We start from the raw sequence: 144,179 nt of genomic DNA, 5'->3' as shown, positions 1-144,179 counted from the left end.
ACATTATATCCTTAGCAAAACCCATAGAACTGTAGACACAGAGTGAGCCTTAATATAAACTAGAGACTTTAGCTACTGATAATGTATTGAAAATATTGGCTTTTTGGTTGTAGCAATTGTACCACATTAATGCAAGATGTTAGTTACAGGAGAAACTGTGTGGGAGGTTGGTATTGTGGGAACTCCCTTTACTCTCTGCTCATTTTTCTATAAATCTAAAACTGTCCTAAAAGTGATCTGTTAATTTTTTTAAATATGAATATTTAATTGATGGATAGCATTGTGATATGTGTGATCAGTTGCTTCAGTCATGTCTGACTCTTTGTGACCCTATGGACTCTTGCCCACCAGGCTCCTCAGTCCCTGGGACTCTCCAGGCAAAAGTACTGGAGTGGGATGCCATGCACTTCTCCAGGGGATCTTCCCAATGCAGGGACTGAACTCATGTCTCCTGCATTATAGGCAGATTCTTTACCGCTGAGCTACCAGGTAGCCCCAGCATTGTGATAAAAGCAACCATAAATATTTTCCCCCGTGATTTCCTGATACTTGATGAACCTCTCTATCCAGCAGCTAAACCAAGAGTATTCCCCCTCCTTTGGTGAATGTCTGTACTGTGCTTAGTCAGTCAGTCATTTCTGATTCTTTGGGACCACATGTTCTGTAGCTCACCAGGCTCCACTGTTCATGGGGATTCTCCAAGCGAGAATGCTGGAGTGGGTTGCCATGCCCTCCTCCAGGGGATCTTCCCAACCCAGGGATCAAGCCCAGATCTCCCACTTTGCAGGCGGATTCCTCATCAACTGAATTACCAGGGAAGCCCAACATAAGGAGCGCCGAGGAAGCAGCAAGCCGATCAGAATGGGATTCGAACCCATGGGTGCAGAGCACAATGGATTAGCAGTCCATCTCCTTAACCACTCGGCCCTTTGGTTAATGGCAGAACAATTATAGAGAAATGAAGAAAAGAGACTGAGTTTTGGCTTTGGGGTTTCAAAAATCCTAAGATGACTTAGAAGACTATTCAGTCCATTTGGTAAGGTTTTTCCATGGAGGCATAAGCGGGAAAAAATTTCTTGGAGAGAGAAAAGCTGAAGGGGAAGCAGGAGAGTTAAAAAGACCTGAGAGTCTCGACATCTCAGTTCACCCAGGTGGCCTTAACAGAACACCACAGACTGGGTGGCTTAGATGACAAATATTGATTTCTCTCAGTTCTAGAAGCTGGAAAGTCCAGCCTCAAAGTGCAGGCAGAGCTTCCCTGGTGGCTCAGTGGTAAAGAATCCACCTGCCAGTGCAGGGGACATGGGTTTAACCCTTGATCTGGGAAGATTCTACATGTCGTGGGGCAACTACTGAAGCCTGTGTGCTGTAACTACTGAACTGTGCTCTAGAGCTCAGGAGCCACAACTACTGAAGCCCCTGCACCCTAAAGCCCATGCTCTGCAAAAAGTGAAGCCACCGCAATGAGAAGCCCAAGCACTGTGACTAGAGAAAAGCCCGCTCGGCAATGAAGACTCAGCACGGTCAAAAGTAAATAAATTAATCAAATTACTCTTTTTAAAAAAGGTGCTGATAGATTCTGTGTCTGGTGAGGGCCCTCCTTCTGGATTACAGATAGTAGGCTTCTCCTTACTTCCTCACATGGCCTTTTCTTGGTGTGTGCACAAGGAGAGGGAAAGATCTCATGTCTCTTTCTCCTTTTATAAGCACACTAATCTCTTCATGAAGGCCCTACCCTCATGACCTCATCCAACCATCAATCACCTCCCAAAGACCCACCTCCAAATACCATAGCATCAAGCATTTGGTCTTCAACATAGAAGTTCAGGAGGGACACAGCTTTCAGTCTGCAGCAGCCCCCAAGCTTCAAGAGAGGTCAAGGAAAGGGGGTGATGCAGAGAGGTGTGCAATGGTCCAAGGGCAAAGTGGCCTACCTTTCCCTTCTTAGGGAAGGAGGGCCTCTGCAGTTCCCCAGTGCCCAGCATGACAGGAACACGGAGCGAGAAGAGGCCCAAGAGGACCCTGACCTTCCAGGCTGGTGCTGAGGAAGCATGGCCAAATTTCTCCTCTGCAGGAGCTGTGATAGAACCAGACCTGTGGGGACCCCCAGTCAGCAGAAGCAACGACACAGCAGTGACCTTCATGGACCAGAGGACAATGTCCACCACAGTGGGCACCAGCCTGACAGACAACAGCAAGGATGGACTCCTTATCCAAATCCCCACCTGATGCCATGATCCCCTCCATGTTCTTCAAAGTGAAAGTGAAAGTGAAGTTGCTCAGTTGTGTCTGACTCTTTGCGACCCCTGGACTGCAGCCTACCAGGCTCCTCTGTCTATGGGATTTTCCAGGCAATAGTACTGGAGTGGATTGCCATTTCCTTCTCCATGTTCTTCAAAAATCAGACTAGCTCTAAAAATTAATCCCAGAAACCCTAACTGAAAAATAGAAGTTAAGTTGAATTCTCTAAGTACAGATAATTACATTTCAGGACTTCCTCAGCACTCCAGTGGTCCAGTGGTTAAGACTGCACTTCCCCCTGGAGAAGGAAATGGCAACCCACTCCAGTATTCTTGCCTGGAGAATCCTGTAGACAGAGGAGCCTGGCAGGCTACAGTCCACGGGGTCACAAGAGTTGGACATGACTTAGTGCACTGTCTTACCCCAGAGATCCTGCCACATATACCACAAAAACCAAACATCCCCCAATGACCTTGGCCCCACTGTTCCAATCACTCCCAGGTGGGAATTCAGGCACATGTCCACAGAGGTCACAGACAACATACATACGGTTCTGTTATGTCCCATATATTACCCTTTCATGTCCCAAGGAAGACATTTTCTCTTAGAGATTTTCATTTAGTGTATCTTTAAAAAATCTTGTATTAAACTTGCCTCCATCTTTTTCTTGGGTAAGGACAACCCAGAAATGGCCCTTTTGTGTCTGTGATGTTGCCATTCACAGCTTTGATAGGCCTAGTACAATCTTGAGAACAGGGTTGCTGTATGCTGAATGTCAGACGGTAGCTCTTAGCTTTGCCTATCTTAGGTAAGTTATGCTGTGCATTTTTTATTGGTGTACCATGTTTGATTTGTCCCTAATACCTTTGAAGTTTTTCTGAGAAATGAAATAATGCAACATGAACTTATTAAAATACATTTTAAGCCTTTAAAAAAAAAAAAAGACTGCACTTCCACTACTGGGAAATGGGTTCAGTCTCTGGTTGGGGAACTTGGATCCCCACATGCCACATGGCAAGAGATAAAAAGAAAATTACATTTTTGTGTGCCTGAGTTTGTGGGTTAGGATTCACTCACACAAAGACTAGATAAACCTTCTTTGTTTCAGTCTCCAGGTTAAGGATGGTCTCTCATTTCATTCTTTTCTCATCAAAAACATTCATTATAACTTTCATTAAATGCCTTAAAGAAAAAAAGTGTTTTTTCAAATATAGCATATTAATGGGTTCTCTTTTAAAACAGGATGTGTACACATCTATATACACTTCTTAGTGTGCTAGAGTATCATTTATCTCCTTTATACCACCATCTACAAAGACTATTTCCCCAAATCCTCAGTATAGTTATTTGATAATTGAGTAGTAAATATTTATTTTAAAACTCTTATTCAGTTCAGTTCGGTTGTTCAGTCATGTCCAACTCTTTGAGACCCCATGGACTGCAGCATGCCAGGCCTCCCTGTCCATCACCAACTCCCGGAGTTCATCCAAACTCATGTGCACCGAGTCAGTGATGCCATCCAGCCATCTTATCCTCTGTCATCCCCTTCTTCTCCTGCCCCCAATCCCTCCCAACATCAGGGTCTTTTCCAATGAGTCAACTCTTTCTATGAGGTGGCCGAAGTATTGGAGGTTCAGCTTCAGCATCAGTCCTTCCAATGAACACTCAGGACTGATTTCTTTTAGAATGGACTGGTTGGATCTCCTTGCAGTCCAAGAGACTCTCAAGAGTCTTCTCCAACACCACAGTTCAAAAGCATCAATTCTTCAGCACTCAGCTTTCTTCACAGTCCAACTCTCAACATCCATACATGACCACTGGAAAAACCATAGCCTTGACTAGACAGACCTTTGTTAGCAAAGTAATATCTCTGCTTTTGAACATGCTATCTAGGTTGGTCATAACTTTCCTTCCAAGGAGTAAGCGTCTTTTAATTTCATGGCTGCAGTCACCATCTGCAGTGATTTTGGAGCCCAAAATTAAAGTCTGACACTGTTTCTACTGTTTTCCCATCTATTTCCCAGGAAGTGATGGGACCAGATGCCATGATCTTCGTTTTCTTTCCTTTTTTTTTTTTTTTTGATCTTCATTTTCTGAATGTTGAGCTTTAAGCCAACTTTGTCACTCTCCTCTTTTACTTTCATCAAGAGGGTTTTTAGTTCCTCTTCACTTTCTACCATAACGGTGGTGTCATCTGCATATCTGAGGTTATCGATATTTCTCCCAGCAATCTTGATTTCAGCTTGTGCTTCTTCTAGACCCACGTTTCTCCTAATATACTCTGCATAGAAGTTAAATAAGCAGGGTGACAATATACAGCCTTGACGTACTCCTTTTCTTATTTGGAACCAGTCTGTTGTTCTAAGTCCAGTTCTAACTGTTGCTTCCTGACCTGCATATAGGTTTCTCAAGAGGCAGGTTAGGTGGTTTGGTATTCCCATCTCTTTCAGAATTTTCCACAGTTTTTGTGATCCACACAGTCAAAGGCTTTGGCATAATCAATAAAGCAGAAATAGATGTTGTTCTGGAACTCTCTTGCTTTTTCCATGATCCAGCAGATGTTGGCAATTTGATCTCTGGTTCCTCTGCCTTTTCTAAAACCAGCTTGAACATCTGGAATTTCACAGTTCACTTATTGCTGAAGCCTGGCTTGGAGAATTTTGAGCATTACTTTACTAGCGTGTGAGATGAGTGCAATTGTGCAGTAGTTTGAGCATTCTTTGGCATTGCCTTTCTTTGGGATTGGAATGAAAACGGACCTTTTCCAGTCCTGTGGCCACTGCTGAGGTTTCCAAACTTGCTGGCATATTGAGTGCAGCACTTTCACAGCATCATCTTTCAGGATTTGAAATAGCTCAACTGGAATTCCATCACCTCCACTAGCTTTGTTCGTAGTGATGTTTCCTAAGGCCCACTTGACTTCATATTCCAGGATGTCTGGCTCTAGGTGAGTGATCACACCATCGTGATTATTTGGGTTGTGAAGATCTTTTTTGTACAGTTCTGCTGTGTATTCTTGTCACCTTTTCTTAATATCTTCTGCTTCTGTCAGGCCCATAACATTTCTGTCCTTTATCGAGCCCATCTTTGCATGAAATATTCCCTTGGTGTCTCTAATTTTCTTGAAGAGATCTCTAATCTTTCCTATTCTGTTGTTTTCCTCTATTTCTTTGCACTGATCACTGATGAAGGCTTTCTTATCTCTCCTTGCTATTCTTTGGAACTCTGCATTCAGATGGGAATATCTTTCCTTTTCTCCTTTGCTTTTCAATTATTACTACATAAATATGATTCACAACAAAGCAGTATAGCATATATCAGAATTACATTTCCTTTCTTGATCAAATGTTTTTCCTGTAATTAGTCATTGCTTCATATTTTCCTTACTTAGTGTTCTATCAATTCATTCTGAAGCTTTCAAGCCTCTCAGTATGATCAAATTTATTATCATGTTTAATTATTTTCTGTTTTCATTTTTATTTTTTTACAACTTGTTGAGGTTTAAAGAAAATAAACTGTACAATTTAAAACATTTAATTTGAGAAATTGTGGCATATGTATATACACCTGTGAAATAATCACCACAGTCAAGGAAATGAACAACTTCATTCTGTTCTTTAGTAAACCCTCCTCCCCACTTTTGCTTAAATTTATGCTTCTTCCCCCAAACAAACAGTGATCATCTTTCTCTCACTATAGATTAGTCTGCCTTCAAAAACTTATATAAATGGAATCACATATTAAAAAAATAAAAAAAAAACACAGGGTGGGGGCTTCCCTGGTGGTCCAGTGGCTAGGAATCCTCCTTGCAATGCAGGCAGCATGGGTTGATCCCTGGTAGAGGAACTAGGATCCCACATGCCCTGGAGAAACTAAGCCTGAGAGCTGCAACAGAATATCCTGTGTGCTGCAACTAAGACCCGATACATCCAAATTAATTAATTAAAAAACAACAGGGTGTGTAGCAACACATTCAGAGATGCATGTTAAATTAGCATTTGAAACGTCTTCCTAGATAACACAGTCTACCCAGAATCAGTAGTTCTTCCAAATAACAGTTCTGATACACAAATAGAGTGGAGAAGAAAGCTCAGTTAAATCAATTTTTCTCTCTTTGGTAACGATAATGATCTGAACAGATTGCTACCATACACAGAAACTTCACAATGTGGACTGCTCTATCCACCCAAGAGTATTTTCTCTTGCATGCATGCGTATTAAGTCACTTCAGTCATCTCCTACTCTTTGTGACCCTATGTACTGTAGCCTTTCAGGTTCCCCTGATTCTTTAGGCAAGAATACTGGAGTGGGTTGCCATATCCTCCTCCAGAGGATCTTCCCAACCTAGGGATCGAACCTGCATCTCTTATGTTTCCTGCATTGGCAGGCTGGTTCTCTACCATTAGCACCACCGACCCTCCATCTCACCTCATCTCACACCCACTCCAAGTTTCCCCTGTGCACCTGGTGCTTGAAACTTCATTATTTTTCTTTACCCTATATACAGCCCTGACTGGGCGATTATATAATAACTGCATATACTCATATATATAACTAGATATGATTACATATTATCTATATATAATTATTATTTTATTTTCTTTTTAGAGGATAGAAAGAAATATGAGATACAGGGCTAACCACTTGAATGTAATGAAAAATAGTTAACTTTTATTGGGCGATTACTATGTGCTAGGTTTTCCATTTATTAACCCTTTTAATCCTCACAGTCCTATGAAAGAGGTGCCATTATGATTCCAATTTTTTAAAATAAGGACAATGAGGCACAGAGAAGTTAAGTAATTTGTGAAGCAAGGCCACACACACAGGAATCCAACTCCAGAGGCCATGCCAATAGTAAAGACTCTGGTTTACTGCCTCCCATCATGTGGGTCTCATTTACTGACATTTATATATGTTATTTACTCTTATTATAATACTACAAGTTAGACATCATCCTCATGAGAAATTTGTAGCCAACTATTAAATGGTAGCGGTGGAATTTTACTCTCAGAAAATTTTCCGTCACACTGCTAGAATGCAAGATCAATGAAAGCAGATTTTTTTTTTTTTTTAACTTTTGCTCATGGCTGTTTCCCCAGCACTGAGAACATTGACTGGCACTTAGCATGTACTGAATATACATGTGTTGAATAAATGAAGGCTTCCACTGTTATTAGTGCCAAGACAAGCAACAGCTGCTGTCAGGAGATTCGAATCCCTGACCCATGCAAACAGTTTTGGTTTCACTGTGCAAGATCCAGAGGTTTCTCACACCGTTTGTGGCTCAGGCACTTCAACTTACATATGAGGGAGAGTTACATTGCAAGGAGATCCAACCAGTCAATCCTAAGGGAAAGCAACCCTGAGCATTCATAGAAAGGACTGATGCTGAAGCTCCAATCCTTTGCCACCTGATGATGCGAAGAACTGACTCATTGGAAAAGACCCTGATGCTGGGAAAGATTGAAGGTAGAAGGAGAAGGGGATGAAAGAGGACGAGATGGTTGGATGGCATCATCAACTCGATGGACATGGATTTGAGCAAGCTCTGGGAGTTGGTGATGGACAGAGAGGCCTGGTGTGCTGCAGTCCATGGGGTCAAAAAGAGTCAGACACAACTGAGCGACTGAACTGAATTATATGATATACATCTACTCATCTAATTGCCATTTTCTTCCAGAAAGGGTTTGAGGCAGTTTTCAGTCTTATAACCAAAGAGAAATTTAAAACTGTGGCCAAAAAAAAAAGATAAAGATGAAGACAAAGTAGAGCCAAGAATGGGGCTCAATAATTCCGGGCCTAAGAAACTCAGTGCTTGCTTTGTTGTTCAGTCGCTAAGTTGTGGCCTAAGAAACTCAGCGCTTGCTTTGTTGTTCAGTCGCTAAGTCATGGCCTAAGAAACTCAGCGCTTGCTTTGTTGTTCAGTCGCTAAGTCGTGTCCGACTCTTTGCAACCCCAAGGATTGCAGCAGGCCGGTCTTCCCTGTTCTTCACTATCTTCCAAGGTTTGCTCAAATTCATGTCCTTGAGTCAGTGATGCTATCTAACCATCTCATCCTCTGCCACCCTCTTCTCCTTTTACCTTCAATATTCCCCAGCATCAGGGGCTTTTCCAGTGAATCAGCTCTTCACATCAGGTGGCCAAAGTACAGGAACTTCAGCTTCAGCATCAGTCCTTCCAATGAATATTCAGGGTTGATTTCCCTTAGGATTGACTGGTTTGATCTCCTTGCAGCTCGAAGGATTCTCAAGATTCTTCTCCAGCATCAAAATTAGAAAGCACCAATTCTTCAGCACTCAGCCTTCTTTATGGTCCAACTCTCACATCCGGAAATGACTACTGGGAAAACCATAGCTTTGACCATATGGACTTTTATCTGCAAAGTGATGTGTCTGCTTTTTAATATGCTGTCTAGGGTTGCCACAGCTTTTCTTCCAAGGAGCAAGTGTCTTTTAATTTCATGGCAGTCACTTGCTGCAGTGATTTTTGGAGCCCAAGAAAAGAAAATCTGTTATTGCTTTCACTTTTTCCCCTTCTATTTGCTATGAAGTGTTGAGATCAGATGCCATGATATTAGTTTTTTGAATGTTGACTTTTAAGCCAGCTTTTTCACTCCCCTTTTCACCCTCACCAAGAGGCTCTTTATTTCCTCCAAATTGAAAAAACAAAACAAGAGGCTTTTTAATTCCTCTTCACTTTGTGCTTTCAGAGTGGTATCATCTGCATATTTGAGGTTATTGATATTTCTCCTGGCAATCTTGATTCCAGCTTGGTATTCATCCAGCCCAGCATTTAGCATGATGTACTCTGCATAGAGGTTACATAAGCAGGGTGACAATATGCAGCCTTGATATACTCCTTTTCCAATTTTGAACCAATCAGTTGTTCCATGTAAGGTTCTAACTGTTGCTTCTTAACCCACATACAGGTTTCTCTGGAGACAGGTTAGGTGGTCTGGTATTCCTGTCTCTTAAAGAATTTTCCACAGTTTGCTGTGATCCACATAGTCAAAGGTTTTAGCATTATCAATGAAGCAGATGTAGATGTTTTTCTGGAATCCCCTTATTTTCTCTATGATCCAACAGATGTTGGCAATTTGATCTCTGGTTCCTCTGCCTTTTCTAAATCCAGCTTGTACATCTCAAAATTCTCAATTCATGTACTGTTGGCTTTGAAGACTTTGAGCATAACCTTACTAGCATGTGAAATGAGTGCAATTGTACAGAGTTTGAATATTCTTTGGCATTGCCTTTCTTTGAAATTGGAGTGAAAACTGACCTTTTACAGTCCTGTGGCCACTGCTGTTTTCCAAATATATCAGCAAATTTGGAAAACTCAGAAATCTCAATAAAAGCTTTAAATTGGGTGGTGGTTACAAGTTCAAGGTCTAGGGTCAGATAGACCTGCTAGTTACTAGGTCTGAGATCTGGGTCAACTTACTTGAAACTGCAGTTTGTACTCATTGCTATGGCTACTGAGAAAGTTTCTACTTGTCAGCCATCTTTGAGTCAGTCTTTTTAGATTTTTCTACCTGAGGGGAGCTCTGGAGTGGCTGAGCCTGTCACATGGCAGCAACCTGGCTGCCAGGGGCAAAGCATCTGGCCACCTTTCAGGTTCTACGTTGCTCCCTATTAAAGTACATGCATTGGGAGATGTTTGTACATACATTGGAATACAACTAAAATGACACTTAGTATATATTATATATGGTGGTGGTGGTGGTTTAGTCGCTAAGTTGTGTCTGACCCTTTGTGACTCCATGAACTGTAGCCCTCCATCCAAACTCCTGTCCAAGGAATTCTCCAGGCAAGAATACTGGAGAATACTGGAGTAGGTAGTCATTTCTTTCTCCAGGGGATCTTCCCAACCCAAGGATTGAACCTGGGACTCCTGCATTGTAGGTGGATTCTTCACCAACTGAGCCACCAGGAAGCCCTCCATATATTTTATATACACACACACACACACATACATACATACGAAGGAAAAAATTAAGATGAAAAAGCTAAAAGTGGATACCTCCGGTAGGATGGTAGGATTATGGGCACTTTTTTTCCTATTTGTGCCTTTCTATCTATCCCAAATGTTTACAGAAGTCAATAGAACAGCCACTGGGCTGACTACACTCAAGAAACAGATAATAACAAGTGTTGACAAGGATGTGAAGAAACTGGAACCCTTATACACCACTATAGAGAATGCAAAATGTGCAGTCACTTTAGAAAACAGTCTAGCAGTTCCTCAGATGATTATCGAATGACCACAATACCCAGCAATTCCACCCCCAGGTATATTCCCTATAGAAATAGAAATACGTGTCCACATACACACTTGCTCATGATGACTGGATAAGCAAAATGAGGCATATATCTACAGCGGACTATTATTCAGCCTTAAAAAAGAAAGAAATTTTGATACATGCTACATGAGTGAAATTTGATGACATGATAAATAAAACGTCAGCCATAAAAGGATAAGTATTGTATGATTCTGCTTAAATGAGGTGCCAAGAACAGGCAAAGTCACTGAGACAGAAAGTAGAATGGTGATCGTCAAGGGCTGGCAGGAGGGTAGAATGGGGCATTATTGTTTAACGGATACAGTTTCAACTGGGGAAGATAAAGAAAAGTCTGGACATAGGTAGTGGTGGTGGTTGTACAACAATGTGAAAGTACTTCAGATTTCATGCTTCTGAACTGTACACTTAGAAATGACTAAGGTGGCAAATTTTATGTTTATGTCTATTTTATCATAATTTAAAAAATAATTACCAGAAGCTTTCAAAAGAAGTGGATATAAAAGAAATACAGTTCTATAAATGTAAGCAAATTATTTTATACACTTAAAATTCTACAATAATTTAAAAATGGTAAAATGGTAAATATTCATTATGTATACTTTATCACAATGAAGAAAAAAACAGACACGAATGTTCACAGCAGCACTATTCACAACAGTCAAAAAGTAGGAACAATCCAAATGTCCATTGACTGATAAAGAGATAAACAAAACGTAGTCTATCCAGGGAGCTTCCATGGCCGCCCAGTGGTTAAGACTCCATGCTTCCAATGCAAGGGCATTGGTTCGATCCCTGGTCAAGGAACTAAGACTCCACACGCCACTGCTGCCGCTGCTAAGTCACTTCAGTCGTGTCCGACTCTGTGAGACCCCCATGGATGGCAGCCCACCAGGCTCCCCCGTCCCTGAGATTCTCCAGGCAAGAACACTGGAGTGGGTTGCCATTTCCTTCTCCAATGCATGAAAGTGAAAAGTGAAAGTGAAGTCGCTCAGTTGTGTCCGACTCTTGACTGCAGCCTACCAGGCTCCTCCAGCCATGGGATTTTCCAGGCAAGAGTACTGGAGTGGGGTGCCATTGCCTTCTCTGCCACATGCCACTAGGTGCAGCCAAAAATATATAGATAGTATGTCCATACAACAAACCGTTATTCAGCAATAAAAAGGAACAATGTACTGATGCATGTCACAACACTGATGAAGCTTGAAGACATTATGCTTAAGACAAAAGCCATGTATGGCACAATTCCATTTACATGAAACAACAGAATGCACAAATCTATCTATAGGAAATGAAAGCGGTGCCTGGGCCTGGGGAACCTTTCTCCTGGGGAGTAAACGTAAATGAGTACCCACCCCAGGATTCTCCAGTGGAGTTCTGCTGGCTATGTTTCTTTTGGAAATGATGAAAACTTTCTGATTATGGTGGTTGCCCAACTTTGTCAATCTATTAAAAGCCATGAGTTGTACAATCTAAACAGGAAAATTTGGAGGGTATGTGAATTTTGTCTCAATACAAGTGTTACTAAAAACAGTAAATGGAGTGGGGGCGGTAGAAGCAATCTTAAAAGGCATGAGCAATTTTAAATAATTTTGAAATGCTGAAAGGTAGAGACACAGATTAAATAATAAAATCAACCAAAACAAAAATTAAAACATTCAAATCTAGGGCTGATCTCTGTTTGAGATGCCATATTCATAAAATAGCTTTTGGTTTCATAGGGCACTGGGAATTTGCCCGGTGTGAGGTTTCTGTGGTCTGAATGTTTGTGTCCCTCCCAATTCATATGTTGACATCCGAAACCCCAAGGTGATGATATTAGCAGGTAGGGGCCTTTGGGAGGTGACTGGATCGTGAGGATGGAGCCCTCATGAATCAGATTTAGTGCCATATAAAAGACACCCCACAGAGCCCCCTAGCCATATAAGTACACAGCAAGAAGACAGGTATCTATGAACCAGGAAGCAAGCCCTCAATAAACCCTGAGTCTGCTGGCTCAATGAACTTGTACTTTCCAGCCTCCCAGAATGGTGAGACATAAATTTCCATTGTTGGGGCTTCCCTGGTGGTCCAATGGTTAAGAATCCATCTGCTAATGCAGGGGATATGGGTTCGATCCCTGGTCCGTGAGGATCCCACATGCTGCAAGGCAACTAAGCCCATGTGCCACAACTTCTGAAGCCTTAACTACCTGGGGCTCGTGCTGAACAACAAGAAAAGCCACCGCAATGAGAAGTCCCTGCTCTCAGAAACTAGAGAAAACCCACTGCAGCACCTAAGACCCAGCAAAGCCAAAAATAAATAAACATATAAATAAATACATTTTTAAAATTTCCATTGTTTATAAGCTACCCAGTTCAGTTCAGTTCAGTTGCTCAGTCGTGTCCGACTCTTTGCAACCCCATGAATCACAGCATGCCAGGCCTCCCTGTCCATCACCATCTCCCAGAATTCACTCAGACTCACGTCCATTGAGTCAGTGATGCCATCCAGCCATCTCATCCTCTGTCATCCCCTTCTCCTCCTGCCCCCAATCCCTCCCAGCATCAGAGTCTTTTTCAATGAGTCAATTCTTCACATGAGGTGGCCAAAGTACTGGAATTTCAGCTTTAGCATCATTCCTTCCAAAGAAATCCCAGGGCTGATCTCCTTCAGAATGGACTGGTTGGATCTCCTTGCAGTCCAAGGGACTCTCAAGAGTCTTCTCCAATACCACAGTTCAAAAGCATCAATTCTTTGGTGCTCAGCTTTCTTCACAGTTCAACTCTCACATCCGTACATGACCACTGGAAAAACCATAGCCTTGACTAGACGGACCTTTGTTGGCAAAGTAATGTCTCTGCTTTTGAATATGCTATCAATGTTGGTCATAACTTTCCTTCCAAGGAGTAAGCGTCTTTTAAATTCATGGCTGCAGTCACCATCTGCAGTGATTTTGGAGCCCCAAAAAATAAAGTCTGAAGCTACCCAGTCTATAGTATTTTGTTCTAGCAGCCTGTATGGACCAAGACAGAGGTCAAGTGTCATGCAACCATCCTAAGACTAGTCCCAGACTAAAGGCTTCCTGCTTAGGGACTTCCAAGAAAGCTGGCAGAAACAGCAGCTTTCCTAGGGAAGAGCATGCGCTCAGGAGGCCTACGCTGGATTGGGACACTCATAATGTTTTAAAGATGCATGAAGTTTCATATCAAAATCTCATGTGCCTCCACCTTTCAAAAAAAAAAATCCATATACCCAGATGGGATGGAACAGGGTAGCAACCGCCTCCTGTGTAAGACATGGCTCTCACATCTTCCAAAGTGTCCGACTGCCACTCTTACCTGACTCCTGGTGGCTACTTTCACTTGCTTTACCTGCCTGGCCCCAAGGTACATCCCAACCCCTCAGTTAAGGTTTCTAATGGCAATGAGGGAGTCAGCTCATCAACTCACCTCTTTGACTTGAGAGAGAAAAGAGAGAGGGGATAAATCTTCCTGCGGCTTCTTTCCTCCTTTAAAAACTGTTCAGCCAGAGCTCTAATACAGAATTGTTGCATTTGCATTCTAGTCATCTTTATGAGCCATCTTCTCATTTAGACCACAAAACCCTGAAATATCCTAAATATTCATATTTAAAACTCTGCATATTTTCTAGGCAAATACCTGCCACACAGTGTTAATCACTCAGTCATGTCTGACTCTTTGCGACCCCACAGATTATAGCCCACCAGGTTCCATGGGATTCCCCAGGCCAGAATACTGGACTGGGTTGCCATTCCCTTCTCTAGAGGATCTTCCTGATCCAGGGATCAAACCCAGGTCTCCTGCACTTCAAGCAGATTCTTTACTATCTGATATTTTTAAAGTCAAATTTTAAAAATGCTCTCCAATTCTTGGCTAAATTTGAAATGTGAATCAGTAAAGAAAAGGCTTAGTGGGGAGAGAGGCAAAGGACAAAATTCCTCCCTGGAGGGAAAACAAGTCTAGATTTCAAAACTACCGGGAACTGGGTTCCTTGAACCACCTTGGGCTTGAGTGTGCTACTGCAGCAGGACATCAGTGAGGTTTAGAGGGTACCAGGGCTTTCCTGGTGGTTCAGCTGGTAAAGAAACTTCCTGCAATGCAGGAGACCTGGGTTCAATCCCTGGGTTAGGAAGATCCCCTGGAAAAGGGAATGGCAACCCATTCAAGTATTCTTGCCTGGAGAATTCCATGGACAGAGGAGCCTGGTGGGCTATATAGTCTGTGGGATCGATCACAGTCAAGACACCACGAAGCGACTGACACACTGAGACCCGCCCTGGTGGTGACCTGTGGATGTTACACTTTGGTTTCAGTTTTAAGCGCGTGGCTTAAAAAGGGACTTTCCTCATCAGAGCAGGAAGGTTTGACAGCGGGAACAGCCCCACAGCAAGGACACAGGGAGCTGAGTTCAAACAGCTGGGGAGCAATAAGCCTAAGATGCTCGATTGTCCACACAGCTGCCAGCGGCTGGAACCAGCCAGGGGCCCCTGAGATCGGAGACTCGGGACGTGATGCAGACCAAACCCCGAGGCTTGTGAAAGCACGGAGCCTTTTATAGGGGGTGGAACAGGAAATGAAAGCTGACATTAGACTGAGCAGCTACGGGTAACACTGAAAGTTCAGGCCAAGTCCACGTGAAGAAAGATGCCCCAGGTGGCCTTTCTGCTGCAGGATAAAGGGATCATTGCATTAGACTCACCCAGAGCAATAGCTCACCCTCCCAGAGACACAAATTGCCACTCCCCTCCCCATCCTCACCTTAGGAAAAGAAGGAGAGGGATGTCTTTTAAAAAAAAAAATGAAAATAGACAATCTATTGAAATTTTAAGTGATAAAAGTACACACTGCGGGCTTCCTTCGTGGTCCAGTGGTTAAGAATCCGCCCTGTAATGCAAGGGACACTGGTTTGATTCCCCTTTCAGTCCCGGAAGATCCCACGTGCTCCGGAGCCACCAAGCCCATGAACCACGACTGCTAAGCCGGTGCTCTAGGGCCTGTGCCTTGCAACAAGAGAAGCACCTCAGTGAGAAGCCAGTGCACTGCCACAAAGCGTAGCCCCCACTTGCTGCAACTGTGGAAAGCCGACGAGCAGCAACGAAGACCCAGCACAGCCAAAAACTCACAAAGAAATCTTTTTTTAAAAAAAGTACACACTGAAACTTCCCTCTCGTTGTCCCAGTTCCTCTTCCCAAAAGAACTGTTTCTTGTTTCCTCCCAGAACTAGTTTACACATATACAAGACACATATATATATACGATTTATCTTAATATACTTAAACATATACTTTTTTTTCTTAAAGTGTAGCTTATTATAACACAGTTCAGACTTGCTTTTTCACATCTCAGTGTGTCACAAAGAAGGTTCTGATCAGTACAAATACAGCTCCTCTTCGATTTTATAGTTGCATAGGATTCCTTTGTGTCGTTGCACCATCTCTTTTATTCACGTTGAACATTAAGATAATTTTCAGTCTTTGTTATTCCTGACAGTGTTACAGTGAAAAAAACCTGTGCATAGGTAACTTCTTATGCATACAAAGAAAGATACATTCCCGGAAGGGAAAATTCTGGGAAAATTTTTGCTCCTTACTGTCAAATTTACCTACACAAAATCCATGCCAACTTTATCCCCCACTTGCAATTCAGAGCACATGTTCCAGGCAGGAATTGAGATGATTTCAATTGTGCTGAGAACCTGCCCAGGCAGCTCAGCCCCAGGGGAACAGGGGATTCCTTCCTTCCTAAACTCTTCCTTTATGACTGGAATATTCGCAGACATCCAAAGCCAGATTGGGTCAGTCTCCCCAGCTCTGGCCTGTGAACCCCACAAGAGCTAAAATTGGGTCTTATCCACCTTCGCGGCTCCAGGGTTTGGTCCTGAGCAGGTGATCAATAAATGTTTATTAGATGAGTGAAGAAATAAATAAATTGGGCTCCTAGCTTCCGTCTAGGAGGAAGAATTGGAAACTGCACAATAAGGACTAAAGCCGTATTAACCTTAAGAGATTTCTTGACTCTACAACCTCCCCATGTTTAAGGGTTTTGTCTTTGCATCTGTATTCCCCTAGAGAGATAAACATTTAAATATCAAAACCCCTCTATTTGGCTGTTGCTGAGTCACATCCTTTAAAATAAACTGGTGAAGACAAGTTAAGTGTTTCTCTGAGTTCTATGAGCCACTCTAACAAATTACTGAACCTGAAGTGAGGGGGTGGGTAAAAAAACCCCGATGTACAGCTGGTTGGTCAGGTGTACACTTGGGAACCTGGGCCTTGCTACTGGCATCTGAAGTAGAGGCATGCTTGCAGGACTGAACCCTTAACTTGTGGGATCTGACACTAACTCCAGGTAAGTACTATCAGAATTGAATTGAATTGTTGGACACCCAGCTGGTGTCTGGAGAGCTGGAGAATTAATTGGCTATTGTGAGGAAAACACCCACACACTGATGTCAGAGAATCCTAAGGAAAAACAGCTCAGACCTCCCCAACTCCCAAACCAGAAAACCTGGCATGATCTTAGATGCCACACCACAATGCCCACCCTTACCGCAAACCCTGCACAAGACCTTGCCAAGTTGTCCTGATTCAGCCTCCCAAATAGCTCTCATCCCCTGTCTCTACCTTTTATTCATAGATCTACTTATCCAGTTCAATATTTACCTTTTCTGTGCCAGGTTTTATGCCAGGGATTGAAAACCAAAGACTAATGAGACCTGACCCCTGCCTTAGGAAGATTTAAGAACAAAAATACAACCATAAAGCAATGAGTTTCATGCAGAAACAAAGAAATGCTTAAGGCCTCATGCAGCCCAGAGCAGGAGGCCAGCTGGGAGTGGTGGGAATGTCAGTGAACGTTTCTTTTCTTTTTAAATTATTTATTTATTTATTTATGGCTGTGCTGGGTCTTAGTTGTGGTATGCAGGATCTTTGTGGTTGCAGAATGAGGGATCTAGTTCCCTGACCAGGGATCAAACCCAGGCTCCCTCCATTGGGAGTGCAAAGTCTTAGCCACTAGACCACCAGGGAAGTCCCTCAGTAAACCTTTCTTAGTAAGATGATGCCTGCATTTTAAAGTTTAAAGGAGAACTGGCTATACCAAGAGAAGGGAAGGGGACATAGTGAGTAGAGTAGGCAGCTTTGAGAATGAACCAGAGGTAAAGGCAGCATGGACAAGAGATCATTAATGGATCTCTCCACCCACTCTCCTCCACCAGAAAATCTCTCTAAAGCTCAATTTGACTTCCTGTCTCCCCTTCCTGATCTGTGGCCTCCTCTCAGCCTCACCTCTGTTCATAAAGTTCTCAGGGTGCCCTTGACAGTATTTCCTGTCTCTGGACCTTCACCTCTGCTCTTCTGTCTGCCTGGAATTTCCTACCCTGCCTTGGTTGATGTGGTGAACCCCTAGCCACACTTCAGAGTGACTCAGCTGTGACTCAGATGTGACGTCTTACACACAGATCCCCTCCCACTCGAGCTCACCTCTGGGATGCACGTATTCCAGGACTGCGAACCTCATTCATTCACAAGTTCTCCTTCCTGCTCCAACTGCAGGGCTATTGGGCTCCAACCCAAAGTCAAGAGGGCCTTTCCTGGGCCTTCTGTACCCACTGGCTGGCCCACAGCAGTTCTTCAGCAAATGAGGAAACAAACAAGGGCTTCCGACCAGTGAATATGCAGCTGATGACCCAGAAAGTAGAAGCTGCTGGAACATCCCTGAGACCATTTAGACCTAGAAGAAGTTCGATGTCAGGGGGAGGCGAGGGGGGTGTTGTGCTGACTAAAGGAGGCCTGAGTTGAGGCTGATACCTCGGTCTTCAGCCCTGCCTCACCGCCTAGCTCCAGACACAGACTGGTGCCTTCCTACAAAGGTTCTGATCTGTCTTCTCAACCAGCCTGCCTTCTCTTTGTCCATGGATCCCTGTAGACTCTCATGTATAATCATGAGATGCCATGCCTTAGACACACTGTGTAATGGAGATTGTGTGGTTAATATAGTTATGAAACTTGTTCTGTTTTATGTAGCATACAAATGTATTTGCATTATGACTAAGACAAGTAAAATTATTTTGTTTAAAAAAAAACCCCAATGAATTTTACTTAATTTCAAAAGCAAAGCTCTCTCAGTCCACAACTTTCAACAAAGTCAAGAGGGCCTTTCCTGGAAGTCCAGGGGTTAAGACACTGAGCTTCCACTGCAGGGGGCATGGGTTTGACCCCTGGTCAGGGAACTAAGATCCTGCATGCCAGGAGGTGCAGTCAAAAATAAATAAATACATAAAGTCAGGAAAAGAGCTCATCTGTTTTAACCTCCCACTTCCCCAGTCCTAATCACCAGGTGTGACAACTTTTAACAGTTGGATGTGTGTCTTGGAGACTTTCTGACCCACACAAAGGTGTGTGCAATTTTACCCCTTCTCCCCACAAAAATATACACGTATATATTTAAATAACTTGATGGAAATCTTTGTCAAAACACCTAATTCTATTTGATTTTTTTTAACAGCACATAGCCACATATCATATCAGACTGTCAGCAAACCATGGACTCCAGGCAAAGACAGCCCAGCACCTAAATAAAGCTTTACTGGTATACAGGCAAGCCCATTCATTTACATATTATTTGTGGCGGGCTTTGCACTACAGTTGCTGAGATGAACAGTTGCATCAGAGACTATGGCCCACAAAGCCTAAAACATTGCTATCTGGTCCTTTGCAGAAAAAGTGTGCCAAGGAATTCCCTGGTGGTCCAGGGGTTAGGGCTCCATGCCACTGCAGAGAGCGCTGGTTCTATTTCTGGTCAGGGAACTAAGATCCTGAAGCCATGCAGCATGGCTAATAACAAGAATGATTAATAATAATAAAGGGTCTCTGAGTTGACAGACAGGAGTAAATGCCAAAGTCCTTGAGATCTTGTTTACATGAAAAAGAACCAGAACACTCACCAAAAAGCATCAAACCACCCTCCAGGGGCCAGGATTAGGTGAAAACTCAGGGATATAAAACAATGAAAAAGAGATACTAGCAACTCTTGGAGATGATGGAACTCTGGCCTACTCTTGGAGATGATGGAACATAACAGAGCCCAAAAATAGAAGGAAACAAAAAGAAAGTTAACAATTACCAACCTCACACTAGACATGCAAGCTGAAAACTCTATATACAGGCATGGTGTTCCAAATATTAAATAACCGTATGGCATGGACATCAACCAATCAGAACAGACACAGACCTTGGTGTTGTTAGCTGTCTAGTCACTAAGTTGTGTCCAACTCTTTGTGACCCCATGGACTGAAGCAGGCCAGGCTTCCTTGTACTTCACTATCTCAAGGAGTTTGCTGAAACTCATGTCCATTGAGTCAGTGATGCCATCCCACCATTTCATCCTCTGTCACCTCCTTCTCCTCCTGCCCTCAGTCTTTCCCAGCATCAGGGTCTTTTCCAGTCAGTTGGCTCTTCACATCAGGTGGCCAAAGTATTGGAGCTTCAGCTTCAGGAAAAGTCCTTCCAATGAATATTCGGGATTGATTTCCTTTAGAATTGTTGGTTTGATCTTGCAGTCCAAGAGACTCTTGAGAGTCTTCTCCAGCACCACAATTCAAAAGCATCAGTCCTTCAGCACTCAATCTTTTTTATGATCCAGCTCTCACATCTGCACATGACTACTGGAAAAATTATAGCTTTGACTATACAGAACTTTGTCAGGAAAGTGATGTCTCTGCTTTTTAATATGCTGTCTAGGTTTGTCATAGCTTTTCTTCCAAGGAGCAAGCATCTTTTAAGTTTGTGGCAGGCCTTATTCATCAATAACTGGTATCACTGACCAGTGTGAGCTGCGGAATATCACACTATCCATATTAACTCCAAATTTAATCCCCCCAGTAATATGCCACCTGACAGCCAAGAAAAGCAACCTTGAGGAAAAATATCAACCCACACAAAACTCCTCTTCCTTCCAAGAAGCCTCAGGGATAATCCCTTCCCCTTGGACTGCCAATGAAGCAATGATCAGAAGTTGTGCACAGTTTCAGACTGTACTGGGGAATATAAATATACGTGTGTTGAGTTAAAGTTATACATTGTTATAGGTATTTCCCCACAGATGATATACTAACAGCCAATAAATGTATGAAAAGATGCTCAAAATCACTGGCAACAAAGACACAGTAAGGTATAGCTTTACACTTACTAGAATAGCTCTAGTAAAAAGGTGCACAATGACAAGTGTTGGTAAGAATGCGTGGACACTGGAACCCTCATATACTGATGACAGGAACATTAAATTGTGCAGCCACTCTGTAAAACAATTTGGTAGTTCCCCAAAAAGATAAACCTAGAACTACCTACCATAAATGACCCAGAGAGCCTACTCCTGTGTATATACTCAAGACACATAAAAATGTGTCCACACGACAACTTGTACACAAAAGTTCAGAGTAGCATTATTCAAGTAGCCAAAAGGCGGAAGCAACACAGACATCTAACAACATGTGAATGGGTAAACAAAATGTGATATATCCACATAACAGAATATTATTCAGCCATAAAGAGAAACAAAATCCTGATAAATGCTACAACATGGATAAGACTTGAAAACACTGTGCTAAGTAAAAGAACAGACACAAAAGGCCCCACACATATTGTATGATTCAATTTCTATGAAATGTCCAGAATAGGCAAATCCAGGGACTGGAAGTAAATTACTGGTATCCAGGGGCTGAGGAGGAGAAGGCAGTGGCACCCCACTCCACTGCTCTTGCCTGGAAAATCCCATGGGCAGAGGAGTCTAGTAGGCTGCAGTCCATGGGATCACGAAGGGTCAGACACGACTGAGCGACTTGACTTTCACTTTTCACTTTTCACTTTCATGCATTGGAGAAGGAAATGGCAACCCACTCCAGTGTTCTTGCCTGGAGAATCCCAGGGACAGGGGAGCCTGGTGGGCTGCCGTCTGTGGGGTTGCACAGAGTCGGACACAACTGAAGCGACTTAGCAGCAGCAGCAGCACGGGCTGAGGAGAGGGGGAATTTAGAGTGACTGCTAATAGACTCAGGGTGATGAACTATTCTAGAATTAGATGAGATGGTTGCACAATTCTGTGAATAAGTAAAAACTAGTAGGTTCACCCTTTAAAATGGTAAACTTCTTGGTATGTGAAGGAAATATTTTAACAGCTACACATTGTTGTATCAATAGACTTCATTGTGGATTCGCCGTAACTGTTCGTGCCAAAGATTTCCCTGTGCAAGAGAGAATTTTGGTACATTCCACCTGAACCTTCAGTCCAGCTAATCCTGCTAGTTCCTTTATGAAACCAAGCTCTGTGCTCAGCCCTGCTACTAAAGGGGCCTGATTCAGCCTCTGGTTCTCCCTCCTGTGGGCCCCACGTCACACACATCAGACCCAGCCCTCTGGCTTTCTTCCTGTACACACTGCCCTACTCAGCCAGGCTGCCACTCTAGTGGGGAAAAAAGTTAGAGCCACTCCAGGATGGGAAATAACCTCATTAAAGAAAAAGACAGAGGGGCTTCCCTGGCAGCCCAGTGGATAAGACTGTGTGCTTCCAAACCAGGGTGCCTAGGTCTGTTCCCTGATCAAGGAACTAAGATCCCACACGCCACGTGGTATAGCCAAAACAAATTTTTAAAAAATAAATAAATAAACATGATTCTAACATATGAACAAGGTCAATTTTAAAAAAAGAAAGAGAGACTAAGAGAGAGATTGAGGGGGGAGAGGGAGATGGAGAGGAGGAGGGATGCAAGGAAGGAAGGTCCCAGGTTACTGGAAGCCAGATCTTGCTATGACTCATTTACTTATCTTATTTGCTGCATATTTCTTCTGTATTTTATCTTTCCTTCTCTCCCTTGAACCCATTCATCCATCCATTCTGCATCGCTCTTGTGGTCCAGGCACAGAACCAGGTCCTGAGGAAGCTGCGTGTGTTCTCTTTCAGGCTTGCTCTTCCCTTTGATGAAGCATCTCCTCCTTCTCTCTTTCTCTTTTTGAACCTGCACCCCTGCATTAGAAGCACTGAGTCTTAACCACTCCCAGCTCACAGCCAGTGGCCATGTGGCCTCCATAGTGGTCTTCCTCTGTTCCTGGAATCTGTCAGCAATGCCTCAGCAACTCCTGACAACCCGAAGCCCATTCCTCCTGTCTTCCTATTTCAAGGCCGGTGTTCACTGGAGTCCAGACTCCTGCCTAAGAGACACCTCTTGCCCACAATCTATTTATAGTGAAAGAAGCCAGGGGATGTTAGGCGCTCTCCAAGTCACCAACTCATCACCCTGTCCAAGGTCATTAGGGGAAGGACAATTAACCTTCAGTCTTCATCCAGACGGAGGATCGTCTGTAGTGAGGAAGAGGAGAGATGACTTCATAGGGGTACAGGATTGGATAAAAGGGTCATTCATTACAAGCTGAGAGCAAAGTGGAAGAAACAGACCAAGAGAGAGCACTTGGTTTGTGAAAGGTCAAGGTGAGTCCTACAATCCAAATGCATGGAACAGAGTTTGAGGCAACATGGAGGGGGTAACAGGATGTCCAACTACCTGGACAGTAGGCTTTTTTTGGCTGAGATGCAATGCTTGAAGATCTTATTTCCCTGACCAGGGACCGAACCTCGGGCCCCAACAATGAAAACTCTGAGTCCTAACCACTGGACTGCCAGGGAGCTCCCACAATAAGACTTTTTTTTTTTTTTTTGGCTGTGCTGAGTCATCACTGCTGCATCAGATTTTTCTCTAGTTTCTGTAAGCAGGGGCTACTCTCCAGCTGCAGTGCACAGGCATCTCATTGCAGTGGCTTCTCTCGTTGCAGAACATGGACTCCATGGCACATGGCCTTCAGGAGTTGCAGCCCCTGGGCTCTAGAGCACAGGTTCAATAGTTGTGGCGCACGAACTTAGTCACTCCAAGGCATGTTGGATCTTCCCAGATCAGAAATCAAACCCATGTCTCCTGCATTGGCAGGCAGATTCTCTACCATTGAGCCATCAGGGAAGCCCAGATTATTATTTTTTTAATTTATTTATTTATTTTGGGGAGCACGTGGGATCTTTGCTGCAGTGGGCAGGCTTCTCTCCAGTTATGGCATGTGGGATCTTAACTCCCTAACCAGAAATTGAACCCGTGTCCCCTGTATTGGAAGGTGGATTCTTAACCACTGGACTACCAAGGAAGTTCCAGGATTATTAACTGCCATGTAGGTCTTCCTCTTCTGGGGCCAAGCCATGCCTAGTTTAATTATATGATGATAATAACAACAACCTGGTTAGATGGTTAGGTAACATCACTGTTAATCATAATTAACAGGAGTCTGAGCAAACTCCAGGAAATAGCGAAGGACAGAGAAGCCTGGAGTGCTGCAGGCTGGCATTCATATTTAGGATTTGAAGTAGCTCAGCTGGAATTCCATCACCTCCACTAGCTTTGTTCATAGTGATGCTTGCTAAGGCCCACTTGACTTCACACTCCAAGATACCTGGCTCTAGGTGAGTGATCATACCATTGTGGTTTTCTGAGTCATTAAGATCCTTTTTGTGTAGTTCTGTGTATTCTTGCTACCTCTTCTTAATATCTTCTGCTTCTGTTAGGTCCATACCATTTCTGTCCTTTATTGTGCCCATCTTTGCATGAAATGTTCCCTTGGTAGCTCTAATTTTCTTGAAGAGAGCTCTAGTCCTGCCCATTCTATTGTTTTCTTCTACTTCTTTGCATTGTTCACTCAGGAAGGCTGTCTTATTTCTCCTTGCTACTCTTTGGAACTCTGCATTCAGATAGGCATATATTTCCTTTCCTCCTTCGCCTTTTGCGTCTCTTCTTTTCTCAGCTATTTGTAAGGCCTCCTCAGATAGCCATTTTGCCTTTTTGCATTTATTTATGTTTTAAAATAAATATTCATATTTATTTCTTTGACTATGCTGGATCTTGGGGCTTTCCAGGTGGTGCTAGTGGTAAAGAACAGGCCTGCAAATGCAGGAGACATAAGAGACGTGGGTTCAGTCTCTGAGTCAGGAAGATCCCCTGGAAGAGGGCATGGCAACCCGATTGAGTAGTCTTGCCTGGGAAATCCCATGGACATAGGACACTGCTGAGCTACAGTCCATAGGGTCTCAAAGAGTCTGACACAACTGAGGTAACTTACCACGCACAGGTATACTGGGCCTTAGTTGTGGCATGTGAGATCGAATTCCCTGAGCAGGAATTGAAGCTGGGCCCTCAGTATTGGGAGCACTGAGTCTTAGCTACTTGACTACCAGGCAAGTCCCCCGGCATGGTAAATTTAATCCAGTTCTACATCCAGAGTTCTTAGGGCTGCATACGGAGTAAGATTGGGGTCTAGGGGTATTGGGGGGAGGGGTGGGATGAGGCACAGATCTGGATGTAGATCAGAGATGAGGCCAGTATGGATTTCCAAGCCTGGCTTTCTCATGAGTTCTGACGTGGCACTGCCTGGAAGAACAAGGGCAGAAGCCAAAGGTGGTGTTCAGAGTCCAAAGGGAAAACACAGGAGAGAGCAAGATGGAACAGTAACACCTTAAAAAAGGCCAAGCCCAAGGATGTGGGATCGTGGAGAGTGCAAGAAGTGATTTCAGGAACACATAGGCACAGTGGGTGGCCCTGGACCAGAGATTCCTGGGGCCAGATTATTAAACAACGGCATGGCGAACAGCAACAAGAGAGCTCAGGGAACAACCCAGCTCCTAATGTGCTCCCCAGAATGAAGGTGTGTCCTGTGGGCTGCACAGCAGGAAGGGACGAGGCAGAAACCAAGTATCAGAGAGCAAGACAAGGACAAGGACATTCTGAACGGAGAGAGGAGAGAGTCTTGGAGAAATTCTCCTATGACCCTTGGAGCAGCTCAGATTTGGTTTTCTGCCCCCTGGGAAGAGGATCCTGATGACAGCACCCCACACGCTGGTTCAGACATAGACTGGGTCCTCCCTCCTTCCTCTTTCAACCCCATGACCTGGACTTGGGAAGGACTGGCTCAAGAGCTGGATGCGAGGAACTTTCCTGGCAGTCTGGTGGTTAAGACTCTGCGCTGCCAATGCAGGGGGGGAAGGTTCAATGCCTGGGTGGGGAACTATGATCCCACACGCTGTGCTTACTGAGCTATTACTGTAGCCCAAAGTGGTGCTAATCATGACTCTTTAGTTTGTTGTTGCTGTTTAATCACTAAGTCATATCTGACTCTTTGTGACCTGTGACCCCATAGATTGTAGCCCCTCAGGCTCCTCTGTGCATGGGATTTCTCAGGCAAGAATACTGGAGTGGATTGCCATTTTCTACTCCAGGAGATCTTCCCAAACCTGGAATCAAACCTTCAAATGTGTGTCTCCTGCATTGGCAGGTGGATTCTTACCACTGAGCTAGCGGGAAGGCCAACTCTTTAGTTACAGTTCATCTATCCAGACTTTCCATTCTTTCTCCCTTAAATGAAATTTCCCTTTTACAATTTTTATCAACTACAACCTCTACAAGAGCCTTTGTTTTAGGCAAAATGACAAGCATCTGTTAATAGGATCATTATACAGGGGAGAAAAAAAAGGTTAGGTTGTCTTTTTTTTCTATTCTTGGGAGGAAAAAAAAATCATAGATATTTGTCAAGCACTTCAGGAGTGGGACCTTTGTATACTTGTTATTCTTTGTTAAAATTTGGTTTTTGTAGGTTTCAGTCACTGAGATTTGGGGGTTTGTTACTGCAGTGTAACTGACCTTTTCCTGATTGATCTAAGAGTACAGAGAAAGAGCATCAGGACAGGTTTCACAGAGATGCTTGGTAAGATGAAGCCAAGGAGCAGCAGAAAACAGAGAAGGGGACATTTTGGAGGTGGGTGGGGTGTAGAATCACAGAGCTACACAAGCCACTGAGGTGTGATGTGGCTGTTGTATAGGACACAGAAAGGAAGTAGGGAGAGAAAGGCTTCAGAGAAACATAGCGGCCAGATGGCAACAAACTTTAAAAATACACTAAGAAGTTGCTGAAAATGAGGCTCCAACAGAGGTTTCACTGAGTTAAACCTTAGTAGGATATATATTGGAGAAGGCAATGGCACCCCACTCCAGTACTCTTGCCTGGAAAATCCCATGGATGGAGGAGCCTAGTAGGTTGCAGTCCATGGGGTTGCTAAGTCGGACACGACTGAGCAAGTTGACTTTCACTTTTCACTTTCATGTATTGGAGAAGGAAATGGCAACCCACTCCAGTGTTCTTGCCTGGAGAATCCCAGGGATGGGGGAGCCTGGTGGGCTGCCGTCTATGGGGTCACACAGAGTCGGACATGACTGTAGCAGCTTAGCAGCAGCAGCAGGATTATATATATTAGGAAAACAACCAGCTGCAGAATAGAAAGAGAAGAGTGGGAAGAAGAGCAAAGACCAGTTAGGAGGTAACTGCCAGTTGAAAGTAAAGAATCCACCTGCAGTGCAGGAGACATGGGTTTGATCTGTGGGTCTGGAAGATCCCCTGGAGCAGGAAATGGCTACCCACTCCAGTATTCTTGCCTGAGAAACTCCATGGACAGAAGAGACTGGAGGGCTGTACTCCAAAGGATCGCAGAGTCAGACACTACTGAAGTGATTTCAGTTCAGTTCAGTTCAGTCGCTCAGTCGTGTCCGACTCTTTGCGACCCCATGAATCACAGCACGCCAGGCCTCCATCCATCACCAACTCCCGGAGTTCACTCAGACTCACGTCCATCGAGTCTGTGATGCCATCCAGCCATCTCATCCTCTGTCATCCCCTTCTCCTCCTACCCCCAATCCCTCCCAGCATCAGGGTCTTTTTCAATGAGTCAACTCTTCACATGAGGTAGCCAAAGTATTGGAATTTCAGCTTTAGCATCATTCCTTCCAAAGAAATCCCAGGGCTGATCTCCTTCAGAATGGACTGTTTGGATCTCCTTGGAGTCCAAGGGACTCTCAAGAGTCTTCTCCATACCCCAGTTCAAAAGCATCAATTCTTCGGTGCTCAGCTTTCTTCACAGTCCAACTCTCACATCCATACATGACCACAGGAAAAACCATAGCCTTGACTAGATGGAACTTTGTTGGCAAAGTAATGTCTCTGCTTTTCAATATGCTACCTAGGCTGGTCATAACTTTCCTTCCAAGGAGTAAGCATCTTTTAATTTCATGGCTGTAGTCACCATCTGCAGTGATTTTGGAGCCCCCCCAAAGATAAAGTCTGACACTGTTTCTACTGTATCCCCATCTATTTCCCAGGAAGTGATGGGACCAGATGCCATGATCTTCTTTTTCTGAATGTTGAGCTTTAAGCCAACTTTGTCACTCTCCTCTTTCACTTTCATCAAGAGGCTTTTTAGCTCCTCTTCACTTTTTGCCATACGGGTGGTGTCATCTGCATATCTGAGGTTATTGATATTTCTCCCGGCAATCTTGATTCCAGCTTGTGCTTCTTCCAGCCCAGCATTTCTCATGATGTACTCTGCATAGAAGTTAAATAAGCAGGGTGACAATATACAGCCTTGACGTACTCCTTTTCCTATTTGGAACCAGTCTGTTGTTCCATGTCCAGTTCTAACTGTTGCTTCCTGACCTGCATATAGGTTTCCCAAGAGGCAGGTTAGGTAGTCTGGTATTCCCATCTCTTTCAGAATTTTCTACAGTTTACTGTGATCCACATAGTCACAGGCTTTGGCATAGTCAATAAAGCAGAAATAGATGTTTTTCTGGAACTCTCTTGTTTTTTCCATGATCCAACGGATGTTGGCAATTTGATCTCTGGTTCCTCTGCCTTTTCTAAAACCAGCTTGAACATCTGGAAGTTCACAGTTCACTTATTGCTGAAGCCTGGCTTGGAGAATTTTGAGCATTACTTTACTAGCCTGTGAGATGAGTGGAATTGTGCGGTAGTTTGAGCATTCTCTGGCTTTTCCTTTCTTGGGGATTAGAATGAAAATGGACCTTTTCTAGTCCTGTGGCCACTGCTGAGTTTTCCAAATTTGCTGGCATATTGAGTGCAGCACTTTCACAGCATCATCTTTCAGGATTTGAAATAGCTCCACTGGAATTCCATTACCTCCACTAGCTTTGTTCGTAGTGATGCTTTCTAAGGCCTGCTTGACTTCACATTCCAGGATGTCTGGCTCTAGATGAGTGATCACACCATCGTGATTACCTTGTTCATGAAGATCTTTTTTGTAAAGCACAAATTTAGAGTAAACTGATGAAGGCCTAGATTAGAGAGTGACAACATTTTAAGCTTTGTTTACCAGGCAGTCTCTGTCAACACTACTCAGCTCTTCCATGGTAGCACAAAACTCACCAGAGACAATATGTAACAAATACAGATGGCCATGAGTTTCCTAGGTGGCGCTAGTGGCAAAGGATCCAGCTGCCAGTGCTGGAAACAGAAGAGAGGGCTGGAAAGGTCCCCTGGAGGAGGAAATGGCAACCCACTCCTGTATTCTTGCCTGGAAAGTCCCATGGACAGAGGAGCTGGTGGGCTACAGTCCAGTGGGGCCTCAGAGCATTGGACACGACTAAGCGTGCATGCACACATACACACACAGACACACGGCCATGTTTCAATAAATCTTTATTTACAAAAAAGGAAGTGAAGTGAAAGTCACTGAGTCATGTCCGACTCTTTGTGACCCTGTGGACTACAGAGTCCATGGAATTCTCCAGGCCAGAATACTAGAGTGGGTAGCCTTTCCCTTCTCCAGGGGAGCCTCCTAACCCAGGGACTGAACCCAGATCTCCCACATTGCAGGTGAATTCTTAACCAGCTGAGCCACCATAGAAGCCAAGAAAAAGGAGTTGGGGACATATTTGGCCTGTGGGCCACCGTTTGCCTAGGCTTGACCTAAAGTAACAAGAGGACAGCTAGCACTGAGACCCACCATGTAGCAGGCAGTTTTCAAACATTATTGCTGATTCTCCCAAACTTGCAGAGAGGGATTATTGGCTCCATTATAAAATGTAGAAGGAAACTGAGGCTGAGAGATGCCCAAGGCTGGTATATGGCAAAATCAGGATTCAAAGTCAAGTTCAACTCTAGAGCCCAGGTTCTCATCCCATGCCACCTAGAGGCAGTCAAGAAAGAACGGGTAGGGGATAAACAGGACTTGTCATTTCTTTGTGCCTGAGAGACTTCATTCACTCAGTCATTCATTCATCCATTCGTCCCTTCAATAGGTATTTTGCTTTATGCTGTTTGTGAGAGTTCCCTGGGCTGCAAGGAGATCAAACCAGTCAATCCTAAAGGAAATCAGTCCTGAATATTCACTGGAAGGACTGACGCTGAAGCTGAAACTCCAATACTTTGGCCACCTGATGCCAAGAGCCAATGCACTGGGAAAGACACTGATGCTGGGAAAGATGGAGGGCAGGAGGAGAAGGGGACGACATAGGATGAGATGGTGGGATAGCATCACCAATTCAATGGACATGAATTTGAGCAAACTGTGGGAGATAGTGGAGGACAGAGAAGCCGGGTGGGCTGCAGTCCACGGGGTCGCAAAGAGTCGGACATGGCTTAGTGACTGAAAAACAACAAAAAATTTGTGAAGTACTAGGGATTCAATGATGAATGGAAGGTGATTTCTGTCCTTGAGTATCAAAGAGCCTAGCATTTGAATCTATAACTAGACATGAGTATGAAGAAAGGGAAGTGTGATTTATCAATAAGATCAAGGAGGTAAAATATTTAAGTCACTTTCATCCTGGGCTTCCACCAGGTTCTCCCGTCCCTGGAAATGGCAAACTGGAGTGGGTTGCCATTTCCTTCTCCAGTGCATGAAAGTGAAAAGAGAAAGTGAAGTCACTCAGTCATGTCTGACTCTTACCGACCCCATGGACTGCAGCCTACCAGGCTTCTCTGCCCATGGGATTTTCCAGGCAAAATTACTGGAGTGGGATGCCATTGCCTTCTCCGCTAAGCATCCCTAGAGTCCTCCAATTCTTTGGGATCAGAAACACCCAATATTTTTATATTCTAGCATGAGCATGTAGGTGGTTTACCATGAAACTATCCAACCTTATGCTTCAGGGTCCCTGGCTCCCTAAGACCTTGTGTCTAATTTTGTATTTCTTTCTTAAGAGTCATCCCTCAGAAACAGGCAGGCCTCAGGCTCCAAAATCTGGATCTGTCTTTGAGTGAACGTTTCTCAGAGCCAGGTCTATGAAACTGTTTTTACGAATTACCAGCAGCTAAAGATCCTGGTTTGGGCTCTCAGGGTTTCTCTCAAGGCAACTAAGAACCCGGGAGCTGCCCTCAATGTCACAGGTGTGGCCAGTTCAAAGTCATTCCTATTACATTCATTCTTCACTGAATATCAGCTGGTTCCAGGCTTCCCTAGTGACTCAGTGGTAAAGAATTTGCTGGCCAGTGCAGGAGAAACAGGTTCAGTCCCTGATCCACGAAGATCCCCCTGGAGGAGGAAATGGCAGCCCATTCCAGTATTCTTGCTTGGAGAATCCCATGGACAGAGGAGCCTGGCGGGGTACGGTCCATGTAGTCACAAAGAATCAGACATGACTTAGCAACTGAACAGCAACAACAACAAATAGTTGGTCCTTCTCCCTTTGCCTTTTAACTCAACCCGGGGCCACTGGGGGGTGGGGTGGGCAGCAAGCAGTGGTTTCTGCTGGCTCATCGTTTAGGAATTCAAGACACCCAGGAATTAAAAAATCCTCCCAACAACCTCTCAGTAGGCCACTGGGGCAGGAAAGTACACAGGCTGTCCAAGCGGTGCTGGGGGTGGGGCTGAGGCTGTGCGGGAACTGAGGGCTACTAAAGCCAGGCTGCTGGCCATCACAGGGCTTACCAGGCCAGGGATATTTGTCCAGCATATCCACAGGTCCAGAGGAAATCAAACTCTGAGGAACTGGCTATTTTACACTCATCTGAGTCATTGTTGTTGTTGTTGTTCAGTCGCCCAGTCATGTCCGACTCTCTGTGACCCCATGGACTTGAGCATGCCAGGCCTCCCTGTCCCTCATCTGAGTCACAAGTGGCTCAAAACTAGAATGTTATTAATGTGAGAACAGGAGGCCTAATTGCAAAATAATTGGCTCTGATCGTTTGCTCAGAGTCCTCTCCCCTTACCAGGCCAGTCCGCAAAGCGTTCCTAATTACAGGCTGGGAACTGAGTGAGTGAAAATGATGCTGAGACTCTTCAAGGGCAGGTACTATGCTTGTGTTGCCCACCTTTACCTCTCCAGCAGCGGGTATAGCCCCTGACCCATGGGAGGTGCTCCATAAAGACTTGTATAAAAGAAAGCGGATGAGCTGTTATCAGAATATACACCCATTTCTCCTAAGATGAATTGGCTGTCCTTTGAACAATTCTCTAAATGAACAGCTCTGACCAATCAGAGCATCTTTGTCCTTGGACAGTGTGAGAGACACACTATAATTTCTAACCTTGTGGTCACCCCTCTTCTGGATTCCTCACAAGCCTTTTGTTATGACTCATTGCCTGCTGAGCATTCACCTTATTAACTGTTACATTCCAGAGCTCTTCTCCAGAGCTTGTTTTAACTCCTTGATGGGTGTGGCGGGGGACAGGTGACACTCTTGAGAGGCCCGGCTGCCAGCGGCAGGGGCTGACTCATCCATTTGGTGTGGATTGCACTCACTTTGCTTTCAAAGGGTCACATTTTCTGACTTTCCTTACAGCTACTCATTCTCTTTAAGTCCCATTCTTCCCAAGATCTTCCTAGGTGAGTTCGTGAGGTTTTTAGTTAGCATATGATTTTTTGGCAAAGTTGAAGCAGAAAAGTTGTCATGAAGAATTCAGTGGTCTGTGGGGATAAACCATGATGTGAGAGGAGCAAGTGTGGACCTGGGGATCAGGATACATGGGCTTGTTTTGGACATATCAGTCATTTCACAAATTAGCACCCAAGTGGTGGCCAAGTACAGGGCTGTGCTCCCTCGCTCCCAAGGGTGCCAAGCTGGTGAAAGGGAATAGTTTCATTGTGATCATGGAGAATTGCAAAATGAATTGGGAGCACTTAGTGGGGCTAGTCTCCAACTGTGCATGATGGCCAGGATCCTCGTGGGTGTTCTTTCCAGTTCAGATCCTTGGTCCCCACCACTCAGAAATTCTGATCCAGTAGGTCTGAGCAAGTGTTCACCTGCCCCACCCCCCACCCCCCACCACCACCCCCCCCACACACAAACGAAAGTGATTTTACTGAAAGTGGCCCTAGCATGCCTGAAGGAAGGGGACAGGAAATGGTTCACAAGGGCAGGGGTCTACTGTTGTTTTTAGCAGCACAGCAGGGTGCAGCTTGTGAGATCTCGGTTCCTCCACCGGGAATTGAACCGGGGGCAGTGAAATTGCTGAATCCTAATCAGTAGGCCATCAGGGAACTTCCTCTTTGCCTGATTTTTAAAGGAGGAAGAAGTAGAAACTTACTTGGCACAGAGACACAAAATGGTGTGATGTTACCTTTACCTTTGATTTTGAGAAAATGAAGGCCAAGAGACACAGCTCTACCTAAACTGATTTTAGTTCTTCACCTGGGCTCCTCCTCTCTCCCACTTAGGCACAGACAGGAACACACACTCACACGCGTACATCCTATTCCCAAGCCTCTAAACACACTGGAGTCTCCCCCATTCCCCAAACCGTAAGAACTGCCCCTTTCACTCAGGACCCCTCCACTTATCACCTTCTAGTTCCCATTTCTTTCTTTTTAAAATATTTTATTTATTTGACTGTGCCAGGTCTTAGTTGCAGCATGTAAATTCTTAGTTGTGGCTTGTGGGATCTAGTTCCCTGACCAGGGATCAAACCAAGGCCTCCTGCATTGGGAGAAGAGTCTTAGCCACTGGACCATCAGGGAAGTCCCTCCCATTTATTTCAGTGAGAAGCTTCCTTAAACATAAAAGAAAAAAAAAAAAAAGAAACAAACAAACAAAAGGGCAGGAGGCAAAAGGGCCCTTCTGATTCCAAAACCAGTACATGTTCACTTTAGAAAATTTCAAAACTCAGTGGAAAAGGCCCTTCTTAACCATACCATAAACTCTCAAGACACTGAACACAGCACAATGGCAATTCAATTCTTTCACTAGAATGTAAAGGCCTTGAGAATAAGGACATGATTTTCTTTTTCATCCTTGTATCCTTAGTAGACACAGAAGAATCCCAATAAAGATGTATAAATTGAACAAATAACATAAATAATTTATATTATCCATCCAGTCTTTACGTATTTGCTTTACTAGAAAACAAAAATGACATTGCGCTATAAATACATCATTTAGAAGAGGATCAGTGTATATTTGAAGTCTGATTTTCTTATTGAAAACATACCACAAATATATTTCTAGCTGCTTCGAGTTTGGATAAACCATAATTTATTTAGGTTGTATTCAATCTTAAATATCCAAAAGAACATTGTGATAAATGTCCTTGTATCTAAAATCTTTGCATGTATCAATCATGATTTAAAGAGACCAAGTGGGTTCAAGTGGGATTGCTGTACCAAAGATTGGGCAAAACTCTACAGCTCTTTGAAATCCTGTTTTGGAATGGTAGTAATAATTTATGTGAATTTCTATTAATAAAATAAACAAGACTTAAAAAAAAAAACCTGTGGTGGGGGAGAACTTTATATCAGATAAAGTGGTCAGGAAAGGATTCCCTAAGGAGATGACTTTAGGTTAATGCTGTTCCGAGAAGAACAAGGTACAGACATTCCAGGGACAGGAAAGAAAGGAAACTCCTCTGCAGACAGATTGAGGACAACCTAAATAAATTATGGTTTATCCAAACTCAAAGCAGCTAGAAATATACTTGTGGTATGCTTTCAATCTGTCTAACATGAATTATATAGTGGAGGCAGACCCTGTCAGGACTTATACCTTGGTAGGAATTTGAGTGATTTTAAGAGATGAGGACATTGAAGGTAAACCATTTGAAGGGCTCTAAGCTGTGGAATGAAATTAAAAGACGCTTGCTCCTTGGAAGATAAGTTATGACCAACTTAGACAGCATATTAAAAAGCAGAGACATTACTTTGTAAACAAAGGTCTGTCTAGTCAAAGCTATGGTTTTTCCAATAGCCATGTATGGATGGGAGAGTTGGACTATAAAGAAAGCTGAGCACAGAATTGATGCTTTTGAACTGTGGTGTTGGAGAAGACTCTTGAGAGTGCCCTGGACTAGGAGACACAATCAGTCAATCCTAAAGGAAATCAGTCCTGAATATTCATTGGAAGGATTGATGCTGAAGCTGAAACTCCAATACTTTGGCCACCTGATGCGAAGAACTGACTCACTGGAAAAGACCCTGATACTGGGAAAGATTGAAGGCAGGAGGAAAAGAGCACGACAGAAGATGAGATGGCTGGATGGCATCACCGACGCAACGGACATGAGTTTGAGTAAACTCCACGAGTTGGCGATGAACACGGAAGTCTGGCGTGCCGCAGTCCATGGGGTCGGCTGAGCGTCTGAACTGAACTGAAGCTGTGGAATGGCTTCCCGAGCAGCCCAGGAGTAAAGAATCCGCCTGCCAATGCAGGAGACACGGGTTCAGTCCCTGGGTGAGAGGATTCCCTGGAGAAAACGGCAACCTACTCCAATATTCTTGCCTGGGAAATCCCAAGGACAGAGGGACCTGGTGAGCTACAGTCCATGGGAGTCTCAAAGAGTCAGACCAATGACTTAGCGACCACAGCAACAATAAGCAGTAATATATGATCCATCTGTGACTCTGAACTATAGCTCTAGTAAGAAAATATATCATAATATAACAAAATTGGGACTTCCCTTGTGGTCCAAGGTTAAGAATCCACGTTTCCAATGCAGGGAGTGTGGACTCTATCCCTGGTCGGAGAACTAAGATTCTCACGTGACATGTGGCCAAGAATATATATATGTATATAACAATGTTTAGGCTTCCCTAGTGACTCAGAGTTTGGAGAAGGCAATGGCACCCCACTCCAGTACTCTTGCCTGGAAAATCTCATGGAGGGAGGAGCCTGGTAGGCTGCAGTCTGTGGAGTCACTAAAAGTGGACATGACTGAGCAACTTCACTTTCACTTTTCCCTCTCATGCATCGGAGAAGGAAATAACAACCCACTCCAGTGTTCTTGCCTAGAGAATCCCAGGGATGGGGGAGCCTGGTGGGCTGCCGTCTCTGGGGTCGCACAGAGTCGGACACGACTGAGCAACTTCACTTTCACTTTCGTGACTCAGTGTTAAAGAATCTGCCTGCCAATGCAGACCAGGGTTCTATCCCTGGGTGGGAAAGTGCCCCTGGAGGAAGAAATGGCAACACACTCCATTATTCTTGCCTGGGAAATACCATGTACAAGGAAGCCCAGTCCTTGAGGTTGCAAGTCAGACATGACTTAGCATCTAAACAACAAGATAACAGTGTTTACCTCTGGCTGGTAAATTTCTAAGTGATCTTTAGTTTTTTCTCTTTACACTTTTCTGTATTGGCCAGAATTTCTCCAATGTGTATGTATTACTTTTATAGTTTCAGAAATTTGGTCAAAAAAGGAAAAATACAAACTAGAAGTGCAGGTGGTAAAGAATCTGCTTACAGTCTAGGATACCCAGGTTCGATCCCTGGGTTGGAAAGATCCTCTTGGAGAAGGAAATGGCAACCCACTCCACCATTCTTGCCAGAAGAATTCCATGGACAGAGGAGCCCCTGGGCCACAGTCCATGGGGTTGCAAAGAGTTAGATTGAGCGACTAACACACACACAAAGTGGCACAAAAGAGAGAAAGGGGTATGAATTTGTGATCAAGAGACAAGTTTCACTCTGAGCCTCAAGGGAGGGTAGCAGCCTGGAATGGTTTGGTTGCCATGGGAATGAAAAGGGATGAATATGACCAATGTTTAATGGGTAGAATCCACTGGTGACTGACTGGCCATGGGAGACAATGGGAAGTCTAGATGATGGCTGGATTTCATCTTGGGTGACTGACTAGGTTGATGGTGACTCTGCTTAATCCAACAAGGAATCCAGGAAGAGCGGAGACATGGGAGGGAAGATGAGAATAGTGTCACAGGCAATGAGACTGGCCTGCAGCATCAAAAGCCAAGCAATCAGATGAATCAGGTTATAACGCTGAGGAAAAGGAGCTACAATTATTTTAAGCTTAACTGCAAAGTGAAAGAAACAATTGGGTGGTAATAAGAGGGAGTGTTGAGTTGGGGTGTTTCTCAGAAAGGGGAAGCAGACTAACCAAGGCTGACTACTTCAAAGTATACATGTCAAGGAAGTGGCTGAAGGAGCCTGATCTGAGATGGGGTGAAGTGGGATCCTAAGCAGAGGCGGGATTGAACAGGAAAAAGGACCTCTCAGTTCTTCCGGGATGGGAGTGAGAGCATGAGGCAATAGGATAGATACGTACAGATTCCTTTGGGGGTTCACAGTGGGAACCGGAAAGAGTTCTTCCTTTGTGAACTGCACTCCCCCTGTGAATTGGGTGAGGTTATCTACTGGGGTTATGGATAGGTAAGTAGTTGACACCAGCTGGTGAAGGTCTAAAGAAATCTGAGAATAACAGAGGGTGCTGATCAGATAAGAAGTGCTCAATGATACAGAGGTCAAACTGTAGCTGAATCCACTAGATTTTTCTAACAGATCCCCCCTCCATTGCACAACCCCCGGCTCCAACTCCGTATCTTTCCAGCATATTTTACATTGTGCTCTGCATGCCAATCCAACATAGGTGGTGATGGTGTGCGGAATCGTGCAACTGATTCAGGATTGGGAGTTTACCATCTAAAGAGTTGAAGGTCATGAATGAGAAGAGTTTTAGCTGACAACAGGGAATGCACTGGTCAAGCAGAGAATGGGGAGTTTCCCTGGTGTTCCAGTGGTTAAGAATCTGCCTTGCAATGCAAGGGACGGGTTTGATCCCTGGTCTAGGAAAATTCCACATGCCGTGGCTCCACTAAGCCTGTGCAACACAACTATTGAGCCAGCACTTCTAGTGCCTGTGCTCCTCAACAAGAGAAGCCACCACAATAAACCCAGGGACCACAACTAGAGTAGCCCCGCTCACCTCAACTAGAGAAAGCATATGCACAGCAACCAAGACTTGCCACAGCCAAAAAATAAACAAATCTTTTGAAAAAAAAGAAAAGAGAATGGGGTTAAAGGGGAAAAAAAAAAGTTAAGTGGAAATATCAGAAGATTGAGGGCCTGAAGCAGTAAAAGAATAGCTTTAATTCCAGGGTAAGAAAACCAGGTGAGAAGGAAATGGCAACCCACTCCAGTACACTTGGCTGGAAAATTCCATGGATGGAGGAGCCTGGTGGGCTATAGTCCATGGGGTCGCAAAGAGTCAGACACGACCGAGTGACTTCACTTTCACACTTAAGAAAACCAGAAAAGTAGGCTGTCACAATAAAACAGGAAGTTGTATACTAGAGTCTGGGTGTGGTTCAGAGAGAGGAATGGGTGGCTGAAGCACAGGTGCACGTGGTTAGATTGTTAGAAACCAAGGCATTGCAAGGCTGTGCTTGAAAATACTAGGGTAGCAGGGTCTTAAATGAAAACTGAAAAGTTGGAGGCCTCTACGATTCTTGCCTAGTGACTGTGAGGTCAGTGGAGAGCACAAAGCAGGGATGCACCAGATAGCACCAGCCTTCCACTCCTTTCCAGGCCTCTGGGAAGGCGGTGGAAAACTATTGGCAGCAGGACCTCTGAAACACATGAGGGTTCAAATCCTGACTAGGTATGTGGCCAAGTCAATTCACTTTGTGCCTCACTGGTCTTAGGAGTAAAATGGAGACACAATAGCACTGACAAGTAAAGTGCTTATCACAAGGCCTGCCACGTGCACCAGAGCACTACTTGAATGTCAACATCATTGTCATTTCCTACTTGAACGAAGGGGTTGTAACAGTCTCTAAGGCACAGACTCTCAAACTGTTTGGTCTCAGAACCCCTTTTTGCTCTTAAAAATTATTGAAGACTCCAAATAACTGAAAAAAACCCCAAACATGTATCTACTGCCTATCTACTGCATTTTAATGAAAACTAAAACTAAGTAAAAACTTGATCATAACCCATTTCCTAGTATTTTTAATAAAAAATAATTTTTCAAAGTAAAAAGTATTTTACATCTTTGCAAGCAATATCTTAATGGCTGACTTAACTGAAGACAGCTGGATTCTCTTAGCTGCTTCTGCCTTCTATTGAGCTGTGCTGTTTCAAGTATTAATATATAAGAAAACCCAAGCAACTCACGGACCCTTTGAAAGGGTCTTAAAGACCCCGGACCACACTTTGAGAATGGTTACTTTAAGCTTTTATCCAACTTTATTTTTTAAATTTTGGCTGGGCTGGGTCTTTGCTGCAGCTAGTGGGCTTAGCTGCCTCGGGGCTCGTGTGATCTTTGGGATTCTTAACCACTGGACCACCAGGTAAGTTCCTTTCTTCCTGCTTTAAACTATTCATTCATTCACCTATTCAACATTACTGGATCCCAGCAACAGAAAAAAATCATGTGACTGCCTGTCTTGGAGGAGATTAGCTAAGAAACAGATGAAAACTAAAAATTAGGCATAGCATAAGTGAGCATAGAGGAAGAACTTGCTGGAGTGGTGGGTCTGAGAGGCAAGAGAAGGCTTAAGAGAGTACAAGCAATTTGAATTTAGGCTTGAATTTTCTTGCGCTCATTTAAGCAGAGGGAACAGCACATGCCCACGACCAGAGGCAGGAATCAAAACAGTACAACAAAGCACAGGTTTAGTTAGCTACAATTTACACAGAAGTCGAATGTAATAATCGTTTACGTCTATAGACCTGTAAGTTGTGACAAAGGTATACAGAAAACACTAATAAAACCAAGACAATACGCCCATCACCCCAGTAAATTCTATGTAGCCAACCCTCAACCCTCACTTTCTCAGCTGCAGGTAACTATTAATCTGATTTCTGTTTTTAGTTTGTTTTTATTTGATTTTTGGCCATGTCACACAGCTGGTAGGATCCCTCCAGGGACTGGACCTGGGCCATGGCAGTGAAAACCTGGAATCCTAACCACTAGGCCACCAGGATATCCCCTAAGGTTTTACTTTATAAAATTAATTATACACTCACAAGAAGTTACACAGAGAGCCCATATACCCTTACCCCAGCTCCATCCAATGGTAACATCTTACAAAACTACAGAATATATCAAACCAGGGAACTATTCTGGTTTCACCAAAGTTTACATGCATTAGCTTGCTTTAAGGAACATAATTGGGCTTCCCTGGTGGCTCAGACGGTTAAGAATCTACCTGCAATGCAGAAGACCTAGGTTCAATCCCTGGGTCAGGAAGATCCCCCGGAGAAGGGAATGGCTACTCACTCCAGTATTCTTCCCTGGGAAATCCCATGGAGAAAGGAACCTGGAGGGCTTCGGCCCACAGGGTCGCAGAGTCAGACAAGACTGAGTGACTAAACACCAGGAGGTGATACAGGTGTGCTTATCTGGCACAGTGCCTGTAACTTAAATTTCAAGAAATAATTTCACCATTTTTCTTATTATAAAGGGAAATTTGTCTGACCACCCTGACTTGTAAGGTTACTATAATTTTTGAACATGCCTATCATGAATGTTTTGATGTATGTACATTGCTTCCCTGGTGGCTCAGATGGTAAAGAATCTACCTGCAATGCAAGAGACCCACGTTTGATTGCTGGATCAGGAAGATCCCCTTGAGAAGTGAATGGTTACTCACGCCAGTATTTTTGTCTGGAGAATTCTATGGACAGAGGAGCCTGGTGGGCTAGTCCATGGGGTCACAAAGAGTCAGACACAACTGAGTGAGTAACGCTTTCACTTTCAAGGAACATGTGAGGATGTGCTGACTTCAGTCTTGTCTGACTCTCTGCGAGAGGTGAGAGGTGGGTTCTTTACCACTAGTGCCTCCTGCAAAGCCCCTAATATGGATTTGGAGATGGAAGGAGAACTCAAGGAAGTGCAGGAAAAGGACTGGAGAAGACATTTCTGAACAAACATCATTTGATGAACAACTTGGTATGAACGTTTACATTAATCCTTTGGCAAATGGAGTCTCCTATATGGCAGGAGAGCAAGCGGTTGTTTTAACTGAAGGGCTGACTCTAGTTGAACTGAGGAAATGTTTCGTCCAGTCATGAAAACCCTGAATAATCATAATATTCCTGCTTACTCTTAACAAAGAGAAAAAAAATATTTTAATCAGATTCTTCATTTTCTTACTCTTGCCTGATTGAAAACAATAACTGTCAAACATCTGATATCCCTTTCAGGTTTAGACAGTCATCTGTATGCACTCCTTAATAGATTAGCTAACAATTTCCCAAACCGAAACAAACTCTTACTCCTTCCTGGAGTTTAGTTGTATTTCTGTCAGCTCTCCTACCTGCTCCAGCATTTTGTCTGACTATATTATTGATAGTGCCTTAATCTCTATCACATTATATTTACAGACATCGTTTACTTATCACAGGACTATGGGATGTTGCTGTCTTTTCTTTTATAGCCCAAGGGTATTAATAGTTTGGTATACCTAAGATCACACACACAATACTCTAAAATGCGTAGAAAGTCACTGGCAGGAGACAATCATCAGATGGCTGGATGGCATCACTGACTCGATGGATGCGAGTCTGAGTGAACTCCCGGAGTTGGTGATGGACAGGGAGGCCTGGCATGCTGCGATTCATGGGGTCGCAAAGAGTCGGACACAACTGAGTGACTTAACTGAACTGAACTGATCCTTGATGGAAGCCCTTTTTTTTTTTTTTCCATGCCACAAGGGCATGTGGGAAATTAGTTCCCCAACCAGGGATCGAACTATAGTCCCCAGGCTTGGAAGCATGGAGTCTTAACCACTGGACCACCGGGGAAGTCCCTGGAAGCCCTATTCTTTCTATCCCACCAAACCCCATTATGGCCTTGATGAACCTTTTCAAGCTGTGCGGGACTGGACTCAGGCAAAAGCTCCATACATGCGTTGGAAATATTTCTGGTGACAAAGTCCTCATTTAAGGCAGTGTTTGTTTAAACCTTAGTTTGGCTGATCATTAATTACCACCAAACACACACAAGCCCTTGGGTAGAGCTGAGTGACGGAATATTTCCTTGCCTTTAAGACGAGCTTTTTATATCTTTGAAATCAAGATACCTCTTAAATCAGATTTAAGAAATACTGTAACAAACTGCTTTTATTGTGTCCCCTGCTAGTTTATATATACTTTAGCTCTTAATTCACCAAATACTTGCTGTTATTATTATCTGTAATCACGCCCATTTTTTTTAACGCCCATTTTAAAGATGGGAAAGGCACAAGAAGGCTCTCATCTCCAGGTAACACAGCTAGTAATGGTGGAAAGGAATAAGAATAATCCCAAAGCAAGAAGTACTTTAGAATCCAATTTAGGTAGACTTAGCTAAAGGACACAGTTCTGGTTTTTGCATACACACAGACACACACACAAAGGAATTTCAAATATAAAAGGGTAAATTAAAATAACAGTAAAAAACCAAACAAAAGACAAGGAAACGGGACTCAGCAAGGTCAGTGAGCTTGTCCAAGGTTATACAGAGGATATCAGATCCAGAATCCATGGCAGATCTGTCTTGATTCCAAAGTGCGGCTTCTTTCCACCAAACCACGCTGCCAACAGACACGTGGTTAAGGGGATGCATAAATATTTGATGAATAATGCCTGAAAACAAAGTTGACAAGGATGATGATAAAAATATAAAAGACAGATTAAAAACGGAAAAGTAGTTCAGGATCTGGAAAAAAAAAAAAAAGAATTACACACACAGACACACACACACCAATAGTTTTCAAAGCGGAGCACTCAGGCTGAGCCAAGATGCTGGAACAAACTGCGCGAGGGCCGCCGGGACACCGGGGCAGGCGGGAGCGGAGTCTTCCACCGGGATGGTTCCCAAGGAGCCAGACGGCCGTGGGGCACAGCAGCCAAGCCCAGCCGCCTCCCGCGCCCGTGTCCTCCCGATCGCGCGTCACCGGGCCGGGCAACGTGGGACAACACCCGGAGGTTAGCCGCCTTTCCTGCCGGGGCTCTGGCTTAAAAAGAAATACAAACACGTGTCCCCGGCCGGTGCGCAGCCTCCCGTCGGGGTTGAGAGCAGCAGGGCGCTTCCCGCGGTCGGCCCGACGACCAAGCTCCCGAAGGCGGGAGCCTCCCGCGGTCCCAGCTCGCTGCCGGGAAGCACCTGCCGTCGCGGTCGGCCCGGCCCAACGGCGAAGCGCCTAGGGCTCGGTTCCGCGTAGGCCCCAGGCGGGGCTCGGGGCCGCGCGGGCCGGCCGTACCGGCGAGCGCCGGCGCCCGGGCATTTCCTCTTCCTCCCTACGCGAGGCGCGGCGGCGCGGCGGTGGCCAGGCCGAGGCCGGGCTCGGGCGCCCGACCGCGGCCTGCCGGCGAGAGCGGCCAAACGCCGCGGCCCGAGTCGCCGCCGCCGCCGCCGCCTCCGCGGCGCCCCCGCCGCGCCCTCCGGCCGCGGGGCTCCGGGCAGCTGGGCCCGGCGCGGGCAGCGAGAGGCGGGGCCGGCGTGCGGGCGGCGGAAGGAGGCGGAGGAGGAGGAAGAGGAGGAGGAGGCGGCGGCCGGGAGCCGGGGAAGAGGGGCGGGGGGTGGGCCGGGGGAGGGGAGGAGCGGGGTTTGCGGAGCGCGGCGCCGCAGCCGGGAGCCGGCGGGCCCGAGAGTGACCGAGTCACGGCGGGCGCCGGCGGAGCCGCGGCGTCGGACCCGCCTCCTGGAGGAGCTCAGCCCCGGCCAGGCCCGGCCCCATTCCCGCCCCGCGCCGCCTCCCCGCCGCCGCCGCCGCCGCCGCGGGAGCGCTCCCCTGCCCACCCCGCCCCCGCGGCCGAGCCCGGGAGTCGAGTGGGAGTCGGCCGGCCGGCGCGGGCAGCGCCGGGACCCCACAGGGGACACTGCAGCCGGAGCCCGGGAGGGGCCGCGCCGCCACCGTCTGAACTAGGATGTCCCGACATGAAGGTGAGAGGAGCCCCCGCCCCCACCCCCACCGCCCGGGCCTCGGCCTACCCCGCCCGGGCCGGGCGCCGCGGAGGGCGGCCGGGAAGCGGCGGAGACTTCGGCCGGGCCCGAGGCGGGCCCGACGGGCCGGGCCCGAGTGCGAGCGAGCGAGGGCGGAGAGCCGCGGCGCCGCCGCCGCCACGGCCGCGGCCCTGAGCTGGGCCTGGTGCCGGAGGCGGGGCGGCCGGGCCGGCCGGAGGGTTTGCACTGTCATGGGGCGGGGGAGGGGGAGGGGAGGCGGCGGGGCCCGTTACCGGCGGGAGCCCGGTCCTCGGGACTGATACCGGACGCCGCGGCCCGGCCGCCCGGCCCCGGAGCCGCGGGGCCCCGGCGCGGCCTAGAGCTCCCACTGTCCCGGAAGGGCCCGGCGCGGCCGCCGAGCGGGGCCGCTGACGGCGGCAGGAGACCGAGGACCCGACCCGGGACTCGGCGGGTGAGTCCGGTCGCCGGGAGACGACGGGGAGTGCCCCTGCCTGCGGGCGACTGCGGGGCGGGCGGGAAGGCTCTGCGGTCGGGGAACGGGAAGCCCCCGTCGCCTGGAGCCCGCCCCGGCCTCGCGGCTAGGCCTCGGCGCGTCCCTGGGCTCGGGTAACCCAAGTTCCCGGGGCGGATCCGGCCCGGCCGGGCGAGCAAACTCACTGCTCGGTCACTGGGTCGGAAGGGGACTCGCTCCCGGCGGGCGGCGGGCCCCTTGCCCGGCATGCACGGTCTCCTGAACCAGGTTTTAGTAAATGACCGTGGTGAGGTCTGGTAGTGGTTAGGGGGCGTTTGGGACTTTGTTTTGTGATTTTAAAACATGGGGGTACAGTTGCAAATCAGCAGACTGTTCTAGTCCGATCCCAGAGCACAAAGAGAAAAATGTTTAGGGCCGAGGTCTAGGCGTTGAGCTGATAAAAAAATAAGTTAACTTTAATTTGCTGCCATATGGTTTAGAAAAGGGGGAGGGGGTTGTGTTTTCTTTGTTTCACTACCACAGGTCTTTAAATAAAAAGTCTTAACGAAACTTGGCGGAAAAGTTTATCCTGGTAAGGTTAATGCAAGATTGTAGAAGTGGCTTGAAGACATTTTGTACTCTTGATGTTAAAATCCTATATAGGTGATGTAGGAGTGGAGAAAGTTTAGTGAGTCAGATTCGTGCGTGTGCACCACAACGTTGCAGAGGTATTCTTAGGGAAATACAGGCCTTAGAATTTCAAGATTGAAAAACTCAGATTGATCAAAATTATATTTAGAGCAAGTTTCAGGATTTGCATTACTAATTATAATTAATTTGAGATTGACTCCAATAATATATTGTGTCCAAGGATTCTGTATTCTAAAATCACAAAACCGATAGGAAATATACTGTATTTTCTTCACTTACTGTGAACTAGTGTTGGACAGTTTGAAATAATAAGGTACATAGGCTCATAGAAATATTTAGAGGCTATGCCTATTCCCTTCCCCCCTTTTTTTTACTTAATGAAACATTCCTGTCTTGTAATTTAAAATAAGTTGTAATTAAAATGGTAATCAAATTTTAATTTGGGATGTAAAGTTTATCTTAGACTGAAGTCGTGTGTACATTGACCACCTTCAGGACAAAATAAAAGTGAGCAATGGCTGTAGGCTCTCTTACTCATAAGAACTGGGAGAGTTAGAGTTACAGAATGATAGCAATGGAAGAAGGGTGTTTGAGACCCATTCTCCTTGCTTCAAGAAAATATCTGGATAGTTGCAGACTGAGTTTTGTAATTGAATGGTATCCTGGGAAAATTCCTTTACCCTCAGGAATCCTTCAGAGAAATTAAAACCTCACAGTGTGAACATTCTTGAATGTAACACAAATTCTGTACTTTAAGCCTGTTTTCCCCTGTTTGGTCCTGTGGAAAGACATGTGGTCATGAAACTTATATTTACCTTTTAGTTACTTGAATATTACTGAACCCCTCAGCACAGGAATAGCGCACCTTTTCTGTAACTTAGAGCATGCCAGATGTTTCTGGAAAAAGGAACATTCCTACCATACATCAGTTGAAGATTTATAGTACAGTATTTGTCAAACGATTACTTTTTAAGGGTCTAACTAATGGCCTAAGGCAGGAATGACAGTCTCCTTAAGAATCACACTTAATTTATTAGATATATGGTGTGTGGAATTTTAGTTGGGGCTGCCAGTTATTTTCATTGGTTAGAATTTAACGTATCAACAAATGTAGAGATTGACACCCTCGTAGTGTAGTTCTTTTCTCATCCTTTCTTCTTTGGGCCAACTAATCCCATTTCTTCAGTGGTAGGATTTTTGAGCTCTTTTAATCATCTGTCCCCCTCCAGATTCTCTGTAGTTCCCTTTTCCTTCCAGTAGCACGACCTAGAACTAGAAGAGATCTGGGAAGAGATCTGAGCTGTGCTACAGGCCTGTAACGTGCTTGCCCTGTGCTTCCGTTTCAGTGTGTTCTGTGTGCCAGTGCTTTGTTACTTTGTCTTTGGGCCCACCCTAATGTAAGGATGTAACTTTGGACAACAGAACCCCAAGGTGGACATCTGTCAAGCTTTAGTCTGTACTTTGCAAAGCAGTGGACTACCTCAGAGAAACGAGGTGCAACTGGAAGCACAGAGAAATGTTCTAGGCTTGTTCTAGGGGTCAGCATGCTTTTTTTCTGTGAAGGGCTAGGGAGTAAATATCATAGGCTTGGTAAGCCTATGCCCCCTCTGCCGTTGTAGTGTAAAAGCAGACAACATGTAATGAATGAGCACAGCCGTGTTCCAATGAAAACTTTCTTTATGGGACTGACATTGAATTTCATATAATTTTTATGATTCTTCGTTTTTACCATTTAAAAATGTAAAAACCACTCTTTGCTTGAGGGCTGCACAAACACTGGAGGTGGCCACATTTGGCCCATTTTGGCCTGCAGGCTATCATTTGCCTGCTTTAGCTCTGGACTTTAGTTTTAGAGTTGCTTGAACTGGAATTGTGGAGAGTTCAGAAAGGGCCTGCTCTGCTTGATATTCCATCATTTTCTTTGGGGTATGGGGAGTGCGTCCATGGTCTGAGCTGGTTCTGTACCTGTTTCCAGCAGCACTATATAGACTGTGATCAGAGTTAGTGTTCCTGCGGCAGGAGAAACAGACTCCCCACCCACCTTTCCAGACACTGGAGTTGTGGTACTCTACATTGTCTCCTGCTTGCTGATCTTGACTTTCACAACCAGAATCCCAGGGTCTTTTAAAATTCACTTTGTAATGTTCTTGTCACATCAACAAACATTTTACAGTGTCAGTTCCTAGTCACTTTATGTTCAACCTACCAGCACCATCTAGTTCCACGTTATACACAGTGAAACCCATCATTTTCTATTTCACTGGTAGAAGTTTTTTTTTCCCCCTAATGTTTCACTACATGCTTTCTTCTTAAATGCATTTAGAGTATAAATATGTTATTCAGAGCTTAAAATCCATCTAATAGCTTTGCAAATGTTTTTAAAAACATATCAAATTACTCTGTTTATTAGCTAAAATGAAATTATAAATGTTCTTGCATGAGTTGGAGGCTAATTGATTACCTAGTTAGGAATATGTTTTATTACCTTAAATCATTCACCTTTTTTTTCATTTGCTACTATGTTTAAGGCTCTGGGCTAGGTACCAAGGATGAATGAGGCAGGGAGAGCTCCTCAACTTAAGTCTGGTGGGGAAAACGGAAGACGCACGTGTGCACAGCTTCTGCAGCACAGTGCAAGACATGCCATAAGGAAGGGATAAACAAATTGACGACAATATAATTACCAAGTTTTTTCTTACTAATTTTGCCCAGTTTCAGAGAGGGAATCTATTGTGATTTCTAACTCCTTTTTCGTGAGTGCCTCCTAGCTTTTTTGTGGGCTGCTCTTCATTTTGGATAAAAGCATTTGAGCTTTCAAGTAGAGTTCCTATTTGAACTAATCTCTACTTGATTTAAATTTCCCCTAAGTTTTTGAAGATTTCCATATGTAAGCAATGATAGTGAATAAATGGACTAGTGATCCTAACATGTTATTCTCAAAAGCATGAGACTGTTTATTTTCAAAATGTTAAGTACAACCGTAGGTAGGTCATTACTCTGGTTCTTGAAAGGTGTACCATTTTTTGAAGTTGTATCACTTTTTTGTAAGATTTCTATTCTCTACAAGTGCTGTCTAGTGCTATAAATGAACATGCAGACAGTCCCAGAGGGAATTGCAATAATTTTGTTTTCAGCATTTGGGGACTGGAAAGCCAGGATTGGCAATTAGCATGGGATTTTTAGCTTTGGCTTTCCTGTGACAAAGTAAATTCACTCTCACTGAAAAGTTCTTTGCTGTCGTGTTGGACAACTTACTTCACTAAGTGATCTGTTAAAAAGATTATGACATTCTTACTTGACTTTAAATTTCAGTGAACCATTTATTATATTTACTTTGACTTTCAATAAAGAATAGAACATAAATATTTTAATTTCTGGCATCTTTGATTCCATGATTTTGTATAAAGTTGATTTTGAAGTCCATTTTCATCTGTTGACATCCATGTGTAAGTTAAAATATGGCAAAATATAACTTTTTTGTTTTATATTAGAAATTTAGTTTGAAAGGAATTTCTGTTAGTCTTAGAATTTTAAGTTTATTAACAGCAGTCTTGTTTAAAGATTGAAAACTTTTTCGTAGTGAAAATTAGGAAGCTTCTGATGTGAATTGACCAAATTCCTTCACATTAGGTTTGCAACATTTCAAAAAAGAAATCCATGTCCTTATGAGTCTTAACTTAATTTTCAAAACATCAGCTTTATAACATCTAACACATATATTTACTGAGGTTTGGATTTTTTAGAATGCAGTTTCCAAAAATTGTTTTTAGTGAAGATTAAGGTATCATTTAGGATATATTTTCCTAAAAATAGTGTGTTTTAAGTTTCATCGGAAGTACTGCCGTGGGGCTTCTTTTCATGAATACGGAAACATTTCCTACACTTCATGTTCATAAAATTTTAAAGTAGTGCCATTCGTAATTAAAATCTTTGTTGATGAAAGTTTAATTTCACATTAATTTTAGCATTGTGCTAGGAGTCATCATGTTTTTCATTTCCTTAAAATGGTTGGGTATACTTTTTAGCCACTGACAGTCCATGGGTTTGCAAAGAGTTGGACACAACTGAGCAACTAACACCCACACACATACTTTTTAGTCACTAAAGTTATTCATTAAAATTGAGGAAAGAACCTGTAAGAGGTCTATAGATCTGAGCATTTTTTAAAATGTGGTAATTTTTATGTATTATCTGTGCCCTGATTGATGATGGAGATGTTGAATAAGGCAGATGGTTTCCAGAGGAACACATTACCTGTGTTCCATGGGAAGGAAGTGAGTGTTTTGTGTGAAAAGAGGGTTTGGGAAAGGGTGAGGACAAGAGACGAGGAGGGTGATGGCAGAAGAAGGTTAGGCAGGGTAGTCATGAATCTTGGGAATGAGCTGTAGCCACAGGAAGTCAGAAACGGAAAACTCATGCCTGATGAAATGTCCAAAGAACTGGGTACCAGGAGGTAAAAACAGGGTCATGTGAAACTAGCAAGAGATGAATTGCTTGTTAGGCACCTTCCCAGGTGCCATCCTTGCTGCTTTTCTAACTGCCCTCCCACATGTTTTTAACTGTCTTTCTGAATAGTACCAAAGCAGAGTGTGGGTCTATCTTGTTCACGTACATGGTCTGTTTATCTCTTCAGGGCCGTGGTACCAACCAGCAGTCCAGCAGACTTGGCCAGTAGCCACGCCACAAGAGGTATCAGGGAGAAAGTATGGATGGATTCTTGCAAATCCATCACTACTGTGCGAAAAATCCAACTGAAGTCAATCACAGGAGTGGGTCAGTCCAGTCACCTTCAGCTTGGAGGGACAGACATTAAGTGGGTGAAGCCTCTTGACATCATGACTAATTAGGTTTGCACATTTTCTTCTGCTGGAATGTGTGTGTGTGTGTGTGTGTGTGTGTGTGTGTGTTTTCCTTCTCTTGCCAGTAGTCAGTGCCACCGTCATGAACTTCAGATTTCTCTGTAGTCAGAGCATCTTCATTCAGAGAGCCACTTTAGAGTGCTAACTTGATGAGCTGACCGTTAGAACAGTTGCAGGTATATTAGACTGTAATTTTGGTTTTGACTTCTTCTACCTTTGTTCCATAAGACTCTTGTCACTGTCCCCACCCCCCCAACGAAGTTAAGTCCTTCCAATAGCACTCGTGCGTCATTCTCCAGGCATTTTTTTTATGCTGTAATTGTTCATTTGTCTGGCTGCCCCACATAGGTATAGTGTTATATCTCTGTATGCTACCACCTAGCGTAATAGTGTCTGGCGTTTGGGAGGCCCAGTAAACATTTGGGAGTGACTGTTAGAGATGTTTAATAATTGTCTTAAAAAATGGTAAGACTGGAAAGTGCATCCCTGCTTTTGTATGGGGAGACTGGTTAGGAGGAAAAGAGTTTATAGGAAAGAGAACTTGGAACTTTCATAAAAGTAAGAGGGGATGAGTAAACTGTGTGTGCATAGAATGAAAATAACTTAGGGTAGCTGACTCCTTGGGGAATGGCCTGAGACTGGACACCAAGGTGCTGTTTTGTTCTCCCTCTGGCTCTGGTTTCAGATTAACTGGCTGTGAAGATCTGCATGTTAATTGGCACTGTGTGTGAGCTTCCTGCTTCATTCAGTCTTTCATTCAGAGAATATTTATGGCTACCTACTCAAGTACCACTCCAAGTCATCTCCAGAGCTGGCCACAAGTTGTTGACCCTTGCTGCAGGATGATAATATTCAGTGGCTTAGAAACACATGTTAGGGAATTACATTCTTTCCTGTTGCATAGGTTGTGGCTCTTTTCCAGTGTGCTCAAATTAGTCCTTGAAGTTTATATTTTATGACAGGGTAATTAAATCATGGAAGTGTTTTAATGTTTTGGCAATATTTGTACCCCTTTCCCTTTTTTTAAACATTATTTTCATTCAGGCTTCACAGTCACTTCTAATTCTGCCAGCAGTACATTTTGTTCTCTAACAAGATTATCCTTAAACTTAAGGTCTCAACACACATCTGCACACGTAAGTATCTTTTTGATACTTAGCAAAGAGAGCTCAAGGTATTAAACTTTCTTTATTCCGTATAGTGTTTTGTTTGTTTGTTTGTTTGTTTTGGTGTGTGGCATCCTTATGGTTATATAGCAACTGTTGGGGTGAGTAACTGGACCCTACTTCCTTCTGGTATTCTTCCTCAACCAGCATTCTCCTTTGGTGTTCTCTGTGGTTGTAGAGTTTTGACAGTGAGTGCAAGGAAATGAGAAACTTTCTAAATCAGGAGTTAAAGACACTGAAGTGAAACGGGCAGGGATTATATAAAGGAGTTGTTAGAAATGTGTCCCTTCTCTGTAAGAATGAAATACATGCTGGGAGGTGGGGGGTGGTGGGAACCAGGTAGTTTTCATAGTCGGAGATCATGTTCATTCTTATTAACACTGCTAGCAATTCCGATACAGTTAATTACAATTTGAAATGAATTTCATGTGTTTGTATAGCTACAGATATGAGTATACGTAGTAGTCACTGAGGGCTTCCCTGGTGGCCCAATGGTGAAGAATCCACCTGCCAGTGGAGAAGACACGGGTTCGATCCCTGGGTGGGGAAGATTTCCCCTGGACGAGGAAATGGCAACCTCCTCCAGTATTCTTGCTGGGAAATCCCACAGACAGAGGAACCTGGTGGGCTACAGTCCTTGGGGAGTTGCAAAAGAGTCAGATACAACTTAGCAACTAAACACACATGGACAGTGGTCACTGAGGTGGAACGATCTTCCTTCCCCTGGGGAAAATGGTGATTAGAACCTCAGGTTTCAATGGATGAGCACCTGGCCTGAGGTGACCCTGTATTAGGCCAGGATCAAAGAGCTTCACTCCATGTCAGACATACTGTGTATCTGTATGCTTATTCATTGCTCCATATCACTTTCTGCAACTTTTTAGAAACCACCCAAAGGGAAAAAGAGATCGCAGACCTTGCAGAATTGGGCTGCATGATCGCACTGTCTAACAGGCACCTAGTTTCAAGTCACATGTAATTCGAAATCCTCTGGGAGCCACAGTAACAAAACTGAGAAGGTGAAATTAATTTCAATAATTTAATGCTTTAGCTCAATATATACAAGATAACAGTTCAGCACGTAACCAGTATATAAATTGTTTATGAGATGTTTTTACATTCTTCTTTCTTTATAACACTGTAAAAATCTAGGATATATTCCACACTGAAACTTTTTAATTCAGATGCTAGATTTTCATTTAAAAAATTACTTACTCTTAGCTGAGAAACACTTTAGACGTCCAGACAAATTGGAAGTCTGCTAATTCATATTTTGATCATAATACTCTTTATGTAAGTACATGTTGATGCAGTATTGCCATCTACTTAACTGTCCATTCATGAACATTCTTGATTTCTGTTTCCTGAATTTCTCTCCTAAGAAGTTAGATTTTACCCTATTTTTTGACCTTAAAATTATTCTTAACCTACTTCAGCTACATAAAACCATCACAGTAGAAATCCACTTTATAAACAGCTACAAATGTATATAAATTCTATTTCCTTTGAGGGCTGTTCAGATTGATGAGGTGTAAGTAATGGCTTTGGGATGGTTTTAATGTGAGTTTGAGGGGTTATTTTGAAGTCCCTGGAGTTGACAGATGTAGAATTTGCAAAAATTATTGCTAGTCCATTTCAGGTTTTATTATGGTGAATTCATCATTTGAAAAAAGTGACCCCTAGGCTTGGTCATTTATTGTACCTGTATTTTGTTGGGCTGGTGGTTTAGATGATAAAAGAATCCACCTGCAATGCAGGAGACGCAGGTTCAGTTCCTGTTTCAGGAAGATCTCCTAGAGAAGGGAATGGCTACCCGCTTTGGTATTCTTGCCTGGGAAATCCCATGGACAGAGGATTCTAGTGGGCTATAGTCCATGGGGTGGTAAAAGAGTCAAATGCAACTGAGTGACTAACACTTTCACTGTATAGATTATATACCCAGTATCCATCTCCAAAAGGCTCCTGGCATCTAGCAGTAGAAAGACAGGTGGCTACGATTCTTCTTTAATTTTAAGGAAATTGATTATGGAGCCAATGGAGAAGATAATCCTTAGTCCACTATCAAGGTTAGCCACCCGCTGGTGGTGTCTCTCTTTTACCTATTTGGCTTATTGTTTTAGCCGGTTACAGCTAGATTTGCAAGTGAAAATAAGAGTGTTTGGAAGACAGTCTGTTAAAAATTAAAGACCTAATGCTTTTCTGTCTTGATTTTACTGGAGCAGCAGTTCCACGGAGCTGTCAGTTTTATGTTTTTGTTCTTCCTTCAGTTCCCCTCCAGCCAGATCACTGAAACATCAGGAATCTGTGGCTCTCCCTTCCTCCCCACCTCCCACCCGATAGTGTAAAAATGCTAGTACTATTGTTTTGGGGTCTTCCCTGATGGTTCAGCAGTAAAGAATCTGCCTGCGTTATAGGAGATGCGGGAGACAAAGGTTCAGTTCCTGGGTCAGGAAGATCCCCTGGAGGAGGAAATGACAACCCACTCCAGTATTCTTGCCTGGAGAATTCCATGGACAGAGGAGCCTGGTGGGCTACAGTCCATGGGGTTGCAAAGAGTCGGACAGGACTGAGCAGCTGAGCACTCACGTCCTATTGCTTTGGGGCACTGTCATCCAGTGCTTCTCAACATGTGGTTCAGGACCAGCCTATCAGCATCACCTGGGAACTTACTCGAAATGCAGATTCTTAGACTCTACCCTAGACCTACTGATCACAACTTCTGGGGATGGGTCCCAGCGGCCTGTGTTTTAACAGACTCCTACCTGGACCTGGTTATGTAATAAAAGGCATTGTTTGCATGAGGTGGTTATTGCTGGTGACAGGCACACAATGGTTGTGAGACCACTTTTCATGGTATGATACTAACCAAACGGAAATGGAGCTGATGACCTTGGCCTCATTCTCCTTGAATATCATGCTGTTGTCACCTGAGAAGGTAGAAGAGGAGCATAACTCCCCACTCCAGACTAGTTCTTTTTATTTACTCAACACACATTTATATATTGAATGTGTACTCGGGGCCAGGAATTATTCTGGCCACAAGGAAACCTTAGTGAACAAAATAGAGAAGCTTCCCGTTCCTCTGACACTCACACTCCGTTACAAGGAATATGCCAAGGGTGTATGGCCTGTGACTTGGCCCACTGCCTGTCTTGGTAGATAAAGTTTTATTGGAGCACAGCCACGTCTCCTCATTTCCATATTCTCAAAGTTGCTTTGTGCTACAATGCACAGTTGAGGAGTTATGACAGAGAAAGTTGAACATATTTACTCTGTGGCTCTTGACAGGAAAAGTTTGTGAATCCCTGAAAAAGACCATGAAATAGGTAATAGAGTGTTAGAAAGTGATAACTGTTACAAGAACCCAGACTGGGACTAGAGAATGGGGGCCTACTTTAGATAATGATGGTCAGGGAGGGCTTTTCTGAAGATGGAACTTTGAAAGAAAGAACTTGAATTAAGTGAAGGATATGAAAAAGAGGATACAGCAAGTCCAGGGGCCCTGAGACTTGGAGTGTTCTGGGAACAGCAGTGAACTCCCTGTGGATGGAGGACCGTGGTTGAGGGGGAGAGTCAGGAAATGAAGTCGGCGTAACTAGCCCAGACACAGCATACTCTGCATTGTGGCCTGCGGTGAGGATGTTTGATTGTGTGTGCTTGGAGAAATACACTATAGAAGCCCTTCTTTAGAGGGATCTTTTTGGCCATACATGGCAGAGTCTGGAAGCTAAACACCTGATGTAGCACATTCCAGCATCTCTAAGAAACACTGCTTTATGAACTTCCCCAACACTCTTCACTTCAGGGATGGCCACCAAGTAGGAGACTGGCAGGGAGTAGACTGAGAAAACAAGAGCATGTGAGAGAGAGGTCTGTCGGACAGTACTGAGAAGACCAGGGTCTCTAGAACAGATGCCCATATGTAAGTCCTGACTGCTGAGTCAGTGCGAGAGATCTGTTTTCTGTAAAAGAAGGATGCAACTGCTGCTTTGGCCTCTTTCCAAGGGTCTCTGTGGAGATTAAATACCAGGGCATGTAGGGATGTTTTCTAGTTGGATGAAGCACTGCATAAATATAAGATGGTGGTATTTTTTTTTTATTATGGGAGATAAGATTAGAAATGAAGACGGGAACAAGGTAGATAGGGAAGGATTTGATTGTGACACTAAGGTTAGTCTTTTCCTTTTTTTATAGAGATTATGGGATGGAAAAGGGGTCAAAGTTTGAAGCAAAGAAAGATCATGATGAGTAAGTTTCAGAAAGATTAGTGTGGTAGTGTGTGTGGAGTAGGTTGGTGCTTGTGGCAGGAACCATTCAGAGACTGGTGGTATGAGCTTGAAGTTGAAAGGACCTGAATTAGTCAGTGATGGTAGGAACAAAAAGAAAAAAAAAAGGCAACACGATTTGAGATAAAGTCTCATTGCAAGAGAACAAGGACTAATGTATAATTTCAAGATGACCAGTCAACATGCTGGAACAATAGCAGGTTCTTAATATTAGTTAGGGAAGATAGGAAGGGAGAGGTGGGGAAAAGAGTAATTTTTAGCTTTTGACATTTTGGATTTAAGGTGATGGTAGGCCATTAGGTAGGCTTCCCTGGTGGCTCAGATGGTAAAGAACCTGCCTGCAACGCAGGAGACCCTGGTTCAATCCCTAGGTCAGGAAGATGCCCCGAGAAGGTAAGGCCATTAGGGAGAAATCAGGAGTTGAGAAACACTGCACTGGGGCTCAGAAGAGAGAAATCTTGGTTAGAAAAAAGAATATTATAGCCCCCTACATTGAAGTCTGGGGATAGGCTAGATTTCTGAGGAAGAAAGTATGTCGAGAAGAGAGGCTCAGAGAGTGAGCACAAGGTTGTTATGACCCCCTCAACCTCCCCTTAAGGTATAATTGCACTTGTCACGCAAGTATTGGCTTACTCCTTTATTTAGATCTAGGCTTTTTTGAATAGGGATGAGAGGTAGAGTAGAAGAGGAGGCGGGAAGGGGAGAAACCACTACTAAGCAAACATCTGCTGTAGTAATAGTAATATTTATGGAGTGCTTACCATCTGCAAGGCCCTGTGCTCAGCATTTCACAAGTACCAACTCATTTAATTCTCATAACAGTTCTGTAAGGTGTATATTATTATTATCCCAGTGTAATGAATGAGGAAATTGAAGCACTGAGTTCTTCATCACACAGTCTGTAATGGAGCTGGAATTCAAATCCAGGCCTGGTTTCTCAACATTGTTGCATTCAGTCGCTAAGTCATGTCCTACTTTTTACAACCCCATGGACTGCGGCATGCCAGGTTTCTCTGCCCTTCACCATCCCCCAGAGTTTACTCAAACTCATGTCCATTGAGTCAGAGATGCCATCTAACCATCTCATCCTCTGTCATCGCCTTCTTCTGCTCTCAGTCCTTCCCAGCATCAAGGTCTTTTAAGCTGTACTCTCTACCAGGCATTTTATAGACTGGTTCCTACAGCAGAGATCTCAGTTATGAGGCTTAGTAAAATTTCAAAACAGTCCAGCAAGATATGTTACCATATTCTGCAGATTTGAAATTTGAGTCTAAGTAAGAGAGGTTGACCCAACTGAAGCAACTTAGCATACACACATGCAAGGTTTTTTGTCTTAGGTCATGCAGGGCTCAGTGGTAAAGAATCTGTCTGCCAGTGCAGGAGATGCAGGTTCAAACCCATGAGTCGGGAAGTTCCCCTGGCGGAGGAAACGGTAACTTACTCCAGTATTCTTGCCTGGGAAATCCCATGGACAGAGGAGCCTGTCAGGCTACAGTCCGTGGGGCTGCAAAGAGTCAGACACGTCTGAGCAACTGAGTGCACACACATGCCAGGCAGTAAGTGGTAAAGCCAAGACTTTTGCTGAGTTCTGTCACATCCAAACATCTGTGATCATTTTATTTCATTCAAGTCAGTACACTTTCTATACAGGACTAGATAACAAGTATGACTTTGCAGGCCACTTGCTCTCGACTACAGCTACTCTACTCTGCTCTCCTGATTTGAAAGCAGCCTTAAGACTGAACGTAAACAGATAAGCTTGGCTATGATCCAATAAATCTTTATTTGTGGATATTGAGATTTGAATTTCATGTGTTTTTCAGGCATCACTGAATATTCCTTTTTAAGATTTTCTTCTCTAAACATTTTTAAATGCAAAAACTGTTCTTAGCTCACAGATTAGACAAAAACAGGTGGTAAGCCAGGTTTAGCCCATGGGCCATGGTTTTCTGACTTCTGCTTTCATCCATTCATTTAATAAATATGCACTGAATACCTTCTCTATGTGGAGATACTGTGTTGGGACTTGGGACAAAACACAAAGGGAATTCCAGTTCCAGGCTTCTAAGATGAGACGTGTAATTTGAATACAAAGTGTGAACTATAATCATATAGTTCATCATAGTGTGAACTATAATAAATTTCTACTTGCAAGGTTCAGTGAAAGAATCGATATGGGAGGCTGCTCAGTTTCATGGACGAATTCATGAACACATCCCAAAAGGAGTTATGTGTTTGAGTTGTCTCTGATGTTGGGGAGAGTATCCCATGGACAGAGATGAGCAGAAAGGATTTTCCTTTGAGGGGAAACCATAAGAAATTTAACATTATTGGAGCAAAAATGGAGGGGCTGATGCTAGGAAATGAACCTTGTCAATAGGGTAGATAAATAGGGTAGATAAATGGGAGTGAGTTTTTAAGAAATTTCAAACCAGTATGATTTTTGTGTTCTAGAAAGAGATATTCTGAAGGATGGATTTGCAGAGGGCAGGGTGGGGAGACAAACAGGTAAGTTACCACTAGATAATTGCTGTAGTGAGTGCAAATTGGGTCACAAAGAGTTAGACACGACTGAGCGACTGCGCACGCATGTACACATGCAGAGGGGAGGTGCATTTCTGGAGGCAGAAGTCAGGAGTTCTTTTTTTCAGACATATTAGGTAAGAGATGTGTGTTAGATGTTCAAGTGGAGACCTATTTGGTGAACAGTGAGGCACGGGGATTTAGGAATAGTGAAATGTCTAGGAAAACTCAGGGTTTGGGCTTGATTAGTTGGGCAGTGCTATTTATCAGAATGCATATCTAGGACAGAGAAGCATGCTTTAAGGGTCAAGGTTGGAAGCAGGGGAAAGTGACGTGACTTCCATTTCTAGCATGTTTTATTTGTGGTACCTGTGGGACAGCCGAGTAGAGATATCCAAGGACAGTTGAGCATGTGGATTTGGAATTCAGATGGAATAAGTCTGGGCTAAGATAAATCCATAGTAGTAGAGTTGATTGCTCAGGGATGGTTAGAACCTATAGAGTACAATGGGGAGACTGATCATTAAATTTAAGGAGCAGGAGAGACTGGCTGAAGGGAGTACCTGGAGAGTAGAAGGAGAATCAGGAGAGAGTATTGTCATTGAAACTTAGGAAGGTGATTTTTCTGGAAGGAGGATGTGGTCAGTATTGCTGCAGAAAGGTCAAGAAGATAAGAAGTGAGTGTTCTTTGGCTGTGGCTGTTGGAGTGAGGAGGGTTGTAGAACTTAATGAGCATAGGCTAGAGCCCAGATTGCAGGGTATTCCATTCCAAATGAACACGAGAAGCTGGCAACACCGTTACAGACTTAGCTGTGAGGGAAGGAGAGATGTGTGCCGTGCAAGGGTGGATACTCCAGACTGATACTGAAGACTGGGAAAGTAGTTCCCTCAGTAAATAATGCGCCAGGTCCTGGTGTTGAGACTGGAGATAGAGTAATGAAAGGTAAGAGGACGTTCTTATTGTAGAGCTTACATTTTAATGGGGAGAGGGTAGAGAAAAGAAACATACAATTTAATTTTGGTTAGTGATAAATATTCTGAAGAAAATAAAGCTGTCTGGAGGGTTGACTATGATGGGAGGTGAATGGATGATCTGTGTGTTTATTTTTAAAAGAGCGGTCAAGAAAGCCTTCCACAAGAGGTAACACTTCTCAAGCAGAGACTTCAGGTATAAAAGCTCTGGGGTCAGAATAAAGCAGGTTATGTGAGGAACAGGGTGGCTGGAGCTGACTCAGCGAGGAGAAGGAGGGCAAATGAGGTACAGGTGGAGCTTTGTAGGAGATGGGGAGGCACTGGGGTTTAGTCCTCTGAACTTAGAGCTAACAAGATACACGCCAGCCCGCTGTGTGAGGAGGGCCATTTACTGAGATGCAGAGGGGAGGTGCATTTCTGGAGGCAGAAGTCAGGAGTTCTTTTTCAGACATATTAGGTAGGAGATGTCTGTTAGATGTTCAAGTGGAGATGTGTGATGAATAAACTGGAGGTGGTTGAGTGAGTGTGAACAGATACATGCTCAGCAGTATCATTAGGGACCTTAAAACCAAGACTTGATGCCGTTCTGCTGCCCTCTCCAGTTTACTGTGGCTTGAGCCCCCAAACCTTTAAATGTCTGTGTGGGGGCCTGTGAACCTTGTTTTCCTCCCCAAAGTGCCACGAGAGAGGGAGCACAGAGGTGGCAAGCCCAGCGAGTCTCCCGCGCCAGTGTTGCAGTGGTACTGGTCCAGGCCAAGAGAGCTCAGTGTGGGAATTAGGCCAGTTTGGCAGCTGGATAATGAATTAATTTATTTTAGTCTTTTTCTCTCCAATAAAATCAAGAGAAGATAGAATAATAGACCTTTTGGTCCAGAAGGAAATCAACCTCCTTTTTTTTCTTTTCCAAATAAAATTACAGTCTAGAAAGGCTGAGTCATACTACTTGATCTTGAGATCACAGAGCTAAAATTCAGATCTCATGACTCTTATTCCAGACTCCTTTTGTACTGTCTATACTACTGAAATGAAATTACCCCAAACTGTAGCATCGGAGGGTTTATTAGTTTATAGATACTTTGAGGCTAGATCTCTTCAGTGGATGAAATTTTCTGTTTACTCAAGTTTTTTCTAAGATGCTGGGACTTTGGAGCCAGACGGCTGGTGTTCAGACCCCAGCCTGGTCACTTACTTTACAAACTGTGACCATGGGTAAGTTGTTTACCTCTCTGTGTATGATTTCATGATGAAGGCATAATGCTAAGGTGGTTGTATTTGATGGTTATTATATATAAGATGTTTACAATAGTGCCAGGCATATGGCAAGCAGTCATTGAGCCATCATGATCATTTTCATCTTGGACATACAGAACAGTTGTCTACCACACTTTTAAGTTCTGTGCATATAATTTGAGTGTTTTACAGAATATATGAGAAGATACAGGAAGTAAGGTAAGATAAAAGAATATAAGGTAAAACAATGTCCCTGCCCTCAAGGAATTTGCATTATAATGGAGGAAGAAGTCTTACAATCCAGGAGGCATTATCTATTTAAAATGATTGGACAATGAAAGCTATGAATGATCTCTTCTAACATTCTGTGAATCTGAGTATTCAGAGGAAGGCAGAGGGACTAAGAAGAGGTTTGAGCAAGTTTTGTGGGTAAGGGATTTGTCTGGATAGAGTAGAAGCAGACATTCTGGACCAATGGGATGGGCAGAAATGAGTATTTAATAAGGCCAAGGTAGGTAAGCACGGGAGAATTTTTCACAGTAAACAGTTTTGCTAGAGAAAAGGCCTGTGAGAGATAATAGTGATTAGGATACATTTGAGGATATATACCAAAACCAAGCATACCAAACTTACCACTTTTTTGCTTGGGCTTCTAAATTGGTATATCAAAATGTCACCATAGGCACTATCTTTCACTCAGGTGTATAAAGACTGTCATTGTCAATGTGGACAGGATGTTTGATATATTAGATGATGATGTCAGAGGAGTGCATCGCTGATGGAGTAGCTCACAGAGTGTTGATCCTAGGTTAGTGGCAACCTAGAGTAAAGAGGGGCTTCCCTGGTGGCTCAGATGGCTAAGAATCTGCCTGCAATGCAAGAGACCCAGGTTCCATCCATGGGTTGGAAGGTCCCCTGGAAAAGGGAATGGCTACCCACTCTAGTATCCTTGCCTGGAGAATTCCATAAACAGAGGATCCTGGTGGGCTACCATCCATGGGGTCACAAAGAGTCGGTCGGACACGACTGAGCGACTAGCCATTTGAATTTTTCAGAGTAAAGAGAGGACTAGGAGGTGATTTCTGTATCTCTTTGCTGTTTTGAGTGTTTTTTTTTTTTAATTGACTGAGATTTAACTCATTGGTAATGTATTCCCCTGTTCTATTTCCTAGGTTCAGCACATCAGCATTTTGCCATTTTTATATCAGTTTCCTACTCACTTCCTTTAGGAGGGTTTGAACATTTTTGAAGAAAACTGAGACCTGTGTTTTATTTTACCCACAGATATTTCAGTATTTATCCCTAGCTGTTAGGGATGCACTATACAGGCACATAGGTGCCACCACATCATTGTCACTCCTCAAAGAGTTAGTAATTCTTTCATACAACACCCGATCCTTCAGTTTTCCCAGTTGACTCAGAAATGAGTTAGTTTGTTAAAATCAGTATCCAAAAAAGGTCTACATAGTTACATTTGGTTGTTATGTCCTTCAAAATTATAACAGTTTTCCCCCCTTTAAAAAGGCTGTTTATTTGTCCAAGAAACTGAATCATTTCTTTATGGTATTTCCTACATTCTGGTTCGCATTTTTATCATGTCACGTTAGCATATTTTTTCATTCCCCATATTTCTTTTAAGTGGTAATCAGTTCTAGAGGGTTGACTCAGATGTTTGCTTCATAGAATATTTTATAGGTGCTGATTATTTTATAATACTTACTCAGTTCAGTCGCTCAGTCATGTCCGACTCTTTGCGACCCCATGAAATCGCAGCACGCCAGGCCTCCCTATCCATCACCAACTCCTGGAGTTCTATTAAGAGGACTGTAATGACTGGTTGTCTCAGTGGGTTCAAATGTCACATGTGCCTCCATTCACAGTTACTAATGTAAGCTGGTTTACATAGTGATTGCAGGGTGTCGATTTTTTCATTTTTATATTTCCTATGTTTATTCATTGTAATTTATAAAGAACTCTGATTCACATACTTTCAAGAAATTACTATAGGACTTCTTTGGTGGTCCAGTGGCTAAGACTCCACATTCCCAATACAGGGGGCCCAGATTCAATCTCTGGTTGGGGACCTGGAACCTGCATGTCACAACTAAGACCTGGTCCAGCCAAATAAATAAACATTTTTTTAAAAGTAAAAACCATCAGTGATTAAAGTTGTTTAAAAATCACTGTAATGCCTCAAAAGGAGAAATAAAATGAAGTAATTTATGTTTTTCAAGATGTAAATTCTCAGACATAATTGAATTACAGGAGATAAAGAAGAGGTCAGATACTTGTACCTACATATGTGTCACTGAAATGTGCGTGTGTGTATTAGTCGCTCAGTTATGTCCAACTCTTTGCCATCCCATGGACTTTAAGCCCGCAGCCAGGCTCCTCTGTCCATGGAATTCTCCAGGCAAGAATACTGGAGTGGGTTGCCATTCCCTTCTCCAGCGAATTCACTGAATACCTAGCTTCAAACTGATCCATAGTAGACATGTTGTGTTAGAGATTCACGTTCAACAATGTTGCCATCAGTGTTTCTCTTGATCAACTCTTGGTGTTAAGTTTTAAACAGTTTACCCAAATAGTTGTATTACTGGTGATTTCAGTGTGTGTATTAAAAATCTTACAAAAGATACTTTGTAAAATTCAGTTAGCTTCTATGTTTGGTCACACTCACTACACTGAGTGTCATTGGTTGAAGCATCTGCCTCCTTGTTTCTGTTTATTAATAAACTTTTTATTTTGTAGTTATTTTAGATTTATAGAAAAATTGCAAGGATAGACTGCCCATGTATGCGTCACAGTTTCCCCAAGTGTTAGCGTGTCACCTTGACGCATTTTTGTCCTAAGAAACCAAATACTGTTAATCTGAAAACTATAAACTTAGTCAGATTTTACCAGTTTTTCCATGTGCCTCTTGCTTTGGACTTGAGCCTCTGTGTGGAGAGCAGTGGGCGGCTCCTCTGCCCTGGATCTGCGCAGGGCCAGCATATCCTCTCCACATGGCCTGCCCTCTGCTCTTCTGCCCACTGGTTGCTAGATCGTTCATTGTTCTGCCAATATACTGCATTTGTTTCTCCTTTTATTTCTAACGTATTGGGCTGCATCAGGTCTTCCTTGAGGCATGTGGAATCATTTGTTGTGTGCGGACTCAATAGTTGCCCCAGGACATGTGCGATCTTAGTTCCCTGACCACAGGTTGAACCCTTGTCCCCTGCATCGGAAGGCAGATTCTTAACCCTGGGACACCAGGGAAGTCCTCTCATTTTAAAACAGGACACCAGGAACTGAATGCAATTCTTCACATGTGGTCTGACAGGAGCAAAAGGTGGAAATGCTGCAGTTGTGTATCTCGCATGACTGTTAGTGTAGCCTAAGCCTGTTTGTTTATTTCCTGCCTGTTTTGTTTTGTTTTGTTTTTAAGCAACTGCATCCCATATTGATCTGATACTGAAGTCGAAGTTCTGTTTAGCTAATTCACCCAAAGTTTGTTTTTATGTCATATGAATTGCTCTTTAATCCAACAGCAAGACTTTATGTGAATCCCTTTAAAAATTCATCTCAAAACAAATTCTTTATTTTGGCACATCCATTCGCCTCTTTGCATTTCTATTCTGTCCGCCACTGTTTTCACAGTTTCTTTTATGCAAAGCTTGTCAGTATGCTTTCCGTCATTTTCTAAAATGCTAATAAAAATATTGCATAGAGCAGGGTCAAGTCCAGAACCTTACCATGGCACAAGATGGCAAGTGAAAAGAAGTTACAGCAAGCATTTGACTGTATGAGGACGCTAAAGAGTGCTGCTATCATAGAGTGCAGGCCTTGATTCAGTCTTCCATGTCAACTGGGGTGGTGTCTAAGCTAGAGAACTCTTGCAGAATGAGAACAAATGGATTTTTGGAGGGTCAGTTTTACCTTTGGAGAAGCCAGCTGTGATTCATAAGATTGTTAGCTTAGCTTTCATTTAACTGGACATGCCTGCTACTTCTACTTTAAGACTGCATGAGCCTTTCTTGAATTAGGCCTTTTTATGAATGGAATTGAGAATTTTGGAGGGCTTTAGAAGCACTTTTTTAAAATTACCAAGGATATATTTGAATGATACTTCTTTTTCAGTAGAGCCCAAGTCATATATCATTTCCCATTTTTCTTTTTCATGTTGGTCTTTTTCATAATCTTTAAGAGCCCATTGTTTGTTGTATCTGTTGCAGATTATCTTGCTCCATCTGTTGTAATTGACTTTTTTCTGGCTCTTTTTCATTATTGAAGTTTTGTACGTACTTACTTATCAAATTTACATTGTGCTTCCTTGCCCTGTTTATGGTTTCAGGTGTTCCCTGTATTGCTTAGAAAGTTCTCACACACCAAGAGGTAAAATAAAAAGATCCTCTTATAGTTTCTTCTAAGAAGTTTATAGCTTTTTTAAAAAATTGAAACATATTTGCCATATTTAAGATATACGCCAACCAGTTAGATCTTTTCTTTGAGAAAGGAATTTTTATGCATGTGTGAGAAATGTGTCATGCATTCAGAAGTATGCAGTATGTCTGTATTCACTAAAACGACAATAAGTAATATCCATCTATATTAAAACATAGACCATCTCACAGAAATATCCATAACCACTTATCTGTACCTTCTTCTTGATCACACTTTGCCTTCCTGTTTCGTTTTACCCCCAGTAAATCTCTTCCTATCTGAGCAGCGTAGTCTTTAGTTACGAAGCACAGGGTGACAGATTCAGAGTGCACTATGTGAGGAATGGGCAGTTTGCACCATTGGATGCAAGCTCGTAGGAGAGCAGAAGCTGAGCTCCATCTGCCTTCCACCTCCCTGAGAGCTTCCCAGAGACCCTTTGCAGAAGTCAACTGGGCGAGATCACGAGTGAGCCTTGAAAGCTCAGGACCACCACACGGGGGATTTGGCTGGGCCTTCATGTGGACCAGGATCTCCAGCAGATATGTGGTCAGAGGACAGCTGCTCCCCTTGGTCAACTCCCAGCTTTCAGGAGCAGGTCAGAGCAGAAGCGTAGGGGTGAAGCGAGGGTCCTCAGCTGAACCTCCCTCCTGAAGGGGAGAGCAGGAACTTAATCAGCCAACTCCAGGGGAGCAGCAGAGCCTGGACCAGATTCCCAAGGCATCTTCTGTCCTCATGTCAAAAAGCAAAAATATATGATTGTCTCTCTCTCTCTCTGTGTAGTTGATTCTTGTTATTCTTGATAGCTGTATTCTCTAGAGTTGCCGTGAACACTGAATTAGCAAACACTGAATCAGAGCTCCTAATGGCAGTATAGGGCTGGGTTCCTGTGAGCCTTTGGTCACACTTGGCATCAACAGATCAATACAAAGCCTTGTTTTCTGTGTGTTTTTGTTGAAAGACACCTTACTTAATATTCAGTTGATTCTTAAACATAGAAGTCATAGCTAACAGCACTGTACCTCATGGCTAAACAGTTTATCTAACACATGTTGTCAGTTTTGTGGCGCTTAGAAACACTAGACAGCACTTCAGTGCTTCATCTGGGGCCATTTTAAACAGTGCAGTCACCTATAAAAGTACAGAAAGTTGAAATGCATGACAGCGCATAGACCATGAAAAGGATGTTTGTTTACAGGATGAATTGAAGCAGGAGGGCAGAGCAGCCACTCGTCTGAGCTCAGCTAGGAATGTGCCGATTGGTAACTCAGATGTTCACAAGTGACTGTGAAAGCACTGCAAGTATTGCTTTGTACATACGCATGCTTATATATATACACACGAAGCAGGGAAAATTATTCCAGGGTGTTAGATGTCAGGGTAGTAACTTGGGGTGGTTACTAGAGGGAGCATGAGGGAGACTTGTTCTGTTTCTTGATCTGGGTGTGGGTTACACAGGTTATGTTCACTCTGTGAAAACCAAGCTGTGTGTTTATGATTTGTGTAATTTCTGAATGGTGTTTCACTTCAGTAAACAGCGTAAAACAAACAATACTCTGGCCCCAGGATCTGGGGGATGACCACTCAGTGTGCATGCCTCTTGAGTGTTAGCACTCGGTGTGGACAAGTTGTCCTCAGCCTACAGCATGGCTGTCATTCTGGGGTTCCCACTTAACCACCTTCCTGGTGATTTTAGTTGCTTCTCTCTTATTTCGGATCTCCTGTTTTCCTAGATTCGATTTCCCCCATTATTTCTTCCTCTTACTCTTCATTGTTTCTGAAGAAGGGTTCACTGGGAACAATTATTTTTAAAACTTAGCAAATTTGAAGATACTGTTGACACTATCGTTAACACCTCATACTTGCATGACAACTTTCCAAAGTGTGTAATTTTAATGTGGAAGTTCTTTCCTTTGGAAGTTTGATGACATTAGCGCATTACCTTTTACAGTCCAATGTCCCTGTTGCACATATCTGATTCTTGATCATGTGTGACCTCTAGGCCCTCCTTCCGCATTAGCGTTTTTGTTTTGTTCAGCTAAATACTCAGGAGTGGAATTGCTGAATTGTATGATAGTTCTAATTTTAATTTTTTGAGGAATTTCCGTACTGTTTTCCATAGTGGCTGCACCGATTTACATTCTTACCAACAACACATGAGGATTCACTTTTCTCCCTATCCTCACCAGCACTTATTATTTGCTATGTTATTTTTTCTCTTTTAATAATACTCATAGTGACAGGTTTGAGGTGATCTCATTATGGTTTCGGAGAAGGCAGTGGCACCCCACTCCAGTACTCTTGCCTGGAAAATCCCAGGGACGGAGGAGCCTGGTAGGCTGCAGTCCATGGGGTCGTTAAGAGTCGTACATGACTGAGTGACTTGACTTTCACTTTTCCTTTCATGCATTGGAGAAGGAAATGGCAACTCACTCCAGTGTTCTTGCCTGGAGAATCCCAGGGACAGGGGAGCCTGGTGGGCTGCCGTCTGTGGGGTCGCACAGAGTCAGACACGACTGAAGTGACTTAGCAGCAGCAGCATTATGGTTTTGATTTCCATCTCTCTGATGATTAGTGATTTGAGTGTTTTTCTTCATGTCCCTGTTGGCCATCAGTATATCTTCTTTGGGAAAACATCTATTCAGGTTTCAATAAGGCTTTTTTTTAAAAAAACGATGTTTTGATGTTGAGCTGTATGAGTTTTTGGTATATTTTGGATATTAACCCTTTATTGCAAATATCATTTGCAAATATCTTCTCCCATTCCCTAGGCACCTTTTTTGTTTCAGTGATATTGAAAGAAAGTGAAGTTGCTCAGTCGTGTCCAACTCTTTGTGACCCCACGGGCTGTAGCCTACCAGTCTTCTCCGTCCATGGGATTTTCCAGGCAAGAGTACTGGAGTGGGTTGCCATTTCCTTCTCTAGGAGATCTTCCTGACCCAGGGATTGAACCCAGGTCTCTTGTATTATAGGCAGATGCTTTACCGTCTGAGCCACCAGGGAAGTTCAGTGATATTGATACTTTTCTTTGTTGTGCAGAAAAGCTTTTTAATTTTGTATAGTCCCATTTGTTTACTTTTGCATTTGTTTCTCCTGCTTGATGAGACATAAGAAATAAGAAAAGACCAATAAGAAATAAGATTAAGACCAATGTCAAAGAGCTTACTGCCTGTGTTTTCTTGTAGAAGTTTTATGGCTTCAGGTCTTACATTTAAGTCTTCAATCCATTTTGAATTTATTTCTGTGTATAGTGTGAGAAAGTAATTTAATTCTTTTTCATGTAACTGTCCAGTTTTCCCAACACCATTTATTGAAGAAGCTGTCTTTTCTCCATTGTGTATCTTTGCCTGCTTTGTCATAGATTAATTTCCTGTATTTGTGTGGGCTCGTTTCTGAGCTCTCTATTCTGTTGCATTGATCTTTGTGTCTGTTTTTTGTGCTAGTACTATACTGTTTAGATTACTGTGGCTTTGTAGTACAGTCTGAAGTCAGGGAGCATGATTCATCCAGTTCTTTTCTTTCTCAAATTGTTTTGGTTATTCAGGGTAGTTTGTGTTTACATATATATTTTAGAATTATTTTCTCTGGGTCTATAGAAAATGCCAGTGGTATATTGATAGGGAATGCATTGAATCTGTAGATTGCCTTAGGTTATGTGGTCATTTTAGCAATATTAACTTTTCCAGTCTATAAACACAGTGTATCTTTCCATCTGTTTTTGGTATCTTGAATTTATTCCATCAGCATGTAACAGTTCTCTGAGTACATGTCTTTTACCTCCTTAGTTAGAGTGATTTCTCGGTATTCTTTTAGATGTGGTTTTAAGTAGCACTGTATTCTTAATTTCTCTTTCTGATGATTGTTAGTGTATAGAAATGCCAGAGATTTTTTTTGTGTCCTGCAACTTTACAGATTCGTTGATGAGTTATAGTAGTTTTTCAGAGGTGTCTTTAGGATCTTCTGTGTATAGTATCATGTCATCTGCAAGGAGTGACAGTTTTACTTCTTCCTTTCCAATTTGGAATACTATTTTTAAAATTATTTATTTATTTATTTATGGCTGTGCTGGGTCTTTGTTGCTGGGTGTGGACTTTTCTCCAGTTGCAGTGCACAGGTTTCTCATTGTGGTGGCTTCTTGTGTTATGGAGCACAGGCTCTCGGCGTGGGGCTTTCAGTGATTGCAGCATGCAGGCTCAGTAGTTGCAGCTCCCAAGCTCCAGAGCACAGGTTCAGTAGTTGTGGTGCATGGGCTTCGTTGCTTCTCAACATGTGGAATCTTCTCGGGCTAGGGATCAAACCCATGTCCCCTGCATTGGTTCAGTTCAATCCCTCAGTCATGTCTGACTCTTTGTGACCCCATGGACTGCAGCACGCCAGACTTCCCTGTCCATCACCAACTCCCAGAGCTTACTCAAACTCATGTCCATCGAGTTGGTGGTGCCATCCAACAATCTCATCCTCTTGTCCCCTTCTCCTCCTGCCTTCAATCTTTCCCAGCATCAGGATCTTTTCCAGTGAGTCAGTTCTTCACATCAGGTGGCCAAAGTATTGGAATTTCAGCTTCAGCATCAGTCCTTCCAATGAATATTCAGGACTGATTTCCTTTAGGATTGACTGGTTGGATCTCCTTGCAGTCCAAGAGACTCTCAAGAGTCTTCTCCAACACCACAGTTCAAACGTATCAGTTCTTTGGTGCTCAGCTTTCTTTATAGTCCAACTCTCACATCCATACATGATTACTGGAGAAACCATAGCTCTGACCTTTGTCGGCAAAGTAATGTCTCTGATTTTTAATATGCTGTCTGCGTTGGTAATAGCTTTTCTTCCAAGGAGAAGTGTATTCTAATTTCAGGGCCACAGTCAACATCTGCAGTGATTTGGGGGCCCCCCAAAATAAAGTTTCATTGTTTCCCCATCTATTTGCCATGAAGTGATGGGACTGGATACCATGATCTTAGTTTTCTGAACGTTGAGTTTTAAGGCAACTTTTTCACTCTTCTCTTCCACTTTCATCAAGAGGCTCTTTAGTTCTTCACTTTCTGCCATAAGGGTGGTATCATCTGCATATCTGAGGTTATTGATATTTCTCCTGGCAGTCTTGATTCCAGCTTGTGCTTCATCCAGCCCAGCATTTCTCATGATGTACTCTGCATAGAAGTTAAATAAGCAGGATAACAATATTCAGCCTTGACGTGCTCCTTTTCCGATTTGGAACCAGTCTGTTGTTCCATGTCCAATTCTAACTGCATTGGAGGTGGATTCTTATTCACTGTGCTGCCAGAGAAGTCCTGGAACCCTTAGACTTCCAGTGCTGTACTGAATAAAAGTGATGAGAGTGGGTGAGAGTGGGCATTCTTGTCTTGTTCCTAATTTTAGAGGAAATGCTTTCCGCTTTTCACCATTGAGTATGATGCTTATGTGGCCTTTATTATATTGATGTTTGTTCCCTATATACCCACTTTTTTGATTTTTTTTCATTATAAATGGATGTTGAGTTTTGTCAAAAGCTTTTTCAGTATCTATTGAGATGGTCATGCCATTTTTTTTTCCAATTGATTAATTGATTTTTTCCACATTGATTAATTTGTGGATATTGAACGATCCTTGCACCGCTGGGATAAATCCTGTTTGATCATGGTGTATGATCCTTTTAATGCAGGAGTCCCCAGACCCTGGGCTGCAGACCAATGGTCCACAGCCTAATAGGAACTGGGCCACACAGGAGGAGGTGAGTGGCAGGTGAGCCAAGCGCAGCTTCATCTGCCACTCCCCTTCACTCACATTACCACCTGCACCATCCCAGTTTCCCTTCCCCCAATCCATGGAAAAATTGTCTTCCGTGGTCCCTGGTGCAAAAAAGATTGTAGACTGCTATTTTAATGTATTTTTGGATTAGATTCCTAATGTTTTGTTGAGGATTTTTGTTCATCAATAATATTGGTCTGTAATTTCCTTTTTTGTGTGATAATCTTTGTCGGGTTTTGGTGTCAGGGTGATGCTAAGCTTATAGAATGAATTCAAAAGTATTTCTTCCAATTATTATTATTTTTTTTTGAGTAGGTTGAGAAAGATAGTTATTAATGTTTGGTAGAAATCACCTATGAAGCTCTCTGGTCCTGGACTTGTTTGTTAGGAATTTTTCGATTACTGAATCAATTTCTTTACTGATGATTTGTGTATTCATATTTTCTACTTCTTCCTGATTCAGTCTTTGCAGATTGTACATTTCTAGGAATTGGTCCATTTATTCTAAGTTGTCTGTTTTTTGGTGTATAATTGTAATAATCTCTTATGATCCTTTGTATTTCCGTGGCATTACTTGTAACTTCTTTTTCATTTGTAATTTTATTGATTTAGGTTTTTTTTTCCTTGATGAGTCTGGCTAAAAGTTTAACAATTTTGTTTATCTTTTCAAAAAAAGTAGCTCTTAGTTTCATTGATCTTTTTTCTGTTTTGGTTTTTCTTTTTCAGTCTCTTTCATTTATTTCTGCTTCCATCTTTATGATACCGTTTCTTCTACTAACTTGTCTTTTGTTTGTTCTTCTGCTTCCTTTAAGTGTAAGGTTGCTTTCAGGCTATTGACGCTGGAGTTCCAGTTTTCTTCCCTTTAATGTTCTATTCTCTTTTCTCTTCACCTTCTCCTTCTGAGAATAATTTAGTTATGATTTAACACAAACTCTTCTTTGTTCAGTAAACTGTGTATACTACTATCTTGTCAACAGTGCCTTGAGTTCCCTAGGTTAGAGGCCCTGTTTTACCCTTTAATGAGTAAACTTCTTGTTTCCACTTGAAGTAGAGGATGTCTGAAAGGCAATGTACAAATTTAACTGCTTCTGGAAGAGCTTTTTACATCTTTCATCTTTAGACAGTTCTCTTCTCTAACCCAAGTTCCAGCAATACCTGATGCTGCCTGTCCTGGACACTTTGTTGAATTTGTATTGAATATTGGGTGGTTTCTTTGCTTTCTCCTTTTTACCCTTTGCTTTTACCTTTTTATGAGGGTTCATCTTTTTCCAGCCTCCTAACTCAGTTGCCACTCATCCATCTGCTTTCCAGCTTCCAAATTTTTGTTGCTATTGTTTACTTTTACTCTCCTTATCCTTATGAAATTGTCTTTATAAGCAAGGTGAAAAGACAGCCTTCAGAATTGGAGAAAATAATAGTAAATGAAACAACTGACAAAGAATTAATCTCCAAAATATACAAGCAGCTCATGTAGCTCAGTACCAGAAAAATAAACAACCCAATCAAAAAATGTGCCAAAGAATTAAACAGACATTTCTCCAAAGAAAACATAACAGATGGCTAACAAACAGATGAAAAGATGCTCAGCATCACTCATTATCAGAGAAATGCAAATCAAAACCACAGTGAGGTACCATCTCACACCGGTCAGAATGGCTGCTATCAAAAAGTCTACAATGAGTGCTGGAGAGGGTGTGGAGAAGAGGGAACCCTCTTACACTGTTGGTGGGAATGCACACTAGTACAGCCACTATGGAGAACAGTGTGGAGATTCCTTTAAAAACTGGAATTAAACTGCCATACGACCCAGCAATCCCACTGCTGGGCATACACGCTGAGAAAACCAGAGAGACATGTGTACCCCAATGTTCATCGCAGCACTGTTTATAATAGCCAGGACATGGAAGCAACCTAGATGTCCATCAGCAGATGAATGGATAAGAAAGCTGTGGTACATATACACAATGGAATATTTCTCAGCTCTTGAAAAGAACACATTTGAGTCAGTTCTAATGAGGTGGATGAAACTGGAGCCTATTATACAGAGCAAAGTAAGTCAGAAAGTAAAACACCAATACAGTATATTAATGCATATATATGGAATTTAGAAAGATTGTAACGATGACACCATGTGCACGATAGCAAAAGAGATACAGATATAAAGAACAGACTTTTGGGCTCTGTGGGAGAAGGCAAGGGTGGGATGACTTGAGAGAAAAGCATTGAAACACGTATATGGCCATATGTGAAACAGATCGTCAGTCCAGGTTCGATGCATGAGACAGGGCGCTCAAAGCCAGTGCCCGAGGATGACCCAGAGGGATGGGTTGGGGGGGAGGTTTGGGACAGGGCGGGAGGGGGACACATGTACACCTGTGGCTGATTCAATGTATGGCAAAACCACCATAATATTGTAATAAGCCTCCAATTAAAGGAATAAAAAATTCCAATACTAAATTTGATTTTCAGAAATGAACAAAATTAGGTCTTACCTTATCTGTTCTAGACCTTATTGTCACAAAATTACGGCTCAGTCTCAAATAGATTGTCCAGTGCACTGTGTGAGACCTTGAAATAAGGCTGTGGAATTCAGTGTGGAACTGAATTTTATTATTATTATTTGTTTTGGCCATGCTGCACAGCTTGCAAGATCTTTGTTCCCCAATGAGGGATCACACCTGCACCCCCTGCAGTGGAAGTGTGGATCCCTAAGCACTGGACCACCAGGAAATTGTCTTTATTTGATTTTAACAAATCACATTTAAATGATCACATGTGGCTAGTGGCTAGCATATACTGGACAGTTCAGGTCCAGAGCTGATGATCTTGGAGTTGGAATGTAAGTTCTAGTTGATGTATCTACTACATGGAAATTTTTTCCTTCTCCTTATGTATTTATTCATTTATATCAGTATGGACACATGGATTTCTGTACTTGAAAGTAGGCATTATTTTTCTTTATTATTGATTTTGATGCTCAAATTGTCCCAGATTTGAACCATGGAAACCTCATTCAGGTTTCTTCTGTGTCCTTTGACATGTCTCCATCATTTTTCCTGGATCATTCATTCTAGAACTAGACATAGCCTCCTTATGAGCTTGCCCTGCTGTAATTGCTCTGGAGTCATCCTTTTCTCCAAGGAGCTCTAGTTCTTCCATCCATCCAGTGGAGAATGCTGTTTGGAAACCAGATCTGGTTGCCTGGTAGGCTTGTAGCTGCTGGACCAGCACAGCTTCTATGCTCTGTAAGCTGACAAGGGATTTTTACAGATTTTACAGAGCCTGGTGGCTGTTATATTGGGCAGTACAGATAAACAGATATTTCGGTCATTGCAAAAAAGAAAAAGATCGGGGTACTAGAATTTTAAGAGTTCAGAGACTCCTGCTTCCCTGGGCCTACCCCAGCACATTTGGTACTTGGCGTCTGGGGATATAGCTGGTTGGTGATGAGAACGCCAGAGTGATTGATGCTAGAACCCCTCTGCTGGTGGAGGAACACTCTGTCTCCCTCTCTAACCTCGCATTGGCAGATGTAAACCAGGAGCCAGCTGCCAAGGGGATATGAACGTTGCAGACCCCAGACCCTAGACCATTGTTCCTCAGCCTCAGCACCATTACATCTTGGGCCAGGTGGCTGTCTCGTGCTTCATAGGATGTTTAGTAACATCCCTGGCCTTTACCCACTTGATTCTAGTACACACCCTACACCCAAATGTTTCCATATGTGGCCAGATATCCCCTGGGTGGAGGGGGGGGGCGCAAAATGACCCCATTGAGGACAACCTCCTGGGCCAGCATTGTAGGAAACAATATAGAAGGGGAGGCTTGGAGCTGAGAAGCAGTAGTACTGACCAGCAGCCTATTCTACTTCACATAACTCTGGAAGAGAAGTTAACCCTCACGTGCTGTTACAGTCCTGCAATACAGAGATTGGTATGTGATTTTTTCCTTCTGGTTAATGAGGAAAGCAAAGACCAGTTTAGTAGTTTCAGGCAGGATTCACATCCTTGCTGATAAAGTTATTTATTTACATCCTCTTGAAGTTTGCACTTGAGTTTTTAGCTTGTAAGCCTATGCCTTATTGCCATCCTTTTTAAGTGGAGGAACTGTTCTTTTGAGTGTTGTATTTTCAAGTCATTATGGGTATATTGTCATCTGGGTACATCTTCTGAATGTTGCCCTACCAGAGTCATGCTCAGAACCATGGCTAAAAATGTTCACAAGTGGAGGGAAGAAGAAACATGAATATTTGTGAGGGAATTTTCTAGTGGTCCAGTGATAATGCTCTCTCACTGCCGAGGGCCTGGGTTCTATCCCTAGTCAGGGAACTAAAATGCCATGAGCAGCACGGCACGGCCAAAAAAAATTTATGTTAAAGCCAATGTTTGGTTTTTTAGTTTTGGATTCTTTGAGTACTATTTAACTTGGTTTCCTAGAGAGTTGCTTCAAACTGTGCAGGCACTGCGTATTCTCATTTGCTTTTATGCTTAGTCCTTTACTGTCTTCTGTTCCATACGGTTGTGTATCACTCTCCATAACAGAAAGACATGTCCTCTCCCAAAGGAAATCTCCCAAAGATCAGCCTAACAGTTTATAGTATCTTTCCTGTCTCATCATCGCCTCAGATCCAAAGTTAGGCTAGTGTGTGTTCTAAGCCAGGCATAAGCTGCTTCCCTTCTGTTGCCAGAGCAGTCTCTGACTTTGCATTATGCCTAGTCCTCTCCAGAGTTTCATATCTGTTATAGGTCCCTTGGGTTCAAAATCAGTGAAGGAACTAGAGCAAACATAATCATAACCTAACAGTTGAAGGCAGGATTTTTGAAGACCTATTAGGTTTGAAATTGGTCCATCAAGAACAGAGGAGGCAGTGACTTGATTCTTGTCTTAAGTTATGCATGGGTTTCTGAGAATGGATTTAGAGTAACTGCTCTGTGTGGAAGAAACATGAAACAAAGGGACCTGAAGTTGTTCTTCGGCGTTTTGAGGACAAGGTGCTCAGGGCCTGCCTGACATGAGCCTTGTGTCAGGGTGCTGCTGACTGTGGGGCTCTGTTGTACCCTCTCACCAGAACAGGTCATCTTGTGTTGCTCTTATCTGTTGATGTGTTCCCAAAGTTCTCTGCCACTCACTCTTCATACTGTATTTTAATTGCCTGTTTACTTGTCTTCCCTTTTAAACTTCAGGCACTAAATGGGTACTGTAGGTGCTCAGAAACTTATGTTCATTGAGATAATGTTGTTATGGTAATTTAATGTGAAATTATCTCCTAATATCCATGGAGGACAAATCCTTTACACTCTAGTAGAGCTGACACATACAGACTGGGAATTTATCACAAATAAGTATGCAGACATTTCTAGCTCAAATAACCATTAAGTAGTATGTTTTCTGCTCCCTCCCTATTCATCTAGTGGTTTTCTAGTAATTCCTCAAGCTTACCCTAAAACAGTTGCAGAAAATCAGATTTAAAGGGTTTAAACTGTTTTACCCAAGGCGGGAGGCACAAATCCCATTAAGCATGTCTCACCCTTTAGTTGTGACATTCTTCTAACAAATATGTGTAGTCTATCTTTCCAGGAAAGGCAGAGAGTCCCCTACTGCTCCTTGTACTGTGTGTGACAGGAAGGCTTTCTGAACGGCAGCTTGCCTCGTTGTCACTGCCCTCTAGTAGGCTTTCCGTGTTGTCTGTGTGGGGTCCAGCATGCCCAGATGATGCACTGTGCTTGGGAGAAGTCATTCTGTGAACACTTAGCTTGAAACTCAGTGATGAGTTTATACTTCAGCAAAAATTAACACATATGGGATACAGAATCCATCTCTGGGGCCAAAAAGACACTAGTTGTATTCTGTAATTGCACTGAGTCAACTGTTTTACCCATTTATACCACAGTGTAAAACCAACCATCCTGACACCTTCTATGCTCCTGTACAAGTTGAGATGGGATGGTGGAGTTTTGTCTACATTAGGTTTTGGTGGTTTTTTTCTTATTGAAACATTGGAAACATATAGAAAGTGCTGATGTGGACAGCTTCCACTTTGTACCCAATCTTGATTCCATTCTGTTTCTTTGCTTTTTCTCCCTACCTCCCAGATGTCATTGTTTCTTGGGAGTTGGTGGGTATCCTTTCCATCCACATTTCAGCATGCTTTCTACATAAGTATGTGTCCATACACTGTAACTATAGAGCATTGTGTTGTATAGTTTAAAACTTACATAAGTGCTTCCATGTGGTATGTATCCTTTTACAGCCTGTTTTTGTACAGACTTAACACGTGATAATAGCAATTTGTTGGAGCACAATATTCTAGAACTTCGTTATGCAATGATGTCATGTGTGATAGGCTGTTGATTCCCTTGTCTGAAGATGTATGTATGTGTATTTCCTTATACATTTGACAAAAACAAAATTAAAAATAAATTATATATTTGAGAATCATATTGATATTATGCTGTGATTTGAAAGAGTGAGGCCTGACATGTTTCTTGCTTACTGAAATTTTAAACAAAGGAGATAGTAATGTTTTCAAGTATTTACCAGTGTATGACATGGGTTTTCAAAAAGTTAAGAGAATAGTACTCTAGAATAAGAACTTATAAATTAGTGACTTCAGGTATAGCTGTGTTTGATTGATTATCAACCTCTGGAAATAAATAAGCAAACATCTATTAACACCTACCTTGAAAGTAATTCCTCAAGCTCAGAGTTTCATTGTAGAGAAGTTATATGATTGGTAGAATTAAGCTCTCTTAGAAAATAAAGAATTAAGAGAATAATAAACATAATATTAAATGTGTATCTCTGTGCCATAGTAAATAAAAAGTTCTGAAGACATCTACTTCTGAAACAGATACACAAATAACAGATTTACTCTTATCAGAGGCTCAGTTTGTCACTTCATGACTGTTTGCCTTTGGAGCAGGTCACTTAGTGCTTGTGGACCTCAGTTTATTCACATGTAAAAGAACAACTGTTCAATGACAAGCCCTTTCCAGGTGCCTGGGGCATCAAGTTCAGTTAAACACTAATTGGTTAGTGAAAGATCAAAGCTAGGTGGAGATGATCTGAAGGAGAGTCTCCAGTGGCATTTTATACCCATTTAAAGGGTTTAATTTTTCAGACCGGCCCCAATCAGTTTGAAACGTAATTGGTAACGGAGAAGGCGATGGCATCCCACTCCATTACTCTTGCCTGGAAAATCCCATGGACGGAGGAGCCTGGAAGGCTGCAGTCCATGGGTCACTGAGGGTCGGACACGACTGAGCAACTTCACTTTTCCCTTTCATGCATTGGAGAAGGAAATGGCAACCCACTCCAGTGTTCTTGCCTGGAGAATCCCAGGGACGGGGGAGCCTGGTGAGCTGCCATCTGTGGAGTTGCACAGAGTCGGACACGAGTGAAGTGACTTAGCAGTAGCAGCAGCACCTAGTGGTAAAGAACCCACCTGCTAATAAAGAAGACGTAAGAGACTCAGGTTTCATCTGTAGGTTGGGAAGATCCCCTGGAGGAGGGCGTGGCAATCCACTCTATGTTCTTGTCTGGGGAATCCCATGAACAGAGGAGCTTGGTGGGCTACAGTCCATAGGGTCACAAAGAAACGGCAGTGATTCTGATTAGTGTGCATTGTTTCAAGCAACTTAAATAAAGATGCACACATATTTCAAACTACTGGAGGCTTTATTTTCAGCTTTTACATGTGAAATTGTCAACACAAAATTGTGGCTGACAAAAAATATGTTTCTTAAGAACAACCTCGTCGTTTATATGGCTGGCAGCCAAGTCTTCTGGGCCGATGCTGCCGAATGGGGGCTCATGCTTAGAAGTATTTGGCACAGCATTTTTACTGACTTAATTTTCTTTTCTTCTAGGGGAAACAAGTACCTGTTGTTCAATCCCTTCTTTCCCCCGACTACTTTCATCATTGAGTCATTCTTACATCAAAAAGTCTATTATGGACACACATTAATCCCTGTTTCCCTTCTCTCTTTTGAGCTCTTATCTAATTACTCTGGGAGAATGTCCCTTTTTCTTTTCATCCACTTCATTCATTCAGCAGATACCCACTGAATTCCTACATTGTCCCAGGCATTCCTTACACACCTCTTCTTCCTTCATTTTATGTGTGAGTCAGAAAATAGCTCTAATCATGGCTGAGTATAATAGTAGATTGAAGCTTCTCTATTTCCAGATAAGGGGTTCTGAAAGACTATTCCTTACTAAGCTTGCTCATGAGCAAGTTCATTGTTACTAAGATGTGTTTCTGTTCCCAGGCCAGTATTGCATTTCTATGAAATAAGAGCATGGAACAGGTCTTTAAAACTAAGCAAAACATCCAGTTGTTCCAAAATGGAGCAAATTCTGCTGCACTAAAAACTTTTAGAAATGAATTAAACTTCCCTCTTTGACAGAATGCATAAGGAAGGAATGTCTTAAATACAGTGTCCAGTTCCTGCCTTTCTGTCTGGTTTGTTGGGCAGATATGAACTAGCTTTGAATCATCCATAACCATGAAAGAAATTTTATCATAATTTCCAGCTACCTCATGACTTTGATGTGAAAATTAATGCAGTAATGAAGAAGATTCTCTGGGCTACCACTAGAGTATTAGCTCTGTGTGGCACAGGCCTTTATTCACTGCTATATTTTATACATAATGGAAGGATAGATGGATGCTCCTTGTGACATGTCACCACACTCATGGAATTCCACTTGAAAACAATAAAGTAAAAGAAAGCTAAATCCCAGTACAGAAAAGGTTGTTTTAAATGCCCGGCCAGGTAAATGTATCACAGGTTCAAGCAAGTCTGCTAAGTGTGAAGAACACACTGCACAATCTATTTACCTCTCTTTCTCTGCCCCTGGAATCCCTTTAACTATAGGTCTTTTCTTAAATGGTGTATTTGTATGGGTCTCTCTACCCAATTTTCTCTCCTTTTGAGTTTCCCTTTGTCATAAGGCATAGTTGTTTTTTTTTTTTATAAACATATATAGAGTTATGTGTATATTTAATTGGCAGGGGAAGATTCTGTTCCTAAGTCTAAAAATAAGTAGGGTTTTTGTGTTTTTTTCTTCAAAAAGAACTCCTAGAGTTACTTTACCTTTGCAATGCATGATTGAGTATATTTCCCCCTGTACTTCTTTCATAGAAGGGGAAAAGCTTTCTGCTCCTGAACTAGGCTCCCAGCTTGGGAAGCATTATAAAATTTGTCTTAGGTTCCAGCGGTTTTATTTCTAGTACTATCCCTTGATCATTGTCTTTAATTCTGGCTGCTAGTGCTTTTCACTGAGTTACCATAGTTCATTTCTTTAATTGTTTCTGTGTTCAGTTAAGAACCTTTTCAAAAGATTGCATGATTTTTCAACCATCTAAATGCAAAGAACCTCTTTGGGAATATAACATATCACACACACACGCACAATATAACACACACACACACACATTCGTTTTTTAAAAGTCACACTTATTTAAACATCCATAGGCCCTGAAGAGATAATTGACTAGAGTAAAAGGAGGACCTTCACTCCAGATTGCATGGTATCTGGTAGTCAGGATAGCTTGTCAGTGGCAAATGCTGAATAATCCCAGGGCTTCAGATTAGGGGTACAGTCTCTTCCCATTGTGTTCTTTCACTGTTTATCTTGACAGGTGGCTTTCCCTTTATCAACCTTCTCTTCACACTGCCTCTCTGTTAAGGAAAAGCTATGTCAACCTCTGGGTTTTTCTTTTAAAAGATAAATAAATGTATGTGTAATGCACGTGTTTATAAGTAATAAGCCTTTATTTTAGAACATTAGAAAAAGAGAAGGCTTTGTGTATTATTTCAGTGGCTTTTTAAATATCTGTTCCCACTAGAGGGGATTTTTTCCTTTAATTTTAGTTCATAGGTTTTATGTATTCATTTTACAGAACTGCTAAATATAAGTGTTGAGGATATGAATGTGTTTAGATACACCTTTTATAGATAGGGGTTATCAAATATACACCATTCTTTTTATTTAAGTTTCACATATGGCAGTGTCGAAATTGAGGTTAAGCTATATATATATACATATATATGTATGTATTTATAGGTAGGGGGTCGTCAGATATACACCATTGTTTTTATGTAACTTTCACATATGGCAGTGTCGAAATTGAGGTTAAGCTATGTTTCCCAGCATTTTTTTTTTTTGGCTGTGCAATGCAGCATGGTGGGATCTTAGTTCCCCAACCAGTGATCGAACTTGTGTGCTCTGCATTGGGAACATGGAGTCTTAACCACTGGAAAAGTCCTATTAGGTAAACTTGATCAGGCGGGGAATCACAAATATCCTACCATAACTTTAAGATGTGGCTTGTGCAGGTGTAGACATGGTGTGTGTGTCCGTGTTTGTATATAATGGAATATTACTCAGCCATGAAAAAGACTGAAGTAATGTCATTTGCAGCAACATGGATAGACCTAGAGATTATCATACTAAGTGGAGTACATCAGAGAAAGACAATATGATATTGTTTATATGTGGAATCTAAAACATGACACAGATGAACTTACCTGCAAAACAGAAATAGACTCGCAGAGACAGAGAACAGATTTGTAGTTGCCATTGGGGAGGGGGCTGGGGAAGGGAAGGATTGGGAGTTTGGGATTAGCAGATGTAAACCGTTATATATAGGATGAATAAACAGCAAGGTCCTGCTGTACATCACAGAGAACTATACTCAATATCCTGTGATAAACCATAATGGAAAAGAATAGGAAAGACTATGCACATGTATAACTGAATCACTTTTCTATATAGCAGAAATTAATACAACAGTGTAAATCAACTGTACTTAAAGTAAAATGTTTTTTAAAAAGATGTAGTTTGTGCTTGTTTCCATTTTACGAAGTAATAATTGTCTGAATTTGTTTATGATGGTATGGCTAAAGCCAGATTATTCAAGGATGACTTCCATATTTTATTATTTGGTTAACTCAGTTTTTGCAGGGTGTATATTGTATAGAGTTCCCTGGAGAAGGAAATGGCAACCCACTGCAGTATTCTTGCCTGGAGAATGGCAGTACCACCATCTAGTTGCCTTCAGCTTTTTAACATTAAATAACTGTTAGCCCTTCAAGGAACTGGGGTTCAGGCTTCCCTGGTGGCTCAGTGATAAAGAATCCACCTGCCAACACAGGAGACACGGGTTCGGTCCTTGATCCAGGAGATCCCACATACTGGGGAGCAGCTAAGCCCATGTGCCGCAACTATTGCGCTTGCGCTCTAGAGCCTGGGAGCCGCGACTAGTGAGCCCTTATGCTGCAACTAGGAAGCCTGTGCACCTAGAACCTGTGCTCCGCAGCGAGAAAAGCCGCTGCAGTGAGAACCCCGTGCCCTGCAACTAGAGAAAAAGCCTGCTCAGCAGTGAAGACTCGATACAGCCCCCCAAAGCACGAACAAAAACCACCGTTAAAGAAATGGAATTCTTTTTTTTAAAACTACCATTTTTGAGTCATTTTGAAAATGTATGTTTTCTGGGAATTCCCTGGCAGTCCAGGGTTAGAACCTGGTGGTTTCATTGCCATGGGCCTGGGTTCTATCACTGGTTGGGAAACTAAGATCCTCCAAGCCTCCTGCCCCATCCCACCCCCACCCCCAAAGTATATTTTTTAACTTCTTAAACACTGAAAGACATTTAACAACTTTTGTGATTCAAGATCACTATTTTAAACAAAAATATATATTTCAGTCAGACCATTAAATGTTATGTTAGGTAAATTCTCAGCAGGGTTTCTCAAAATACAAGTAAAGGTAACTGTAATTATCCATGGTGGCAAGTATACTATATGGGATGTGTTTTGGTGATGAGTGTAATATGAATAAGAAGTCAGGGAAGTAAAAATATTTCCTTACATATAGTTTTCCTTATATCCTGCTACTTCTTCTCATTGTAATAGCTCTGCCAGTTTAACACGTCTAATTTGTCATCACAAGCTTTAGACAGTATCTGACTTGAGAGAAGATTCCATACGACCTCTCTCGATAGTAGCTCAGTACAGTTCATTCAGTCAGTCGCTCACTCGCATCTGACTCTTTGCAACCCTGTGGACTGCAGCACGCCAGGCTCAGTCTCTAAAAAGCATGGAAGAAGCGTGCATAGGCTTGCTACAGTTTTTCAGTAGCAATCCTCTCTCTCTCTGCCCCCACCTGAAATGACTAAATCTCATTTAGCTTAGAAAAGGACCCCAGATTTCTCACTCAGAACAGAATCTCTTTTAAGTATATCTGTCAGAAATCACTTGTATAACACAGACTAACAAAATTTGCTCCCTTCCTATCTACCCTAACAGGGAAAATAAGCCAGCTCTTCATTGCACAGTTCCTTGGTTAATAACAGTGTTCTACCTGTACCAAGAGGCTCAGGAAATCTGAAACAGAACATACATGTGGCATATGTAGAATGATCATTTCCTTGATAGGAAGAATGAAACTGCTTCTGGTGATATTGAAAAGAAATATTTACAACGCTGAAAACCAAAATTCCTATAGAAAAAGTATCATAATAGAAACAAGAGTTCAAATGTTGTCAATTAAAATATCACCTTAAGAGCCAAAGCTGTAGGACCACTAGATGATAGCACTGAGGTCTCCTGGATTTAAAAAATGTTAGGTTTCATTTGCTCTATGCAGTATGCATGCGTGCTAACTCCCTTTGGTCATGTCCAACTCTTTGGGACCCCATGGACCATAGCCTGCCAAGGTCCTCTGTCCATGGGATTCCCAGGCAAGAATACTAGAGTGGGTTGCCATGCCCTCCTCCGGGGGATCTTCCCACCCCAGGAATCAAAGTCATGTCTCTTAAGTCTCCGCACAGACAGAAAGGTTAACACCACCTGGGAAACCTTTCTGTCAGATGGGGTGGACACTCCAAAAAGTTAGTGTTCAAACCTGAGCTTACCTTTCTGGCACCCTAAAGAGGTGTAGCTTAGTTCACACTACATTTTATTTGGCAAAGTTACTATATCCTGTTAAATTAAACTTTCATTTGTGAATCTAAATAAATAGGTACTTACCCCTTTTCAGTATCTTCAGTGTTGTGCATCGTCATGCTTGGAGGCTGCTTTGAATAGGCAAATTTTGAAGTAGTCCATCTTTTTGCTCATCATCCTTTTCAGTGAGCTTTCTTTGTCCACACTGTTTATCCTTTTTTACTTCTTTTCCTCCATGGCATGTATCTTCTAACTTGTTTTAGAACTTAGTTTGATTTTATGCCTGTCTTCACCCCCTGTTTTAGGCTATCATTCATTTTTTTTTTTCTTTCTAATATTTATTTATTTTGGCTGCACTGGGTCTACTTTACAGCTCGCAGAATCTCCCTTGTGGCAAGCAGGCATCTTAGCTGGGACATACCAGATCTAGTTCCTTGACCAGGAATGAACCAGATCCCCTGCATTGGGAGGTTGGAGTCTTACCCACTGGACCACCAGGGAAGTCCCTATTATCTTTTAATTCATTCCATAATGGACTGTCTGATGGGCCTTTGGGTTGTTAACAGCGTTTTTATTCAATTACAAAAACCACTGTGAAAATTCTTTTACATTCTTCTGATGCTCCTGGGCAAAAGATGGCCCAGGAAATTGATTTGAATTGAATTGCAGAGACATAGTAATTGTACATGTTTAACTTGACTAGAATGTGAATAAAATTTGCAAAATGGTTTTGCTGACACATGTCCCCAGCAGTGACATAGAAGCGTGTCTGTTGCTCCTAGTCTTCACTAGCACTTGATATCAAGAGGCTTCTAGGATTTTGCAGTCAGTCGATGTAAAATAATGGCTCATGGTGTTTTTATTTGCACTTCTTTGATGACTAATGAGATTGAACGTCGTTTCATGTATCTATTGGTCAGTTTTGTTTGCTGTTCTTTATAGCTCCCATTGAAGTCTTTGCCCATTTCCCTATTGGATGTTGGTCATTTTCTTCCTGAAATGTTTGAGTTCCTTAATGTATCCTGTATAGCTAACTCTTGTCTGTCGTGTATGTTTTATTTGTCGCCAGATTCTGGGCCTTGTCTTTTCCATCACTCTAGGATATTAAATGGGAACACACTGCAGTATTCTTGCCTTGAGAATTCCGTGGATGGAGGAGCCCGTTGGGCTACAGTCCACGGGGTCGCTAAGAGTCGGACACAACTGAGCGACTTCACTTTCACTTCACTTTCAGGATATCAAAAGTGAAGGAAAAGTCATAATTTTAATGTGGTTGAATGTGTCCCTTTATTGGGCCCTGTGTGTGTGTGTTAAGAAAATGGTTTCTTACTCTGGGTTTATAAAAATATTCCCCTATATTGTCTTCAGAGATTTTTCTCACTTCTCTTTCACACTTGTCTTTAAACCATCTGGATTTGATTTCCTGTGTGTGGAATCTGTGGATGGAATTGATTCCTGTGTGTGGAATCTGTGGGTGAGATCCAACTCTGTTGTCCCCGTATATGGCAGGGAGATCACCTGTCTTAGTACCATTCACTGTCTACTCCCTCTTTTCCTCACTGATCTCTAGTGACCTTACTGTTGTGACACAGATTTCAACAGGTCTGCATCTGTTTGTGTGTGTGTGTTAGTCACTCAGTCATATCCAGCTCTGTGACCCCTTGGACTGTAGCCTGTCAGGCTCCTCTGTCCATGGGATTTTCCAGGCAGAAATACTGGTTCAGTTCAGTTCAATCACTCATTCATATCCAACTCTTTCCGACCCCGTGGACTGCAGCACGCCAGGCTTCCCTGTCTATCACCAATTCTCGGAGCTTGCTCGTCCTCTGTCATCCCCTTCTCTTGCCTTTAATCTTTCCCAGCATCATGATCTCTTCCAATCAGTCAGCTGGCCAAAGTATTGGAGGTTCAGCTTCAGCATCAGTCCTTCCAATGAATATTCAGGACTGATTACCTTTAGGATTGACTGGTTCATAGGAAGCATCACTACAAACAAAGCTAGTGGAGGTGATAGAATTCCAGTTGAGCCATTTTAAATCCTAAAAGATGATGCTGTGAAAGTGATGCACTCAATATGCCAGCAAATTTGGAAAACTCAGCAGTGGCCACAGGACTGGAAAAGGTCAGTGGAATTCATTCCAATCCCAAAGAAAGGAAATGCCAAAGAATGTTCAAACTACTGCATAATTGCACTCATCTCGCATGCGAGCAAAGTAATGCTCAAAATTCTTCAAGCCAGGCTTCAACAGTACGTGAACTGTGAACTTCCAGATGTTCAAGCTGGATTTAGAAAAGGCAGAGGAACCAGAGATCAAATTGCCAACATCCATTGGATCATTGAAAAAGCAAGAGAGTTCCAGAAAAGCATCTACTTCTGCTTTATTAACTACACCAAAGCCTTTGACTGTGTGGATCACAACAAACTGTGGAAAATTCTTCAAGAGGTGGGAATACCAGACCACCGGACCTGCCTCCTGAGAAATCTGTATGCAGGTCAAGAAGCAACAGTTAGAACTGGACATGGAACAACAGAACGGTTCCAGACTGGGAAAGGGGTACATCAAGGGTGTGTATTGTCACCTTGTTTATTTAACTCATATGCAGAGTACATCATGCGAAATGCCGGGCTGGATGAAGCACAAGCTGGAATCAAGATTGCCGGGAGAAATATCAATAACCTCAGATATGCAGATGACACCACCCTTATGGCAGAAAGCGAAGAAGAACTAAAGATCCTCTTGATGAAAGTGAAAGAGGAGAGTGAAACAGTTGGCTTAAAACTCAACACTCAGAAAACTAAGATCATGGCATCTGGTCCCATCATTTCATGGCAAATAGATGGGGAAACAGCATCAGACTTTATTTTCTTGGGCTCCAAAATCACTGCAGATGGTGACTGCAGCCATGAAATTTAAAGACACTTGCTCCGTGGAAGAAAAGCTGACCAACTTAGACAGCATATTAAAAAGCATAGACATTACTTTGCCAACAAAGGTCCGTCTAGTCAAAGCTATGGTTTTTCCAGTAGTCATGTATGGATGTGAGGGTTGGACCATAAAGAAAGCTGAACGCCAAAGAATTGGTGCTTTTGAACTGTGGTGTTGGAGAAGACTCTTGAGAGTCTCTTGGACTGTGAGAAAATCCAACCAGTCAATCCTAAAGAATACTGGCATGGGTTGCCATTCCTGCCTCCAGGGGATCTTCCCTACCCAGGGGTCAAATCTGGGTCTCCTGCATTGCAGGCAGATTCTTTACCATCTGAGCACCAGTTTAAGGGCTTTCTGTTCTGTTGCTTTGGTCAGTTTGTCTGTCTCTAAGCCAGTATCCTACTATCTAAATTACCGTAGCTTTATAATAGCTCTTGCTATGTTAAGCAAATCCCTCCATCTTGTTACCTCTTCAGGAATGGCTTGGCTATTTTTGACCCTTTGCAAATTGTGTAAAGATTTGAGTCAGCTTATGTTCCACAAAAAATTCTTTTGTGATTGTCTTTTTATTAGAATTGTACTAAGTCCACTGATCAGTTTGGGGAGAATTGGTATTTTATTATGTTGAACCTTCTAGTCAGTGAACCTGGTGTTTTTATTTTTTAAAAGCTGTTTAATGTCTTTGAACACATTTTTACTAATTTATTTCATAAAGGGCTGCGTATCTTTGGTTAGATTTATTCATAGGCACTTTTCAGGAATACTACTACAAATGATGTAATTTTTTTTATTGTGGTAAAATAAGCACAACGTAAAATCTGTCGTTTTAACCCATTAGCATATAGTTAAGTGTGGGAATTAGTACTTACATTGTTGTGCCGCTATCGCCACTGTCCATCTCCAGAATTTTTTCATTATCCCAGACTGAAACCCAATAAACAGTACTCCCTCTCTGCCCTTCCACCCAGTCTCTGCTAACTACTGTTCTGCTCTGGGTTTGGGAGGGGCTTGTTTCGTTCTTTGTGAATTTGACTAATCTGGGTACCTCATATGGGAGGAGGACACGGCAACCCACTCCAGTACTCTTGCCTGGAGAAATCCATGAACAGAGAAGCCTGGCGAGCTACAGTCCACGGGATCGCAAAGAGTCAGACACGACTGAAGCAACTTAGCACACAGCACATGAGTACCTCATATCAGTAGACTCAAATGGCACTTTTAAAATATACTTGTCTTTTTTGGAATGAAAAGTCAATCAGTATTTTATTGGTGTTTATGTTTGGCTACCTTGCTTAAAATACTTAGTTCTAATAATTTAGCAGGAGTTTTCTATATAAACAGGCATATCACATGTAAATAAAAGGCTTTCTTGCTATTATACCTGCCCATTAAGTTTCATATTTTGCATATTGAGATATTTGGTACATTTTCAAATATGTTGGTTGCCTCTTTTTTTTTTTTTGGTTGCCTCTTTTTAAGCTCCTCTTTTATTGTTTTAAACTGTTAGTATTTGATATTCAGTTCTGCTATCAACTCTTTGCCATTCTGATTCTGCTGCTTATTCTTAGACAAACTTCTTTCTGGTGGTATCTAAGCTTTTGTTGGTATTTTGTGCATGAACTGTCATTCCTTGAAATTTTATTTGTCTGATGCTTGGTGCCGGTGCTTATTTAGGACTACTCTAAATTCTTGACCTAGAACCATTTGGAAGTCTGAATTTGGATTTTTCGCTTATGTGAAATCTGGACTGGTTTGTACTGATAGTTATAACTTTTCAGGGTGGTGGTGGTGGTGTTTTGTGCAGAGGGGATTTCAGGAGGCAAGTTTTGTAATCCCCTAAGGATTGCTAGCTCACACATATAGTGAGGTGTATTAGGGGCTCACCTTTATGAGGAATTGCCTGTTCAGACCCCACCGTGGCAAACCTGGCAGGTCTTTGCTACCTGTGCTTTGTCATGCAGTGCTGTGAACACGTAAGCTCAGACTTTCCCAAGTAGCTGCCCACCTCCCTGAGTGAGGCCAGTTACTCACTCCTCTTTCACTCGACTGTTGCCCTCTTGCTAGTTCATCAAAACATTTTAAAAGTTTTCTTACATTTTGTTAAACATTTTAAGTTACTTCCATGAGAAGTGTAAATCGAGGGAACAGAAATTCCTATATGATTTTACATTGTTGTTTTCAGTCATTTTGGAAAAGAAATCTGGGGTTGTATGTGCATCTTTTTATTTATAAAAATGAAATGAAGAGTGGCCTTTTACAGCTGCTAATTAATGATATTTCTTTTTTTATAGGTGTCAGCTGTGATGCATGTTTAAAAGGAAATTTTCGAGGTCGCAGATACAAGTGTTTAATTTGCTACGATTACGATCTTTGTGCATCTTGTTATGAAAGTGGTGCAACAACAACAAGGCATACAACTGACCACCCAATGCAGTGCATATTAACAAGGGTAGATTTTGGTACGTATTTAAAGTTTAGTGAATTATCATTTAGAACTTTGTATACGAGTATGAAGAAGTAAAGGCAAAACGTTCTAAAACGATCCCCATTGCATAATGAGGCTCCAAATTCATTAAAAATAACACAAATCTTACTTTTTATTCTAAGTAATTTTTTCTCTAATCGTTTGCTTATGAAAGCCATTCAGAAATAAATACACCTGGCAAAGTGTGAGATGAAACAGTGCCTCGGTAAAGAAGGAGTGAGGTTTAAATTGACTGTTCTTGCTAACAGTACAGAAATCTTCATACTGTAGTGATCAGGAAGCAGATTATTTGTACAGTTGATTAGAAGGCACTGTCAGTGCATAAGAAAACCTTTAAATGTTTCATGCTATAATTTCTTACCTAGTCAACACTTGTTATTATCTGTCTGACTGTAGACATCTTAGTGGATGTGAAGTGGTAGTGTCTCGTAGTTTTGACTTGCATTTCTCTGACGGCCAGTGATGCTGCTGACCGTCTTTTCTAGTGCTGATTAGCCACCTGCATATCTGCTTTGGAGAAATGTCTGTTCAAATCCTTTGCCCAATTTTTTTAATTGGGTAATACGTCTTTTATTATTGAGTTTTCATAGTTCTTTGTGTATTCTGTATACAAGTTCCTTACAGGTGAATGATTTGCAGAAATTCTGTCCCATTCTTTGGGTTGTCTTTTCATTTTCTTGCTGATATGTTTTGAAGCACATAAGTTTTGATTTTGATAATGTCAAGTTTATCTGTTTTTTTTTCCTTTGTTGTGCTTCTAATGTCATATATAGGAAACCATCACCTAATCCAAGATCATGAAGATGTAAAAATATGTTGTAAAAAAAGTTTTCCTCTAAGGTTTTATAATTTTAGTACCAACATTTAGATCTTTGGTCCATTTTGATTTAATTTTTGTGCGTGGAATGAGGTAGAAGTCCAGCTTCATTCTCTCGCATATGACTACCAATTGTCACAGTGTCATTTATTGAGAAGATCCTCTCCCCAGTGAATTGTCTTGGCATTCCTGTTGCAGATCAGCTGACTAGAGGAAGGGGATAATGGGGTGATGCTAGTCAAAGAGTACAAAGTTTTGTTATGCAAGATGAGTAAGTTCTAGAGATCTAATATATAGCATGGTCATCATCAGTTCAGTTCAGTCACGTCCAACTCTTTGTGACCCCATGGACTGCAGCACGCCAGGCTTCCCTGTCCATCACCAACTCCTGGAGTTTACTCAAACTCATGTCCATTGTGTCAGTGATGCCATACAACCATCTCATCCTCTGTCATCACCTTCTCCTCTCACCTTTAATCTTTCCCAGCATCAGGGTCTTTTCCAGTGAGTCAGTTCTTCACATCAAATGGCCAAAGTATTGGAGTTTCAGCTTCAGCATCAGTCTTTCCAGTGGATATTCAGGACTCATTTCCTTTAGGATTGACTGGTTTGATCTCCTTGCAGTCCAAGAGACTATCGAGAGTTTTCTCCAACACCACAGTTCAGAAGCATTAGTTCTTTGGTGCTCAGCTTCCTTTATAGTCCAAATCTCACATCCATACATGACTGCTGGAAAAACCATAGCTTTGACTAGACGGACCTTTGTTGGCAAAGTAATGTCTATGCTTTTTAATATGCTATCTAGGTTGGTCATACCTTTCCTTCCAAGGAGTAAGCGTCTTTTAATTTCATGGCTGCAATCACCATCTGCAGTGATTTTGGAGCCCAAGAAAATAAAGTCTGATGCTGTTTCCACTGTTTCCCCATCTATTTCCCATGTAATGATGAGACCAGATGCCATGATCTTAGTTTTCTGAGTGTTGAGTTTTAAGCCAACTGTTTCACTCTCCTCTTTCACTTTCATCAAGAGGATCTTTAGTTCTTCTTCGCTTTCTGCCATAAGGGTGGTGTCATCTGCATATCTGAGGTTATTGATATTTCTCCCGGCAATCTTGATTCCAGCTTGTGCTTCATCCAGCCCGGCATTTCGCATGATGTACTCTGCATATGAGTTAAATAAACAAGGTGACAATACACACCCTTGATGTACTCCTTTCCCAGTTTGGAACCGTTCTGTTGTTCCATGTCCAGTTCTAACTGTTGCTTCTTGACCTGCATACAGATTTCTCAGGAGGCAGGTCCGGTGGTCTGGTATTCCCACCTCTTGAAGAATTTTCCACAGTTTGTTGTGATCCACACAGTCAAAGGCTTTGGTGTAGTTAATAAAGCAGAAGTAGATGCTTTTCTGGAACTCTCTTGCTTTTTCAGTGATCCAGTGGATGTTGGCAATTTGATCTCTGGTTCCTCTGCCTTTTCTAAATCCAGCTTGAACATCTGGAAGTTCACAGTTCACATACTGCTGAAGCCTGGCTTGAAGAATTTTGAGCGTTACTTTGCTCGCATGCGAGATGAGTGTTATTGTGCAGTAGTTTAAACATTCTTTGGCATTTCCTTTGTTTGGGATTGAAATGAAAACTGACCTTTTCCAGTCCTGTGGCCACTGCTGAGTTTTCCAAATTTGCTGGCATATTGAGTGCATCACTTTCACAGCATCATCTTTCAGGATTTGAAATAGCTCACCTGGAATTCCATCACCTCCACTAGCTTTGTTTGTAGGGATGCTTCCTAAGGCCCATTTGACTTCGCATTCCAGGATGTCTGGCTCTAGGTGAGTGATCACACCATCATGGTTATCTGGATCATGAAGACCTTTTTTGTACAGTTCTTCTGTGTATTCTTACCATCTCTTCTTAATATCTTCTTCTGTTAGGTCCATACCATTTCTGTCCTTAATTGTGCCTGGTGGCTCAGATGGTAAAACGTCTGCCCACAATGTGGGAGACCCGGATTTAATCCCTGGGTCAGGGAGATCTCCTGGAGAAGGAAATGGCAACCCACTCCAGTATTCTTGCCTGTAAAATCCTGTGGACAGACGAGCCTGGTGGGCTACAGTCCATGGGGTCGCAGAGAGTCGGACACGACTGAGCAACTTCACTTTCACTTGCATGAAATGTTCCTTGGTATCTCTAATTTTCTTGAAGAGATGTCTAGTGTTTCCCATTCTATGATTTTCCTCTATTTCTTTGCATTGATCACTGAGGAAGGCTTTCTTATCTCTCCTTGCTATTCTTTGGAACTCTGCATTCGGATGGGTATATCTTTCCTTTTCTCCTTTGCCTTTAGCTTCTCTTTTCTCAGCTATTTGTAAGGCCTCCTCAGACAACCATTTTGCCTTTTTGCATTTCTTTTCCTTAGGGATGGTCTTGATTACTGCCTCTTGTACAGTGTCATGAACTTCCGTCCATAATTCTTCAGGCACTCTATCTATCAGATCTAATCCCTTGAATCTATTTGTCACTTCCACTGTATAATCGTAAGGGATTTGATTTAGGTCATACCTGAATGATTTAGTGGTTTTCCCTACTTTCTTCAATTTAAGTCTGAATTTGACAATAAGGAGTTCATGATCTGAGCCACAATCAGCTCCCAGTCTTGTTTTTGCTAACTGTATAGAGCTTCTTCATCTTTGGCTGCAAAGAATATAGTCAGTCTGATTTTGGTGTTGACCATCTGGTGACGTCCATGTGTAGAGTCTTCTCTGGTGTTGCTGGAAAAGGGATCATAGTTGTATGGTGTATGGTGTTGTATGGTGATCATAGTTAAAAATATTGTGTACTGGAAATTTTTGAAGAGGCTAGATCTCAAATCTTCTCAACACATATACATACACACGTAATGGTAACTGTGTAGATGTGATGGAAATGTTTATTAGCTTGATTGTGGTGATCTTTTCACACTATACACATATGTCAAAATATCATTATATACCATAAATATATACAGTTTTTATTTGTCAAAGTATATCAGTAAAGCTGTTAGAAAATCAACTGACCATAAACGTCACTTTTAATTTCTGGACTCTCAATCTGTTCCATTGATTTTTATGTCTGCATGCCAATACTATAGTGTCTCGGTTACATAGTAAGTTTTGGAATCATACAGTATGAATCTTCCAACTTCGTTCATTTTCAAGCTTACTGTGGGTATTGTTAATCCCTTGAATTTTGTGTGAATTTTAGAATCGGCTTGTCAAATTTATACCAAGAAACCAGCTGGGATTTTGATAGGAGTTGTTTTGTATCTGTAGATCAGTTTGGAAAGCAATGATAGGAAGTCTGCTACCCTGTTAAAGCAGGATGTCTTTCTGTTTATTTAGGTCATTTTTCGTTTCTTTCAACAAAAATTTATAGTTATCAAAGGATAAGTTTTACACTTCTGTTATTAAATGTATTTCTAAATGTTTTATTCTTCTTGCAATTGTAAATGAAATTTTAAAAAAGTTTTCTTTGGGATTGCCCACTCCCAGTTACAGAGAAGCAATTTATTTCTGTCATAGATCTTTTATTAAAAAAAAAAAACAAAAAACAAAAAACAGAAGTTTGGTAACATATCTACCTTCTATATACATGAGTGATGCCCAGGAAAACAGTAACTCCCTGAAATGGCCTAAGCCTTCATCTTAAATACCATCTCTAGCTAAAGACAAAAGAAGATTTGGGGGAGCTGGGTGGGGAGGAGGCCAGTTATGGGAGGTAAACAAGGGTAACTTTGTTTTGCAGAGTTAAGTTGTTATGTAAATTCAGGTCTCTGCCTCTCCTTTGGTAGGTGTTTCTAGAGGTTTAGTGCTGAACCTCTTCTCTTCCTGCTACAGATGGAGGTTTATCTCATAATGTAAATATCTCTTACAAAAGGTAACTTCTCAGCTTTTAGAGCTTCTCTTGTATCTGCTGTTTTGTTTGTTTTTATTTTTATTGAAGTACAGCTGATTTGCAATGTTGCGTTTAGTTTCAGGTGTACATCGATGTGAATCTGCTACGCACATACCTATGTCCACTCTTTTAGATCCTTCTCCTGTATAGGTCATTACAAAGTATTGAGTATTGAGTTCCCTGGGCTATACAGTAGGTCCTTATTAGTTATCTATTTTATATATAGTAGTGTGTATATTAATCCTAGTCTTCCAGTCCCCCACCCCAGGTATAGATCTTGTATCCTGTAATGTCACTGAGCTCGTTTATGAGTTCTGCTAGTTTTTTAGTGGATTCATTAGGATTTTTTATATACAGGATCCTGTCATCTGCTAATAGAGAGTTTTACTTCTTTCTTTCCATCTGGATGCCTTTCATTTCATCTTCTTGCCTACTGTGATTATCTAATCTCTACTAAAATATTGAATAGAAATGGCCAGAGTGGCAATTCTTGTCTTGTTCCTGATCTTAGGGGAAAGCATCCACCCTTTCACCAGTAAGTATGATGTCAGCTTGGGGATTTTGTAGGTGCCCTTTATCAGGTAAGGAAGTTCTGTTATTTCTTCTTCTTTTTTTTTTTAAAGTACATTTATCTTCACCTACCCCAAATTCACCTGGCAAGTTTTATACATATAATAAATGGTCAGTATATACATAATGGGTTTAAGTATTTTTAAGGTAATCGAAATCTCCCAAAGAATGAAGAAATCTGTCGTGTAATAAACATTTTCTTTCATTTTCTCTTCTCACAGAAATGATCATGTCCTCTTAAATTAGGTATTTGTTTCATGTTAAATGATGAGATGTTTGTAATGAAGTGATATACTGAAAGAATAGGTGTATGTGGTCATCATGTCTGACTCTTTGCACCCCCATGGCCTGTAGCCTGTCAGGCTTCTCTGTCCATGGGATTTTTCAGGCAAGAATATTGGAGTGGGTTGCTGTCTCCATTTCCAGGGGATCTTCCTGACTCCGGGATTGAACCCAGGGAGAATCCCATGGGCAGAGGAGCCTGGTGGGCTGCAGTCAGTGGGGTTGCAAAAGTGTCAGATATGACTGAGCTACATTTTTCTGTATTTTTTAAAAATTGGTAATTATTTCTCAATGCAGTTCCACTCTGTTTTTCAGATTTGTACTATGGTGGGGAAGCATTCTCCGTAGAACAGCCACAGTCTTTTACTTGTCCCTATTGTGGAAAAATGGGCTATACGGAGACATCTCTTCAAGAACATGTTACTTCTGAACACGCAGAAACATCAACAGAAGTGGTAAGTGAAGCAGCCTTGTGTCTAAATCATCCGGTAAAGTACATTGTTTCTAACACAAGATAGAGCCCTGTCACTATGTTCTGCCTCCTGTTAAGTGTACTGATACTGTTTGCATGATAATTGTTAAAATTATCTCTCAACAGCAACTTTTACACATCCTGGGAAGGTGCATGTGTACAAGATAGTGCCCCCTTCTTGTCCCCACTAGCCTTTCTTTCCCTGTTGCAGCTAAAAGCAAATGTGGCATCTTAACCAAATTTAGGCGCCTTTAGTAAATGCATGGTGAAAAGGCTTAAAAAACCCTGACTTGAAACGCACATCTCTGTCTCTTTTTTAAAAAAATTTACTTATGCATTTATTTATGGCTGTGTTGTGTCTTTGTGGCTGCGCGGGCCTTTCTCTAGCTCCCGCAAGCAGGGCTGCTCTCTAGTTGGGGTGCTTGGACTTGTCAGTGCAGTGGCTGCTCTTGCTGTGGAGCGTGGGCCCGAGGGCTCGCAGGCTCCACTAGCTGCCATGCATGAGCCTGATAGTTGGCGGCGCCTGGGCTCTAGAGCACAGGGCCAGTCATTGTAGAGCACGGATTTAGTTGCTCCGTGGCACGTGGAATTCCCCAGTCCAGGGATCAGACCCGTGTCTCCTGCACTGGCAGGTGGATTCTTCACCACTGAGTCACCAGGGAAACCCAGCACATGGCTTTTTGTAGTATTCTTGCTACCTGGTTGATTTCTTTTCTGTAAGGAAACATTCATAAGAAAATTTTAAAATCTTTAGTCACATATGAAGTAGTAATCCACTGTCACGTCTCACTGTAACATGTCATTGGCCTTACTTGGTTTTCATCAGACCATATCTCTTGCTTCTTAGGTCAAAGCTTTGAGCCCCTAGAAGTTCCTCCTACTTTGATCTTTGCCAGTGGCCAGGGACTCAGAAAAACACATCGAGTCTTGCCTTGAAAACATTGTAGATAGTTTACCTAACATCTGAGTCAGCATATTTCCAACTTCAAGAAATGATGCATCACCCACAAAGAGTCCACTTCCTTCATTTCCCATTGGTACCAGTAGATAGAGTGAACCAGGAGAGCTGGGCATATGGGATGGGACTTGGAGAGCTTGGGCACAAACAGCTGCACACTGCTTCAGCACAGAAGCCCCTGAACGTACTCAGAACAAATTAAGTGAAAATTAAAGGTGGAACCAGATGTTTGAGCTCAGCAAGAGCCCCTCTGAGTTGTAGAGTCCCTACTTAGCCACTGTCGTATTCCATCTCTGCTACAGCCCTGCAGTCACAGCTGTGAGGTTCACTCTTATTGCCACGTACAGTTAATTTGATGTTAAAGTTGTTATAAGGTTTATAGTCCAAACAGTCGGTAAATTTCCATTATGTAGTTCTCAAATCAAATTTTCCTAACAACTCATAAGTGCTCTCATTGACACCTTGTGGAACCTCAGAACACTATTGTCACATTTGACTTCCTTTGTTCTTTTTATTCTGCAAAGGTGAATTTGCTTCCTTCTGGAACAGTCCTAGATAACAGTGGGGAGAGTGATGATTTTGACTGCGTGTCTACCCTGTTTGCGTGGAAAAGTTGGAATAATTTCTCTTTGGTTTAAATTCTGTTATATTTGAATATTTATTTATCATAATAAGGCAGGGTTTCCCAGTTGTAAACCAGGCATTCTTAAAATCATTGTATTAGCCAACAGACCCTAGTATAGTACTGTCCTTTCATCACCCCACTGGGACAGGACAGTGTGTCCGTTTTCCATATCTAAAATTGGAGAGTTCAGTGAAAATTCAAGTCCCCTCCATGAATGAAAAACTGATTGTTCATTTTTTAAAATGAGAAATAACCACCAGCAGCTTTGCCTTTATTTTTCCAGAAAGTAAATACAATTTATTTGCAGTCCTTTGTACCTACCTGATACACGTAGTTTGAAAAGTAAATGCCATCTACACATTGCTTTTGTGATCTGTCTCTCATAAGTTGTGTTCAGTTATATGCCTTGCTTTAGTTCCCCAACTTTGGGAACATAGCTCAAGGCAGTGGCCATACTGTTTTTTTCATAATCGTATTTGTGGAATACTGTAAGGGTTTCTCCCTCCTCATCAGCTCTTAGTCTGCATGAACACTGCATCTACCTCTGTTCCCATTCATAGAATACCAGACATTTCAAAGTGAAAAGTAGCCAGCAGACGAGAACCTTTGGTGCGAGCGAGCTTGATTCTTTGAACCAAGTAGGTCGTGTCCCAGATCCAGGGCTGCATTCAGCAGGTATGCCACATGTGGCATGCTGCCGGGGTCTGTGCTTAGGGATCACTGCTGATGACATGCCGGTTAAGTGTGTTGAATGCCTCTAGGTATATACGTGAAGCATGTTATAAGCTCTGATGTGCTACAGTTATATGTAAATATCCACCTGGTTTTACTATATGTCCCCTCTCAGCACCCTCCCTTCCTCTGTTTTGCCAAGTCATGGTAAATCAGACATCTTTGAATTCTGGAGTTCAGTAGCAGTGACTCATGTCATTCTGGTAGGTAAGGAATTAAGAGTCACGTAATAACTGTATCTCCTTTTCTATTCCTGCTTATATTTTTCTTTCTAAATGCTCAATGTGTCCTTCTTTGCCCCTGCATTTACTGCACCGATCCTCTGCGCCACCAGCTTGTACCGTCCTCTGGGACCTCATTCCTCTAACCATCGCCCCTTTGGAACATTTAGGGGCAGGAGGGTATATCACTGCAGATGTTACTGTCATCATTAGGGAGTGTTCACTGATGCCTGGCATAGCTAATATGAAAGTCTATGAAAGGTTAATAGCTTTGTAGTCCTCGTCTGTATTTTTGCCTCATTTGTTTCAACTTGGGACTCTAACGGCCTCACCTAAGATTCGCCTCTCTTCTTAAGGTTGATTTCCGATTACTTGAGCTTTTGATGTGAGGATATGGAGGATTCTTCAAAACTAGATATCATGAAAAACAACACCTGACGTAGAATGCATAGTGAAGCTGATAAAAATTTTACAAGTGGATTGGGTATAATCTCAAGAGTCTTTTTATAAACACCAAATCTGATAAACAGTGTGATTTTTGAAGTTAAGGGCAAGTTCTTAAAAACCCTTATAGTTATGAAGTCAGGTAGATTGGGACAACTACCTAGTTTTTGGTTGTGGGAAGAAGTAAGAAAGGAAGTAGTATGCACTTATCAAAATCTATCAGCTGGTAGTAGAAGTGAGCACTAGAGGTCAAATGGGAGTGCAAACGTGAAGGATCTGCTGAGGAGGTGGCCGAGGAGTGTGCAAGAAACGTGGTAGGAAAGCCTTGAACATAAAAACATTAAGCGTGATTCCTGCTAATTTTCTTAAGTTTCACATTTATTTGCTCAATAGCGCTGCAGCTTATTAGAAAGCCCTCAGGGATTTTTATTGTTGTTTTTTCAGTGAAATGTACCTTTACCTCTAATTAATGATATATAATTAATATTTCAGTTCTTTGTTTAATAAATTCTTGCAATTTTATATTAAGAATGTTCCATTTTAAAAGGTAAAAGCACTTTTGGGTTCACCAAAGTTGTCTTCTCACATCTAGAAATCTGTGTTGCAGCATATTGCGCTGTTCATAGGCACATCAGTTCTCTAGTATCCCCTTCTGCAAGCATTTCTTTCTGATTTTCATTTGGCTTACTCTTTGTTTTCTTCATCTCCAGAAAGGAGCATAGGGCAGTCTCCTGCTTTGAGATGTTCTTCATCCATGCAAGTGATACAGCCCCTCCCATTTTAGTGAAGACCTAGATGTTTTTGTAATAATAGCATGGTTGTATTGTGTTCCATTTATACCAATTTGATAAAAAAAATAATAATAATAAAGGGAAAAGAATGATTTTAGAAATTTTCCATAATCAGACTTTAGACAATTTTATTCTTTTGTGGAAACATGATGACTTAAAAGGTCTTTTAAATCTTTTTTAAGTGAGTCAGAATAATCTGTTTTAGCTGATAATTTATTTAATATTTAGACAATTGAATGTCAATTAAAAGGAATCATAGAGCACAGAATAGAAATTACCCTCATCATTGTGGTATTTTGTGTATAAATAGTTAGATGCATTTGATTCCTAAATTAAACAGGCAGGAAAATATTAGATGAAGTAAACTGCAAACCAGAATAATGTGACAGATATGGTTTATACATCAGGGCTATGAGAAGTTGCATATTTTTTAGTTTTATATGGGACTTTTAAATTTTGACCATCAATGTAGTATCTATTTCATTGAAAGACCATTTTAATATGTAGACATATAGAGCTGATAACTTCCCAACACAGGTGTTTCCTCATTAGAACCAATAATAGTGATGTAAGCCATAATTTTTACAAACCTGCTGATACAACCTTGTACATTTTCTTAAATATTATAATTGACTGTTTACTCTTATAAGCAGGTAATCAAGAAAAATAAGCATTTAAAAGCCAAATACACTTTGTTTTAAAAATAGGCTTTGACTGACTGTTACTGCTTGTGTAGTCTGCTTTTCTGTGAACTAACAATGGTATTTTATTGAATTAACATAGGACTTGAAAAATACCTCTGCTTCAGGCAGCTATCTTGCTGCTGCTCAACTGCACTTAGATTACAGAAGACTGGTATTTGTGTTTTTCATTACTTTTGATGCAGAACACTTTCTATTTTATAAATTACTTTTTTCTATCTCTAGTATTTGGCTAACTTTGCACATTTTTATAATAGCTATTTTGAGCACATTTACTTATCTAAAATCAGACAGTAGTAATATTCTCGCCTATTAAGGGTGGTATCTTTTTGCCTTTTCATACTGTTCATGGACTTCTCAAGGCAAAAAATTTGGAAAACTGCTCAGCAGTGGCCACAGGACTGGGAAAGGTTAGTTTTCATTCCAGTCCCAACGACGGGCAATGCCAAAGACTGTTCAAACTACCACACAGTTGCACTTATCTCACATGCTAGCAAAGTAATGCTTTAAAATTCTGCAAGCTAGGCTTCAGCAGCTAGCTGAACCACAAACCCCTAGATGTTCAAGCTAGATTTAGAAAAGGCAGAGGAACCAGAAATCAAATTGCCAGCATCTGTTGGATCATGGAAAAAGCAAGAGAATTCCAGAAAAACATATACTTCTGCTTCATTGACTATGCTAAAGCCTTTGACTGTGTGGATCACAATAAACTATGGACAGTTCTTCAAGAGAGGAATACCAGGGACAGGAACACCAGGCCACCTTACCTGCCTCCTGAGAAAGCTGTATGCAGGTCTTCTTGCAATGGTTAGAACCAGACATGAAACACAGACTGGTTCCAAAAGGAGTACATCAAGGCTGTATATTGTCACCCTACTTATTTATTTAACTTATATGCAGAGTACATCATGTGAAATGCCGGGCTGGATGAGGCACAGGCTGGAATCAAGATTGCCAGGAGAAATACCAGTAACGTCAGATATGCAGATGACAGCAACCTTATGGCGGAAAGCAAAGAGGAACTGAAGAGCCTCTTGATGAAAGTGAAAAAGGAGAGTGAAAAGGCTGGCTTAAAATTCGACATTCAAAAACAAAGATCATGGCATCTGGTCCCATCACTTCATAGCAAATAGGTGGGCAAATAGTGGAAACAGTGTCAGACTATTTTCTTGGGCTCCAGAATCGCTGCAGATGGTGACTGTAGCCATGAAATTAAAAGACGTTTGCTCCTTGAAAGAAAAGCTGTGGTCAACTAGACAGCATATTAAAAAGCAGAGACATTACTTTGCCAACAAACATCGATCTAGTCAAGGCTATGGTTTTTCCAGTAGTCACGTATGGATGTGAGAGTTGGACCATAAAGAAGACTGAACGTCAAAGAATTTATGCTTTTGGACTGTGGAGGAGAGTCTTGAGAGTCCTTTGGACTGCAAGGAGATCAAACCAGTCGATCCTAAAGGAAATCAACCCTGAATATTCATTGGAAGGACTGATGCTGAAGCTGAAAATCCAATACTTTGGTCACCTGATGCGAAGAACTGACTCATTAGAAAAGACCATGATGTTGGGAAAGATTGAAGGCGGGAAGAGAAGGGGACGACAGAGGACCAGATGGTTGGATGGAATCACTGACTCAATGGACATGAGTTTGAGCAAGCTCCAGGAGATGGTGAAGGACTGGAAGCCTGGTGTGCTGCCATGTATGGGGTCGCAGAGTCAGACACAACTGGGCGACTGAACAACAACAAAGGGTGATATAGCCATTGGTTTCCCAGTAGATTTTTGAGTTGATATTGATAGGAGGGAAGGAAATGTTAGGAGGCACGTTGGGGATTCTAGGTTGTTCTAGGATAATTCTGTTTATATGGGTGTCATGATATTTTAAAAGATGTTTCTGTGAAAAATTAGTTCCTTTAGGTGATGTGAAAACCAGAAGGGGAGTCTTTTAAAATATTATGAGAATCAGATGATGATAGCTTTTCCAAGAAAGTGTCATGCCTAGTATTTCAGAATATGTGGTTACCATGGGTAGGTGTTTTTGCTCTGTACCTTCCTCTGTGTTGATATAAACTCCCATAGGGGAGATGAGTAGGCTGTTTGCAGAATGGGAAAAGCACCCAGTATGAAGGGGAGTGCTGGGAAGAGAGCAGTGCATGTAGAGACATTAGTTTTGAGGTTTTCTTTGGCCACTGATTTGATTTCTTCTTTGTCCTGTAAAACACTGATTCAGTATCCAAACAGCTAATTTCAAGGTAGTGCATAGTAATGGAGCTTCTTTTCGGAAGGCATGCAGAAAAATGTGTAGAAAGTGTGGTATAAATTAAAGATGGGAGCCCCCTGACAGCTGTTGGCAAATTGTAAGGTAGCTTGGATGTTCTTAAGCACTTTTCCCCACCTTGTCTCTTCTTCTCTTGGTACCCCTTCTTTTCCCATTGTGCTCCTCAGGTTAAAAAAAAAAAGAAAGAAAACTGGTTAAGAGAATTATTTAAGATGCCAGTCTTGGTATTCACAGCTGAGGTGTATTTTTTCTAGGAAATCCTACCAGACTCAGCCTCACTTGACATCATTAAGCTCTGGAGAAGAGGAGCCTACAGAGCTGCTGTAGACTCTAATTTAAACTCATTATAAGCAATATAAACCCTACCTAACTTAGGTAGAGTCATCTGTGAGTTTCCACTAAAATTGTCTCTGGCTTTGGGTCCAGCATTCCCTGTACCTATCCCCCTGTGGCTTGAAGGTGCTTACCAACACCGCCTAACAACACAAGATGCCTCTTTCCTTTTCTTTCTCTAAGCCTGCAGGTGAAATATGTAGCTTACCCCAGGATGGATGAAAACGGTAAAGCTTTGTTGTTGTTTAGTCGCTAAGTCATGTCCGACTCTGTGACCCCATGGACTGTAGCCCATCAGGTTCCTCTCTCCAGGAATTTTCGAGGCAAGAGTACCAGAGTGGGTTGCCATTTCCTTCTTCAGGGATCTTCCCAACCCAGGGATCAAACTCAAGTCTCCTGCATAGGCAGGTGAATTCTTTATCACTGAGCCACCAAGGAAGCAACAATCAAGCTTTCATTGGGGTTTTTCTTCTAAGTGTTCATGGACATAATTGCCCACATTCAGAGTGACCTGTGAACAGGATAAAGAAATGGGACTGCTCTGACCACTTTGGAATTATTTTTCATTAAGGCTAAATTGATGTTTTTTCAAGTTTTATGAGTTCCCAACACATCAGTATACACATGGAATTCTAATTTATGTCAGGAAACATGTTTGAAACCAAAACTTTAATTATTTAGTACTTTTAAACCATAGATAAAAATGTAAAGGAAAACTGAAATTTTTATGTTTAACAAAAACTCCCTAACATTCTAAATGCTGCTCTTTGGAAGCAGGCAACATTCCCAACCCAAGCATTAAAATGGGAAAATGGAACTGAGGAGAAAAATAAATTCAGTACGAAGTGGCTCATACTTAATTATAAGTTAATTTGAGTGTTCCAGTGCAACAACAGAAAGCGAAATTATAATTGAGTTAAATAGTGTGCTCCCTCAGCTCTTGAAAGAACCTGTACTGTGTTGGACAGATGGCCAAGGTGCACGTAGCTACAAGCTAGATGCTTCTAAGAAGAGCCCAGAGGTTTATTGCCCATGTAGCACAGATTTTCCACTTTTTGTATCTTCTCAAAGCAAAACTTCACCCTTCAGCCTTATTTTCATTATATCTACAGTTCTGATCAGATAAACTACTTTTAAGTTGGCAAGAGAGCCGAAACCCTGGAGTTACCAGTTAGCCTTAGCAACTGTTAGCTCAGTAGAATGCCACTTCTGTTTTTTGTATGAGGATTAAAATGTAATGCATGTAAGGGGTTTTGTGTGTCATCGTTTTAAATTCTAATAGCTTCTCCAGGACCATCACTTTTCAGTAAAAGAAACTGTTAAAAACACCCCCACTGGGGACTTCCCTGGTGGTCCAGTGGTTAAGACTCTGTGCTCCCAGTGAGGGAACCAGAGTTCAATTCCTGGTTGGGAAACTAAATCCTACATGTATCAGTGAAGATCCTGCACAATCAAATAAATAAAAATAAAACCAGAAAACACTCCCATTGTACTGCAGATGACTGGAAAATCTGCCTTACAGAATAAACCTAGGTTATTTCTAGAGGTGAATTCAAGAGCCCCTTAAAAAGGAAGACACGAATTGTGTCCCAGACGTGCTGCTTAAGTGCTTAGTCGTGTCCGACTTTTTGCGATCCCATGGACTGTAGCCCGCTGGGCTCCTCTGTCCATGGGGATTCTCCAGGCAAAGATACTGGAGTGGATTGTCGTGCTCTTCTCCAGGGGATCTTCCCAGCCCAGGGATCGAATCTCCGTCTCTTATATCTCCTGCATTGGCAAACAGGTTCTTTACCACTATCACCAGACATAAATGTCTGGAAGCCCCAGACATAAATTGTACCTAAATATTTACTCAGTAAATACTTAATTAGTTAATCCATGTAGCAAAACTATACAATATAACAAATATAGCCAGTCAGAACTTTAACTTTACCCAGTTATCTGGACTTCACAGCATAAGTCCTTTACTTAATGGAAATTAGGACCCAGTTGAAAAGAGCAGCACAGAAAGAAGTGTGGTTATTGTGCTTCAGGAGTTGCCCCTATCTTAAATGACACACACAAGGCTTTAATTTGTTTGAATTTACTACATAATCTGTCTCTATATATTTTGTTTAAAAAAAGGAAGACCCAGACCAACTTTTAAAAGAGGCTATTTTTGGAAATGTCCTTTAGATACCTGGTTTGGAACTCAGAGCATGATAAGCATATAAGTTGGCAGAACACATCAAGTGGGGAACTTTGTTTTTTGTTTTTTTCATGAAGTGAACTTTGATTTCAAAGCTAGCTTGGGAAGGCCTAAGTAACCTTATACTAGAAAGTTAGTGTAGTATTAACACAGGAGAATTATGTGTTTTTTCTTGTCTGATTACTGGAAGGAAAAAACACATTCACATAAAGAAATAAGCAGAGCTTTTCTGGAGACAGTAGAGTTATGGCAGCAGACAGCTTCTCACTGCACTTTGATTTTGCTTTAGAACTTGTCAATCCTGAGGGACAAGGGTATTGTGATCTTTTCAATCATGATTAACTTCATAAGTTGACTCACAGCTGTAATAAAGGAATGAAGAATGGAAAAGGAGTTTTCAAGAAATGACAGGGAAACACGGAGCAGGGGCTGTAGAAGGCCTTGTGTGTGAGAAAAAGTGGGGGTGCCTGAGCAAAAGTTAACTGAGTTGTTAGCTCTAATTGAGGAAACCGATAGAACACAGTATTTACTTTACTCCACTCTGCCCCCAGACGGATAATGTTAGAAGGAAGGCTGTTCTAGGTCATGCCTGCATCAGTTATTAAGGACAGTTTGGAGAGGGAAGCATTTGCTGGTCTTACTCAAGACCCTGTATGTCCTTGTAGTTCTCAGTGTGTCTCTCCAAGCATTAACCAGGAGCATTGCTTCTAATACATCATGTGAAGTAGCGCTTTTTGAAGTCGTCAGATTCTGGGAATATAAAGCACGATGGCTGTCAGCATGAAAGTGAAAGTGAAGTTGCTCAGTCGTGTCCAATTCTTTGCGACCCCATGGATTGCAGCCTAAGCAGCTCCTCTGTCCAGGGGATTTTCCAGGCGAGAATATTGGAGTGGGGTGCCATTTCCTTCTCCAGGAGATCTTCCTGACCCAGGGATCAAACCCAGGTCTCCTGCATTGCAGGCAGACGCTTTACCGTCTGAGCCACCAGGGAAGTCTGTCAGCGTGGTAAACTTAAAACAGGGCCTCTACACACACCGTATGGCATGTCTAAAAAGCAAACTGGCTTTTCTGACACAACTGGAGAAAAATGCCAAAAGGAGTCAGGATTTTGTGAATTGAGGTAGCCCTTGAGAATGGGTGTTATTTCAAAAAGTGGACAGAATGGGAAGGAATGGCATTACTCAGAGGGAAGAGACATGAACCAGGATTCAGTGACAGAAACAACATGGTAGGTGGAGAGGATAGAGAGTCATCGATTGTTGCGGACTTGGGTGGGAAACAAAATCAAATGCGCCAGATGGGGCCAGATAGTAGAGAACCTTTAAAACCAGAGTATTTGTCCACCAAGGAATGACCTTGCTCCACCCTCATGCCATCTCAGCTCTCAATTCGGAAAGGAAAGATAGTAGGGTTTGAGTGATTCTGTAGTTCTTTTGAAACATGATGAACTTAAACATAGTGATTATGTGGATGAACATAAATCCAGAAAGGGTAGAATTTACCCCGAAGCATTTGCTTCCTATTATAGGAGCATAATCATCAGAGAAATGACGCTTCAGACATCCAGTGTCATCAGAAAGTAATAGTAGATGATGATGTAAGGGAAATCACAGCCTTTGAACCTGTATTCTCAGAAGGAAAATGTTTCTCATGGATCTAAAATTAGAACAGAAAAAGAAATCAAGCTTGTGATCCAGAAACCTAGTCAAGAAGTGCTGATTGCCAAGGCAGTTATTTCACTTAAGGCATTTGCTGTTGAGAAGAAGGATGGTGTCCCAGGATCTGAGATGAAGGGCAGAGGCAAGGGGTCTGGGAAGATGGTGCATCAAAGTGGATCATCCTGCTGGTGGAGAAGGAGCCTGGCTCCTCAGCAGGTGCTGAGTGATTTGGTGAAAGACCAGTTTCTCTAATGCTGCAGTCTAGGTTCCAGGTTATATGCTGGATCATAAGCAGTTTTTTAAAATGCATTTTTCTGTAGCAGTAAACAAAACCGGCAAAAAAACATATTGTGAAGTCTATCCAAAAAAGGGGAGGAGAGAGGAAGAGAACTCACCACATCATAGGAACTTAACTCTTCTTCTCTTGTTTTAAAGCACTGAACAGAGCCAGACAGAGAATACCATCTGAAGGGGGTGTTCCAATTCAAGAAAGAGGCTGGGGGAAATCCAAACTTGCTTTAGACTGGTTGCTAATTGTAGTGGGGGCTGGCTTAAAAGCAAGCTGATTTTTTTTTTTTTTAATGCACATAACCTGTCATAGGGAAAAGGTTTTGTAAGTTCAGTAGTGACTTATAGCATTTTAGCTAATGACTTCAGGAGGTGTGTTCTAGACACTGGTCACACAGGTGACCACCCATGTTAAGGATTTGCACTGACTGGTTGCTCGCTGGCCATCATGCCCTGGGACCATACAAAAAATGGAAACTCCATTATGTTTTTGGCATGGGGTCTTACCTCAGCGCATTGGTAAAGGCTCCCACAGGTGCTGCAGATAAAAAGCAGGACTGATGGTGACTCAGTGGCAGGATGAAGCAGAGGGAGAAGACTCAAGGGAAAGCAAAGACTGAGAATATCAAGGACATTGTGAATAAGAAGGTAGCGGGGTAGCGGGACAACATTTGGTGTTTCACACAACAGGGTAAGTATTATTTTGCAATACCATTGTATATTTAAGCAGTGTTTACCAAGCTTTCTAATTATAAACTAACTGGGATCCTTCTCAAAAATACAGACTCTCAAACCTAGAATCACTTTCTAGGCAGGGGTCTAGGAAACTCTATTTTTAACAAATGCTCCAGATGAATGATATCCTTAGACAAGTTTAGGAAACACTTAGGCCAATTCAGTCAGCCTTAATAATGTCAACAAATTGTTGTGATTTTTTTAAATTGTATTTTATTTTAGTATAGTTGATTTATAGTGTTAATTGTCATAATTTTGAGTTAATGTAAATTAATGGACTTTTCTTGTCCTAGTGATAGGTACTGTTGTATCATGTGGCAGTAGAATTATGATAAATATCAGTGTTGACAGACTCATAATTTTAGGGTCAGTAGCTTATCCTTTGTGTGGAATTTGCCTGTCTTGTAAAACATATTAGGTGCTGTCTTGGGAAGTAAAGATGCACTCAGATATGCTGCATTTGTGCCCTTGGGTGCACAGTGGCATCTGCCCCTTTCCATTCTCACCTCATCTCTGTTCCTCCTGCCCCACTTCACTCTTGTTTTTCCCTCTTCCTCTTGTTCCCTGCATTGTCTCAGAAAGTACAACCTTGAGTTACCAAAGCTTTTATCCTGAAACATGAGTTCGCTTGCTCAATATAAAATGTAAAAACTTGCATGGTGGCCTCTGGTCCCATCAACACTTCATTTTCCCTTCCAGGTCCTCATTTGAATTAACTTCGTGTGACCCAAGGGTGGCAGCATCTTCCACTTGGTTCTCATCTAGTCTCCTGATTCTCCTGTGCCAGCTGCCGAGCTAGGTGGCCCTTCCACCCCAGTGATTCTTTACCCCTGATTACTAGGAAGTGTTTGTTTCTGTTTTATTTCTCTCTGGATGGAGCGGTCTGTATACCTTCATCCTGCCTTATCCCTATAGTAAAATCTAAAAGATTCTAAGTCACAGAACTGAAATTCTCAGACAGTAGTATATAGAAGGATCTTGATTTTTCTTTCTGTTTTACATCTCTAACTCAAGGGTGCTTTTTTCTAGTTTGCAGGAGATTATCAGTCTTACTGGAACATTCCTAGTATGTTTCGTTTCTGTGCTTCCCCATTCTGTCTTCCTTCCAGGAATGCATGTTCTCAAGGAGACTTCTCAGCTCAGTCCATTTACTTGCATCATCAGAGAACTGCAGCTTCTGTAGCTGTCTCCTTTGTGCAGTTCAGGTTATGCGTAGATTTTATCCAAAGACTAATCTAAAGGGAAGTACCTTAGAAGGAAGATGCCTTCCTTTATTTTCTTTTTGGATAACAATCTTATACATGCAACTGGAGATTGTTTTTGCTTGTCTAAACCATGTCAATGTTTTTGCTTTTAACAAATCTGGTCACAGTTCCCACAAAGAAAGAAATCACACTGTCCTGCATTTCTCAAAGAGTTTACAATCTATAGACAAGGCAGAAACGTGAAAAGTAAAATAAGTATATCAGACTCTACCCCACAGTGTCACACAGCACAGGAAGCTACACAGTAAAAGCCAACTTTCTGGTAAGGAGAGTTGATTATCTATAAACGTAAACAGATCCAGTTGCTTTTCTCTCTGACACAGAAAAAATGACCATCTTTCTGGCATCTTCTGGGAAAAGCATAAGCGTGTCTATGTGCTTCTTTCTCTCCTCTGCCTCAGAGGTACGTCCCATCGTGACCTCTCTCCTCCTTTTGCACACTGTCGTGCTTCAGTGTTTTTTTTCCTGAGCATCTTCAGTCTTCTTGATGCTGTTTCTCAGAGTCCTAAGGCAGATCATCAGGACAGCTGACTGTTTGCATATTAGGAGGAACTGGATCACCACAGTCTCCGGGACTTCCAGTTTCTAGCCATTAGAGACAGGGATTTGTGTTCGCTCAGGCTCTAGGATCAGACTAGTTTGTCTTCCCCCCATATCCCAGTGCTGTCTGTCCAGGTCTCACCTTTCTCCTGCCACCTCCTCTCCAGTGTCTCTCCTTTGCCACTCTACAGTGAGCCTGCAGCAAGGTTAATCAGGTGCCTGGTTTTACTCCCAGTGAAAGAACTTGGGCACATGACATATGCAGTGGCAAAGTTGAATCTCATATCCTACCCTCATCTCCCCAGTCCCTGGAGGGGCACAGGCCAAAACCTTCCACCGTCCAGGTCCTGGGGCTCCCTTTGGTTGTGCTCCTTAGCTCAGACTTTCCTTCTTGGCTCTGTTCTTTGAGATTGAAGTTCGTACTTCGGGGCTTGGCTCCCACTTTTAGGCTATCATCTGTCCAGTTGGATTTCTGAAAAAGTAAGCGCTTCAACCCTGAAAATTCCATGTTCTTTCTGTCCTTCCCTTCTCCTGCCTCCTATTTCACCACCTCTGTTGAAACTACTGTTTCAGAAACCACACTCCCAACCTCTCAAGCCTCCTCTGCTCTGATCACAAGCTTTTGTCCTGCCTCCGATCCCTCTGGGAGATAAAGTTCTAAAAATTATCTCTACCCCCTTTCCCCTCTTAGAAGTCCCATTCATTAATTAATAGAGCATATTTGCCTATTATCAGTTGTCATTGTCTGTCTTACTGTACCACGTTCAGGGTGGTTAAGTTTGTGCAGTTGCATTTTTAATAAGAGCTGTGCTGTCTTGTTCGGTGATTGGCCCTCGAGTCTAGGTTACTTTCGGGAAAATTATGTCTCAGCGTTTACCAGTCAGTCAGGACTTAGACATGAACGTGCACTAAATGGCGCACTGAAAAACTTTTTTATGAAAAATAGTTTGCTAGACCATGCAGACGAATTTGCCAGAGCTCCGATTTGACTGGTGTGTTTAGAAGTGTTGTCTGACCCCGACAAATGGTCTACTTCAGTGGAAAGTCACCACATCCAGGCCTGTGGCTCTTGTTCAGCCTCCACGCTGTACACTAGTTCAGGATCTGCTGTATTTTTGCCTGGTTAAAACATGGTCAAGGTAACAGTTACAATTAAGTATTCATCCAGAAAGATCCCTGATCAATGTTCATCGATAAGTAAATCTGCTTTCTCTGCTTTCATTTCAGATTTGTCCAATATGTGCAGCGTTGCCTGGAGGCGATCCTAATCATGTCACGGATGACTTTGCAGCTCATCTTACACTTGAACACAGAGCCCCTAGAGATTTAATATCCTTTGAGATGCAACAAGGGGAAAAGTTGTTTGCAGCATTTGTCATTGTGATCACTTTTAAGGGCAGTATTCATAAGGAAAAAACTAACCTCCGAATTTTCTTAGTTGATTTGACATTTTCCTAAAAGTGATACAGCTTTGAGGTGCAATTTCTTATTTCTCTTTTTCCGCGCTGTGACCATTAAATGAAAAGTGCTCAGTAAGTGAAATTCACTTGCTTATTATCTTCAGTTCTTTGCCATCAGGATTATTATTTTTTTTAAGACAATTTGACCAGGTTACAAGTCTTCAGGAGGGTGTTTTCATACAGAAGTGGAAAATGTTAATCCAAATTAAAATATGGTTAGTGCATTAACTGTATGGATGTGTTCTCTGTTGCCATAGTCTCTTATAGGCTGGGTGGTGGGCAGGTGTGCCCTGTGGGGCTTCTTGCCCATCTGAGTAGGACAGCATAAGGTCAGATCCAGTTCTAAATTTCTTTCCCACTTTGATTTCTGCTTCTCCTCCCAAGCCAGTCTCATGATGGTTTCTGACAGTATTCTCTATACTCTGCAAGAGATTACTGGCCCACCAGAGTACATTGATTTGTAGACTTGGTGCTTCTGGTTTCAAGTTATGAATTGTCTTTCTAAAACTATCACGTATTAACTTAGGACTAAGTGCTCTTGGGAAGGTTTTAGTGTTCATTGCAGTCTGAAGCAATCAAAAGCTAATCACAAGCTTTCTCCCTGCCAGACTCCATTCTGATACCTTTGCTTGCCTCCTGGCAATCATAAGACAACCTTAGACTTGGTATTCCTATCCTTCAGCTCTCAACCCTTAATCGCAGAATGTAATTTTCTTATCAGAAATTTGACCCTTTAGAGTTTGGGGGAAGATAAGTGGAAACTAATGGAAAGCTTCCCTGGTTGCTCAGATGGTAAAGAATCCACCTGCAGTGCAGGAGACCAGGGTTCAATCCCTGGATCAGGAAGATCCCTTGGAGAAGGGAAATGGCAGCCCACTCCAGTATTCTTGCCTGGAGAATCTCACAGAGGAGCCTGGCAGGCTGCAGTCCATGAGGTGGTAGTAGTTGGACATGACAGAGCAACTAACACTTTCACTTTCAAGTGGAAACTAATAAAATAAAGCTATGGAACCTTCCTGAGAAATGAGAAGATCAGCCTGGTCTGAGCCAGTCTGGGGCAAGTACTGAATGAACAGAAGAGCCCACTCTTCCTCCTTCCTAAGTGCAGGGGATGCTAAAAGCAAAATGAAGGAAGTGGTGCTTACTTATTTTTTGTTTCCCCCAAGAACATGAAAATCCAAATGGGCCAAGAATACTTTTAGCCTGTTAGTTACTTCCCATTTTGTATAAAAGAATTATGTAACAATACCCAGAAGAGTTATACTTGATCCATTCTTCACTCCATCTTCATGGAGTAGCTAGGCAAAAAAGTTTTAAAAACCATGCCATTATCCTGCACTTCTCCAGCAGGTTCAAGGACCTCTAGTGAAATCAGCATCCATTCAGTAGAATGTCCCATGTCATCCACATCCATTTTTGTAGATGTGTATGAGTCTTTCATTACCAAGAAAAAATAAATTATGTAAAATATGAGAATAAGAGAAGTCATGTGCTGCATTTTAGATTACTAGCAACTATTATCTTTAAATTCTAGAAAGTAAAGTGGTGGCATAGCAGTTTTCCTGAAAATATAACTAATTTGTCAAGTTCTTCAAGTGCCACTATGTGATAATTTTGTTTGACATGAGAGAGTGACTGGTTTCTAAGCCTCTTTGTAACTAGGCTTTTTTTTTTTTTTTGGTACTTTGATAAAACTCTTCCTAAAGTGTACTTTTTATTTTTTTTAATTTTTTATTTATTTGGCAGGGCTTCCCTGATAGCTCAATTGGAAAAGAATTCGCCTGCAATACAGGAGACCCCGGTTGTGTCAGGCTCAGTGGTTGCAGTGTGGGCTTAGTTGTTCTGAGGCATGTGGAATCTTAGTTCCCAAACCAGATATCGAACCTGTGTCCCCTCCACTCCGAGGCAGATTCTTAACCACTGGACCACCAGGGAAATCCCTAAAGTGTACTTTTTATACTATTACAAATAAAGTGTGATGGTCATAACATCACTTTCTGTAGAGCCCAAGCCTGTGTCATGAATCCCATGCAAGAATGTGCATTGTGGCTGCCCACCCTGTCCCCGCATGACTCCTGAACTGGGAATCCAGCACAAAAGTTAGCCTGCATTATGTAGCTGTTCTGTTGGCTGCTTTTTGGTTTGTGTTTTGTTTGGGGAATTTTTTTTTTTAATTGGCGTAAAGTTGATTTACAATGTTGTGTTAGTTTCTGCTGAAGAACAAAGTAAATCAGTTATACATATATCCCCTCTTTTTTAGAATTCTCTTCCTATATATTGGCAGCTTCAAAAGAAAATCTCTTCCGTTATAACATGTGGCTCCCCCGGCCCCCCTCTCCCCTCCCTCCTCCTCGTACACTCACACTTGCCTGTGTAGAGACAGTGTTGTCTTCACAGGTTTTGGCTGCTGTTTGCTCCTCAGGACTTTCTTCAGTTTAACTCACACACGTGTGTAAGATGGTTTGACTTCTTGATAAACGTGCTGTTAACTCTGTGTGTCCACTTAACACAAGAAATTCGAATCTGGTTTTCTGCTTAACAACAGTATTAGGGGGAAAAAAAAGAAAAACACATTGACAGATTAAAACTGATAGTTGAAAGGAATCTTTGGCTCCTGAATTTAAATTATTTGTACTATTCCTTTCTTGTTACAGATGGTCACTGAGATTTGATTAGCCTGTATATTAGCACAACTCTCACCAGATATAAAAACTGATGGTTATTATTTGTGGTTACTGTGATATGAACATATATGGCTAAGGGAATATTTCCCTCTGGGTATCTGACCAGGTGGCATCTTTCACCTTGTCAGGTGATATTAACTCTGGCCCTTGTAGCTGGAACCTAGGAAGAGACTTCTTCCCGTCTGGAGAAACTTTTTTTTCTCCTTGAAAACATACACACATATACAATACAGACACACAGTATATACATACATTGCTTTATATTCCAGTGTCCATTTTTAGAGTTAACAGCCTTCATAGACATAGTTGTGCCATTTGTATTCTAAATGTGCTGTTTTAAAATGCTTACAATTTGGGAAATCTGCGTGCTTATCTTGCAAGGGCTCAAGTGACTTCTTTTATATATGTATTTTATTCTTACTATGAAATACCCGAGTCCTTTTCTTAACCTTGGAGTTATGATGAGTCGAGCGGCGTCCGACATGTACGTAGAATGTTTCACCCTGGCCGGGGGCTAGGAGGTCCTCGTGCGCGCAGATCAAACATGCACTTTACTAGCAGTTCTACTGGTGGACTTTCTTCTTCTCAGAGTTCATATTCTCCAAGCAATAGGGAAGCCATGGATCCTATAGCTGGTAAGTTAGTTTCACGTCCTTAAGGGAAATGGCCCGGGACGGGGGGCTTCCTTTCAATTGGGGGAGTAGGATTTATGTTTCAGTCTCATCACCCTCCTGTGTTCCTTGACAAAATTCCCTGAAATTTGATAAGTGTAAAATATGTTTAAAGTAGACCATGTAGGGAATTCCTGGGGGTCCAGTGGTTAGGATTCGGTACTCTCACTTCTGAGGGCCCAGGTTCGATCCCTGGTCAGGAAACTAAGATTCTGCAAGCCACATAGCACAAAAATAAAAATATTTTTAAAGTCGAGTAGAACACATAAAGTAGTTCATATTATTCTGGCATTTGTTTAAGTACTTAGAGGTTTAAAATGATAAGGAACGTCTGTGTTCTATTTGTGACCTCCAATGAAACCAAGAAAATCATAGAAGATTTCAGAGTTGAAAGACCTCCAGAATTCTGTGGTTCAACCTCCTTCGTAAGCACACAGATAAGAAAACTAATTGACAAGACTAAAGAAATAAGCTCTCTCATGGAATGAAGTCAAGTAGGAATGTTTTGTACTTGTCTTAATTTGAGAATTATATTGTTATGAAACATTCATGTTCTAATAGCTTGGGAAAGTCTTTAAAAAATCATTTGAACAGGTAATTTGTACCTGGATCTAATGCATGGCCAACCTGGACAACCGGCAGCAGAGCACTAAATTTGACAGTCAAAATGTCAGAAGTTGTTGTAGCCTGAGACCCTGAAAGACATGACCAAGCATTAAGAGTCCAGGAGCCTGGGCAAGACCAAAATGTGTGCACACAGTGGGATTTGCACCTGAAACATGCCGAATGTAAATCTGTCACCAAAAGTAGGAACAGTGTTACTCATAGAATCTTCTCTAAATTATGAGCTATTCAGTGTAAAATCTAATTCCAAATGTGCTTTGGGCATTTGGATGTACAAGAAGCCCCAGAAAAACTTGAGTTTGGGGGATTTTAAAAAAACACTGCTCCATCCAAAAGGAATATATTTACCTGCTGTCTTTGGTAGTAGGCTCTAAACATTAAGTGATTTCTGGGGGCAAAATTCAAATATGAGACATTTTCTCTATTCAGTTTTTTTCTTTCGGTGAAAATTATGTTAGTGATGGACTATATGAAAAAACGGTGTTAAGAACCTCAGGGATTAAACAACTGTGAGCAGTAAGGCAGAAACCTGCCCTGGAAATGAGTTTTAATGATGAAAAGCTTTGCCAGCCTGAGAATGTCCAAAAGGCAGCCATCAACTCCACACAAGCCACTGGGAGAAGGCAGGTGCTGCACCTCCCTTAGCTGAGAGGCTCCCAGCGAGCACAGCCTTGTGCAAACAGGAGTCTAAATAAAACAGGCTATGCAGTTGAGAGCCGGTCAGCCTCAGCGGTCATCACTGGAGCAGTGCCCTGTGACTCAGAGAGCAGCCCCAGAAGGTGCGAGAGAAAGGAGGCAGGGCGACCACAGTGAGAAACAATGCCGATCTCTCTCTCTGGTTTAATTCTGAGAGGCATTCAATCATTACATCAGTGTTGGAGTGCCCGCTGTGTGTCAGGCACGGTTCTAAGAACCAGGAAAGCCATGAGCAGTAGACTTACTCCCTGCTTTCATGGAGGTCATATTGAGAAGGCTTATATTATGCTTGGACCAGTGGATGAAACACCTTAAATACTAAATACCGAGAGAAAGGATAACTAAATCAACCCGTTATGCAAACAACTGAAAAACCAATTTGCTGTTTCACTTAGAAAGAATTATATGTGAGCTAATAGTCATACGTATGTTTACATTTCCCTCACACAACTCCCACCTCCAGAAGGCATCCTAAAACGTAGTAAGCTCCAAGCTGAGACTGTATGTTGCCCCAGGTTACCTTCCTGTTGATGATCACTTTGAATGTTCGTCTGGTAAAAGGATGATGGTAGCATTTTGTTTTCCTCCTACTGCAGTGGACATTAATGTCTTCATTTCCTCTGACAGAGCTTTTATCTCAGTTATCGGGAGTGAGACGTTCTGCAGGAGGACAGCTGAACTCCTCTGGCCCTTCCGCTTCTCAGTTACAACAATTGCAGATGCAGCTGCAGCTCGAACGGCAGCATGCCCAGGCGGCACGGCAACAACTGGAGACCGCACGCAACGCAACCCGGCGCACTAACACAAGCAGTGTCACCACTACAATCACGCAATCCACGGCAACAACCAACACAGCTAACACAGAAAGCAGTCAGCAAACGATCCAGAACTCCCAGTTTCTTTTAACAAGGTAGTTCATTCATTAATGTGACTTGGAGAAGTATTTTGTTAACACTGCAGTCTGAGATGACCTTTGCTCTTTTGTCCTTATGTGTGTTCTTAAAGCCTCGACCTTTGCTCAGACCTTTAAAACTCACAGAAATCTAATCAAAATCTGTATTCAGTATTGCCTCAAAACTAAGAAAAATAATTGTTTGCTTTAAATAAACTGGGCTTCCCAGGTAGCACTAATGGTGATAGCCCAGCTAAAGAATCCATCTGCAATGCAGGAGACCCTGGTTTGATTCCTGGGTTGGGAAGATCCCCTGGAAAAGGAAATGGCAACCCACTCCAGTATTCTTGCCTGAAGAATTCCATGGACGGAGGAGCCTGGCAGGCTTTACATTCCATGTGGTCGCAAAGAGTCAGACACAACTGAGCAACTTTCACTTAGATCAACTATGAATGCTGATAACCTTGTTCTAACAGTATCTCATCATCTGATAGGAATTTCCTTTCCCACATTGCCCATAAAACATGAACACAGTATCATTACATATATGGGACGTATTAGGTATAGTTACTGTCATAATTAACATTGCTTTCTTTTTATAGCCGGTTTCAGTCTGCTCTGAAATATCCCAAAGTACAAGCAAGATTTTATAGTGTGGTGGTTTTCTTCTGAGAATTTCTGAAGAAGTGAAATTTAAATGTTTGTGGTTAACATATACAAAAGTAGCTGTTTTAAAAAATGGTTTAGCACAGTGTAAAATATACGTAGAACACACAGTAAATGGCTCTGCTGGATGGAATAGAGTTCATATTTGTTCTTGAAAGCTACCATTAGCAACTGAATATGTTCCTCTGCTGAGACCTCACGGGCATTTTATGTGACTTTTAAAAATAAAAGAATTTTAGAAAGAGCAGTGATGAGTAGACACAGGGTCAGCAGATAATGAGCCTGGTTCTAATTTGGACTTTCAGTGGAACAGATAGGAATATAAAGTAAAAACTGTAAAGGAAGAAAATTAGTGGAATATAGCAGTTGCCTCCAAAAAGTAATGTGACAGATATTAGAAAAAAGCATTATTTCCATTTATCTCTCTCTTATCTCATGCTTCTAAACATCTCCTGTTAGTACAGTGGCACATGTGTATAGTTGTAAATAACATATTGTGGATGCAGAATAAAAAATACTTGGCAATTCCTGCAAATAGGACTCCTGTCAAGAGCCCCAGCTTTTACCAGTTTGGACCTTAGGCAAGTCACTTTACTTCTCCAGACTATAATTAAATTCTATCTTAATATCCCTTGAGTTTTGCCTCATTTGAGTGAGAATTGTTTCGAGGATTAAATGGGAGCACTGGTATGTGTATGCTCTAGTTCAATGTCTGGCGTATAACAAGAGCCCGATTAACAGTACTTATTATCATTTGTTACGGCTCTAAGGAGGAAATTTCCAAGTGAGAAGTTTACCTTTGGATTATTTCTGCAAAGTGAGTAACTATGCCTGATTATTACCAGAAAACGTTGCTTCAGCATAGAGCAATCACAGAGCCACAGATGGATCCATCCTTCTGCCACGTAACTTACCAGTAGGGACTGACAGACTGCAGGCTTCCAGCTTGCCGGGCTGGGTTCCGGCCTCAGAAAGGAACCCTACCAGTGTGTTGTCTGATGCAGGTTCGCTGGCCTGTGGGTGGAATGAATGTCCTGTCCCACTGCCCTTCAGAAGAGACATCTTCCACCTCTTTTCCACTCTGGTTTTATTTTGTTTTTGGAGCTCCAGCCTCAGTGAGCTTGATCTGGAACTTTTCTCTGTGCAGTTATTCTGCACCACCCCCACACCAGCAACCAGGAACAATAGGGTGGCCTCTGAGTGCTCTCCTTAGATCCTGGTGGTAGCTTCTGAAACGCCCCCTTCTGTCATCTGATACTGTACATTGCATAGTACCTAGCAATTGATAGACCACTCTCTACATCTTTCATTGTGTCATTAAATTCTGACTCATAAGGTTTATCTAAGGCAGCATTTCCTCCAAAATATTCCCTGGGACTTTGTATAGTCTAAGAAATATAAATAGTTATTTATGTTCAGTCAGTTTTGTTCCTGGGAAATAAGCTTGGGCAAAACTAAGTAACAAAAATAGTTTATCTACTGTTGAGCGTCTTCCAACTGCAAATACATAAATGTGCACACTGAGAATCTTCAAGCCCAGGAGAATGGCTGTGACATTTCCAAGTGGAAATCCTTGTCACTGGCCCACAGCTGTACTGTGATACATGCCTTGTCTTGGTCTGTTTGACTGGGGGCAATTTCTGCTCCCACTGTCTTGGAATTGATGGTGCAACAGTTTCTTTGGGATCCACCAATGGTGGACCTTTCAGAAACCAACTGTAAGTGCCTGTGTCAGATCCCAGTCTCTTGGCAATGGAGCCAGCTAGTTTTGCTCACCCCAGGCTGAAGCTTCTTACAAGCTTTGCAGTTACTTCCAGATCCCAGATGAAGACTGGCCCACCAGGAAATCTAGCCTTAGTGCTGTTTTTATCTCCCTCGCCCCTTCAGGAGTGAAATATATTCTCAGTTATTTCTTAAAAATCAAAACTGTAATATAAGAATTACATGATTTCCAAAAGTTGGGGGGGGCCTTAGCCTGCATGTTTCTAGTTTGCCTGTTTGCTATGTAAATAGTTGTCTCTGCATCTTTTCTCTTTATAATGGGTTTCACTTCAGTTTATTGTTCTTTTTAAGGCTTTTTCCAAAACTGAGAATGTGGAATGTACTTCATTTCTTAGCAGTTTCAAAGTTTTGATTTTGAATATGTAGCCTATTGCTCAGTCTCCTCTTCCAGTATATACTCTCTTGTATCCTGAATTTGGTTTTAATTATAAATGTCATCAGTCATTTCCTTTGGTGTGTGGATCTAATGTCCTTACTTTCCAGAGCCTTCTGTGTTCTTGCAGTTCTGAAATTTAGATCTTTTGTTTTCTGAGCCATTAATCTAATGGTTGAGTGGTTTGAACTTGATAGCTGTGAGATTTTTGAGCGTCACTTAACCTCTTCAGTTTCTTCTTCCCATAAATTGATAATAATGAAACCTAATTTATAGGATTAAGAGATTATCCATACAAAAAACACTTAAAGCCCATAGTGCCCGTCACATCTCCTGCATTGCTACTGTGAGATGCCCCCGTGCCTTCCAGCCCAGGTGGGACTGTGGAGACCAGGTGCTGGGTGCAGGTGAGCATGGGCTCCAGGTGCACCTGCTGCCCCTGGGGGTCACGCGTGCCTGCTGGACCTCCCTTCGCTGTTACCGTCTTCCTGTTTGATACTTTTCCTACCCCAGTGCTTCAATCAGTTTCCCTTTCTTTCTTGGACACTAAAAAATGTAGATAAATAAAATTAGCGATGAAACTAACCAGGACATTGCGTAAGTCATTTAACAGGTTGGTAATCCGAACATGCTAATATCTGTCCTGTCTCTGTGTTGCTGAACCAGGTTTCCCAGCGTGACACAGGTCTCAGAAGCGTGTGTGCCAGTTGAGCGTAGTGGGCCATTTTAAATCTCAGGTCAGCCTTGTGGCAGGCTCCTGGGTAGGAGAGCGTAGGTGCGCACATGCATGCTCATGCGTGTGTCTGTTTGTACATGTGTGTTTGCTCTCTCATGCTCCTGGCCGTATCTTTATTTTGGAAGAATTAGGTAGAAATAATAGAGAAAGGCCAAGAGAACTAGGATTTATTTTCAGTTGACTAGTTGCTATAGATTTTGTTTTTAGGACCAGTGTTGCTACTTTTCCTCTTTTTACTACCAACTGGTGAAATTCTGGTTAAGGAAATTACTACTTCCCCAAGCATCTGATCTGTTAGATTTTTTGTTTTCCTAGATTTTTCACCTCAGTTTTCTCTATAGGGAGTATGAGAAATCCCAATGTGTTTTTTCTCATTGAATCTAATTAAAGCATAGATTTGCACCTCAGGGTAACAGTATTGTTATCAGTGTGGGTAATTCACAGCCACATAATTAAGGAGGTAAATTAGAGCAAGGTGTTCCAATAATATGTCTTAGACTCTGTGGAGCTTGCATAACGTAGGACATTGTAGAAACTGACCATGCCATTGTTCCTTGACTTTTTACCAATGAGATCTTTTCTTTTTAATTTACGCAGGTTGAATGATCCTAAAATGTCTGAAACAGAGCGCCAGTCCATGGAAAGTGAGCGCGCAGACCGCAGCCTCTTTGTCCAAGAGCTCCTTCTGTCCACTTTAGTGCGCGAAGAGAGCTCGTCCTCAGACGAGGATGAACGGGGGGAAATGGCAGATTTTGGTGCTATGGGCTGTGTAGATATTATGCCTTTAGATGTTGCTTTAGAAAACCTAAATTTAAAAGAGAGTAATAAAGGAAATGAGCCTCCACCACCTCCTCTTTGATGACATCCCAATTCGCAGACAATGTCCTCTGTGCTGTATTTGCCAATGAAAGTGGACAACAACTATCTTGGGTTTGTTTGGTGATTGTAATTTCAGGTCTGTCACTCTTGTTACATTGTGTACATTCAAAAAGGAAGAGAGAAAAATATATATGATAATCATTTCCACTTAACTAATTTTTACTTCTAGCAGGTAAATGTAGGTAGCAGTGCAGGGGTGATCTCTGCTTCCTGCACCCTGACATGCAGAAGGCTCTCGTAATACTCCACATTCAAACTGAAGAGGAAAATGGAAATCTCTAATGAAGCTGCTGTGTGTATTTATGAATATTAATGAATAAAAACTGCTTGGATGGTTTACCTTAACTACTGCATGAGGTTTTTTGCAGCGTGCATGAGTTTTAGTGACCTTGTTATTTAAGAAATTTAAATACAAGGAGTAAAACTTAAAACAAACATAAAAGCCCAAAGCTTTCCCAAACATTATTCAATGGTTACGAGGCAAAAGAGTTCCTTGACAAAGTAGCTTTTGAATAATGTCTGCCTGAATCACCTTTCTTTGTGTGCCTCCTACGCACAAGCCAGCTCTGCAGTGGAACCTGGGGTCGTAGCCGGTGTCGCTCCGCCCTGTGTGACTGTCCCGTCGCCCTGTCAGTCATCTTCCGTGTGGAGCTCAGCCTGTCTAACTCATCCATAGAAGATACACCAGTACAGCTGCTGTGGGAATCTGCTGCAGGCGTCTGTGTGTCCTGAAAACAAGTCTTGTTCTCTTTGTTTAAAAAGTTCTTTTTGTGGTTGTTGAAAATTTTTTTCAATTGTTAAATATGTTCTATTCAGGTGTAGATGAATTTCATTTATTCACTGTTCAACAAAGTTAACCTGGATTATGTTGTCTTTGTTTTTGAAAATCTCACCTTCTCGATCATATGTTGCGTTATTTATGTATTTGCTTCATAGTTTTGCTGAGACAGATCAGTATCAGGGGAGCTTTGAGGATTTGCCTTCCCAGACTTTGTCAATATATTACAACCAAATTCTTAATGCTAAGTTTAGCACCTTTTTATTTATTGGGTTTTTTTTTCAAGCATAAAAAGTAAAGCCTTTTAATTGAATCATGCCACCTATATGCCTATATTATTAATCCTATGTGTAAAAAAAAAATTGTACAGCTTTTTTGGGTTTGTTTTGGGGTTTGAAGGGGCCGGGATATTTTTTTATTTTCTGTTCCAGTTTTTGTGCATAGACTTTCACAATAGCTCCAAGGCAGGGACAGTGGGTTTGGGGGTCGGGGAGGGGGCAGTTTTTGGAATGTAAATTTAGGACTTTTAAAAAAGGTGCGCACAGCTTCTGATAAATTTATAACTAGACTTAACCTAATCATGTCTTGTTCCAGTGCTCTCTCTCCTCCGAGCCCTTCCCTCTGTCTCCCCTCTCCTCCTATCTGTGTTTCTCTGTGTTTCTGCAACAAGCATACAGACTCGAGCACCCTCCGGTGTTCTCCTGAGAACTGTGAAGTCCATGCTCATTCAGATGTAACCAAAAAAGATGTCACCCCACATTTCTTTAAAAAAAAAAAAACTGTGGCTTCTCCTCCTCTGAAACTTCAGCCTCCAACAGTTTCCAGACACCCTAGCTTTGTTTTCTTTAGTCTCTGCGATGGAAAATGTTTTAAAGGAAATTCTACATAGGCTTCTGGTTACACTAGAAGTCCAGTCCAGTAGGGCTTTTTTTTTTTTTTTTTTTTTTTTTTCCAAATCAGTTGTTAAGACGTTTCCAAAACCAGTTTTCAAGCTGTGGTCTTTTCACACACATCTTCTGCACATACGTCACACATTTCAATAAAGCATTTTCAAGACTGTTGGCCACTTGGATTTCTTTGGTGTTGGTAAACTAGCCTAACCATTATTCAGAGATTATATATCTCTAACCTAGTTTTTTGTTTCTGTTTGTTTTTGTTCTTTTCATGTTTGACTTTGGAGGTCCTGATTTTGTATGAATGCATTACTTTGGATGTGAGAAATAGAAATTGTCAATTATATGCTTTCCCTTTTCTGCACAAATTCTGGGAAAATGTAAGATCCTTCCTTTTTTTAAACATGGTTTGAGGGAATAGCTGTAAGTCCAGTCAGGGCAGTTTAATTTAACTTAGATGATCAATTTGACACTTCAGAAGACCTAAAGGTTCATAAAATTCCATCTCATACAGAATACTGTGTATTATTTTTTACCAGATATTTTACAAATACCTCACCTCATCCTGTATGTAATCAATAATGTATTAGGGTAGAAAGACACAGATTATCAATATAAAAAATATATTTAAGCCCTTCAAATTCTTGTGTCCTTTTCTTTAGTTTCATAATTAACATCGTATTATTGGAATTACTGAATAAAAATAATTGCAAAGACTGATGTAGAGGAGAGAAAATCAATATACCATTGTTTATCTTGGCTACGGCTTCAGGTTTCTAAGAACTAGATCCTGAGTTTTGAGAGGTTTTGGTTTGGTTGAGTTTTGAGTGAGTTGTCTAGTGTGTAAGTTTGTAACTGTTCTGCAGTGCTTGTCTTTACTTCCTGTATGGAAGTAATTTAAATCTTTCTGCTCAAGATATTCTGTAAGAAATTTAACATCATGACTCATAGAACACCTTTCCTCCCCTACCCCCCAAAAAAAACTAGTGAAGAGGAAGACCTGAAGGGGATGTTGAAACTATTTTTTTTTCTATTTCTGCTATACTGTCTTTTAAGAATCCAGAAGTAATTCCTGTTAAATTGTAACTGGGGGTAGGGTTTCGTGGGCTTCCCACTCCTGGATATTTAGTCACGGAGAACAACGGAATTTTGGAATTTGGCTGAAATAGTAGAATCTACCTCTACCTCAGGTTTTCATTCATTTAGTTTTCTGAAATACTGAAGCTCTCTTGAACAAATAGAAACACCTGTGCTTTTATAACCGTGGTCATAGGATACGCGTTCTATGATTGGTTACAGTGAAATATTTGGGTTTGTATTCAGATTGTATCTGTCTTTTGTTTATTTTCTTTTTGAAACACAGAGTTGAAGCCTAGGTTATAGAGTAGATTCTTATTTCACTTATAATTAGACTCACGCAATATAAGAGAAGGCCCCTTTCCCTATGAACGATCCACAAAGAAGTGTAGTTTAGGAAAGCAGATTCCAGTACTGGACCAACAGAAACAATACAAAAATCCATCCATTCCGTTACCCTCCCCCCAGCTTTTTCCCTCTCAGTACTTAAATTTTCAATGACGTACAGAGATTTTATAATAAGCCTCTTTCTGGTCAGTGGGCCATAGTTAAAAGTAAGCAGTTCACGGAGTTCTCTGGATGGCCCCTCAGAGCAAGAGATCCACTTCACTTGTGCATTTTACTCCATGGGTCTTGAGACTCACAGACTTCAAAATCTCACTCTTTTTAAGGCTATATAAGGAAAGGTGGTCAAGAAGATAGTGGGAGGAGGTGGTTGGCGAAAGGGGGGTCTTCTGAATGAAGTCCCAGCCACTGAAAGTGTCCGATAAAACAGGTAAGTGGACTGTAACTGGAGTCTCGTGGTTAGCGCAGTAATGGGTAAAAAACTATCCGTAACAGTGGGTGCTAGAAGCTGTTTAACAAGTGTATCTGTTTTGTAGCATAAAGCCCCACATCAGGGTTTAATAAATACATGAGAGAGCTGCCATGTCTCCCTTACTTGCAGACACAGTTTTGGAGGTACAAGCAAAATTGATTTCACATGCAATAAGTAAAATGCCAGGTATGAAACTTTCCCAGAATTATATCTAGAGTTGGTGTTAATTCTGGCACAAGGGTCAGGCTTTTCCATGCTCTTATTTTCAGGGGGCAGGGAATTGGGGAACCTTTGCCATGTGGCTTGCGGGATCTTAGTTCCCCAACCAGGAATTGAACCTGGTTGTGAAAGCAGTGAGGCCTAACCACTGAACCGCCAGGGAACTCCCTCACTGCTCTTTTTTAAAGTTCCACTAGGCACTTAAAAACTCAAAATAGCTCTCTCCCTGAGGCATGGTTAACTGAAGCCCTGGGTCCAGGCTAAGCTGGAGAGAGGTTTAAGTTGGAACATAAGATGGAACAGCAGTTTGCAGACTTGCTGGTCATTTATAACAATGTTATGAGATTCTTTGGCTTTTAAATATGGCCTTAAATTCATCACAGTATCCCAAAGTGAAGTTCAGATGACTTTGTTTCTCAGAATAGTATAAAAATCTAATTCCTTGTGCCCATTGACCTCAGCCATACCTAAGCAATGCTTTGTCTTTGTTTCTGATTAGTACTCTAATTTTCAACCCATCTCTGTCAAGTAATTCTTCTATAAATAAATACATGAGCTTGGGAAGTTACTTCTTTAAGGAACCCTACAGCAAGCCTAGATAACTTGGTTAGCAGATTCAAATATGAGAGATTATTCATCTCAGGCTAGTCCAGAACATAACATCTTAGTTGCTATCAAGTGGGTGCCTTGGCTAGCCGCCTCAAATTACAAAGAACAATGCTCTTCTCAAGGTTTCAGGTTTCATAGAGTCCATAGACCTTTACAGCAGTAGTAAAAGAGATGATTCAAAAAAAGAAACCCTTGAGTATGATTTTGTATCCCTGGTTAGCTGTTCTTGATATACAAATTATGCACAAAAGTTGAATGTGTGTGTCTGACCTGAAGCCCTATGGGCCAGGTGTGCACACACCCTCCTAGAGTTGCTTTCCTTAGGCCTAGACTGATGAGTTCTAGTCTGAAGAATTCACTGATCCTTTACGAACCACCAGGAACCTAGTACTTTTGCTTTGCAGACGGTGTGGCTTGCTCCGTGTGGGTAAACCACCATCACCGCTGTCTTCTCATTCATACATACTTGCTGAGCTCTCAGTGGGTCCAGAGCCTTGGTCTAAGCCTAAGCATAATTTACAACTTGTAGTTTTTACAGACGTTCCCTCTGTAAGTGGATTCTTCAGGAATGATCCTACAAGAGTTTTCCTCTATTGGGAGTGTTTTCAAAAATCACCAAGCCTGTTGCATTTGGTAGAAAAGGTGACCAGTCTGATCTGGTGAGTGCGCTACTCTTGGAAATCTTGTCAGATTGGAGTGTGTTTAGAATCCTGCTTTAGACACGAAATATTAGTCTGCATTTGAAAGCAAAAGTATTAGTCACTTCAGCCCTGTCTGACTCTCAGAGACCCTGTGAACTGTATGTAGCTCACTAGATTCCTCTGTCCTTGGAATTCCCCAGGCAAGAATACTGGAGTGGGTTGTCATTCCCTTCTCCAGGGGATCTTCCCAACCCAGGGATCGAACCTGGGTCTCCTGCATTGCAGGCAGATTCTTTACTGTCTGAGTCACCAGGGAAGCCTTTTGATAGCAAAGCTGCACAAAAACAGTTGGGACATCCTATTCTGTAAGCTTGGATGAAGTCCCAGCTCCCTCCTTTTAGATCTTCTGACTGTAGATAAGAGATTTAAACACTTGAGATAGAAGCAGAATATTCTTAAGGTAAGATTTTGCAGTACTCCTAAATCAGCAAGTGTGCCAGACCAACTAGGAAGCAGGCTTCAGCCACGCTTTCTTCGAGCTGAAGATTTCATAGATGTTGTACATCCTAGTCACATAAGCTGTTTTAGCCAAGCACGACTATTTTGCGACCATATGGATTGCAGTTCTTTACCACTAATGCCACCTGGGAAGCCCCAACAGGACACTAGTTTCACCAGTGAAAAACAACATTTTAGGATATACAGCATGATTATGAAAGTTTGCTGCTTTGAAAAAAAGAGCTTGAGTGAACCCAAATGAATGGCAGCGACCATGTTACGTTGTAACAGGCTCCCAGACTAATTTACACTGAATCCTTATATGGATTATCTTTATAACATCATCACTTGGTCACCCAGCTTATCTGTGTTCTGATTTGAATACATTTTGGGGTATGTATATATAAACAAACGTGTTATACACAGCACTTTTCATTCATGGTGGAGCTTCAGTGACTGTGTTGCTTCCATCTTAGAAGTTATGCTCAACAGACATGTGGTAGCAGTCTGAACTGTTCTATAGGGAACTTTTGTAGTTTAAAATGCCCCGATGGATCTCTTATTCTTGGCCCTCTCTGCTTCCTCTCCTATCTCCTCTGTCTTCCATCTGTGTGTGTGTTTTGTTAGTGTTTCTAGTGACACCTGAGGTTTTAGCTCCATTTGCCTGTAGAATTCTCAAGGACCCATCCAATTTCCCTTAAGACCCATTGCTGATGGCACCTGGGATGACCATGAAGACTGCTGAGCCAGAGAGGGGAAGGTGGGGCCTCTGCTCAGTGCAGACAAGGACCTTGGAATGGTTACCTGCTCACAGCCTCACAGGACAAGTGAGACTACAGAGACGGAACTGGGGAGGAGACCCCAGAACTTTATCTGCACTGCACGAGTCCCACCACCAGAGAGAAGGTTCAAAGCTTGCTGCCCATCAATTTTTTCCCCCGGTTTTCGTTGCTGAGCAAGAGCTTTCTCTCGTTGCAGCAAGTGGGAGCTACTCTTCCTTGCAGCGTACAGGCTTGTCATTGCAGTGGCTCCTCTTGTTGTAGAGCATGGACTCTAGACGCATGGGCTTCGGTAGTTGCAGCACGCAGGCTTAGTAATCATGGTACACAAGCTTAGTGGCTTTGCAGCATGTAGGGTCTTCCCAGACCAAGGGTCGAACCCAGGTCCCATCTGATTAAACCATAACCCACTGCATAGATTTCTAGGTGTTTGTCCAGTGGCCATGGTGCCAGACATTCTTTTCACCCTGCCCAATCTCAAATTGCCTTCCAGGCACCCAAGGATTGGCTAAGATTTGTTAAAAGTTGCAACAAAGATTTCTTTTCACAACTTACTATGCTGTTATAAGGTAGACATTGTTATAGAGCATTTCACCTAGAATTTAGGGCAGTTTTGATAAAGTATTTGGAAAATGCTCAGCTTTTAGAGGGTTTCCCTTGTGGCTCAGTTGGTAAAGAATCCTCCTGCAATACAGGAGACCTGGGTTTGATCCCTCAGTTGGGAAGATCTGCTGGAGAAGGGAAAGGCTACCCACTCCGGTATTCTGGCCTGGAGAATTCCATGGACTTTATAGTCCATGGGGTCACAAAGAGTTGGACACTTTTCAGCTTTTAGATGTTTATAAATTCTTTAACTGCCATAACAGATGGTAGTTAAGAAAAAGAATGGAATAAGATTGGTGGAAAGGAGACGTGTTGAAAAGATCGCAATGAGCCATAAGAATGTATACGAATGTTCAGGGGACTAGGGTTCAGCACTCTCTTGGTGGTACAGTGCACAAGAATCCATCTGCCAATGCAGGGATCATGGGTTTGATCCCTGCTCCGGGAAGATTCCACGTGCCTTGGAGCAACCAAAGCCCACAAGCCACAACTACTAAAGCCACATGCTGAAGCCTGTGCACCTCACCAAGAGAAGCCATGCAATGAGAAACCTGTGCATTGCAATGAAGAGTAGCCTCTACTCACACAACTAGAGAAAGCCCATGCACAGCAACGAAGACCCGGCATAGCCAAAATTTAAAAAATTTTTTTAAAGAGAAGAAATTAGGGTTCAATTCATCACCTGAAGTTTCCCTCTCCCACTTCAAAAGTACCCAAGTCAGGGAATTACCTGGCGGTCCAGTGGTTAAGACACTGCTTTCATTGTGCGGGTCCAGGTTCCATCCCTGGTCAGGGAACTAAGATCCCACAGGTTGCATAGTACGGCCAAAGGGAAAAAACTACCAAATCATGACTGGACTAAAAGACAAGTCCTGGCCAATCATTGGTCAAGAGTCTGAAATTTGGGGGGATTCCTTGGATTAATGATGTCACTCACCTCAAGGGTGTGGGGAGATGATGGTGTTCCTTAATCAAAAGCTAGAACTTGAAATTCACTGCATGGATTAAAAGATGCATGCTTTCAAATTAAGAGCAGTAGATGGAGCTTGAAAGGGAGTTGAGTTAAAAGTGAAGTTTAAACCCGGAGAATGGACCTGTGGGATTAAAGTTCAGAGTTGGAAAGGTCCGATTGCCCTCTGAATGCAGGAGTTCCCATGGAAACACACCTTAAAAATGACAGGGAGAAGATAAAGTGCAGTGGGTACAAGCACAGATGTGGGATTCAGTTCTAGATCCACCACTTACAGGCTGTGTGATCTTGGTTGAGATAATTAACCTTAAACTGTGCCAGTCTCCTCACTATTAAATGAAACTAATAATAATATTAAATATCATTCAATAAATATAGGTGATCAGTCAGGTGACAGAGAACAATGTGAAGATTCCCCTGGGCACATGCCCCAGACGGAGGAAAACACGAGCTTCTGCAAAGGCAGCACACTGATTAACGCTTGTAAGAGATTCTAGCAACCATCTCCACTGAAGCTCAGTGACCTATAAAAGCCACAAAAACTCAAGAGTCTTTAACTGAAGAGTTTGCAATCAGAGGACGGAGGTATCCCTCTAGGTCAGGTGACCGCAGGTCTAAAGAATAAGATTAACCAAGACCCTCCTAAGCACCCTGCCTCCTCCTCCTTGACTCAGTGTGTTGAGCCCTCCTAAGTGCTGGGCACTGTTCAGGCACTTGAGTTTACAGAGCACAAAGCAGAGTTGTCCCCAGCGTACCGAATAGCACGGTCTGCTTACTTTTTTTTTTTGGTCATACACGGTGTCTGTGAGATCTTATTTCCTGGACCAGGGATCTAACCCGTGCCCCCAGCATTAGAAGCTCAGAATCTTAACCACTGGTCCACCAGGGAGGTCCCCAGTCTGCTTTCTCTTCAGTTGCTTAGGGCAAAATCGGCTGGAATTACTTTCTTCTCTTTGTTTCCTTGTATTTCACATCCATTTATTTATTTTTTCAAGTGCCTACTGGGGCACTCCAGGTGCCATGAGGCTGCCGTAACAAAACACCACAAACTGGGTAGCTCAAAGTAACAGAAACGTGTAGTCTCACACTTCTTCCTGAAACCAGGGGTGGCGAAGCCAGCGTCAGCCAGCACACTCCCTCTGGAGGTGCTCTGGCCCCTTCCTTGCCTCTTCCAGCCCTGGTGGTTCCAGGCATCCCTTGGCTTGTGGTGGCACTGCTCCAGCCTCTGCCTCCGTCTTCACGTCGCCTTCACCCCGTGTGCCTCCACGGCCATTTCATCTGTGAATCCTGCTGACTCTAATTCCACAGCTTGCCCAGGAACTGACCCTTCCTCACCATCTGCACGGCTGCCTGGGCCCAGGTCACCATCATCCCCCGCGAGGCCATTGCCGTGGTCTCCCCACCAGCATCCCCATCTCCTCAGGATCAGTCCTCAGCGCAGCGGCTGGGCCACCTTGTTAGAACCAGGGGAGATGCGGTCCCTTCGCCCCTCAAATCCCCCCAAGGCACCCTTCTCTCTGAGAATGAAGGCAGCGGTCTTGCCATGGCCCCAGGGCGCTGCAAGGTGTGGTTGGCGTCACTCTTCTGTGCTCATCTTCACTGCTCTCTTTCCTCCCTGGCCTCAGACTTGCAGGCCACCTCGGCGTCCTCAGGGGACTTTGCCTTCTTAGTTCCTTCTCTTGGAGGGTCCGCCTTCGCTCACTTCCTCCTCTTTGTCTGTGAGACCTTTCCTGATCCTTCAGTTAAAAACAGCGATTCCCGCACCCCAGACTCCGCCTGTCCCTGCCCGGCTTCATTGTTTCCCCAACACTCCTCTCACCATCTGACTCCCCCTCATATGCACACATATACACACACACATATACACATACATATATGCACACATGCACACACCTAAACACACATATATTAGCTTAGTACAAAAGTGATCACAGTTTTGGACCATGAGTTTTAAAATCTTTATAACTAGGCTCAAATACATCTTTATTGATCAAAATAGGAACCATTAAAATCAACACATTTTTGCCAATGAGAAATAAGTTTGCTTATTCCTATAGTGTAAAAATCTATGCTTTGGTATTCAACGAACTCTTGGAAAGCATTTTCTGCCTCCTACTAGTTATGGAAGCATTTTCCCTGCCAAAAGTTTTCCAGATGCTTGAAGAAGCGATAGTCGGTTGGCAAGAGGTCAGGTGAATACGGCACACGAGGCAAAACTGTGTAGCCCAATTCATTCATCGTTTGAAGCCTTGGTTGTGTCACATGCAGTCGGGTGCTGTCCTAGAGAGAATTGGGCAGACCACCAAACAGCGACCATGACATTTTTTTGGTGAAAGTTTGGCTTCGGGAAGTGCTTTGAAACTTCTCGCTCCATCCACTAAGCTGGTCGTCACCAATTGTAAAAATCCCCTTTTCATCGCACGTCACAATCAAACCAAGAAATGATACATTGTTGTTGGGTAGAATAAGCAAAGATAACACTTCAAAACAACATTTTTTTAAATTTGCTGTCAGCTCAGGAGGCACCCACTTATCAAGCTTTTTCACCTTTCCAATTTGCTTCAAATGCCAAACAACCACAGAATGGTCAACACTGAGTTCTTTGGCAACTTCTGTAGTTGTAGAAGGATCAGCTTCAACGATAGCTCTCTACTGGTCATTGTCAACTTCCGATGGGTGGCCACTGCACTCCTCATCTTCAAGGCTCTCATCTCCTTTGCAAAACTTCTTGAACCACCACTGCACTGTACGTTTGTTAGCAGTTCCTGGGCCAAATGCATTGTTGATGTTGTGAGTTGTCTCCACTGCTTTACAACCCATTTTGAACTCAAATAATAAAATCGTTTGAATTAGATTTTTGTCTAACATCATTTCCCTGGTCTAAAATAAATACTAAAAAACAGCAAGTAATAAGTCATTAGTGAAAAAAACATAAAGCAAGAAATGCACATTAAAATGGTGTATAACATAGCCACATTTATTTAAGAATATATTCCAATATCAAACAGAAAAATTCAACAATGCAAGGCCGCAATTACTTTTGCTCCAACATAATATATACATGAATTTGGGTAAATTCCGGGAGTTGGTGATGGACAGGGAGGCCTGGCGTGCTGCAGTTCATGGGGTCACAAAGAGTCAGACATGACTGAGCGACAGAACTGAGCTGAACTGAACTGAATACATATATACACAGATACATTCATACACACATACACACATAAACAGACACACTCACATACATAAACATATACCCATATACATACACGTGTATAACACACATATATACACATACACACATACCCCTGTGCACATACATAAACATATATACATGCACACACATGAGTCCCAGCTTTCTGTCAGTATTATTTGTCACTAAATCCCTGCATGTACAATGATGCTCGGCACATAGTAGTTGCTCCATAAATATTTATGGGATGAAAGGATGAAAGTTGAGGGCCACATGCTATTAAGTGATTTTTATTATTTTAAAGGTTCACACCAATATAAAATACTCTGTTATTATGGATAAGAGTTTGGCAGTTTCTCAAAAGATTAAACATAGTTACCATTGTTGTTGTTCAGTCACTCAGTTGTGTCTTATTCTTTTGCAACCCCATGGACTGTAGCCCACCAAGCTACTCTGTCCATGGATTTCCCAGGCAAGAATACTGGAGTGGGTTGCCATTTCCTTCTCCATATGACCCATCAATTCCACTCCTAGGTAGATACTCAAGAAAATTAAAAACATTTGTTCACACAACAACGTATACATGAGTGTTCAGAGCAGCATTACTCATAATAACAAGAAAGTAGAAGCAACCCAAATGTCCTTTAAGTGATGAGTGGATAAATAAAACAGGATATATCTGTGTGGTAGAGTATCATTTGACCGTAAAGAAGAATGACGTTCTGACACACGCAACAACTTGGATGGGCCTTGAAAACTTTAAGGTAAATGAAAGAAGCTAGACACAAAAGGCCATATGTTGTATGATTCCATTTAAATGAAATGACCAGAATAGACAAATCCATAGAGACAGAAAGTGGATTAGTGGTCACCAGAGCCCAGGGAGACAGGAGAATGGAGAGTGACAGCTAATAAGTGCAGTTTATTTTGTTTTCTTTTGTTATTAATGTTTGTTTATTTGGCTGCATCGGGTCTTACTTGTGGCTTGTGGGCTGTCTGATCTTTGCGGCGGCATGCGAAGGCTTGGTTGTAGCATGCGGGCTCTAGTTTCCTGACCAGGGACCAAACCTGAGCCCTCTGCACTGGGAGCACAGAGTCCTAGCCACTGGACCATCAAGGAAGTCCTCAGTTTTTGAAGTGAAGAGAATGTTCAGAATTAGGTAGTGGTGACCGTCGCACAATTCTGTGAATATACTAAAGCACTTAAACGTATATTTTAAGATGGTAAATTGCATGTGAACGTTCTCTAAATATATATATGTATATACCTGTGTTAGATATTCTTTTATCCCTATATTACAGGTGATGAAACTAAGTGCCCAGCAGAAGCTCTGCCCTGGTGCCCCTCAACTATACTCCAACTTGTGTCTTACAGGATCATCCTGCAGTAACTTAGGTCAACAGGAGGTGAGTTGCCTAGAGAGTTGCTGCTCTAAGGCCCTTTCCAACCTGTTATTGTTATTTAGTCCCTAAGTCGTGTCCAACTCTTTGCGACCCCCAGCCTTCTCTGTGCATGGGATCTTCCAGGCAGAGTACTGGAGTGGGTCACCATTTTCTTCTCCAGGGGATCTTCCTGACCCAGCAATCAAACCTTGCATCTACTCCTGGCAGGCCAGTTCTTTACCCCTGAGCTACCTGGCCCTCTCTACCATTCAGGAGCCTGCCGTGAGGCCATTTCTCATCCACGCCCTGGTTCCCACCTGTCTCTTTGGCTTTCAGAAGGATGCGTCTGCAGCCCCTGAGTCAGTTCATGAAACTGCTTGGCTCAAGTTGAGTCCGGGCTTCTGCACAGCAGAGCAGCCCACCACCCCTGCCATCTGTCACTCAAACCATCAGCTCGGGGTTGTCCTATGGGGACACCAGTTGCTGACACCACGCTGATTTTGCTTTTTCTGTCCATGTGTGTAACGTTTGATCTAAATCCACATGGGCTCAGTACCTCCTTGCAGCCCGTGGAAGTGTGGCCAGCCAGCCTGGCAGCTGAAGCGGTGATTCTCATTGCCCTGTCAGCTACCATGCTGCTGCCTGGGTAATGCTTGACACTGAAAAGCAGGGATGAAACAAATTTCCCCAGGCTCCACCACTGCGGGAGCCGAGAAACTGACCGGGTGGTCTGACTCAAATTAGACAAAGGAAAATTCATCTGGCATGATAGCTAATGAGACATGCATGCATGCTAAGTTACTTGAGTCGTATCCAACTCTTTGAGACCCTATGGACTGTAGCCTGCCAGGCTCCTCTGTCCATGGGATTCCCCAGGCAAGAGTACTAGAGTGGGTTGCCATGCCCTCCTCCACGGGCTCTTCCCGACCCAGGGATCGAACCTGGGTCTCCCACATTGCAGGCAGATTCTTTACCATGTGAGGCACCAGGGCTATTGCCTTTCAAATTGCCCCTGATGTTTCCAGAGGCTGGAGGTCATCACCATGAGGAACACTAAGGTCATGACACATCACCTAGGCCTTCTTCATTTGCCAGCCTGACCTTTCAGCTGCCTCTTCCGTCCTCGAGATGGACAGGCTTGCCCCATTCCTGTGAAGCTGAGGCAGCAGATCTTGCAAAGTTTCTGCTTGTCCGTGGTGGAAGGGATCAATTCCGCAGCCAAGGAAGGGATAGAGGTGGTGGCAGGGCTGCAGGGCCATTGTGAATGGACTCCATTATGACGAAGAGGCAAGGAGGGCTGGGAAGTGCCCTGTTGGGCAATGAATTCACAACATCTTTCCTCTGAGCCTGACTCTCCTGCTCTGTGAGCTCCAGGGACGAATAGCTTCCTCACAGAGACCAGCTGTGTCAATGAGCAGGCATCAAGTCTGTGAAGTCACCTGGCAGTTTCACAGCAAGAAGCGCCAACAATGGATCCAGTGAGGAGAGGCCTGGGGCAAATGCATGCTTCCATGACCCCACCCATGGAGAAGTCTGTCCTTCGTGTCTAAGAGCAGACAGGCACTGTCTGGTGAGAGATTTTTATATATATATTTATTTATTTATATTTGGCTGCGCTAGGTCTTTGCTGCCTGTGTGGGTCTTCTCTAGTTCTGGCGAGCAGGGACTACTCCCTAGTGGTCATGCACAGGCTTCTCATTGCAGCGACTTGTATCGCAGAGCACGGTCCCTAGGGCTCTGCGGTTGTGGTGCATGGGCTTAGTTGCCCATTACATGTGGGATCTTCTCCGGCCAGGGATCGAACCCGTGTCCCCTGCACTGGCAGACAGATTCTTAACCACTGGACCACCAGGGAAGCCCTGGTGAGAGATTTCTAAACAGCCTCAAAATCAGCTCTGAGCCAAGTTTTGCATCATTTGAGCAACTCTTATCCTTTTACTCAACTCTGTGGTCCAGTCAAGCCAGAAAGAACCAAGCAGAGTGACTTCCCTGATGGGCCAGTGGTAAAGAATCTGTCTGCCAATACAGGGCACAGGTTTGATCCCTGCTCCAGGAAGATCCCACATGCCAAGGTGCAACTAAGCCCCTGAGCCACAACTACTGAAGTCACACTCCTAGAGCCCCATGCTCCACAACAAGAGAGGCCACCGCAATGAGAAGCCTGGGCACCACAACAGAGTCGCCCCCACTCGCCACAACTAGAGAACGCCTGCACACAGCAGCAAAGGCCCAGCACAACCAAAACTAACTATAAACAAATAAAGAAATTTTAAAAAGAACCAAGCAGAACATTTTTCAAGGAGCCTTGAAAAGGGGGTGGCCTCATATTGAATATGGATTCTGCAGAGGTGTCTCCCTATTTAGAGAGAAAAGAACTAAGCTTGCCAGCACCATGCATGTGTGCTAAGTTGTGTCAGTTGTGTCTGACTTTTTGCAGCCCTATGAACTGTAGCCTGCCAGGCTCCTCCGTCCATGGGATTCTCCAGGTAAGAATACTGTCATGAGTTGCCCTACCCTCTTTCAGAGGATCTTCCCCACCCAGGGATCAAACCTGCGCTTCTTACACCTCCTGCACTGGTAGGTGGATTCTTTACCACTGGTGGCAGCTAATGTTTATTGCGTCCTTAGTTTGTGCTCAGTTGCTTCAGTCGTGTTCAACTCTTTGAAACCCCGTGGACTGTAGCCTGCCCGGCTCCTCTGTCCCTGGAATTATCCAGGTAAGAATACTGAAGTGGGATGCCATTTCCTTCTCCTTTAAACCAGGAATTTAGATGTATAAATTCATCATCTCATTTAATTCACTATCATTACCCCATTTTACAAAGAACCTAACCCTGAGACCAGAAGGGTTACATAACCTGCCCCAGGTCACACTGGCCAGTGGGATGGGGTATGTTCCAGCAGCGTGAGGTTGGAGGTTCTTCAGGCAGAGACAGAATCTGGAGAGCCAACCTCCAGTCAAGAAATAAGGATGAAGTTCAGGATGTGGCCACCTGGGGGCAGTGCATAAACACCTAATGGAAAAGCCACCCACTGCCCAACCCTCTTGAAGACCTCCAAGGGGTCCCTTTGTACACTTACTTTACAAATTTCCGGAGCAATAGTGGGAATCTTTCCTCCTACGCAAGGGCTCTGTCAACAATGGGCCAGGAAGGACTACAAAGCAATAGAGAATAAGTGGCAGCATTTACCACCTGAACCCCGGGGGGCTGCAATAATCCCTGCAAGCACCAAGGCTGATGTGGCAGCCAGCAATGGATCAGGGCAGAAGGGAGCTATGGAGATGGTGACAGAAACATTTTGGCATGGCCACGGACAAAACAGTTGGTTAGCCAGCAAGAGCAGTACTCACACTGAGAAATCCAGGATGACGATGATGAAGTCACATGCATGCTCAGTCGTGAGCAAATCTTTGTGACCCCATGGACTGTAGCCCACCAGGCTCCTCTGTCCGTGGGATTACCCAGGCAAGAATACTGGAGTGGGTTGCCATTTCCTCCTCCAGGGGGTGTTCCTGACCCAAGAATCAAACCTTCATCTCCTGCGTCTCCTGCACTGCGGTTGTATTCTTTACCGCTGAGCCACCTGAGAATCCCTGATAAAGGCACACCCTCTTGCCTGTTTCTACACAGAGCCAGTTTTTGAACCCAGAATCCATCGACTAAAGAAGAGGCTGGAGGGAACCCTGGCGGTCCAGCAGTTAGAACTTGGCATTTTCATTGCCGTAGGGTTCAGTCCCTAGTCAGGGAACTAAGATCTTGCAAGCACTGCAGCATGGCCAAAAAATAAAAATTAAAATATAAAAAAAGAGACTGGAACTCTAGGCAGATGGCCCTGGTGATGAATGGCAACTGAATATGGTAATGATTCCTTTTGGCCTTCTCCCAACTGGGACCTATAGCTATTAACCTGGGTAATTAAGCATTGGGAAATACCTAAAATTTGGAGAAAATTTGCCCACAGATTTCCAGTTGACTTTGATAGCCTGAGATCCATGGCCCCTAAAGGACAGGAGCCTGTAGGGCAAGGGAGTAAATGGGAGTCAATGGAGTTCTAGCCAATGTCTACTTTGGAGCAGGTCCACTGAGGCTGGTAGAACCCCACGGGCATTTTTCCCTTGTCCCTGCTGTGTGTTGGAAATACACTTGGTAGTGTATTACCTCTTGGCTTAATCCCAAGAGTTCTTTTAATTATAGTGATCTGAATGAGGATATAATGGCCTCTCAATGTGGTTTTAATTTACTTTTCCAAATTGACTAATGACATGCAACATCTTTCACATGCTTATTAGACACTCATATATCTTCTCTGGTGAAATGTTTATTTTGCCCATCCATATCTTGATTGGTTTGTTTGTCTTCTTACTGGGTTCGGTTTCCGATATATTCTGGAAACAAGTCCTTACCACATATAATTTGCGTAAATAATTTCTTCCAGTCTGTGGTTTATCTGTTCATTCTCTTAATAGTTTCTTTCACAGCGTGAAGGTTTTTGTTTTGATGACATTCCATTTTTATTGATTTTAAATTCACAAAATATAAAATTAACCATTTTCATTATTTCCACAGTTGCTGCACCATTTTAACAATTGCAGCAACAATGCACAGTGTTCTAACTTCTCCACATTCTCACTGAAACTTGTTATTTTCCATTAAAAAAAAAGTATCCATTCTAATTAATGTGAAGTGGTATCTCATACTGGGCTTGGTTTATATTTCCCTTATGACTAGTAATACTGAGCATCTTTTCACGTGCTTACTGGCTAACTGTATATCTTATTGGAGAGATGTCAAGGTAAGCCCTTTGCCCATTTTTAAACTTGGTATATGATTATGAATATTTATATGAAATATTTTCTCTTATTCTGTGGGTTGTCTTTTCATCCTCTTGAGAGTGTCCTCTGATGTACAAAAGTTTTTAATGTTGTCTCTGTAATCCATTTGACTTAACTTTAAAATATAAGGCATGAAGTTCATTTTTTTTTGCATATGGATATAGAATTATTCCAGTATCATTTGCTGGAAATATTATCCTTCCTCCACTAAACCAACGTCAAAAATCCAATCTCCATTTTTCTCTCTATCCTATTTCATTGGTCTGTGTATCTCAGTGTCACCAGCAGCACACTGTCTGGGTTATTTAGGGCTTCCCCTGTGGCTCAGCTGGTAGAGAATCCGCCTGCAATGCAGAAGACCTGGCTTCAGTCCCTGGTCTGGGAAGATCCCGTGGAGAAGGGAAAGGCTACCCATTCCAGTATTCTGGCCTAGAGAATTCCATGGACTGCATTGTCTATGAGGTTGCAAAGAGTCAGACGCGACTGAGCAACTTTCACTTTTCATTTCCCTTGGGTTATTTTAGCTTTTTTTTTTTTTTTCTTCACCACAGAGCATGTGGGATCTTACTTCTCATGTGGGATCTTACTTCTCATGTGGGATCTTACTTCGCTGACCAGAGATCAAATGCATGCATACCCCCTGCACTGGAATCGCAGTCTTAACCAGTGAAGCACCAGGGAAGTCCCTATTTTAAGCTTCAAAATGGGTACTATAATTCTGTCCATTTCATTATTGTTTTTCAACATTGTGCTAGCTATTTTTTGCCTTTATTTATTAACTTTAGAATATCATGTCTATGTCTATAAAAACTTTTCTTGGATTTTTTCTTGAATTGAGTTTTAATGAATTTGTTGTTGCTGTTGTTGTTTAGTCAGCCAGTTGTGTTCAACTTTTTGCAACCCCCCTGGACTGCAGCATGCCAGGTCTCTCTCTCCTTTCAGTTCAGTTCAGTTCAGTCACTCAGTCGTGTCTGACTTTTTGCAACCCCATGAACCGCAGCGTGCCAGGCCTCCCTGTCCATCACCAACTCCCAGAGTTCACCCAAACTCATGTGCATCGAGTCGGTGATGTCACCCAGCCATCTCATCCTCTGTCGTCCCCTTCTCCTCCTGCCCCCAGTCCCTCACAGCATCAGGGTCTTTTCCAATGAGTCAACTCTTCACATGAGGTGGCCAAAGTATTGGAGTTTCAGCCTCACCATCAGTCCTTCCAATGAACACCCAGGACTGGTCTCCTTTAGGATGGATTGGTTGGATCTCCTTGCATTCCAAGGGATTCTCAAGAGTCTTCTCCAATACCACAGTTCAAAAGCATCAATTCTTCGGCACTCAGCATCCTTCACAGTCCAACTCTCACATCCATACATGACCACTGGAAAAACCATAGCCTTGACTAGACAGACCTTTGTCGGCAAAGTAACATCTCTGCTTTTCAATATGCTATCTAGGTTGGTCATAACTTTCCTTCTAAGGAGTAAGCATCTTTTAATTTCATGGCTGCAATCACCATCTGTGGTGATTTTGGAGCCCAAAAAAATAAAGTCTGACACTGTTTCCATTGTTTCCCCATCTATTTCCCAGGAGGTGATGGGACCAGATGCCATGATCTTCATTTTCTGATTGTTGAGCTTTAAGCCACCTTTTTCACTCTCTTCTTTCACTTTCATCAAGAGGCTTTTTAGTTCTTCTTCACTTTCTGCCATAAGGGTAGTGTCATCTGCATAACTGAAGTTATTGATATTTCTCCCGGCAATCTTGATTCCAGCTTGTGCTTCTTCCAGCCCAGCATTTCTCATGATGTACTCTGCATAGAAGTTAAATAAGCAGGGTGACAATATACAGCCTTGACGTACTCCTTTTCCTATTTGGAACCAGTCTGTTGTTCCATGTCCAGTTCTAGCTGTTTCTTCCTGACCTGCATATAGGTTTCTCAAGAGGCAGGTCAGGTGGTCTGGTATCCCCATCTCTTTCAGAATTTTCCACAGTTTCTTGTGATCCACAGAGTCACAGGCTTTGGCATAGTCAATAAAGCAGAAATAGATGTTTTTCTGGAACTCTTGCTTTTTTGATGATCCAGTGGATGTTGGCAATTTGATCTCTGGTTCCTCTGCCTTTTCTAAAACCAGCTTGAACATCTGGAAGTTCATGGTTCAAATCACTAGACCGTTCAAGTATGACCTAAATCAAATCCCTTATGATTATACAGTGGAAGTGAGAAATAGACTTAAGGGATTAGATCTGATAGACAGAATGCCTGATGAACTATGGACGGAGGTTTGTGACATTGTACAGGAGACAGGGATCAAGACCATCCTCATGGAAAAGAAATGCAAAAAATCAAAATGGCTGTCTCAGGAGGCCTTACAAATAGCTGTGAAAAGAAGAGAAGCAAAAAGCAAAAGAGAAAAGATATAAGCATCTGAACACAGAGTTCCAAAAAAAACAAGGAGAGATAAGAAAGCCTTCCTCAGCAATCAATGCAAAGAAATAGAGGGAAACAACAGAATGAGAAAGACTAGAGATCTCTTCAAAAAAAGTAGAGATACCAAGGGAACATTTCATGCAAAGATGGGCTCGATAAAGGACAGAAATGGTATGGACCTAACAGAAGCAGAAGATATTAAGAAGAGGTGGCAAGAATACACAGAAGAACTATACAAAAAAGATCTTCATGACCAAGATAATCACGATGGTGTGATCACTCACCTAGAGCCAGACATCCTGGAAAGTGAAGTCAAGTGGGCCTTAGAAAGCATCACTATGAACAAAGCTAGTGGAGGTGATGGAATTCCAGATGAGCTATTTCAAATCCTGAAAGATGATGCTGTGAAAGTGCTGCACTCAATATGCCAGCAAATGTGGAAAACTCAGCAGTGGCCACAGGACTGGAAAAGGTCCGTTTTCATTCCAATCCCAAAGAAAGGCAATGCCAAAGAATGCTCAAACTACCGCACAATTGCACTCATCTCACATGCTAGTAAAGTAATGGTCTCGCCCTTACCATCTCCCAAAGTTTGCCCAAGGTCATGTCCATTGTATCGTGATGTCATCCAGCCATCTCATCCTCTGACACCCTCTTCTTCTGCCTTCCATCTTTCCCAGCATCAGAGACTTTTCCAATGAGTCAGCTGTTTGCATCAGGTGACCAAAATACTGAAGCTTTAGCTTCAGCATCAGTCCTTCCAACAAGTGTTCAGGGTTGATTTCAAGGTTGACTGGTTTGATCTCCTTGCTGTCCAAGGGACTCTGAGGAGTCTTCTGCAGCATCACAGTTAGAAGGCATCAATTCTTAGGCACTCTGCCTTTTTTATGGTCCATACATGACCCTACGTGACCACTGGGAAGACCATAGCCTGGACTATATGGATCTTCGTCAGCAGAGTAATGTATGTCTCTGCTTTTCAGCACACTGTCTAGGCTTGTCATAGCTTTCCTGCCAAGAAGCAATCATCTTCTGGTTTCAGGCTGCAGTCACCATCCGCAGTGATTTTAGAGGCCAAGGGGAGGAAATCTCTCACCACTTCCACCTTTTCCCCTTCTACGTGCCATGAAGTATGGGACCGGATGCCATGATATTAGTTTTTATAATGTTTAGTTTTAAGCTGGCTCTTTCACTCTCCTCCTTCACCCTCATCAGGAGGCTCTTTAGTTCCTCTTCACTTTCTGCCATTAGAGTGGTATCATCTGCATATCTGAGGTTGTTGATGTTTCTCTCACCTATCTTGATTCCAGCTTGCAACTCATCCAGCCTGGCATTTCTCATGATGTACTCAGTGTATAGATTGAACAAACAGCAGACAGCCCTGTCATACTCCTTTCTCAATCTTGAACCAATCAGTTGTTCCATACAGGGTTCTAACTCCTGCTTCTTGACCCACATACAAGTTTCTCAGGAGACAGGTAGACGGTCTGGTATTCCCATCTCTTTAAAAGCTTTCCACGGTTTATTATGATCCACACAGTCAAAGGCTTAAAGAATTTAGGGAGAATTATTAACAGCCAACTCACGAACATGGTATGCCCTTCTATTTAGGTCTTCTTTGATGGCTTTCATTGGTGTTATAGTTTTCAGCATACCAATCCTGTACATATATTAGATTATGCCTAAGTATTGTATATTTTTAATATTAAAAATGGTATTGATTTTTAAAAATATTTACTTATTTGTGTTTGGTTTTAGTTGTGGCATGCAGAATCTTTTTTACATCATGCAGGACATGAGGGATCTTAGTCCCCTGACCAAGGACCTGCATCTCCTGCACCGAAAGTCAGATTCTTAACCACTGGACCACCAGAGAAGTCCTGGGATTGATCTTGTTTAAAATTTGAGTTTCCCCTTGCAGATTGGTAACAAATAAGAATATAGATTCGCGTGTGTGTTGTCCTTGTATCCTGTGACTTTGCTAAATTCACTTATTAGTTCAAGAAGTTTCTTCTGTGGAAACCCTTAGATTTTCTATGTAGACAATCACATCATCTAACCATAGGAAGCTTTATTTCTTTTTTTCCAGTCGATGCCTTTTATGTCTTTGTAAAGCTGTTTCCATTCATAACATCTCTAACACCAAATTTGTGCATTTTTCCATATCAACAACCAGCTCTCACACCAGCTGAGTGTCCTACAATTCAATTCAATTCAATTCTGACACTATCTGCTTTAAGTCAGCACAGACCCCACAGGGTAAGGGCTCAGTCCCACAAGACTGTCCCCCTTGCCCTACCCCAGCCACAGATGTCAGTCATAAGTCCCAGCATTGTTACCTGTACTTCTGACAAACCAGCTATAAATCATGGGTTTCCATGGCCCCTTATCAGGTTCACGTTTTGCCAGAATGGCTCACAGAACTCAGGAAAATACTGCACTTATTATTATGAATTTATCATAAAGGATACAACCCAGGAACAGCCAAGTGGAAGAGATGCACAGGGTGAGAGGTGCTGGAAGGTCTCAGAGCTTCTGTACCTTCCCCAAGTGCACCACCTTCCCAGCACCTCCATATTTTCATCAACCTGGAAAGCCATGATTTTGTGTTTTTATGGAGTTTTCTCTCTTTTTTTGCACTGTGCTGGTTCTTCCTTGTGGTGCACAGGGTGTTCATTGCCCTGCATGGGCTTTCTCTGATTGTGGCACACATGAGCGTCTCTTGTTGCAGAGCATGAGCTCGAGAGCACACAAGCTCAGTAGTTGTGGTGCACAGGCTCTCTAGTTGTTGTGTGTGGGTTTAGTTGCCCCACGATGGTGCAGGAGAAGACTCTTGTGAGTCCCTTGGACAGCAAGGAGATCACAAGGAAATCAACCCTGAATTTTCATTGGAAGGACTGATGCTGAACCTCCTATACTTTGGCCACTTGATATGAAGAGCTAGCTCACTGGAAAAGACCCTGATGCCGGGAAAGATTGAGGGCAAGAGGAGAAGGGGGCAACCGAGGACGAGATGGTTGAATGGCATCACTGACTCGATGGACATGAGTTTGAGCAAACTCCAGGAGATAGTGAAGGACAGGGAAGCCTGGTGTGCTTCAGTTCATGGGGTTGCAAAGAGTCAAACATGACTTAACAACTGAACAATGAATGTGTGGGATCTTAGCTTCCCAACCAGGAAATGAACCTGCATCCCCTAGAACCTGCATTGAAAGGTGGATTCTTAATCACTGGACCACCAGTGAAGTCCAGCTGAGGTTTTGTTATGTAGGCATGATTAACTGAATCATTGGCTATCATGATTAGCTCAGTCTCCAGCCTCTTCTTCTTCCCCAGAGACTAGGAGGATAGGGCTGAAAGTCCTAATCCACTAATCATGCCTCTGTCTTCCTGTGACCAACAGCCACCCTGAAGCCATCTAGGGGCTGCCAAGAGTTGCCTTGAAAGAAAAAAAGGTTGCTGTCTCTCCTACTGGGAAAATCCCTGGATTCCGAGAACTCTCTATCAGGAACCAAAGACCAAATACATATTTCTTACTGGTTACACAGCAACTCTGACTTCCACCTTGCAGGCACCCCCTGGCTCTCTCACTTGCTTGTTCTAGGGAAAGCCAGATGCCATACTGTGAGCTGCCCTGTGGAGAGGACTCCAATGCAAAGAATTATAGTAAACCTCTAGCCAACAGCCAACGGAGACCTGAGACCTGCAGGACAACAGCCTGGAAGCAACTTCTTGAGAGTCTGAAGCAGCTGGTTCAACCATAGCCAAGTAGTGAATGAATCCTTGAGCTCATCTCCATCTCAACAGCAGCAGGGCGGGGCTGAGAGAAGATAATGACGGAGTCCGGCCCTCAAGAGGGAACCATGGGCTTCACTGTAAAGAGGAGTGGTCTCCACACCAAGCAAGAAAGGGGGACTGGGAGTTGGTTGGGACTTGGGCCTCAACCATGCCCCATAGTGAGGGGTCAGCACACTAAAGACCTGGCGCGATGCTGTTGGAAGACCAGGAGGTTGCAGTCAAGCTTTGGGGTCAGGACAGTCCTACAGTGGCCCCAGAGGGACAGGGAGGGGAACTCAGTGACCCTGCGAAGTCAGATGGAGGAGGATGGCCTGTCCACAGGCCCTGAAGGTCTGCATCACAGTGCTCATGGGCAAAGGATAAAGGCGGTGAAAGCTGCACAGGACCTGTGGGGCCTGAGTGATGGGCTGTGTCCTGAGCCAATAGTTTGGAGTCATAACCAAAGCTAGCACCAGTTCTGACACCTAGGCCTGGGGAGATGGGGCCCCAAGTGGGTTGGGAGAGACAGAAGCAGGGGCTGAGGTGGGAGCCATTGGACCCCATGACTCACCTGCTTTCACTGACAGCTGAGCTGAATTTCAAATTTTTATTTAATAAATATTTTTTAGAATATACTGTGGGGATGTCGCTGGTGGGCCAGGGGCTAAGACTCCTTGTTCCCAATTCAGGGGGCCCCGGTTCAATCCCTGGTCAGGGAACTAGATCCTACACGCCACAGCTAAGAGTTCACAGGCTTCAACCAAAGATCCCCCACTCCACAGCAAGACAGAAGATCCTGTGTGCCACAGCTAAGACCCTACACAGCCAAATAAAAATATTGTTTAAAAAATCCCTTTATAAGATGTAGTGTATATCAGTCAGAACTTTATACCTATTAACTCATTTAATCTTCATCACAATCCTCTGCCGAAGGAATGGTTATTGGTTCTGCTTCAGAGGTTAGAATTCTAAAGCACAGAAAGATGAAGTATTTTGCCCAAATTTACCCACGTGAGGAATTCAGAGTCCTTGCTCTTGATCACCTGGAGAGAAAATAATGACCTTCCAAACTGGAAGTATCTCTTGCTCTGCCAGAGGTTGCAAGTAACAAAAGAGCCATAAAAATATTAGAACAATGCAGAGTATAAACAGAAAAGGAAAATAAGCCCAGGTTTGGATGTAGTTATGTGGGCATGAAGTCTACA

General features: G+C 42.5%; 2 protein-coding genes and 1 non-coding gene across 3 annotated transcripts; 2 read left to right on the top strand and 1 right to left on the bottom strand.

The window, feature by feature from the left end:
- On the bottom strand, positions 41,409-43,300 carry LOC108637084 (translation initiation factor IF-2-like). The gene is made up of 4 exons (XM_018054716.1): positions 43,296-43,300; positions 42,865-43,264; positions 42,325-42,763; positions 41,409-42,206 (listed from the first exon to the last, which is right to left on the bottom strand). Exons 1-4 carry the CDS (start codon positions 43,298-43,300, stop codon positions 41,983-41,985), a joined length of 1,068 nt encoding a protein of 355 aa, XP_017910205.1. The 3' UTR covers positions 41,409-41,982.
- Positions 43,323-121,323, top strand: KCMF1 (potassium channel modulatory factor 1). The gene is made up of 7 exons (XM_018055388.1): positions 43,323-43,506; positions 88,001-88,168; positions 94,108-94,247; positions 109,249-109,350; positions 112,626-112,800; positions 114,784-115,066; positions 119,203-121,323. Exons 1-7 carry the CDS (start codon positions 43,491-43,493, stop codon positions 119,462-119,464), a joined length of 1,146 nt encoding a protein of 381 aa, XP_017910877.1. The 5' UTR covers positions 43,323-43,490; the 3' UTR covers positions 119,465-121,323.
- TRNAE-CUC lies at positions 112,968-113,040 on the top strand. The gene has a single exon. It is a non-coding gene; the product is annotated as a tRNA-Glu (tRNA).

This window comes from Capra hircus, chromosome 11 (genome assembly GCF_001704415.2).
Source record: "Capra hircus breed San Clemente chromosome 11, ASM170441v1, whole genome shotgun sequence".
NCBI classification, from domain to species: domain Eukaryota; kingdom Metazoa; phylum Chordata; class Mammalia; order Artiodactyla; family Bovidae; genus Capra; species Capra hircus.
This window is presented reverse-complemented; position numbering and strand designations above follow the sequence as displayed.

Excerpts from the sequence above, each read along its gene's own strand:
- LOC108637084 (XM_018054716.1), bottom strand. Across the intron at positions 42,764-42,864 it reads GCCGCGCCGCCGCGCCTCGC|GCGCTTCGCCGTTGGGCCGG; the intron begins GTAGGGAGGAAG and ends ACCGAGCCCTAG. Across the intron at positions 42,207-42,324 it reads CTCCGCTTTGAAAACTATTG|GCATTATTCATCAAATATTT; the intron begins GTGTGTGTGTGT and ends CTTTGTTTTCAG.
- KCMF1 (XM_018055388.1), top strand. Across the intron at positions 94,248-109,248 it reads CAGAAACATCAACAGAAGTG|ATTTGTCCAATATGTGCAGC; the intron begins GTAAGTGAAGCA and ends CTTTCATTTCAG. Across the intron at positions 112,801-114,783 it reads AGCCATGGATCCTATAGCTG|AGCTTTTATCTCAGTTATCG; the intron begins GTAAGTTAGTTT and ends TTCCTCTGACAG.